The sequence below is a fragment of the Nyctereutes procyonoides genome, unplaced genomic scaffold (genome assembly GCF_905146905.1).
Source record: "Nyctereutes procyonoides isolate TBG_1078 unplaced genomic scaffold, NYPRO_anot_genome, whole genome shotgun sequence".
Classification (NCBI taxonomy): Eukaryota; Metazoa; Chordata; class Mammalia; order Carnivora; family Canidae; genus Nyctereutes; species Nyctereutes procyonoides.
In genome coordinates this window covers 5,822,266-5,966,444 of record NW_026575035.1, presented here as the reverse complement: position 1 = coordinate 5,966,444, position 144,179 = coordinate 5,822,266, and the positions used below count along the sequence as shown (strand labels likewise).

At 35.2% G+C, this 144,179-nt stretch overlaps 1 non-coding gene and 1 pseudogene across 1 annotated transcript; one reads left to right on the top strand and one right to left on the bottom strand.

Moving 5' to 3' along the window:
* Nucleotides 1-27,952: 27,952 nt before the first annotated feature.
* LOC129505223 (DDB1- and CUL4-associated factor 13-like) lies at nt 27,953-120,548 on the bottom strand (annotated as a pseudogene).
* Nucleotides 30,195-30,303, top strand: LOC129505427 (U6 spliceosomal RNA). Its single transcript, XR_008663523.1, has one exon. It is a non-coding gene; the product is annotated as a U6 spliceosomal RNA (small nuclear RNA).
* Nucleotides 120,549-144,179: the final 23,631 nt, after the last annotated feature.

Below are 144,179 nucleotides of genomic sequence, written 5' to 3'. Positions count from 1 at the left end.
CTGGCGGGATGTGGAGCAACAGGTAGTCTTCATTTGTTATGGTGGGAATGCAAAATGATACAGCAGCTTTGGAAGACAGTTTGGTGGTTTCTTACAAAATGAACATACTCTTATGGAGCAATCTAGCAATTGTGCCTCCTGGAGTTGAGAACTTATGTCCACCCAAAAATCTGCACACAGATGTTTATTCAATAATTGCCAAAACTTGAAAGTGATCAGAATCTCTTCAGCAGATGAATGCGTAAATAAACAATGGTACATCCAAACAATGGAATCTTATTCAGTTCTAAAAAGAAATGAGCTATCAGGCCATAAAAAGACATGGGAACCTTAACTGCATGTTACTAAGTGAAAAAAGCCAATCTGAAAAGACTACATATTGTATGATTCCAACTATATGACATTTTGGAAAAGACAAAAGTATGAAAAGCATAAAAAGATCAGTGATTCCCAGTGTTTAGTGGAGAGGGAGTTATGAATAGGCATAGCTCAGAAGATTTTGAGGGCAGTACAATTACTATATGATGCTATAATAATGGATACATGCCATTATGCAATTGTCAAAACCTGTAGAATTTACAACACCAGTGAATCTTAAAGTAAACTATAGACTGGGTTATAAGGATTTGTCAAGAGAGTTTCATGGATTGTAACAAATGTTCCACTGTGGTAGGGGTGTGAAAAATGAGGAAAATTGTGTGTGTGGCAGGGATGGGGTAATGAGAATTACTTGTACTTTCCACTTAAGTTTTCTGTGAACCTAAAACTGCTCTAAAAATACAGTTTATTAATTTAAAAAATATATAATTATAAGAATGATTATGGAATTTAAAGAAAGGGAGGAGTCTATATGTTCTCAAGTTTGACTTGGATAACTATATGACTATGATACTCCTAACTTTATCAAGAATATAGAAATAAAAGTTCTGAGGAAGATGGCAAATTAAATTGGGATTTTAGTGGGCACACCATTGACTGTATTCTTTAGGAGCTCATAATGTGACTCAGCCTCAGAAAATTTGCCAGACATGGAAATACTTCAAACTTCTAAGTATATAAATGACATTTGAAATCTTTAGAGGAGAAGAGGTAAACCATGAAATGAAACTGAGGAAAAAGAATAATGAACCAGGAATGAATCTTGAGGTAACCTTAAGATTAAGGTTCTAGCAGAAAAATAAATATGGAGACAAGAACCAGTGAGAGAAGTAGGTGTATAAATTGAATAGTCACCTAAATAAAATAATAGTGGTTGTCTAGTAATTTATTTTTTCCAAGGAATTTTCTTGTCAGACAATTTACTTCCATCTCCAATTGAAGATAAAGAGAGGCAAAGTGCCTGTTCTTATAGTTTTTACAAGTTCATTTTTAGAAGTTACAGAACTGATTATTTCTTTATAATCTACTTTACAGATTCTTTCTATTTAGTGCAACCTTAAATAATGGTTTTCATCTTTTTTTTTGTTTTCTACACCATTCCTAAATTGTTTTAATCTATATAATTGTTTCTATTTTTTTCTGTAAATTACTCACCCAAATCATTAGTACACAGATTTTCATTTCCAACTCTTTTTTGAACATCTTCATCTGGATATTCCATAAACTTTTCCTTTGTGTTTTCATCCCTGTCAATGACAACCATGTTAATCCAGTCATTAAAATCAGAAACTGGGGTGCCTGGGTGGCTCATTTGGTTAAGCATCTGACTTTTGACTTTAGCTCAGGTCATGATCTCATGGGTCCTGAGATTAAGCCTTGAGTGGACTCCCTGCTTGACAATTCTCTCCCTCTACTCCCCCCCCCCCTCACTCACACATGCCATCTTTCTCTAACATAAATAGATAAATCTTTTTTTTTAAAGTCAGAAACTAAGAAATCACCCTGGCCTTCCCCCTGCCCCTTCTCTCTCTCTCTCTCTCTCTCTCTCTCTCTCTTAAACACACACACACACATACACACACACTAGTTATGAATCGACACATGATATCCTTTCCAGATTTTCTCTTTAGCAGAACTCATTATTACATCCTCTAATGCACATGATTCTCCATCTCAAAGTCTGTTTCCAGGCAGCCCGATCAAGTTGAGTTTGTCTTTGCATGTCAAGCTAGGAGGCCTCCTATGACTAACCACGGTTTATTAGTGATCCTGCTTTGAGATACTTAGAAACCTATAATCAACCTTATCTAGTATTCAGCAACTATAATATAACTGTTTTTGCTTGCCAGTTGGTAAACAACTTAAGGACAGACTTTTTCTTTAATTGTAGTATTTCCAATGTCTAGCACTCAAGCACTCAATAATTATTTTCTTAATGAATGATTAGTATGCCCAAGGCTATTCAAATATTTGGTAACTTTAAAGTGCTTAAAATGCAGGCCTCCCAAGAACAAGTTCCAGTGTCTTTACCTACAGCAAACAACATAGCACTGGTTACTCAATAACATACAGAAGGAAAAGCACAGGGAAGTATTTGTTGCAATTTTTCTAGACCCTTATCTGATGTCACTGAACTCTTGGATAGAGATCTGAATTCTTGAAAAGAGAATACAATATATTTACAAAATTAAACATGGGAAAGTTACTAGAGATCCTCTTTTCTGGAAAACTTAATATTTTTTAAATTTTTTTGATTGGTTAATTAATTTATGAGCAAGAAGGAGAGAGAGAGGGTGAGGAGAGGGATAGAGAGGAAGAGAGGAGAAAAGGGAGAGAATCTCAAGCAGATTCCACACTGAACACAGGCCGATGTAGGGCTTGAACTCTCATGACTCCGATCTTGTGACCTGATCCAAAACCAAGAGTTCAGTGCTTAACAGACTGAGCCACACAGGTGCCCCCCAGAAAACTGATTATATTAAATTAATTACAGAAGCAAATCATAGGTGGTATGAAGACTATATGATATTCCTGGAATGTTACAGATACCGTCCTGCATACAAAGAAACTGGAATAAATTTACATTCAAGGAATATATGTTTTCAAGAATAGAGGTTATTATTCAAAATTGGTTCAGAGCATGCCTTTAGGATTTCCTTTTACTTCATATCTACATTTACATAGGCAGATAATCTTATGCCAAGTTGTTTATCTAAGATTAGATAGAGGTCACTGACAATGAAACATTAAAATCCACTGTCCTAGTTTGTAGGCCACAAAATTATCACTACATTAAAAGAAATAAAACAGTATTGTAGATCTGCATGAAAAATTAAAATGATAAGATAAGAAAGTGCATGTCAGAATAAAAATACTGGAGTAGAAATGAGGAATGTTGGAAGGAATGTGCTGAAAATAATGTAGTAATTCAAACCAGTGAAAGGCCAACTAAAGTGACTGCTGTTAAAAATAGCATCATTATTTTTAGTTATTGTTCTATATACAATTCTTTCTTTTCAGAATTTAACTTTAACAATCTCTTATATATATGTGATATAATCTGACGATTTCAACATTAAAATGATTTTTATAATATGTATACATATATAAAAATATTTTTTTTCTTTTTCTTTTTTTTTGCTATAGTTGCTGGTTTTATAGCCAGTTACTATTTATAGTTCTTTTTATTTTCACCATCTCTTATTTTAACATGCTGTGTTTCTCAGAATCTGAGGCTTATTACCATGACTCTGTGTCTGAAAAAATGCTTTAAGAATCACATGCATGTGTCAGGGCACTGACATAACAGACTTGCATATACCAATTCTTTCATTGCTCTTTACCCATTTTAAATGATTTTAAAGGAGTTCTAGAGATAGATTGAGAAACACATGATAACACTGACTTTTTACTTAATGATTTATGTTGCTAAGCTCTTAACAAAAAAGCTGGGTAAACCATCTTTGCTATTTGCTAGTTCAGTTACCGCCAGTTTTGGGAACAATTACAGAGTGAGAGAACTTCACTGTGTCTGCAACTTGATTATATTTTGGCAACTGTTTTACTTTACTGTCCACTGTTTATGGACATGTTGATCCTCTCAATTCCACTTTGAACATTATTTTCCAGCTCTCCTTCTAGTTGTCAATTTTTGTTGTAATATTACTGTTTCAAGTATATAGTGCTATACTGTAAATGACTTTTAAAAGAGTGATTTCTTTTTGTATTTGCCTCTTTCGTTTGGCTAAGTTTATATGGTGCTGGTAGTTGTTTAGAATATACTTGTAATAATATGTAAAGTAGTTCATTTTAGTCAGCATCATTGTTAAAAAAATAGTTGACATAGTTGAGATACAAGAACATTTCTAATGTCCAGTGATGAATTAAAATGAACATTTAATTGTCCACTGATCTCCTGGTGATGTGGCAAGGTGGTAGCTCTCAAAGGGTAGTTCTCAAACCAACAACATCAGCATTATTTGGGAACTTTGAGATGCAAATTCTCAAGACCCAATCCTGATTTACTTAATCAGAAACCATGGGATTGGGACCCAGTTACCTGTAATTTAACAAGCATTGAGGTGATTCAGAAGCATGCTAAAGTTTGAGAACTGCAACCATAAATTATCCATCAATATAAATCTACAGAGGCTTTGAAAGATACACATCAGAATGGGAGATAGTTTATTTACTTTACCATAGTGCCACACTATTCACAATGAAAGTTACTCAGAAACCTTTATGGATTGGTATTTTTCACATTTAATTTATAGTTGAGCCAGTCTGGGCAGCCCCGGTGGCGCAGCGGTTTAGCGCCGCCTGCAGCCCAGGGCGTGATCTGGAGACCCTGGATTGAGTCCCACGTCAGGCTCTCTGCATGGAGCCTGCTTCTCCCTCTGCCTGTGTCTCTGCCTCTCTCTCTCTCTCTCTCTCTCTCTCTCTCTCTCTGCATCTCTATGAATAAATAAATAAAATCTTAAAAAAATAGTTGAGCCATTCTGATGAGTTTTAGCTATTTTTCATGAATGCCCCAGCCTATGCTTTGTTTTGTTGTAAAGTAACCCTTTTTTAAATTATAAATATACCCATTTGGCTTTAATAATTTTCTTTGTATTCTATCTGATATCATTGGACAACTCCTCTTTTATTTTCTTTTTGGTTAATGTTTACTTAGTATAATTTATTCCATTCTTTTATTTTTAGTCTACCTATTTCATTGTATGTGAAATGAGTTTCTTGTAGACAGCATATTTTTGGATTACATTTATTGTTTTTTTTATAAATTTATTTTTTATTGGTGTTCAATTTGCCAACATATAGAATAACACCCAGTGCTCATCCCGTCAAGTGCCCACCTCAGTGCTGTCACCCAGTCACCACCCCCCCCCGCCCACCTCCCCTTCCACCACCCCTAGTTCGTTTCCCAGAGTTAGGAGTCTTTCATGTTTTTTTAATCCGCTCTGCTAATGCCTCTTTTTAAACTGGTATAAAAAAATAAAAATAAACTGGTATAGATGATCTAGAGTTAAGATAATTGTCAACATGTAAAGTCTTGTTTGCCATTTTGTTTTCTGTTTCCTTTGTTTATTCCTCTATTTTTATCTCTTTTTTTTAAACTTATGAATTATTTGAACTCTTTTTTAGGATCCCATTCTGGTTTATTTATAATATTTTTGGGTATATCTCCTTATAGAGTTGTTTTAATGGTTGCTCTAAGCGTTATAATAAATCTACTGTTACTGATGTTTTGCCACTTTAAGTTTTGTAGAAAACTTTCATTAGATACTTTACCTTTCCTACCTTGAAAATATAATTATCTGAAGTATTTCTTCTGTATGCATGGAGTACCACATCACATTGTATTACAATTTTGCTTCAACAATCAAGTATTATTAGAAACTCATGAGAAACCTGTTATATGAAGCATAGTGTTTAACATTGCTTTCTGAAATTCAAGCCTTCTGTTACCTTTTCCTTTCTGGTCAGAGAATTTCTTTAAAGGCAAGTTTGGTAGCAACATTCTTTCATTCAGGTTTTTAGTTTTTGTTTTGTTTTAGTTTTTGTTTTGTTTTTGATGAATCAAATAAATTTTGATTGACTTCCTTTAGAAATACATTCACGAGAAAATTAGAACTATGGCTAAATATTGATTCATCAGCATTCAAAGACATTGTCTTGATCTGAGACAAAGAATTTCTTTTACTGTATGTGTATTTTTTAATTGGACTTCAATCTGCAACATATAGTATAACACCCAGTGCTCATCCTGTCAAGTGCCCCTCTCAGTGCCCAGTGTTGGGATCACCCAGTCACCCTAACCCCCGCCCACCTCCCTTTCCACCACCCCTTGTTTGTTTCCCAGAGTTAGGAGTCTCTCATGTTCTGTCTCCCTCTCTGATATTTCCCACTCATTTTCTCTCCTTTCACTATTTTTTTATATTCCCCAAATGAATGAGACCATATAATGTTTGTCCTTCTCCAATTGACTTACTTCACTCAGCATAATACCCTCCAGTTCCATCCATGTTGAAGCGGTGGGTATTTGAGAGACAAAGAATTTCAAAACAAGATTTGAAAAGCATCTGAAGCCAGACTGCCTGGCCCACCATTTACTAGTTACATGACTTTGGTTGAGTGACCTAATCTCTCTGTGCCTCAGTTTCCTATCTTTAAAGGATACTAATGATATCTGCCTTTAATGAGTTAATACATGTAAAGTACATAGAAAAACAGTGGCCAGCATATATGAGAAGTAAAAGTCAGTTGTTTTTAGTGATAATGGAGTTAGGCACATGCTACTACTTCTGGATTATTCAATGTCCTCTGTTCTGATTTCAGGCTGACATATAATTTTGCTCCATATGTAGAATAAGCAGATTATGGATAATGCATTAATCTACTAAGCACGTGGAAACATATTTCAAGGCAGTACAGTAACTTACAGTAACTTAGAGAGTTTGCTTCAATTCCCAGTGTACTCTTCAATAGAACTTTGGTAAACTTCTTAACTTCTAAATCCTAGTTGTCTTCATCAGTAAGTAAATATATGTTTATCTCCTAGAGTTAATATGAGGATTAAATTAAATAATGCATATAATCTAGCCCAGAGCCTGATGCATGGTGACCATTCAACAAGTAGGAAGACTTGCTCCTATTAAAATGGCTCAGGTAACAGTTATATTTGTTTGATGCACTAGTTTAGGACTCTAAATAATTAAAATAAAATAATTAAATAAAATAATTCTAAATATTTTGAGTTAAACTTCCCAAGTCCAGCAACTCTGAGAAACTAGAAAGATCAAAGTTCTTCATCTGCAACATAAGACCCAATCACAGACCATGGAAGTTTCATTGAGTAAAATGACACCATGACAGTTACTGTTTAAGTATCATCTCCATACTTCTAGACATTTCCCTATCCTGTTAAAGATAAAAGATTGGAAACTAGATTTTTTGCCAGCAGGATTCCAATTAGATTCCACAAACAGGAGACACTTCTATGAACTCAGGGAGTAGCCATTATTTTCTGGCAGCATCTGTAGGCAGACATATGGGGGCTGGCAGACAGCACATTTAGGGAAATTGTGCCTGCAACTTCCAAAAGTTCTCTTGAGAATCATTCATTTTAATATGACAGCCAGCCATAAGTTTTGATGGTGGCTTTTGGGTGATTTTCTCACTTCTGAATTTCTAAAAGCAACATTCCTGATCTCATTTCCCTAGTTCTAGGTTTTGTTTTTGTTGTTTTTATAAATCACAGATTTCCCGTTTTACTTTACTACTAAGATATCTAGAGTGGCTTCTATTATCCTGACTAAACCTATCTAATGCAATGACTGATGAGTCCTTTTGGTAGAGATTCTCATGATCTTCTGATTATACAAGTTTCACATAGTGATCCCTCAAAATACAACAATAATTTGAATGTAATCTCATTTCTATTAGCAACATGAATATAGTACTATGGGGATAGAGCATATTACTTCAAAGCTGGGAATATCAGAGCTGCAACCAAACATGTATACATACATGTCTGCATCTGTACCTACCCTAACCTCCTTATTGTAACAAGAGCTACGCTGTACTTCTTACTTAGGCCAGTACTGCCTTTGCATTTTGTTTCATGTCTCCTCTGTGTTGTCAATAAACTTTTATTTTTAATTATCTATTCATAGTCTTGTATGCATCAAATGTTATTTCTCAATGGAATCTTCCCCCTAAAAAAAGTATAACTTATATTTAATAAAATTTACCTACTTTAAATCCAGTGTGTTTTGGCATGCATACAATCATGGAAACCACTACCACAATCAAGATATACAATATTTTCATCTCTCAAAGAATTGCCCTGTGTGTCTTTGGAGATGATTGCCTCCCCTACATCAATTTTTGGAAACCACCAATCTTTTTTCTGTCATTATAGACATTTATGTTATATAGAATTTCTTATCATTGGAATAAAATAGTATATAAGTTTTTTGCATCTCACTTCTTTCACTTAGCTTAATACTCCCAAGATGCTCATGTCGCTTCCCTTTTTAAAAAAAAGATTGTATTTTTTTACTCATGAGAGACATGGAGAGAGGCAGAGATGATTGCCTCCCCTACATCAATTTTTGGAAACCACCAATCTTTTTTCTGTCATTATAGACATTTATGTTATATAGAATTTCTTATCATTGGAATAAAATAGTATATAAGTTTTTTGCATCTCACTTCTTTCACTTAGCTTAATACTCCCAAGATGCTCATGTCGCTTCCCTTTTTAAAAAAAAGATTGTATTTTTTTACTCATGAGAGACATGGAGAGAGGCAGAGACATAAGCAGAGGGAGAAGCAGGCTCCCTGTAGGGAGCCTGATGGGGAACTCTATCCCAGGACCCTTGGGATCATGCCTGAGCCAAAGGCAGATGCTCAACCACTGAGTCACCCAGGTACCCCTGTTCATATTGCTTCCTGTATTAGTATTTCTTGTCTTTTAATTATTGAGTAGTATTCCATTGTATGAATATGCCAGAATTTGTTTATTCACTAGTCTTGTTGACATTTGGTTAATTTCATGTTTTGGCTACTGCAAAAAATATTGCTATGAATATTTGCATATATGTATGTATTTGTGTGAATATATGTTTTGAAATTACATGGTTGAATACTTAAAAATGTAATGGCTGGTTTGCACATTAGATGTATATTTTTAACATTTTAAGAAAATGCCAAAATTATGTTTTTGTCAGCTATACATTTTACCTTAGGGTAGAAGTAACATTCTCATGTGGTTGTCTGCATCCTAAATCCCATTCACTTTTATACAAGCATTTCCAAAGGAGAAGAAGAAGAGGAAGAGGAGGAAGAGAAGCACTCTCCAAGTCTCATATCTTCTAGCCAATTATCTGTCTCACCCCTACACAGCCATATTTTTAAAAATTATTTTGTGGAGATTAAATGAGAAATAGTTTGCAAAAATCCAGCACACAGTTAATGGTAGCTTTCATAGCACTTTTAAATATTGGACCAGGCTTAAATAAACTAAGCCTATGTGGATGGTCCTGGCATTACAGAACATGGAATCATTTTTATTACATGCAACATTTTTTTTATTGCTTGTACCAATCATTATACTGAAATGTAGGAATGCAGGAAAAATTAAGATCAAACAAAAGTATATGATTACATTTGATTTGTACAATAAGTCATCATATATTTTTGGGTAAATATTTATTCACATTGATAAAAATTGTACTTTTTAAGAAAAACTTTGTTCAGAGATGCCTGCATGGCTCAGTGGTTGCGCATTTGCCTTCGGCTCAGGGCGTAATCCTGGGGACGGGATTGAATCCCACATTGGGCTCCCTATGAGGAGCCTGCTTCTCCCGCTATGTCTCTCCCTCTCTTTGTGTGTCTCTCATAAATAAAATCTTTTAAAAAAGAGAGAAAAGAAAGAAAAACTTTGTTCATATATCTCAGGACATAAATAATATATCTCAAAGAGGAGCTGGAAAAGTTTGCATAACTAAATATTTGCTGAAATAAAATGTTTTCTTTGGAATTAAAGTTAGCCAGGCTGTTTTTCTCTGGCAACAATGCTCAATATGAAATAATAAATGCAAATTTCATATCTCCAATCCAGTCAGGATTTGGAGGGTGGTTTGAGGCATATTCACATGCTTAATTAGGAAAGGAAGTTTTCAAACATCAGCTTTTTGTTTTTTAATAACCATTTCTATTTCATTTGGCAACATAGAACATTTTTTCCTTTTTACCTAGCAGCTAAATCTGGTTTCCAAACTCAATTCCAGAGAATTATTTTAGGCATAAATTCCTGTAACTTTTAAATTTTTTTAATGAAAAGATCTCAATTCAAAATTTTAGAAAGCTGGAATAAAACTTTTAGGTTTAATTTTTATGCATAAATTTTTCTGTGTTTATATATCTCTTAATAGATATCTCTAAGGTTGTGAATTATCACCAAAATCTGATAGCTCTCAGTTAAGAGATTATTGTCTTTATTTATGAAAATGAGTATGTCTTTCAAACTTGAAATTATAGTTTGCTAATTTATTGAAGGATAAAAATGATTCACCATGCATTTTTTTTATCTATAGAATCTAAAAGGCAGTTGAGTTCATTACATTTCCATAATATCAAATTAGAAACTCTGGTTCTAACTAGATACATTTCTTAAATAAATTTTTAAAAAAGAGGTCCATGTATTTATGACTTTTCATAAAATCTTCTTTCATGTTAAATAAGTAGAGGTTAAACATTATGCCCCAAATAAAGTCTTACATATTGAATGAAAAGTTCCTTCATTAACTTAGAGCTTTCAAAATACTTACGACATGCATTTCTAAAAAGGTTGTTTTATGTATTTTTTCCATGTTGCTTTCTTTAAAACACCAAATTAAGATTGCTTTTAACTACTTTTGACCAAATTTTAAATTCTTAACCAATTATAACAATGAAAGTTGGTATTGGAACGAAATATTATCTCTAATATTTATGAGGTTTGTCTTTATTATTCATTCATGTTAGGAAAGTTCTAGCTCAAAATTTTTTAGGTAGGATTGCTATTTTTTACTTTCTTCATCCAATTAGACTTCCTAATATATTAGCTTCCTTATTTTGTTTCCTTTTATCAGTAAAGATTTTGACAATAATTTATTGGTATCCATAGGATGCCAATATCAGAAAACACTGTAGAAAAGAAGAAAGGAAGAAGGTAAGGAAAGGAAGGAAAGAGAGAGGGAGGAAGACGCGGAGGAAGGAAGAAGGGAAGGTCCAGATATATAAAAATATTCTCTGTAGTCATATGTAAAACTAGTTGTATTTCTGATAGTTTGGAACTCAAACAAAATGCTTTTTCTTGAGTTTATTTGACTGTCCTTTAAGTCTGAGTTCACTTGATAGTTACAGTGCCAATGGGTTTATTTTATTGAGGTATTTTAAAAATGTTATAATTTTATATTCATACAGGTGCATCCATGTTGTGGCAAATAGTAGAATTTCCTTCTGTTTAATGGCTGAATAACATTCCATTGTATATATACACCACGTTTTATCTATGCATCTGTTGATGAACCTGAGAGACATTATGTCAAGCAAATTAAGTCAGTCACAGAAGAACAAATACTGCCTGCTTCCTCCTAAATGAGACATCTAAAATAGTCAACAGTATAGAAGTAGATATTAAGATGATGATTATCCAGGGGTAGGAGTAAGAGGATATGGGGTATTTGTTCAGTGGCTGTAAAGTTACAGTTATACAGGATGCCTAAGTTCCAGAGACCTGCTGTATAACATAATGCTTATAGTTAATAATAAAGTATTATGTCCATAAAAATTATTAAGAGAGCATATGTCAAGTGTCTTACCATAAGACAAACAAATAACAAAGAGAAAAAAGGAAACTTTTGGATGGATGTTTATTACCTGGATTGTGGTGATGGTAACATGAGTGTGTGTGTGTATATACATACATATATATACACATACACATATATATATATATATCCAAGCTCATTAATTGCATATATTAATTATAGGCAGATTTTGTATGCCAATTATATCTCAATAAAGCTGGGAACATTAAATTACTTATTCTTAGACTCTGAAAAACCCACTGCATGCTTGTCAAGAAGTATGGGACCAGAGGCTTTCAGATTTGTTACTTCACTTAATTTCTCAGGAATATGTTATATAGCTCAACGATTAAGGTTTTTATAAGCAAAACAATGGCAATCACCTGTTTAACCAGCATTTATTAATTATTTTCTGTGGACTGGAGGTACAGGTATAGATCTGATGCCCTCAAATATTAGGCATAAAAAAGGCAATTATCAGAGTAGGGGATTACTTCTCTGATGCTTCTTGTATGACCTTTGATGAAACAAAGTTTCTACCTTGTTTTGGACCACCTGAATTGATTAAAGTAAATTAGTCTCTCTCAGAAGACTGATGCTTCTGTTATGCATTCTTCCTTGTACACGACCCAATTTTGTACTATGATTCCTATACTTTGATTTATGAGTATATTATAGCAAAGCTTAGGACTCCATTGATGAGGTCTGTTCCGAATAATAATTCCCATCATAATTTCTACTATCACTTCCTTATCCCAGTGGGATTATTTTAGACTAAGATTCTCCTCCTATACATAATGACCATCTCATATTCCTTTCCATAATGAGAAATAGCAAGACCTTAACGTCAACAGTAAGGCAAACACAATAATATTGACTGGAATAAGGGCCAGCAGCTAGCTCTTAAGGATAGGAAGTGGAAGTACATTTATCTGATCTGAGTAAGTGTTCTTGGGTGGGGGGGTGGTTATCTATTTCATAGTCTAAGAAATTGGTTAGAAGAGTTTTTACTGAAAGATAGGAAAAGAATAAATGATATTGATAGAACTGTTTTTTTGAATTAGTAAAAACATTCATTTTTTTACTATCCTTTTGCTTATTTAATAAGCTTTTCATTCATTCAGTTTTTAGTAGACTGTGGCAATTTTCTGTCATTTTCAAAACTATTGCATTACTTTCCGTAAAAAAGCAAAAGTTAGCTGTTGGATAATAGTCTGAGAAGGAAAATCTGGACACTAACCTTACCTCTGCCACCCACATAAATGGAAAACATTTGGATATTTTCTCTGTTTTTCTTTTTCCTTCAGAGTTTCTAATGTGGTTACTTCATCTTTGACCTAAATCTTGAGTAATTTTTTAAAACAAAGTTATATTATGAGTACTGATTTTGGAAAAAGGAAAAGCCCAGTTGTTTCAGTAGTTATTGACTTCCAGATAATTCTGTTATATGTAAAATCCTGAAATAGAATGTCCTAGATACATAATACAGAAACATTAACAATTACTTATTTAAAAATATCAGCCAATATTTATAGAGTATTTTTTATATGCTAAATAGGGACAAAACCTAGGCTTTCTGGAGCCTGAAGCTCATAATATTTAGGTTGTATCTATAAGATAAAGGATATAGAATAAAATTACTTAAAATAAATCCAAAAGGTTACAAAGGCCACAAACATTACAAAATCCAGAAAATAAATTTTTAATAATTTCATAGAAATTGTCAACTTTGGGAAATCTCAATTAAGTTTATTTTATATATGTCCTACTAAATGCTTTTTGAACTCAAAGTCCTCTTAGGAGACTTTTAAAACTAGTCAAAGTACTTCCTTGCCATATGGGACTTGTGTGGTGGCTTATTCTGTCAAAGCTAGAGTCAGTAGAGAAAGTTTTCTAGCAAGAGGAAGTTATGATTTCACATAATATAATCAGGGAAGTGACATCCTGTTTCACATAATATAATCAGGGAAGTGACATCCTGTCACCTTTGTTATATTCTTTTGGTTAGAAGCAAGTTATAGTTTTTTCTCAACCTTAAGGGAGAGGGAGTGAGATAGGGACATTAAAACCAGGAATGGAAAAAAAAAATAAAACCAGGAATGGGGATAATTGATTGGTTCCATTTGGACTATTATAACTACTCTTGAAGGGGGATTATAGTTCTAAAACTGCTCAAGCTTAATTGATTATCCTACCTATGGGTTCACAGGGGGCAGTATATGTTACCAAAGAAGTAAAAAATTTTTCTGTGGAGAAAAAAGGATAACTCATCCCCAGAACTCCTGAAGTCCAAAATTAAGTCTTACATGTATTTTTCAAAATTAATTATATTTATATCAATTTTAAAGACCATATTTTAAATTCATAAAAGAACTTATTATTAAAGAACTTTTGTCCTGACCCCCAATTTGGGAGTTTTTACAGTTGGAAAGGAATTCCATTAATCTGTCCTGAAACGGTTGAATTGATCAAAATATGTTAGCTCTGACTATATATTTGTATTAATCATAGAGAATGGCTGTCTCTAGATCAAGAGTTTGCAAAATGGACAGTCTTGACAATTATATCATCATATAATAATATAATAAATGTTTTAATAACATTTGAGGATCTGTTACATTCTATAATTTTGTGGTAGGGGTTTTCCTCTATAACATCTCTATTTCTTACAATAATCCTAGTAAACAATTGCAATGGCTGCCATTTTATAAAGTACCATGAATCTATATTGGTCAGCACAGATGACTTAAGAACTGTCAGAACTACAGGGAGGAAACCAAAATAGTGTGACGTCCCAGAAGGAATGACCAACTGTACAATATATAGCTTAAAAGCTTCACAATATGCAGACAAAAATGAAATAGCATTTAGCAGTAGGTAGGTTACCGGTGACTTTAGCAAGAAAATGAAGTCAGGAGTGATGGAGATAGAATTCAATACTGAGTGTATTGAACTTGTTATGATAAGCACTGAATGTTGTATGTAAGTGTTGAACCATTGGATTCTACTCTTGAAACTAATATTGCACTATATGTTAACTAGAGTTTAAATAAAAATTTGGAAAAAAAAAGGAGTGTATTGAGAAGTAGGTATGTGGTAAAGATGGAGTAGCGTGCCTAGTTATTTCAGGAAGTTTGACTGTAAAGGGAAAGAAATAGACAAAGGATAATAATTGGGGAAAGAGAATTTTGTTTTTTTATTCTCATTATTTTTTTTCATAAGTGTGTGATTTTAGGTTCTAAAAGGTTGATCCACTTAAATGCTGATTGGAAGTATTTAGGTAAGCAACAAGAGATAAAGATACAGGAAATGAATTTTCTCCAGTTCTGAAAAGAGATTGGGATGTAATTCAAAGCACAAGTGGAACAATTGGTCAGAAACAAAATTCTTGGTTTCCAGGCCAAGATTTGCCCCAACTTTTAATCAGAAAAGGGATAAATTCACTTTGATAGTGAATGCACATTTCTACTCTTTTCCCTCACTTTCCATAGACATGGACAGAATTTTTTTTTTTTTTCTGAGCCACTTCATCTATTATTCCTTAGAGGCTCTTGTAAATGAACCAAAAAGTTAAATAGAATGTGGATAAATATGGGGGAAAATTGTGTTTTTGGTGAGTTAATAGTTCTGCTTGAATAGAGACTCGATATTAAGGAAGAAATTTAAAGAAGTGATAATTACTTGAGGAACAGTTCCAAGTTAGTCCTACTTACAAAGTCCTTATTTTAGGCAAAAAATAATATAAACAGTAGGAAGTGGGAGACTAGTTAGATCTTAACCTTTAAAGTTTAGATTATTTAAACCAGTTCTGAGTATCACTAAATTTCTCTATCAAAACAAACAGTGAATAGGTGGTTTTAAAAAGTGTTAACAAAAGAAGAGCTTTCACTTTCAGTGATGATTCAATCATTTATTCACTCCCAGGTATACATAGGACAAAAAAGTTCCCTGCTCTCTATTAGTACTTCATTGTTATTTATATTGTTATTAAAGGACATAAATGACATTTTAACCACAATCAAACCACTTTTAGTATTGATTTTTTTAAAGATGTATTTATTTTTAAAGGGGGGGGGGCAGGGGCAGAGGGAGAGAGAGAGAGAAACTTAAGCAAACACCATGCTGAGCACAGAGCCTGATGGGGGCTTGAGCTCATGGCTCTGAGATCAGGACCTGAGCTGAAACCAAGAGTTGGACACTCAGCTGACTGCCACCCAGGTGCTCTTAGTATTGATGTATGATACATATAACTAATTTTGTGATCTCAACAAGCCACACTATTGCTCTGAACTTTAGATTCCTCTCTACTAAAATAACGTATACAGTGATTTTAAAGGTTCCTTTGGCATTATAAAATTTCGTGTTTCTGAATATTTCTACAGGAAAAATGACATACCTATAAGACTCAATGAAGAAATCCTCCTCTCTAGGAACGGTTTCTTATTGATAGTTAGGAGGCGATAAGATTGGACATTACCTACACCAAACCAACAGAAGTTTACTTCCCAGACACTCCATGAATACATTCAGAGTTCAGAAATGAATTAAGCCAAGAGGAAGGATTAACTAATTTCCAAATTAACCACCAAAAGCAGATTCATAAAGCAAAGGTATAAAGAGCCAAGGCAGAAAAGAGTTCAAAGTAATAGGCAAGGACAGTAGGACAGTAGAGGTGAATAGACTCCGGGCAATTATCTGGAAGAAAATTTTTGCTTTTGCTTATATTTTATGTGTTTATTGAGGCGTTGTGTTTGGAGGGATTCCAGCATTTAAAAGGTAGACCTTTGTAAAGTTCAGGTTCTAAAATATACACTGTTGTGGGCTGTTCAAGAGTGTAATATTTAATAACTAAAGTGAAACAATGCTATCTGTATCAGTGCAGAATCTCTTTTGGAGGTAAATAGCAGACAACCAATTCAAACTGACTTTAAAAGTGAAATTATTGGTTTAATTAACTGAAAGGCTCAGGATTAAGACTAGTTTTAGATAAGTCATAAATTAGTAAATGTTATTCTGGTCTCACAAAACTATTAAAGAATTCATACAGTTTATTAAAGAAAATCTCTGAAAATTAAAATATATTATATAGAAATACAGAATACAAAATATGATTCTTATACAATGTTAAACTGAAGCATCAATAGTGAAGATCTCTGTCTCACTCCTGATAGTGAGGACAGTTTTTAATAGTCCCACCATTTAGTATTATGGTTTTTGAAGATTTTTTTTCTTGTAGATACTTTGTATTTATTAAATACACATTTTCATACTAATGGCAAATTTTTGTAAGTTTTTTCCTTCTTTAAACTTTGAATAGATGTTGACTTTTATCCAGTGTTTTTTCTGTGTAGAGTGATTTTTGTTGTTGTTGTTGTTTTCATTTGTTAATCATTTTGGGTCTTTTTAGCCTTTGTCACTTTCTCTAATCTGATAGTTGTGCAAGGAATGAGTAATCCCCCAAAGCAAATCAGGCTCCTGTCAATGAAAGGGGGGAAATGGAGACCAATGTCAAAACAACCATTATTTTTTACATGATGACAAATGGTTGTGTCCACTCCTCTCCCAAACCAGCTCAGGGTTCCTTAGCATGTCTTAGATATGCCTCAATGCACAAAGAATCACCTTCCTCCTTACCTCAACTGATGTCCCATGGTGCCCTCTGGACCCAAGAATAGAAAAGGAAGTTTATCCACAGAATGGCCAAATAGGTAAGAGGGCAGGGACTTGAAGCACTGGTAAAATGAGGCTTCTACACTCAGGATTTCAGGGCAATTGCTGGCCTCGGCTATAAAGCATATATAAGAGAGTATTTATTCTTGCCCATGGGGCGACCTGTCCAGGTGAATTATCTTATAGTCCATAGAGTTGGAGTCTGTTTTCTCTTTACTGCTGTCAAGGTGCTCATCTCTGTGGTTCTTTCTTCTGACCTGGTTCCTGGACCTAGAACTTTTAGACCTAGGGTGTCATTTGTGGCAATATTCGTAAGGGTGGGCTCCACATTTCTGAACTTCAAATTTTATCATTAATCTCCATGCCTTCCTCCAAGTCCATCTCCATGGAAGCCTTCCTTATTCAAACAGAAACTTCAAACCACAACTACTCTTATGCCATCAGAAAACCAAGAAAGAGCGGATTGAAATCCTTTCCGCCCAATGCTTTTTCTCAAAGGGAAGCTACATTATTCTATCCAAATTAAAGGATTCAGAACTAAATACAAATTTAATCTTGAGTAGGAATGCTAATGCCCAAATGAGAAGAATAAATTCTAGATGATGATTTTTGGGACTGACATGATAGTGTGTAACATATGTACACTCTTTTTTATTTTTATTTTTTTAAATTTTTATTTATTTATGATAGTCACAGAGAGAGAGAGAGGCAGAGACACAGGCAGAGGGAGAAGCAGGCTCCATGCACCGGAAGCCCGATGTGGGATTCGATCCCGGGTCTCCAGGATCGCGCCCTGGGCCAAAGGCAGGCGCCAAACCGCTGCGCCACCCAGGGATCCCTGTACACTCTTTTTTAGCTAGTAGTGTCAACTCACTAGGAAAATGTCAGAGTGAAAACTTCGGCAATTAAGAATTGACTTGGATGATAGGCATGATGATAGAGTTGTTTTGTGGTTTTTAAATGAAATATTTACAGAGTACAGGTTCTGTTTCAGGGACACAGTAAATTATTAAGTTATTATAACTATGATACATGTGATGTTGGTGAGGAAGTAATGCCAAAATAGACTAAGTTCCTTGACTAACCCATAAAAGCTTATTTGATCTGTTAAGGAACTGATAGTGTTATTGCAAATGTACAAAGCAGAATTTAGGCCATCTCTGTTTCTCTATCCTTTGGAATTTTTAAAAATAAATTTCTCTACTGGAAATCTTCTTTGCCTTATGATGTAAATAGCTGATTTGATAATTTGCAAGTTATCATGAAAGCAAAAGCGCGTAAAATGTAGGAAAAGTGAGCAGTGGAAGTGATTTCATTTGCTGAGTAGAAGACTTTAATTGTGAGTTCTTCTGACCTTCTGATTCCTGAACCTGGAAGTTTAGACCATGCTCTTTCCTTCTAAGTCCCCCTTTACTGACATATACTTTATCCGCACTCTAAGTTTACACTCTCCTAATTCCTCAGGGCTATAGGAAAGATCAACTGGAAATAAAGAATTTGAGGTATAGAAAAGGGGAAAATACTGTATCTGGAGAGGCTAATGTGACTTCCAGGTTTGAACAAGAAGAATGTGAAATTGTGTATGCCATTCCAAGGTCCAATACATCTACCACCCTAAAAAGAATCTTTTTCTAAGAATAAAGGATGAGGCTGAGGGAAATAATATTTTTTAAATACTTGCTGTTTGTCAGGCACCCACTAGGATCATTTACAAGTGTGGTTTCATGTAATTCTCTGGTTAAATACTATAATTTTATATCACCATTTAATTTTATAACAGCTTAGTGTTCTCCTGGAACATACTAATTTACACAGCAAGCCCATGAGGATGGCACTGTTCATACCCTTATTTTAATGATAAACCTAGAGTCAGTTATTGAGATTAATTTTCAGTGACTTTGGATGCCTATGCTAATCTAGTCTCAGCTTCCTTTTACAAGGGGACCAACCTTTACGGAGCAATAATGAGTACCTTAGAGGGTGCAGGTGAAGCATTTATTGGTATAGTGCCTGCAAAAAGTACTCACTCAAAAAAAGTTTACTGTGATTTTTCATTGAAAGTAAATGGTTTGCTCAATACCACAAAGCCAGAATATTGTAGAATTTAAACTCAAAGCAATTCTTCCAATTCCAAGCACTTTTTATTACACTCTGCCTCTTGAATGAAAAGACCAGCATCGATAAGAATTCCATTGCCCTGCTCTCCTGAGTATGCACATAGATGTACACATGCACACATCACTACCTGCTACTTCTCTCCGGTGCTGTCATGCTTTCCTTCCTATTATTTTTATCCAATCATTTAGCTACCTTTGCAGTAGACAGTATAATAGCCTCCTAAAGACATTTGCATCCTAATCCTTGGAACTTGTGAATATGTTACCTTACGGGGTAAAAGGGACTTTGCAGATATGAATAAGGATTTCTGAGATGGGAATATTATCTTGTAATAACCAGAGAGTGCCCCGTATAGGCATAAGAGTCCTTATAAGAGAGAAGTAGAAGTATCAGACTCAGAGAAGCAGAGGTTGAAGTGATGGGACCATGAGCTGTGGAGTGCATGTAGCCTCCAGACCTTGGTAAAAAAGTAAGGAAGAAGATTCTTCCCTAGAGTTTCCAGAGGAACACAGCTTTGCTGACACCTTGAGTTTAGCCCAGTAAAACTGTTTTATGGACTTCTGAACTCCGGATCTGAAAAATAATAAATTAAATTTGTGGTAATTTGTTACGGCAGCAATAGGAAACTAATACACCTTCCTTCTTTATATTCTTTTTTACCATACTCCTCTCTGCTAATCCACTCAAATACCTTGACATTAAGAACAAGGTAATTATTAATATTTGAAATAACAGCAAACATTTATTTTTCGTTTTTTGCTTCTGTCATCCCATTGAATGTTCATGTGGCATGGCATGGTGTCAGTAGCCTGGGTATCTCTAAAGTCTTTGACATTCTGGAATTACCCTTTCTTTTAATATTTGAAATAGATCGGCTATGGAATATAATCCTGGTAATTTGAAAAATACAGAATTCAATATTCTTGTGGGTTATCAGGAATTACATTTATTTAATTATCTTTCGTATTAAATGCTTGGTTTTTTTTCATGATTTATTTATTTCCTCTCTAAAATCTTGCTCCCTGAGTAGAATGGTGGGTGTCAGAGGCTAGGCGATGGAGGAAATGGGGAGATGTTGATCAAAGGTTGCAAACATGTAGTTACAAGATGAATAAGTTCTGAGGATCTGATGTATATAGCATGGTGATGGTAGTTGACAAAACTTTTTTTTTTAAGGTTTTATTTATTTATTCATGAGAGACAGAGAGAGGCAGAGACACAGGCAGGGAGAAGCAGGCTCCATGCAGGGAGCCCAATGTGTGACTTGATCCCAGGGCCTGGGATCATGCCCTGAGCCAAAGTCAGACGCTCAACCACTGAGCCACCCAAGCATCCCATAAAACTTTTTTAGATACTTAAAGTGCTAGATGTTAAATGTTCTCTTAAAGTGCTAGAATGTTAATGTTCTCACCAACACAAAAATGTGAGGGGATAGGTGTATTAACTAACCTTATTGTGGTAATCCTTTTACAACATATACATGTATCAAATCACCTGGTTGTACCTTTAAATAATTATATCTCAATAACATGAGAAAATTTCACTCCCAGGGGCTACAATTCTTTTCTCTCTGTGCTATGTCAAAATAAATGTGAGACAATTCCTTTTGTCCCTAGTCACTATCTATTTAGTTTATCTGGAAAGTAAATTAGCAATAACATAAAGTATTGTGCATAACAGAACTTCTACAAAGGTTGGAATAAGCAGAGTGGGTTGACATTATAAGCTAGCAATATATTAAATATTTAATAGTGGATTGCTGTTTGGAAAATGTCTTTTCTTGTTTCCAACTTTGGGAATTTCTTACTGGTCTCTACTTGCCCCCCTCATGTTAATGGACTCTGTTTCTTCCTAGATTCCCTCCTCTTTTACAGACTCTGCCACTGTCTATTAAACAATTATTTTTTTTTCTCATCTAGAATTTGTCAAAGCTGTCTTATATCCAGTTCCAGGGAAAATAGTTTGCTTCCAAACTCCCCAAGCAAAGAGAGGATCAGTTTGGAGGATTATCTCAAAAGCCAGAGAGAGAGGCAGAGACACAGGCAGAGGGAGAAGCAGGCTCCACGCAGGGAGCCCAATGTGAGACTCGATCCCGGGACTCCAGGATCACACCCTGGGCCAAAGGCAGGGACCAAACCACTGAGCCACCCAGGGATCCCATAGGAACTTTCTAAAACAAAGAACACTTCTCTTTGTTTTTCTACACTTTGTTGGTATAAAGCATTCCCAGAAGCATTAAAATTAAAGCTTTTTCTAAAGTAAATTCTTTGAAATGGTGTCATTCTCTCAGGCTTTGTTAGGCACAAAAAAATATGCCACCCGATTGGAAGGCAGAATCAAGAGTAAGTTTCTTTAGTTTAAAATCACATATTTTCCTCCCTGTGATAGTATAAAGTTGTTTTTATTATCTTTTTCATTTTCAACTTTAAGGGAAGGAAACTGATGTTTGTAAATGGTAAGTAACTTGCCTAAGGTGTGATATAGAGGTGTGATATCTCTATGCTATCAAGACTTCCTATGAGAAAGCACACAATATGTGACACTCTTGCACACTCTTATTCCCTCAAGCTCTGGGCTTTATAACCTTTTTTTAGTAGATAAAACACACTATGGATTTATGGATTTAGTTCATGTCTTTGTCAGAGCAAAAGAGCAATTAATAATACTTCTGAAGTGTGAAAGCTTTCAGTATAAAAATACTACCTGGAATGAATTCTTTTATTTTGGAGGAAAACAGAAGTTGTCTGTTTGCCATATTTCTCACAAAAAATCTTAGAACCTTTCTCTGTTCACCCACTCTCCTCATCTTCCCTATCACCCAGGATCTGTCTGTGCTGCACCCCAGTGCTTGAGACAGAAACATGTTTGGGATCAATACTTTCTCTTTCTGTTGGACCAGCCCGTGTCTATAAAGTCGGCTGCAACATGGCCAACTCCTTTATTGAATGTTTATGTTGTTATTGGCACTGTACTAGAATGTGGCTTCTTAACATGTGTGCCTGCTCCATCTGAATGGATGTGTAAGTCTATATAATACATTATGAAACAGAATGATCTAGCTTATCAGGAACACACCTGGAATACAAAAAACATGTTTTAGAATATTGTATTCTTCCAACAAGATTTCCTTTAGACCTACTTGGTGCTAAGATAAATATCCATATATCCATGATGGAGGAGGGAGACTGATTTTCATACCTGATATAGGGAGCTAATATACTTCTTTCTGTTACAGGAGGAAAACAGGAGTCTTCTGTATGGGGGGCCTCTTCTTAATATTGATCACTTTTCATAGTATCACAGCTGAATAGAGTTAAGTATAGTAGTGAAGGGTACATAGCACAGGGATCTTGTTCTGTTATACTAATACAGTCACATTTACTAGATACAAAACTCTGTGAGATAGATATTTTAAATAATCGTCTTAAAATGAAGACCTTATTCCAATCTGACAATTAGTTTGTCAGAGGTAGTAGAACTAGAAATTAAATTTAGAGTTGCATCCAGTTAGGTTAAGTGAACTGTCCAAAGTTGGTACGCTTGGGGATCCCTGGGTGGCGCAGCGGTTTGGCGCCTGCCTTTGGCCCAGGGCGCGATCCTGGAGACCCGGGATCGAATCCCACGTCGGGCTCCCGGTGCATGGAGCCTGCTTCTCCCTCTGCCTGTGTCTCTGCCTCTCTCTCTCTCTCTCTGTGTGTGACTATCATAAATAAATAAAAAAAAATTAAAAAAAAAGTTGGTACGCTTGGGTTGACTTTGGAATCAACTTAGTTCAGTGTAAATCCAAACACTAGGCTTATGTCCATTATACTCTACCACCCCTTCTATGTATTTTAAGACAAGTTACCACATGGTTGGTTTCTTTAATATTTACCACTCTGCTTATTGGAATCCAAGTGTTTTAGAGTTTCTCTTTCCTATAATGTTTAGTAATGACTCATATTAACCTAGTAATTATGTGAAAGCATGAGCATCAGAAGACCAAAATTAATGGAAGTTATTTTGTTCAGATAAATTCATGTTTGTCTCCTCATTTTCTTTTAGTTCTAACTACTTTCTTACATGCTAATTTTCCTGGGTTGCAATGCCCTGTATTATCTGTTATCATACTATCATACTTCCAATTTCTCTTGAAACTCACACATGTTGGGATCCCTGGGTGGCGCAGCGGTTTGGCGCCTGCCTTTGGCCCAGGGCGTGATCCTGGAGATCCGGGATCGAATCCCACGTCGGGCTCCCGGTGCATGGAGCCTGCTTCTCCCTCTGCCTGTGTCTCTGCCTCTCTCTCTCTCTCTCTCTCTCTCTCTCTCTCTCTTTGTGACTATAATAAATAAATAAATAAAACATTTAAAAAAAATTCACACATGTCCAATTTTTGGGGGGGGAAAGAAATGAGAGTTGTACAGTGGTCAGATTTATACACCACAGAGAAAGGGGGAAAAAGTGCTCTGGTTTCATTGATTACGTAAATCAGTTCCTGGTACATAGCAGATAATCAAAGGCTTATTGAAACTTAAAATGAATCATTATTTAAATCAACATGTAAAATGGATCATTATTTTTTTTTAATCTGTTAATTTTCAAGATCGAAAGACTGCTGACTTTGGTCATGTTTAAAGGTGGCTTTTCTTGTTTGAAAACTCAGGAAGGTAATATTGTTTCTGAAGTTAAAATTTAGTTACTCATGAAGTGGAATTTACCATGTAAATTATGTAGGTCGTGTAAACATTGTTTCTGGCTTTCAGAAAATATTGAGGACTTCACCATTTCCAATTGGAAAATAAAGCCAAGTAAATGGAAGTCAGAAGAGAGGATTATAAAAAACACAGTGTTCCCTTCAGTTGGCTTCTCCCTCTGTTTACTCATTATAGCCATTATATTTACAGAACAATTAAAGCAGGGAAAATTGTCATCAGGAAACCTCCTAGACAATTCTCGTAACTGCTCATTGAATGTGGGAGATGGAATTATTACCTCATTATCTAAGAGACAAGACAACCTGAAGTTTACATATACTTAAAAAAAGATGTTTACTTTATTTAGTAAATAAGGAATTATTATTTTCTAGTAGTAAATATGTACGTATGTCACTAGCAAGTTAACTAGCATTTTCTGCTTACCTGCATTTAACAGTCAAGGCCTAGCATAACCCTGTTTCCTTAGTCCCATCTTTCTTCATTTTAGGGGAGTAATGTATTAAAGCAAAGATGGTAGGACCCTGTCCCTGGAGAATCTGACTCAGTAAATCTGAGTTTCTACACTTTTCTACATGACATTTTATTTTATGAAAAGAAAAAAAAAAAAAGCTCACTAGAGGGTAATCGGATACAAGAAAACTTAGTACCCTATTCACGGAACCAGTGGTTGGCCAACTTTTAAGAGAGGTGTGTTATGGTTTTAGCCTGAGGATGGTTTATTTATTTATTCATCCACTTGAGGAAGAAGAGACAACCACAATGGGTCTTGACAGAAAGTAAAAAATATGTGACCATCAATACTTCTAATGACAGGTGCTGTCACAAGAAGTATAAAGGAAACTGTGTAGGTGGTACCATATATTATCCCCTCCACCATCACCATGCTGTCTTTGGGATATACATCATAGGACCTTGGTTACTGCATTGAAACCCAATATATAAGTGGAACTGTGGGAGACTATGTTGAGAAGTTTACAGGGAACCATGGTTTCAATTTAATGTATTTTTTAAAGAAAATAACATGCTACATAACAGCGATGAAAAGTTTTTGGGGAATGGGGTTAGTTTTGGGAACCTAGCTCTTGATATCTCTTAATTTGGAATGCCCTTCCAGGCCTGTCGAGGTGAAATAATGCTCGAACAAAAGGATTGGATAGTTTATTTTCATTTAAAGTCAATGCATGTCCTAATGATATTTGAATCATTCCAAAAGTCTGTTCACAGTAACCCATTATTTGATAAATTCATAAATGTAAGAATGAATGAATAAACAAAATGTGCTGTATTTTTGTCTTTCTCTTTGATTTACTTTCTCTATAATTTTCTCTATATTATTCCAATGTGTCCATATGGGTAAAGCAAGCAGTGATTTAAAAAGACGCCATGTCATTTTGAGCCTGACTTCCTTCAAAATAATAACTGAGATTTTAGTTTTAATACAAATAAATAAACCATCCTTAGGATACACTGACACACTTCTCTTAAAAGGTGGCCAACCTTTTAAGTGAATAGTAAATTCACTCATTCTGATTACCCTCTAGGTGAGCATTTTTTGTTTCTTGTTATGAAGTAAAATACACATGTAGAAAAGTGTGCATGTTAGTAATGTACAGCTCAATGAATTCAGTAAGCAATTTTAAGACCTGTATGAATTCTCTAGTAGCTACTAAGTTTACACTTACCTTTTTGAAAGATGTGCAGATTGCCATTTCTTTTGCATTTATAATAAACCTTCAACATGTAATATTATTATATATATAATCATATGTTATTATTATATTTCTATAGACAACGAAGCAAATTCAGAGAGTTAAATTACATGTCCAAATTTCCACAGCTAGTAAGTGGAAGAAATGGTACTCAAATCCAGGTTTTCTGGTTCAAAGTCACATGGCTATTTTTCTTTAACGCTTTCTTTATGAGTTGGATGCCAGGGCGTACTGTCCAGATCCACCCTTGCCCCCTCCCAGAACTAAACTATTCATTTCCCCAGCTCCTGGCAGTGTTGGTGGGTGACAGTTCCCAAATGAGTCAGAAAGTTCTTTAGGAATTTCCCTAGCCCAAGCAGAGCATTGCCTAGCCCATGATCATACTCTTTGGGAAGAAGTCAGTTCACATCCAGTTACTAGTTGACTCAAGGGTATAGTAAGTCTGTCATTCTTCATAGTTGTTGACAACTCATGAAACTCACGAAAACCACTCTAGTTCTAGCATTTCATGGTATGATTGCTGATGCCTTTGTTAGATATGCATCACAGTTCACCTTCATTGCCAGTTATTGATCCTGAAAATACCAGCCTGTGAACCAACTGTGTGCAAATTGCTATCTTAGAGTCTGCCTCCCCAGGAGCACAAGTGAACTTCTTTTTTAGTGTTTTCTTTTTAAATGTATTTTATGCCTCCTTACAACTGTATGCATTCTTCCAGTCAACAAAAATTGAATGCCCTGTATCAGTCAAAAATAAATTGTGAGAATCAGAAACTGCTATATTTTCAGCAAAAATGGATTTTATATAAGAAATTGGGTTTTTTCAAACCATTCGAATGGCAGGGCCTCCATAACTGACTGCCATATCTGCCACAATCAAAAAGATGGTAATCAAATCATCATGTTATACACCTTAAATATATGCAATTTTTATTTTTAAAAAAAGTTTTTCAACGGGAGGAGATGGAGGATCAGAAAGACTTGTTTAATTGATTAGTGTAGGTCTTAGCACTTTAGCTGTAGTTCCAAGATCAGAGAGCAACTTCTAGAACCCTAGGTTCCAAAGCCTCATCAGACCTGATAGATTTGCACCAGCAAAATGGATGCCTTGTACAAGCTCAGCTATTTTCCCCATGTTAACATAATTCCACATGTGAACAGACCCATGTATATGATTCAAGAATATAAGCCACATGTGGAAACTTACCTGGAATCTGTTCAGGAAAAGGTTTTGTTTGTTTGTTTGTTTATTTGATCTTTCTGGCTTTTGTGATACAGGAAGTCTCCCCAGAAGGAAGTTGGGACAGATAAGCATGAGCCACACATAATCCTTGCCTTCACCAGGCTTATGTAAGCCAAAAAATCAACAAATAGATATGGCAGACAGTAACACTCTTACATAATGTTATTAGAAAATCAGCAAACCTTAATAATGAAAAATGTTTTTAATTTGGAAACAGTCAACACAATTTGTCCCCTACAGGAATTTTTTTCTGAGAAAGGGATGTTTCATTATCTTGACTCTAAATTATAATTATTTATAAAAGTTATATAAGTGATCATCTTTAAAGTCCCAAAAACCCAAATAAAGCACAGAAAATCAATTGAATTGAAAAAAATTCTGACATAATTCTTCCACATGTTATGGATAATCATAGGAAGAATCATTGCAATAATTATCCCAAGTAATACTAAAGTTAGCAAAAGAGATGTTTGGGCTTAAATGTAAATCCAAACATATAGTATATCTACAATAATAGATCAGAGTGAAGGTATATCTGCATTTTCTAACAGTAAAAGTAGATTAGATTGACAAATGCTGTATTCCTCAATGAAATAAGAAAGCAGATCATGGATAAAATGTTGGATATCAACTAAGCTACTTTCAGGTTAATTTTTTAGGGTAGCGTTCTATACATGTAACTCAACTTATTTTCTAGAGCGAGTATTTTTATTTGCTAAGTTTGCAAATAAAAATGTAACAAATAATTATATGTCAGGATTGGTGGGAATACCAAGTATTAGTTCACAACTGTCACTAAGTACTACTTCTTTTCTGACACAATCTGAACAGATCCAGGCTTGCGGTGTTTGAGATGATTCACTTCCTTTCGTTGACGGGCTTCTTTCATGATGTGCTGTTCCTGGATATGGCTGTAGATAGATTTTGATAGAAATTGGTGACAAGCAAGGCACTTTACATGAGAATGATGCTGAAATTTCTCTTTCGACTTCTGGTTGTAATCTTTGGCTGCTTTTTCTTGTTATGTAAGCATACCCAATATTCAGAAGCATTAGCTTTCTACAGACAAATGTTCATTTCATCAGATCCACATGTAATATATTTGCTGTTAGAAGTCCATTTTACACAGATAACATGTTGCATTCTTTTTGTGTGATAGATTTCCTTGATTCTATTTTTGTCCACAGGAAAGTTTCAAATAGATTTATCAAAACTGGCAGACACAAACTCTTTCCTATTGGGAGAGTAATGTACATCAAGCACTGTGGATACGTGATCCTTATGTAGCACTGCAGGAGTGTTCAGTGCATACATATCAAAAGTATATAAGTTGTAATCTTCATTTGCTGCAGTAAAAATTAAAGCTTCCATAGGATTCCAACAAATCATATTCGTTCTCATCTCTAAGATGATCTTTTTCAGAGGAATACCTTACCTCATATCATAAAGCACTGTATTCCTGTTGGAAGTACAATTCCCCAAGAGAAATGTTTCAATTGGATTAAATTTAACACTAGTTATACTGTCGAACCCCCAGGTCATTGAATATGTAGGATTGGCTCTTTGTTTATCCCAAATATCTACTTGCTGTCCACATATTGCAAAAACAGCTTCTTTCAGTGATGATCAATTCCTGTATATACTGCCTTTTCTAATATTTATGCAATGGTTGGTTCCTCCCTTTCCATAACCTGGTCTATTCATTTTCCACTACTTCACGGTTTTGTCATCACCAACAGTAAAATAAAAGAAGTCCCACGTAAAAGAGTATGTATTCCTTCTATAAAACCCTCATGTGTTTGTATTGTACAGATACATTTTCATTTGTCAAGTTCCAAATTCTAACCTCTCCATCTCATGCCCCAGAAAGGATAGCAGCCAGCCTCTTTGGATGCTTTGCCAAGCATTGACTTCATCTTGGTGACCATCCAGGGAACCGAGGAATGGTTTTGCAAATACCTGTTCCAGTTTGGGAGTGATTAAAGCTCTTATGTATTTTTATGGGACCTTAAAAGAATGTAATGTAGGACCACAGTTTCTTGGAACTGGTGATATAGATCCAAGTCTTCCTTCCTGCCTTCCTGAAAGGTCTGAATCCTCAATCACTTCCTTTTCTGGTTCTCATAGTTTTCCATTAATCTTTACAGTTGGCATGGAAGTACTAAAAAAAGAAACCTCAGAAAATTTCCTGGGTTCCAAACATAGTCCTCCTTGCTTACACCAAACCACCAGTCAATTTCCCTTGGTAATTGGGATCCATCAGTGTGTTTCTTATAGGAATTTATATAATAGTGCCAGTGTGTTGTAGTTATTGAAATATGTTATTTGGTAGTTGTTGCATGAATCAATTTGGGAATCTGAAAGACAGTGCAGGTTTAGATATGTGCTACCACTCTTGAAAGAATTCAAAACTGGACTCCAGCAAAACTGATCCATTAAATTTGGAATATTCATGCTATGAAAACTAAACTTGATTAGGGTTTGAATAGGGTTTGACCTAATTCATACTCTTCAGATTTTAGATGTGAAAAGGTTAACACTGAAGAGTACAAAATATGGATTATTAAATCCAAGAAGTTCATATTTTGACAAAGGAAAGATGCTCAGATATACTATGTATTTATAACAGATATATGTAACAGATGTAACATGTATCAGATATGTTACAGATATATAACATATATATCCTACTAAATATCATATATATATATATGTATATGATATATATAACAGATATGTATTCTACTAAATAGCATGCTTGGCAAAGCAGTGTAGCCTACATAAGTCAGTTGTCTCAAAAGTTGTTACTATGCACCCCCATCAGTAAAACATTTTTGAGAATATTCTTCTACCCAGTTTTCCAAGGGCTAGAAATTACTCCCTTTGTTTCTCTGTTTACCTCTATAACACAGTAATAAAATACACGCATTACTTAATACCAAGTGAGTGGTGGTGTGATCTTGAGCAAGTCATGGATCTTTCTTAGTCATGTCTTCGTCTGTAAATTTCTTTCGTAATTTGTGCTCGCTTCGGCAGCACATATACTAAAATTGGAACGATACAGAGAAGATTAGCATGGCCCCTGCGCAAGGATGACACACAATTTCTTTCGTAATTTGATTTATCTTTTTCAGTGGTAAGATTTTGTAATTCTTTCAGTTATTGTTAGAATATGGTGTTATATTTATTGGGTTGTTTTTGAAAGACAAAGACAATATATGGATCAGAACAGGTACTGCTGTATACATTATGCCTCAACAGTATGAAATACTAAACTGAAATCAAAGGGAGATTTCTTATAACCTAATTCCAACTTGCAATGTGAATGAGTGAATATGCTTCTCTTTAGGGACACATATTACCTCTTTAACCCATGATAATGAAGCTATCATGAGATTTTTCACCTGAGTCCCAAGAGCCCAGAGCAGCAAGGATAGTGATAATGCCCCATTAGACCTGGTCTGTTTGTCTTTCATCCTAAATTTGCAAAAGAATGGGGCGGGTAAGAGACTGAAATAGAATGGCTGAGGCTAAATATGGAGAGGTCTCAAAGATACTGATTAGCCAGGAAAGTATTAATAATAGAGTAACCATAATAAAGTTAGCTCAGGACATGAGTAATAGTGTGCGAAGCTAAAGAGTATCTGTGCCTGCATCTAGGCAGTAGATTTAGAAAATTTGGTTTATTTTGTTATTATTATGGGATAGAGTGCTTAAAACTATAATGTTAGATCGCCAAATCTAAGGGGAGGATGCTGGAATGAGGAACAGTATGACATTTGATAACAGGGCAGGGTGTTTTAAGTGGGGAGCAGCACTGGTGGCTTTATAATTTGCTGTTTCATTTCTATGTTTGGCTTCTGCTGCAACCAGCTGGCATGAAGGATCTCTGGTGTTTTGAATCAAGAAGGGAATAAAACACACTCAAGCTTCACTACAGATAACCTGGACACATTTTGAATTTGGTTCATGGCAAGAAAAATGTGTACTTTGGATTTATTTTTTTATTTTTTTGGATTTATTTTTTAATAGTGTTGGTATGTTGGCTGTTTTGATGTCCTTTATGGCTTGAGAATTTATTTGTACAGTAGTGCCTGGATTTAAGAAAGGCAATATATACCTACAGAAGGAAATTTTTACCTTGAAAATTCACCTGAAACAATTGGCATCTATGAACAATGGCTGCTTAATGAGAAGATATCTATTGACAAGTAATAGAAATTGTTGAATTTGATTGTAGGATTAAGCAGTAGTTTTTTTTCTCTTAGCCTCACCTTGGTCTGTTTAGATTAGATTTGTTACTGGATTTAGTCATTGTTATACAATTGTGAAAAAAAAGGAAAATATTTTATGCCCTTTGTCTTTGATCTCTGTGTTTTATTTACATTTTCTAAGAATGTGTAATGCGTAACATATATGTGTGTGTATTATATATATACATATATATACATACATAAATGTACTCTTACATAGAGTATTCTATTATTTTTATATATTAATTTAATATATAACTACCCCCAGATCAAGATATACAAAATTATTAGAAGCTTCCCTTATACTCATCTAGCAACCATGCTCCTCCCACATCCCCCAAAAGAACAGCTATTAGGACTTCTATCACACAGATTGTTTTGACTATTGGGGGCATTTGTATAAATGTAATTATACAGTATTTTTGTGTATATGTCTGTTTTCTTCCACTCATTGCTATGTCTGTGAGACTATCTATGTTGTTGCTTGTAGAAATAGATTTCTTATGCTTTTGCCATGAAATATTCCATTTAGAATACCAGTATTCTAAAATTATATAAGTTCTTCTATTCATGGATATTTAGGTTGTTTCCAGTATTTCACTATATCAGATAATGATATTGTTAATTTTTTGACATCTTTCAGTGCACATATATATTCAAATTTTCAATATCCAATAGTGTATTTGTTGTGTCATGAGATATTAGCATGTTTTGCTTTAGGAGATAAACTGCTAGACAGCTATCCAAAAGCATTGTATTTATTCATATTCTCACTGACCATACTTGCCCCCAGCATTTCTGGCAGATAGATAGTGGTGTCATTGTGTGTGTGTGTGTGTGTGTGTGTGTGTGTTTTATGTAATCTTTTTTAAGACTTTAATTTGTTTAGAGCAGTTTTAGGTTCACAATGAACCAAGAGGAAGGTACAGATTTCCCATAGGCCCTCTTTCCCATTTATGCATGCTCCCTCCCCCATTATCAACATTCCTCACCAGTGGTACCTTTATTAGGAGCAAAAACTGCACTGACACATCATAATCACCCAAAGGCCATAATTTACAGTAAGGTTTACTTTTCCTGTTGTATATTCTGTGGCTTAGACAAATATGTAAGGACATGGATCCATCATTATAATATGATACAGGATATTTTCACTGCCCTGAAAATCCTCAGTGACCTATTTATCCTATCCCCTGCCCACAGTGATCCAATTATTTATACCATTTCCACAATTGTTTCTTTCCAGAATGTCATATAGTTGGAATCCTAGAGTATGTGGCTTCTTTCACTTAACAATATTCATTTAAGTTTCTTCCATGTCTGTTCATGGCTTGATAGCTCATTTCTTATTAGAATTGAATAATATTCTGTTGTTTGTTGTTTGTAATCTAGAATACTATAATTCTATTGTTTTACAGTTTATTAATTCATTCACCTACTGGGGACATATTGGTTGCTTTCAAATTTTGGCAGTTCTGGATAAAGCTGCTGTAAACATCTGTGTGCAGGGGCAGCACGGGTGGCTCAGCAGTTTAGCACTTGCCTTTGGCCCAGGGTGTGATCCTGGAGTCCCGGGATTGAGTCCCACGTCGGGCTTCCTGCATGGAGCCTGCTTCTCCCTCTGCCTGTGTCTCTGCCTCTCTCTCTCTCTCTCTCTCTCTCTCTCTCTGTGTGTGTGTGTGTGTCTCATGAATAAATAAATAAGATCTTTAAAAAAAATCTGTGTACAGGATTTTTGTGTGGACATATGTTCTCAGCCTTTGGGTAATTCCCAAGGAGAGTGACTACTTCATCATATGCTAAGAATATATTAGTTTTGTATAGTCACCAAACTGTCTTCTAAAGTGTTGTCTGTACCATTTTGCATTTTCACAAACAATGAATAAAAGTTCCCTTTGCTCCACATTCTTGCCAACATTTGGTGTTGTCAGTGTTCTATATTTTGTCCCTTCCAATAACTATGTAGTGATATCTCCCTATTATTTTAATTTGTACTTTTTTGGTGTCATATGATGTAGAACATCTTTTCATATGCTTGCTTACTCTCTGCATATCTTTTTTGGGGAAGTGTCTGTTTAGATCATTGGCCCATTTTTAAATCAGTAGTTAATATTCTTATTGTTGAGTTTTAAGAATTCTTTGTATATTTGGGGGATGCCTGGGTGGCTCAGTTGGTTAAGTGTATGACTCTTGATTTCAGCTCAGGTCATGATCTTGAGGTCCTGGAATCAAGCTCTGCATTGGGCTCTGCGCTCCATACTGAGTCGGCTTGGGGATTCTCTCTCTCCCTCTGCTCCTCCCCACACTGCTTGTGCTCTCTCTCTCTCTCCCCCTCTCTCTAATAAATCTTGAGAAAATAAGAGCTCTTTGTACATTTTGGATAACAGCCCTTTATCAGATGTGTCTTTGCAAATATTTTCTCCCAGTCTGTAGCTTATACCCTTATTCTCTTGACATGGCCTTTCACAGAAATTTCAATTTTAATGAAAACCAGCTTATTGATTATTGATTATTTATTTCATGGATTGTGCCTTTGGTGTTGTATCTAAAAAGTCATCATCATATCTAAGGTTATCTAGGTGTTCTCCTATGTTATCTTCTAGTTTTATAGTTTTGAATTTTATCCAGTTTGAATTAATTTTTGTTAAGGGCATAAAGTCAGTCTAAATTATCTAGATTCATTTTTTTTATGACTCAAGATTCATTATTCATCAAGAAGTGTATGTCTGGTTGTTCCATAGCATTTATTGAAAAGATTATCTTCGATCTAATTTATTGCCTTTGCTCCTTTGCCAAAAATCAACTGACTGTGTTTGCATGGGTTTATTCTGGTTTTGCTATTCAGTTCCATTGATCTACTTCTCTATTCTTTCATTAATATCACATTGTCTTGATTACTGTAGTTTTACAGTAAGTCTCAGTCAGGTACTGTGAGTCCCCAGATTTGTTCTTCAGTATTATACTGTTGATTCTGATTCTTTTGCTTCTCCATCTAAACGTTAGAGTCAGTTTGTAAATATCCACAAAATATTTTGCTGAGATTTTGATTGAATTTTATTGAACCTATAGATCAAGTTGGAAAGAATGATATGTTGACAACACTGAATCCTATTTATGAACATGGAATACCTCTCTATTTATTAGGTCTTATTTTATTTCATTCATCAGGAATTTATAGTTTTCCTCATGTATATGTTAGACAAATCTGTCACACAGTAGATTTAATTTGTATGTATTTGATGACTAATAGTACTGATCACTTTTATATGTGTTTATTAGCCATTTAGGTGGCCTCTTTGTGATATGCTTTTCCAAATCTTTTGCCTACTTTTTTTCCATGGGGTCATCTATCTATGTTTCTTGAACTGTAGAAGTTTTTTTATATAGTTTGTTTATTTTTCCTAAGCATTATATATATAATGTATATGTATATAAATATACATGTTTTTTTTTCTCATTCTGCCTTTTAAATTGTCTTCATAGAATATTTTGATAAATAGGAGCTATTAATTTCTATGAGGCACAAATTATTAGTGTTATCTTTGGCTAGTGCCTTTTGTTTCCTCATTAAGAAAGCTACAATTTTGGTCATGAAAACATTCACGTATATTATTGCCTACAATCTTTATTGTTTTGTAGTTCACATTAGGTTACACTTCATCTGGAATCAATTTTGGTGTATTCAGGACATAAAGATTAAGATTTATTAACATAATTTTTCCTTACTGCAATGCAATGTCACCCTTAACATAAGTCTATGGCTGTTTATATGATTCTGTTTCTGGATGCTTTATTATATATGCCATTGGCCAGATTTTGTATTCTTGTGTCAATATCATAATGTCTTATTATGATTTCTTGGTAAGCTTTGATATATAGTAATGTAAATACTCCGACTTTATTTTCATTCAAGATTGCCTTGCTTCATCTTGATGTTTTTGTATTTTCATTTAAATTTTAAAATAAACTTATCAGTGTCTATAAAAATGAAATTATGGCTTTAATTGGGATTGAATTGAATCAATTTAATTAATCTATCTAATTTGGGAAAGAATTGACATATTTACAATCTTTAGTAAATTCTTTCATTTATTTATCTCTCCTTTAATTTTTCTAAGTAATATTTTGTAATTTTATGTGCAAAGATTTTGCACAGTTTTTATTAGATAAATATATAGGAATTTTATGTTTGATGCAAAAATTAATGCTTTCTTTTAAAATTTTTCTTTTTATTTTCTAATTGTTTTCTTAATCCAACAGTCATGCTAAATTTACTTACTGATTCTACACTTTATGAATGCTTCTGGATATTTTGTGTACACAATAATGCCATTTGCAAACAGTTTCCATTTATTTATTCTTTTCCAAACTTTTAATTTTTATTTCTGTTGATAGTATTATTGCACAGGCCGTTGCATTCATTGCACGGTTGAATAAAAGTGAAGATATCAGACTTTTTTGTTCTCAGTCTTGATGGGAAATTTTTTATATGTCTTAACTAAATATAATGTATGCTGTAGACATTTGTAGATACCCTTTACCAGATTAAGAAGATTCTCCTCTATTTCTCGTTTGCTTAAAGTTTTTATCATGAAAGAATATTGACTTTTATCAGAAGCTTTTTTTAGTTTATTGATATAATTATACCATTTCCCCCCTTTATTCTGTCAGTGTGTTGAATTAAATTGATTGCTTTTTGAATATTAAACTGCTGTTCAGATCTAAAATAAATCTACATAATGTTATGTTATCTGTTTTATAAAAGTTTGATTATTCACATTCCATTTAGAGATTTTCAACTATGTTTTCCAAAAAATTTTGTCTGTAATTTTCCTTTTTCATTATGTCCTTTTAAAATTTTAGAGTAAAGTCTATGTTAATCCCATAAGGTGAGGGGGAGACTGTGCCTTGTTTTGCTCTTCTGTAAAAGTGTTCTGAAGAATTATTTTCTCTTCCTAAATGTGTGGAAGAATAGCTAATAGTGAAGCTATCTGGTCCAGATTTAAACGTGATTTTTTTAGTATGAAAAATTTATTAACGTATTCAGTTGCTTTACTAAATAATGGGATAATTTGAAGTTCTATTTTGTTTTTTCCTGTCAACTTTAACATATTTTATTATTTCCCCCACCCTGGGGAATTTTTTTCCATTTCATTTAAGTTAAAGAAAAAATGACTTAGAACCGCATTTCATTATACAAAGCAAAACATTTTATAAATTTCATCAGTTACATCAAATATATTAAATATTATATAATACTAGTAGGATATATTTCCAATAGGTAAACCTTAATTGTCTTTATTTCTCAATAAGATATTAGATTAATTAAAATAAGAATATGTTTTTTTTAAAGATTTTATTTATTTGTTCATGAGAGACACACAGAGAGAGGCAGAGATATAGGCAGAAGGCGAAGCAGGCTCCTTGCAGGAAGCTGGATATGGGGCTTGATCCCTAGACTCTGGGATCATGGGCTGAGCCAAAGGCAAATGCTCAACCGCTGAGCTTCCCAGGCACCCCAAGAATATATTTTTGATAAACATTACTGGTAACCCATGTCTTCCACATTTCAAAAAACATAGAAGCTATGTAGTTCCAACAAAGCCCTGTATTTGTGCTGGCTGTTGATGGTTTTAAGAGTTTTTTTTCTATTTTCTTGATCATACTTCTTTTTAAGCTTAAAGTGCTTGCTACTGTAAATGACTTCTTTTTTTTTTATGATAGTCACACAGAGAGAGAGAGAGAGAGAGAGAGAGAGAGAGAGAGAGAGAGAGAGGCAGAGACATAGAGGGAGAAGCAGGCTCCATGCACCGGGAGCCCGACGTGGGATTCGATCCCAGGTCTCCAGGATCGCGCCCTGGGCCAAAGGCAGGCGCTAAACCGCTGCGCCACCCAGGGATCCCTGTAAATGACTTCTAACAATTCCAAATTAATTATTTAGAAAATTTATGTCTTCTTCGTCTACCAATATTTCATAAAATATACTCTATCTTGCTTCTACTGTAGCCACTGTCCAGAATTTCACTTAGTTTTTATTACATGTACATTTATTTTTTCTCAAACACTTAGATTAAAAAACCCACAAAGATGATAAATTTGGTCTCAGTTTTTCAGAGAATTAATACAGGTTCCAGTCCCTCCAGAAATATCACCTAGGTTGTAAAATGCCCTCAGTACTATTTACCTTTCTCTCCTTAGAAATGGGTTCAGAGTAGAGCAAACCACAGGTAAACTCATAGGGTTTCAGTGGTGATGGTGACATGAGGTGAGGAATAGTAAGGGCAACGTTCAGGATCTAGGTCAAGAATATTAGTGAAGGCCCCACCAATTCAAATTTAGGGTAACTTGTAAGAAGTCCAGAGGCAAGGACTACACAGGCTGTCTTTAATAAGGAGTTTGGTTACACAAGCTCTGGGTCAGCTCCCATTCTTTGTGGCTATCCAGGCAGGCCATCTCACCTATTTAGCGTGGCCGGGTAGACCAAGGAAAGCACCAACAACTGGGTGCTTTTCATTGCTAATCCTGGCCTTGACTCACTCTGTGACCTCTCTTGGTGTGTTTCTTCAGCTGGAAAGTGAAGATAATAATAATGAGCTATTTAACAAGGGGTGTTGTGTGGATTAACCGTTAATAGCATGTTTCACAAGACAAGGCAGCATTGAGTTTGTAAATACTAATAGAAAGTTTCTCCACACTACAAAGTAAATTAGTGCTTCTCTTTAAGAAAACCCAATAAGCCAGAACATGAACATACAAAGCAGTTGAAATAAGGTGAATTTTTACTTGACAGAAGTAACTTCATTTTCTTAAAGAATACTTCAGTTTTCCTTTTGATATTTGTTTCATCCTTGTGCATTTAAAAACTTTTATAAAATTTATCCATACCTATTATTTTTTTTATAAATTAATTTTTATTGGTGTTCAATTTACCAACATACAGAATAACACCCAGTGCTCATCCCGTCAAGTGTCCCCCTCAGTGCCCGTCACCCATTCACCCCCACCCCCCCGCCCTCCTCCCCCTCCACCACCCCTAGTTCATTTCCCAGAGTTAGAAGTCTTTATGTTCTGTCTCCCTTTCTGATATTTCTCACACATTTCTTCTCCCTTCCCTTATATTCCCTTTCACTATTATTCATATTCCCCAAATGAGTGAGAACATACACTGTTTGTCCTTCTCCGGTTACTGTGGCCAAGTTCAAAAAGGGTGTTGCCTGAGTTCTCCTCTAGGATTTTGATGGAATCTTGTCTCACATTTAGATCTTTCATCCATTTTGAGTTTATCTTTGTGTATGGTGCAAGAGAGTGGTCCAGTTTCATTCTTCTGCATGTGGATGTCCAATTTTCCCAGCACCATTTATTGAAGAGACTTTCTTCCAGTGGATCGTCTTTCCTCCTTTATCGAATATTAGTTGACCATAAAGTTCAGGGTCCACTTCTGGGTTCTCTATTCTGTTCCATTGATCTATGTGTCTGTTTTTGTGCCAGTACCACACTGTCTTGATGACCACAGCTTTATAGTACAACCAATATCTGGCATTGTGATGCCCCCAGATATGGTTTTCTTTTTTAAAATTCCCCTGGCTGTTCGGGGTCTTTTCTGATTCCACACAAATCTTAAAATAATTTGTTCTAAGTCTCTGAAGAAAGTCCATGGTATTTTGATAGGGATTGCATTATACGTGTAAATTGCCCTGGGTAACATTGACGTTTTCACAATATTAATTCTGCCAATCCATGAGCATGGAATATTTTTCCATCTCTTTGTGTCTTCCTCAATTTCTTTCAGAAGTGTTCTATAGTTTTTAGGGTATATTTTGAGAACCATTTGAATGGTAAATGGTTCTCCAACCTTTTATTTTCAGGTTGTAGGTGTCCTTCTGTCTAAAATGAGTCTCTTGTAGACAGCAAATAGATGGGTCCTGTTTTTTTATCCAGTCTGAAACCCTGCGCCTTTTGATGGGGTCATTAAGCCCATTCACGTTCAGAGTTACTATTGACAGATATGAGTTTAGTGTCATCATGATATCTATTTAGTCCTTGTTTTTGTGGATTGTTCCACTGAACTTCTTCTTAAAGGGGAATTTTAAGAGTCCCCCTTAAAATTTCTTGCAGAGCTGGTTTGGAGGTCACATATTCTTTCAGTTCCTGCCTGTCTCGGAAGCTCTTTATCTCTCCTTCCATTTTGAATGAGAGCCTTGCTGGATAAAGTATTCTTGGTTGCATGTTCTTCTCATTTAGGACCCTGAATATATCCTGCCAGCCCTTTCTGGCCTGCCAGGTCTCTGTGGAGAGGTCTGCTGTTACCCTAATATTCCTCCCCATGAAAGTCAGGGACTTCTTGTCTCTTGCTGCTTTAAGGATCTTCTCTTTATCTTTGGAATTTGCAAGCTTCACTATTAGATGTCGAGGTGTTGAACGGTTTTTATTGATTTTAGGGGGGGGGGTCTCTCTATTTCCTGGATATGAATGCCTGTTTCCCTACCCAGATTGGGAAAGTTTTCAGCTAGGATTTGTTCAAATACATATTCTGGCCCTCTGGCCCTTTCGGCGCCCTCGGGAACCCCAATTAAACGTAGGTTTTTCTTCCTTAGACTGTCATTTATTTGCCTTAATCTGTCTTCATGGTCCCTTAATTGATTGTCTCTTTTTTCCTCAGTTTCCCTCTTTGCCATTAACTTGTCTTCTATGTCACTCACTCGTTCTTCCACCTCGTTAACCCTCGTCGTTAGGACTTCTAGTTTGGATTGCATCTCATTCAGTTGATTTTTAATTTCTGCCTGATTGGATCTAAATTCTGCAGTCATGAAGTCTCGTGAGTCCTTAATGCTTTTTTCTAGAGCCACCAGTAGCTGTAGAATAGTGCTTCTGAATTGGCTTTCTGACATTAAAGTGTAATCCAGATTTTGTAACTCTGTGGGAGAGAGGGCTGTTTCTGATTCTTTCTTTTGAGGTGAGGTTTTCCTTCTAGTCATTTTGCTCAGTGCAGAGTGGCCAGAAACAAGTTGTATTGGAACACGGGGGAGTATCACTGGTCCCTCTAGCTGGTCTTCTGGGGGAGGGGCCTGTTGCGCTGATTCTCAGGTGTTAGCACTTGGGGGAGCTGCTCTGCCCCTGCCTGCTGCAGGGCTCAGTGGGGGTTGTTTACCCCGTCAGGCCCCAGGAGGAACAGCCGCAGTTGCTATGGCAACTCTGGAAGCCTGGATTCAGCCTCCGCAGGAACTACGGGGCTCGGGGCTCTCGGTTCTCCGTCTGCAGGGCCTGGAGGCTCCGGGGCGGGGCCGCTGATGTGCTCAGCTCGAGGCAGGAGCGTCCTTGCTGTCCTGGGCCCTCCCGGCCTCTGCCTGTCCCGGGGGAGGCCGGATCCTGGGCTGTGTCCCGGCGCCCTGTGCTCCGGGGCCTGCGCTGGTGGATTCGCGCTCCCGCCCCGCAGCCCCCTCCGCGGAGCCGCCGCCCGAGCCCCTCCGAGCTGCTCCGGCCCCGCCGTGCGCGCTGCAGCCCTTAGGGAGCTCGGCGCACTCTCCCGGGGCGCAGGTGTCTGTTAGTGTCCCAGGGAGCCCGAGGGCATCCCCGCCCTCCTGGGTCCTGCTCCACCTCCCTGCGAGCCCCTTTCCGCCCGCCCGGGAAGGTTGGTGCAGCTCCTGCTCCTCCGGGACGGGGCTCTCCTGTCCTGGGGACACTCGCCCCGGCCTCAGCCCGGCTCCTCGCGGGGCCCCTCCCCCTCGGAGGCCTTTTGTTCCTTTATTTCTTTTTCCCCGTCTTCCTACCTTGATAGAAGCGCGGACTCTTCTCACTGTAGCGTTCCAGCTGGTCTCTCTTTAAATCTCAGGCCGAATTCGTAGATTTTCAGGATGATTTGAAGGTTATCTAGGTAATTTGGTGGGGACAGGTGATTTGGGGACCCTGCTCTTCCGCCATCTTGCCCCTCCTCCCCTATCCATACCTATTCTATTGCATTAGTGTTTTCTACTTAAAATACATTTTTGATGTGATTGAATACATTTCTTTCTCAAAAATTCAACTAAGAATAAATATCATATAGCTTCCTCACACACACACATACACACACACATATCTATCTATCTATCTACACACAGGAAGTCAATTTCATGTATATAAGCTTTTTTTGTTACTTCTGTTGTTTCATCATGAAGGATTCTTATATAACTTGGGGGAAATTGTATTAGACTTAATGAATTTGAATTGATATGTAGCTTGCTTTCTGGGATGCTAATATATCACATCAAATAATCTATCTCCAGTAGCTTAGTATCTTAATGCTATTTGCAGGCAAAATTATACATGCTCACTAAATTAATTCTCCATACAATGTATTTCATTTACTTTCTTCTTATTTGCTTTGCTATTCACAAAGAAGAGAAAAAGTTACATATATAAATGTAAAAGAACTCTGAGCTTACTAAAAGAAAATTTAAAAATGGTAATTTCTAACCACTAAAAAGTACTTATTGAATTCTGGGATTATTGTTGATATTACTAAGACAAGTTCAAATGCAAAGACTAAAAAAAATATACTGGTAGAGGAAACTTCAAATAGAAAAACTGAACCCCATGTTTAGTAAGTATTGCTAAAACAATTTAGAAAATAAAAAGGAGTGACTAGGCATTTAGTTGAGATTTTGTCCAGGCTATGACTTAAATGTTGTCTTATAGTACTATTAATAATTGTTGTCACTTTATAAATTTATGGATATTTTAATGGGAAACTGAGAGGATTTCTATAATACATATCTTTTATGATATCTGCAAATAATGTACTTCTGACCTCATTAATTCACTTAATATTTCTAAGTTTCTTGAGTGATATGAAGAGTATATATATAATTCTTTTCTTTCTATAGAAGGAAAATGAAACTATGACAGTTCAGTTATTCAACTTTTTATTTTTTCCAAGAGATATTTATGAGACCTTACCCATAGTCATACAACTAGTTAAAATTATACAAAATTTATCTTTGAAATGTCAATGAAGTCCCCCTCACTATGCAATATTGCCTCCATCTTTTACCAAATATCTTTTTTTTTAAGATCATTTATTTATTTATTCATGAGAGACAGAGAGAAAGAGACAGAGACAGAGATACAGGCAGAGGGAGAAGCAGGCTCCATGCAAGGAGCCCGACATGGGACTCGATCCGGGTCTCCAGGATCAGGCTCTGGACTGAAGGTGGCACTAAACTGCTGAGCCACCTGGGCTGACCCCATATAGATTATCTTTGCTCAATTTTCAATCCTTTTGTTCTACTTCTAACCATTTTCTACCACCTAACTGTATACATATACACACACACACACACACACACATATATATGTGTGTGTATATATATATATATATATATAGAGAGAGAGAGAGAGAGAGAGAGACAGAGAGACAGAGAGAGACAGAGAGACAGAGAGACAGAAAAAGGGGAGGGAAAGGAGAGAAAAAAGAGAAAAGAGAATTGCTTAATTTGAGGTAGATTAGAACTTACTTGCTTATTTTTTGTCTGTTCATTAAAATGCCCCACCTAAAATTAGATACCAATTTTCAAAAAACAACATAAATGAAGATAAACCATAAAACTATAGGAAATCTATACTGCTTTCATCATATAAATGATTAGCCTTTGCAAATAGAAAAATCTTAGGATCAGGCCTTTGTAGAAAATGTCGTACCAGAGCCTATATCTACCAGAGATATAATTTTGAAGTTCATTTCTGCTGTAACGTAATTCTTAAACTTTGACTAAAAGTAATGGTTCACACTGTTAGATATTAAGCACAACAGAATAAAGACCTGGTTTTATTCACAACTGTTCTGCTCCACTACCTATCCGAGTCTAGTATTTTCAACATTATTTTGGCATGAGTATATATATATAAAATTAAGAAGGCGGGAACTAATAGCAGAGGGCCTTCCTCAAGAATCACCACACAAATTTCAACATTCTGATGCTGGGCATAGATGGTTGGGGACCATATTCTCTTTATAAATTGAAGTGAAGAGATAATAAAGAACAAAGTTCATTAACATATAGCAATCTCCTAAAATATAATTGTCTGTATCTCTAAAACCTTAGCTGATATGGCTACCTGGAAAGATCTCCTTTCTTCAAGGTTCAGGAAGAATTAACTCTGTTTTGATTATTTTTCTTTGGTGCCTAAAACCTTAATATTTTCACATTCTAAGGCAAAATGTAAACATACACACACATAGAGGTAGAAAAAATCCACCTACATTAAATAATAAAATAAATGCATTTATTAAAACTATTTCTGAGGACCATGTAAACTGTTTTAAAGTATAGGGGCGCCTAGGTAACTTGGTTAAATGCCTAACATCAGCTCAGGTAATGATCCCTGGAATCCTGGAATTGAACCCCGACTCAGACTCTCCCACTTAGTGGGGTCTGCTTATCCCACTCCCTTGCCCCTCCTTCTGTTCATGCTCTCTCTCTCTCAATAAAAAAACTCTTTAATTTTTTTTCAAATAAAAAATAAGGTAAATAAATATACATGCCCATTAAATGGTCACAACTCCTATTTTACAGTTCAAAAAGTAGGCTCAGAGAGACTAAATAATTTATACAATATTATGCAGCTTGTAACACAGCCCCTGATCTGGGCCCAGACTGTGACTTATAGAGCTAAGATACTTAGTTACTACATGAAACAGTCTTCCATTGTGTTTATCTTGCACTGTGGTGTAGACGTAATTTTTCTATCTAAACAATAATATTCACTATTAAAATATTGACTTTGGCATATGCAGAGCTTATTTGGGTACTGATATGATCATGCCAACTATAAAGTAACATTTTTGAAACAACTGGAAATGATATTAAGAAATTATTGTCAGTTTTTGGAGGTGATATTGACATTGTGGTTATACGTATTTATTATTTAGAACTACATTATAAAGTATTTATAATAGGTGAAATTATGAGTTATTTGGGATGCCTTAAAATGCTCCAGAAAAATGAGATGAGATTACATGCAATTAGCAAAATGTCAGTAATAATGGATGTTACATAATGGCTACATGGGAGTTCATTGTGTTTTTTTCTAATTTTATGAATGTTTGAAAATTTTCATGGTAAAAGTTTATAAAAGGGGATATTTATCAGTTCAGGCTTAAAAATCATCTCAAGAAATCACTGTTAAAAAACAGATATGGTCCTGTCTCTCATGAATAAATAAAAGCAGATGTCATCAACTTTAGAGTTTGCGGCATAGAGCTCTGCTCTTTATATATAATGAATTCATCTCATAGAAACAACGCATTGACCTTATTAGATTAAAAAGTTCTTACCTTAGGAATTAGAGAGGATTATATTATTGATTGCAAAACAGGTAAATTTTGATGAGAGCCAAGGGATGTAAAGAAGGAGGAAGTTGATCAGGGTATCTCTCAAGAGAATACACCTGAGTATAACAGTAGGCAGAGGCATCATGAGAGTGTCAGTCTCTTTGGAAATCTGAATGGACAAAAAGAAGGATTGGAAATGGAAAATGTAGCAATAAATGTTTACTATAATTTTGTTCGTGATATATGCCTGGTGATTTGGGATACAGCGGAAAAAGACAACTATGTCTTAGTTATTAATTATTAACTCAATCAAAGACCGTATAAGCTGCTCCAAAGCATGCTATAGTTCATGAACTACTAGGCAGATAGATACATTTAAAGAAATTCATAATAGGAGCTTCTAAAAGAATAGAGAAGAATGATATACCTATAGATAATACCAATATTGGGAGAACTAGACCCTCAAGAGTGAATCTTGTTAGTATCATAATAAATCACATTTCTATCTTTAAGAATGTTTGCTTTGACTAATTTGAACCTTTAAAAAAATCACAAAATCTATTATTCAATACTAATCAATGCCTTGCACAGTTTCAGGTATGATGGAAGCTGAGTAAATATGTTTTGAATGAATAAATAAACAAATGAATACATGCATTAGAATTTAAATGACATATGCACAAATGTGCCACAAATACTAACTAGTTCATTCTAGAGACCAAAAGAATAATTTGGATTTTGTATTTGGTAAAATATTATTAATTTTAAATGACTCATGGGAGAGAGAGATTAGTGAGATCATGGAATTTTTAAAGCGAACTCTGAAAAGAAGATATGTGGAACCTACTACTTTCCAGGGGTATGTTGTTCTCTTGCAGATAAATCCATTTTTGTATTTTCTTGAATATATTTTAAACTGTAGAGATTCTTTCCTATTTTAGAAGAAAAATTTGTTGTGGCAAGAGCAAATTCAGGCTATTTTCTTTTCTCGTTTCAAAACCTTTTTCTGACAGTCCAAACAGAAGAAAACCAACTAACAAATTCTTATTTCAGTCATAATACATAAATGTTTTAGGCTCTTTGGAGAAATTAAACATTAGAGTGTCTATAAACATTTATTTCTCTAGTAGTAGGTGATGCTTTTATTTTTATGCATTTATTTTTTACTTTTATTTTGATCTCACGACCAAGGCTTGATCTCACGACTCTAAGATCATGACCTGAACTAAATCAGGTTTAAGTGACTGAGCCACCCAGACAGCCCAATAAGTAATATTTTTAAAGTAATATAAGTATTTTTTAGTAGAATTAATATTGTACGGTAAAAGTAAATATGTTTACATTGAATTTGTTTCAGGGTCTCAAAAAATAGAGCTTGATTCAAGAAAGACTTGTTGGATTCTAACAAGACTCTATTTTCCATACATAGCAATGGTAATAATGGTGTGATAATATTGGTAATAATATTTGAAGTGAAGCAAACATCTAAATTGTGTCTGTTCAAAGAGATTATAATGAAGTATAAACAAGGAAAGAGACAACATAATTTAATAAATCTAATATCTAGTAGCATAACAACAAGTGTAGAGAATTTTATATTGTTTAACTAGAGATTCTGCTATTGCCCAATTTGTCTTTTGTCCTGAGAAGTCTCATAACCAATGTCTTCCTTTAGAACTTCCTGGCACTTTATTCCTGTCAGCATCTATCTGTAAACGCTGAGACTTGGTGCCTCTGAAAGATATCATAGTACTTCAGATCAAGCTTCAAATTTTCTAAATGTATATACCAGATAAGTAAAACAGATATTCTTCATATTGTTTTCTTTAATCAACATTTTTAAAGGGCTATAACTGTGTCCAATGCATATAAAACAATGTATGCCAGTATAACAGAAATATTCTAACTGGGTGAACCAAATATCCTCATCTTCCTAAGATGAGTGAAGTTTTAGAACAGAGTTCTTTTACTGGGTCCACTTCTAAGAAGGTCCTTCAGGATCTCCCATAAATTATGGGAACAAATTATATTATTTTTATACTTTTTAAATTATTTTAAATTGGTAAAAAAAAACTACAGTAAATACCCATTCTAAATTATATTTCATAAAAATATCCAAAGACCAAATAAAATACCATAAAACTTTTTACTTGAACAATCATGTTGACTCATTTTTATGTAGTCCTTAAATAATTGTATTTAACTTAAAAAATATATTTGGATTTCTTGATTGAAAACAAAAAAGTAGCATCAACTAGATTCCTGGGTGGCTTAGTGGTTGCATGTCTGTCTTTGGCTCAGGTTGTGATCCTGGGGTCCTGGGATTGAGTCCCACATCAGACTCCCCACAGGGAGTCTGCTTCTCCCTCTGTATTTCTCTGAATAAATAAAATAAAATAAAATAAAATAAAAAAATAAAAATCTTTTTTTTTAAAGTAGCATGAATTAAATTTGTAGCAATACATTGATTCTTACCTTTCATTTCTTTTTTACATCAGGCCTACCTATGTTTATGAGTCCATTACTATATCACAGACATGTGCACTGCCCTTAGTGAAATGGCAGGCAGGGTTTGGATGAATCCACTCTGAGCAGAAGCTTAACTTGCAGTGATGAGGAGTTCAATAACAAGTAAAATATAAATATATGTTCTCATGATAATATTCTGCCAAAGTGAGAGGTTGGTCAAATACTGCGACTGAGACAATAAATAACTATTTGTGTTTTGAGAAACAGACTCCATTTGCTGAGTATCTGTCAAATAAATATAATACTTTGAGGGCCTTTTGTTCTGGTTTAACAGCTAAAAAAAATTAATTTGCCTCTCCAAAATCTGTAACAATGTTACCATGTCACAGAAGATAAGTGTCTTCATTCAATAAGATGGAAAAACTGTCTTAGAACTAAAAATTTGACAATAATGTCTCTCTTTTCTGAAAAATAACTGAGGTAGTTGTAATTCATACCTCTAACCATTTCAATGAAAATTCCAAATGCAAATTTAAACTGGTTATCAAATATGTTCAATGATTATCTCTATATCTGACAAATTAGAGTGACAACAGTTAGATATTATTGGTAATTCAAATTTAATGACATTTCCTCTTTGCCCAGCTTCGAGTCCCACATAGTCTTCTCTTGAGTAGATCCGTGTGAAGAGTAGTAAGTCATGTGGAATGTGGTTTAAGAACTTGGACCTGCCCTTTACTATCTATGTCACCTTGGATAAATTTCATAACCTCAGCCTAATTTCCTCATCTGTAAAGCAGAGATAATACATTATATGGATCTTATGGTGAATAATGAATTAATATTAATAAAATGTATGGAACAGTGTTCTGTGGGTAAAACTCACTTCTCCTCCTGTATGTTTTTTCTTTACTACTCACATATATAATACTTTTCTTCTGACATTTCTGGTCACCAAATGTGTGTGCTGGGAGAAACATAACCAGTTCCCTGTGACACCAGTAGGGCATCCTAGAATTCATTTCAATTCTGACACTATCTAGCTGAAGTTACTATCAGATCCCACAAATTGTGACCTCAGTTCCACAAGACTGTCGTTCCCCATTTGAAATGCCAATGGCCAGTTCCAGGTTGTCACCTGTACTTCTGACCCACTGGCTATAAATTGAGATCCCCATGACTCCCTTCTTGGGTTCAATAATTTGCTAGAATGGCTCACAGAACTCAGAGAAATGTTTTATTTACTAGGTTACTGTTTTATTATGAAAGGATGTAATTCAGGAACAGGCAGATAGAAGAAAGGCATAGGGCAAAGGAAAAGGAAAGGATGAAGAGCTTGCATGGTCTCCAGGCATTCCACTCTCCTCCTATCTCCATATATTCAGCCACATGGAAGCTCTCCCAACCTATGCTTTTGGGATGGAGGCTTCATCATTTGGCATGACAGATCATTAACTCCACTGCCAGCCCCTCTCACCTCTCTGGAGAATGAGGGGAGGGATTGAAAATCCAAGGTTCTAAATATGGCTTGGTTTCTCTGATGACCACCTCCCATCTAGGAGCCCATCTAGGGTAGCCTCATTAGAATTAAAGACATGACTATAACCGAGGATATTCCAAAAGATTTAGGAGTTTTGTGTTAGGAGTCACAACCAAAAAGCAAATATTAGAACAAAATATGCTTGTAACTCTTTATCAGTTAGGTAATTACAAGGAATTTGGAACTCTGTGCCAGGAACTGAGGGCAAGGACCAATATATATATTTCCTTTCATCTCAGGAAGGTCAAACCATAGTAAGTGCTATACAAGTGTTTGCAAAAAATAAATATAGACTCTTGAGCAGGTATTGAAATTGCAGGATAAATTTAAATATCTTCTATTTGTGACCTATTTTACAAATCAGTGTTTTCTCACATATTTCTGATAAATCATTTTGAATATTTGGATTTTTTCAAATGATAACAATGTAAAATAGGGTCCAATGCATGGACAAAAGTACAGTTATTTTTTTTAAGATTTTATTTATTTATTCATAAGAGACACAGAGAGAGAGGCCGAGACCCAGGCAGAGGGAGAAGTAGGCCCCATGCAGGGAGCCCAATGTGGGACTCAGTCCCAGGTCTCCAGGATCATGTCCTGGGCCGAAGGTGGCACTAAACCGCTGAGCCACCTGGGCTGCCTCAGTTGTTTTATACTTGACCAAAATATATGCCCCTTATTCATATATATATATATATATATATATATATATATATATATATAAAACATTAAAGTCAAGTTATCCAAAAATATATGCTTCATAAAATTTTTATACTGGTAAACATAAAATAACTCATTCTCTTTAATTTGTCATTTATTGGCTTATAGAAATTCTCAAATGTTAAGTGTTCTGTACGCAAATATTACATAAATCGAGGAATAATATGGATAAGTTCTGGCACCCAGAAGTGACTCTTGTCAAAGATTTCTGACCTTGGACTATGCAACACACAGGTTTGAAATTTTTCAAGTATGAAATACAACTTTTGATAGTGTAGAACTGTAATTTTAGTGTTAAAAATCCTATCTGATTATCTTGATTGGATTTGTATTTTTAAGTTTAGTTTTATGATTCTTTTACTTTTATTTAAACTTTAAAATAACAGGATGTACTTAAATATTCAGAAGTACATTATTATCTGTGTTGGAGTTGGAGTGATTTTTTTTCCTCTTAGAATCTGACCTGTCAATCACTCAACAGACCTTTTTTCCCATGTTCTTCTGTGCCAAAATCCACTTCTTCTGGGTTGTTTGGCTCTCTGTTAGCCCTCACTAGCTGAAATCCTACACTGAATAAACCATCAATATTTATTTTATAAAGTCTCCTACTTTTATATCAGAAAGGTGGATCGTGGTGGAGGAGTGAAATCTCAAGAGCACTAATTAAATATCAATAACCAAAGCCTACATAGATTCATTTTTCTAAATGGCACACTTATATTGGCCTTGAACTCCTTGAAGTTTCCAGATTCAATACTTCTGAACCTCTTTGTGTGCTCAAATAACCAAGAAGTGCTGATTTATGACAGACCCATCAACAACACTTTAGCTAGCATGTGAGTTCTGAATGGCCTGTACAAGAAAACATCAGCCGCAACCCTGTATCTCATTCAGCCCAGAAGTTCATACAGCTCTCTGGAGCGTGTTATCCATATAAAGCCAAAGTATGCAAATAAGCCCACTTTAATGGGCTTCAGTAGTTGATTTGGGGTTAGTTTCCCTTACTTCATCATTTCTAAAAGGTACACGTTGAAACACCATGAAATTGAATGAATGTTATGCTCAATTTTGGCTGAAAAGAGGTGGTTGGTTTACTTAAGGCAAGTGGGCCTCAGCTAGATCGCAGTTAGAAGGATGTAAAGTACATTAACACCAGACTTACCCTGGAGGTGAAAGCTTAGCTTTTTCAGTAAGTGTGTGTGTGTGTGTAAATCTTTGTTTCTGATTTTGCCAGGTTAAATATAATCGTTAATTTGCTACTGCCTGAAATCATAATTTGGTTAAGATATTTACATTTAACCCTTAGACAAATTGTTATGTTGAATTGTGGATATGTTTTTTTGTAGTGATAATGAGGATCTTAAACATAGTGACAGTTTCATGAAGCATTTATATCCCTAATTGAACTAATAAACGTGAGTTTGTCCATATTGATTGGATAGATAACAGAGTTTGGTGATAAATACTTGGTTATTTATTTAATTTTTAAAATGTCAACATAAAAATCACATGCTTCTATTATATTTTATTTATACTCTTATTTATTCTTTAAAAAGCTCTCTTGCTCCCATTTTATATTTTCTATATATTTTCTCTATGTACAGTATATATCTTATATATTGTTATTTATGAAAGTTAACTATAACTTTCTCTCATTCTGCTGATAAAGTTAGAATGATCACTCAGAAGTGCGGAAATTTGGTTTCTAATCTCAATATTGCTGCAAATCAGTTCTTTGGCCTAGAGCAATTTCATATATCAGGATGATCATCTCCATTATACATTTGTTCAGGTTAGCTCTCTGACTGACTTATCTTTCACATATGTCATCACACATAAAAATTCTACCCAGCTTTTGTGTTTCAGAACCTGTTCCTCCTTTGATGCTTTTGCCAACTACTGAGCCAAATTGATAGAATCATAACATATTAATATTAAAAATGTCTTGTAAAATGACATAGGTCAACTGCCCATTAAAACAGTCATCCATCCAACTACTATAAACAACAGATAATCAGACTGTGCATTAATATTAGCATCGAAAGAAGTAGTAAATCAGAAGAAATCCCATTTTAATCTCCAGAAAACTCAACTCTCAGGAACTTCACATTCACTGAATTGCCCAAATTCTGTGCAGAGCTGAAAGTCAATACACTACATAAGTGGAAACATGCAAATATTCAAGCAAATTTATTTTTCTTTACATTAACAAAACCACTTCACTCTCCCCAGAGATTGTCTAACTCTAGACCTCAAATATTCCCCTTGTCTGAGAGTGCAGAATATATTTGGCTGGTAACCAGATAGGATCTTTGCACTGTAAGGGGGCATTTCCTCTTTTTCAGAATGGGAGCAGTGAGAGAAGCAGAGCACCTACCTTAACACTCTCTCTCTCTGTCTCTCTGTCTCTCTCTCTCTTAAACGGACTTCTCCACTTTAACTTTTAAAGTCAGCCCAAGTTGTGAAGAGAGATGTTGGAATTAACTTACGCCTCTGCTTTTATAAACTGCATATTTAGAAAATAATATATTGAGAAACAAGAAAAGATGGAAAATAAATCCTAACTGATGGCACAGACCCAATAACAAAGAGTGCCCCATTATCTTTCACTAGATAAATCAAACTCACCATGGCAAGTCACCCATGTTATGGAGTAGCTTATGTTTTATTTTCAGAATCCAACAGAAACAGTGGCAAATCCAAGTTGCTACTTTTCCTCAGTTCTTGATCAAACAGATGGAAATAGTAGGATAAAATAGAAAGTTTTTTACTTGAATAGATGAAAAGGAAATTCATAAATATATATCTATGTAACAGCCATTGTGAAAAATTCTCTTCAAATATAATGAGGTTTTTTTTTTGTATGATCAAACACTTTATCCTATTAAAATCTTCAAAACTCAGTATGCGTTTTTTTTTTAAAACTCTTGACTAAGGGATTTTTTTATTTGTCTAATTTTAGTAATTTTAATTAGGTTTTGTTTTCCCAAAACTTTATATAAATACTCTTGGCTCTGCCAATTTGTGCTGGTAAATTTGGAGATACTTTTTCCAAAAGAAATCTGTCTTTAATTTTCATGAGTAAGCATTTTCCCCTGACTTTGAAAAGGGACTCCAGTCATAGAACAAAATTACTTTGCAAGGAAAAATGAACACATTGGCAAATTAAATAATTACCCAAAACTGTAATCCTGAGACAAATCATTTTATGTTATTACTCATTTTATCTTACTAGAAAAATCTACCTCTGTGATATAAAAGCAAAAAGAGGAAGGTATGTCTAGAAATTGTAAGGATCAGTAAAAATACAAATCTTTTAAAAATTAATTTAAAAATAATACAAGATGAAAAAATTTTCCGTCATCTAGCACAATAAAAAGTGTCTCATACCTTTGTAACCCAGAATGTACATTTCTAGAAAAACTGTAGGACATGGGCACAAAAAGATATGTACAAAAATGTTTATAGCAGCATTACTGGTGAAAACAAAAAGAATGGTTACAAACAAAATGTCCATCCAGTAGGGGACAGATAAAACATTTATAAGATGGGATACAGCATATTGGTTTAAATAAATGAACTAAAATTAACATATCAAAAATAAATCTCAAAACATAATGATAAAGGAATTATAAAATTATAAGATTATATAAAATTTATGATACATTTATAAAAACAATACTACATGCTCTTCAATAATACATACATATGTATATGTGTGTTAAAAAGATTGCAAGTATACATGCTAAGTTCATGGTAATGTTTATTTCAAGTGAAGAGAAAGTGACTAGACATAGGGAAAGGGACTTCAGAATTACCTAAATACATGTTAGTGATTGTATAAAAACAAGTATGACCAAATTATAACACTTTCAAATTCTGGTAGGTGGATAATTTGTTATGCATTATATTTTCTTGGAATATTTCTTCAGTTTAGAATTTCCAAAGAATGACTACTAGATAACCCAGGGAATTAATTGAGTAAAATGTTAGTTATTTAAGTAAACATCCTCTTTGTTGATTATTATTAAGCAGCCTTTATGTAGCACAGTTTGAAGCAAAATTTGAAGGTGTTCTTTAGCTTCTATGTATTTAGGATGACAAGATCTTCAAGCTACTTCATCTGTGACACTACTACAGCTGAATACATTTATGAGAGAACGGAGTTTAGCAATGAAGCTAGACATAAATATTAGGATTCGTTGAAATTTTTGCTCAAATAAGACAGTGTTATGAGGCTTTTCTTTCTATGAATATACTATTCTGTATCTAGATTCTACTTACTGCTTGAGGAAAAACTCCTGTTACCAAAGAAGCTATTGCTACTTTTAAATGACTAATAACACTTAACCGTTTTTTTAATCTGTAAATTAAGATTTGGAGTTTTCTCCAAATTTTGGTTTGAAATTGATTGAACCTAACACACATAAAGGATTTTCCTTCCATGTTCTCCAGGCCCACATGAGAACTTATTAGGTGATGTGACAAATATAGTGCTTTTCTATCTCTGAGTCCATAGAGTGCTTTCCTTGTGTGGAATTACTCATCTACTGTGTGGGTTGTCTTTTAAAGGGTGATTTCCAGTACCTACCTCCACCATGGAAATGAATAGACTATATACTTTAGTTCGGATGCAAATACATATCTGTACTTCCACCAATAAGTCACTTTTGGGAACACTTTTCCAAGAATTTTTCTAGGAACCTTGGATATTGAACATGTTCCAAGTTGGGTCAATGGGCAGGGTAAGATCATTGCAGATTTGGTGGTACAAGGGACACTTTTGGTATCAGCAGGATTCTCAATAGAGCCCACACCTGCAGGAAACTGGCTGCATAATGCCAGGAACAACAACTGTCCTATTTATGAGCCAGGTTTTTCATCCTCAGTTCTGTGACCTAACTGAATAACTTTTCTGTTGAAATTACTCAGAGTTCCCGTCTGTTGCTTACAACCCAAAAGTCTGACCTATATCTACTAAACAAAGTGAATGAAATATGACACAAAAGCAAAAAAAAAAAAAGCCCATATTTGCGCTTTTTGGAACAAAAGTGTAGGAAAAAAGTGAAAATTTCACTTTGAAATAAAATCTTGGTTATATATTATGACTATGTTTAAACAAATGGGAGTTGTAATGGTGTCAGAAGATTTTTTTTTTAATTCAATGCTTGAAGATGAAGTTCACTTCCCAACCAAGAATACAAGAACATTTTTAAAAATTTTCCATTTCACACCATGCTGGACAGCCTTCAAGTTTCCCATTTTATTTTATTAAAGATTATTTATTCATTAGAGAGAGAGAGAACACGAGCTGGGGAGGAGTGTCAGAGAGAGAGGGAGGAGCAGACTTTCCACTGAGCAGGGAGCCAGATGTGAGGGCTCTATCCCAGAACCGTGTGATCATGACCTGAGCCAAAGGTAGCCACTTAACTGACCGTACCACCCAGGCACCCCAGGTTTTCCATTTTATTTATTTATTTTTTTTATTGGAGTTCAATTTTCCAACATATAGCATAACACCCAGTGCTCATCCCGCCAAGTGCCCCCCTCAGTGCCCATCACCCAGTCACCCCAGCCCCCCTGCCCACCTCCCTTTACACTACCCCTTGTTCATTTCCCAGAGTTAGGTGTCTCTCATGTTTTGTCACCTTCACTGATATTTTCACTCATTTTCTCTCCTTTCCCTTTATTCCCTTTCACTAATTTTTATATTCCTCAAATGAATGAGACCATATAATGTTTGTCCTTTTCCGATTGACTTCATTCAGTATAATACCCTCCAGGTCCATCCATGTCGAAGCAAATGGTGGGTATTTGTCATTTCTAATGGCTGAGTAATATTCCATTGTATACATAGACCACAGATTCATGTTGTAAGAGGAATCTGAAGGGAAAAAAATCCTGTTGATCTCAGTGTCACCTGAATGCCATTGCTAGAGTTGGAAAACCACTAAATTAAGTGGCTAACACTATCTTTAAAAAAAAGAAAAAATTAGAAAAACATTAATTTCTCAATATCAGAAGAATGGGTAATTATTATTAAATGATTAAAAATATAGTTCCTGGAAAAACTAAACATTCTTTCCCTCAGAGAGTTCATACCTAACATGTACAAGGCTCTAGATTTTTCTATCTTAATATCAGTTGGACTAAATTATCTCTTAATTTGAGAGAAAGTACAGATGTAAGTACAAATTTTAGTTGGGTTGATATTCTATTTTTAGTGGTATTGCTAGTTGATATGGGTTGAATTGTATCTCCCCAAAATTCTTGTGTTAAAAAGCTAGCACCAGTATCTCAGAATATAATTAACTGTATTTGGAGATTGGGCCCTTAAAGGGGTAACTATGTTAAAATGAGGCCATTAGGGTGGGCTCAAATTCAGTCTGGCATGTGTCCTTTAGGAAGAGGAATTTGGACACAAAGAGATGCCAGAGATGCATTTACACAGAAGAAAGACCATGCAAAGACACAGTGACAAGGAAGTCATCTACAGGCCAAGGAGAGAGGCCTCAGGAGAAACCAACCCTGATGACACTTTAATCTCAGACTTCTAACCTCCACAACTGTGAGAAAATACATTTCTGTTGTTTAAGCATTCCAGTCTGTGGTATTTTGTTATGGCAGCCCAAGCAAATTAGTATATCAGTATTGACTAGGTTTTCGATGACTAATAAAATCCTAGAACAAATGGGATTAAAGTTATTCTATGTATGTGTTATAAAATAGAGATCATCAAACTCAACAACATATCAAGAAAGCAATGAAATATGATGTAATATGATAAAATGTTAGATTATGGTTTTATTGCCCATGTATGTGTACTTAGGTACATGTATCATAATTTTTTTCCTTTCTTTTGATTCTTGGATATGTCCATGTATGATAGCCAATTGCCCTTTTAAGGGAAATGAAAGTCTCCTTTTTAGGGAATTAAATCCATAACTCTACCTTTTTGATACTAAAATATCTTTGTTTTTATATGATGCTGATTGTAGATGGTATACCTTTTGTTTTTCTCACTGATGTTACTTTCTTTTACTTAATAAAATAACGAAGTTTATAACCCTCTGTCAGGATTGGTAAGAGAAATTTAACTATCTAGGAAGCAAGGACAAAATTAATTCTCTACAGAGGTTGGCTGTTAGAAACAATAAAAAACCTTAGTGGACTCATTTTGGAAACAAAAAGAAACATTGCTCCCTACTCTTTAGCCCACTTACCAGGGACACAAATTAGAAAAAAACAAAACAGAACAAAAAAAGAAACAAAAACAAAACAAAAAAAAAACATGCTGGCAGTAAAACATAGTCAAAGAGTATGGAGGAAGGAAGAAAATGGTACAACTTAGAATTTAGCAGAACATTCTAAATTCTTAGTTCATAAAAATCATTGTACTTTGACTTAGAATTACTTAATTTCCAATTACATTTTAGAAGATGATATAGATTAAGTCAACTTGTTTGATATTCTGCGTATAATAGATAATAAATGTTAGAATAATTTCCTCCTTTATGTAAACATTCAGGAAACATAAAAGTTGAAGAAATACTTTAGTGACAAGAAAAGAAGCATATAAAAACATGTTTAAATAATGTTGACATGAATGTGGTTATTTTATTTACTAACCAAAGGTCAGTATGCAGGAGTAGATAGATGAGAGACCTCATGGATATTTATGTGCAGATAAAAGCTGTTTGAAAATGTATATGAATAATTTGAATTTCATATGCAAAGAAATACTGTCTTTGAAGGATTTTACAGAAGGAAGTGATGTGGACAAGGCAGTGCATTTGAGAGATGATTTTGGCAGAGGTGTCTGGACGCATGTTATGGAAACACAAAAAAAGTGGAGCAGAGGTGAGACTACATATGTGGAAGCTGGGAGAGGAAATCTACCAGAAGTGCAGAATTCTACTGTAGAAACAAAGAAGAGGACGATGTGAAGGAAGAAACACTGACAAATTTTTTTTTTCAGTTTGGGTCCAAAATAATACTAAGTGATGGATTATAGGATGTAGAGTCTCTTTAAAAAACTACCAACAGGGATCCCTGGGTGGCGCAGCGGTTTGGCGCCTGCCTTTGGCCCAGGGCGCGATCCTGGAGACCCGGGATCGAATCCCACGTCAGGCTCCTGGTGCATGGAGCCTGCTTCTCCCTCTGCCTGTGTCTCTGCCTCTCTCTCTCTCTGTATGACTATCGTAAATAAATAAAAAAAAAAATTAAAAAAAAAAAAAAAACTACCAACAACATAGGGATGGAAGAATAAAGAACCATAGGGGAGAAAGATACAAATACCAACATTTGGTAACATGAAGGAAATATTTTGAATCAAGTAAGTACTTTATTTACATTATAGAATATTTTTTAAAAGATTTATTTATTCATGAGAGAGAGAGAGAGATGGAGGGACACAGGCAGAGGGAGAAGCAGGCTCCATGCAGGGAGCCCGACATGGGACTTGATCCTGGGTCTCCAGGATCACGCCCTGGGCTGAAGGCAGTGCTAAACCGCTGAGCCATCCAGGGATCCCCAGAATATTTTCAATTAAACATGAGAAAGAAATATTTACTTCTCATTTCTCAAACCAAGATTATTAATTTTTGACATTTATATTTCACACACACATACACACACTCTCCTATAGCTTTTTATATAATCTGTATATGTTTTATGACATACATTTAAATTAGTTCTATATTTTGAATATTTGCCACAACATTAAATGTTCTTCAACAGTATTTATCATACATTCTTCTGTTAACCATTATTCTGTGTGATTTTAATAAATTATCTATAAAAATAGGTTTCCAGGATTGAATTAAATTTAGATGCATTCCGTAAATGTCTCTTGCCTCCTTCTATATATGTGGAGAAACAGAATGGATGTTAAAATATTAAAATATTTGAGAATTATGACACCTAGCTTTATATAGTTTCACAGATTCTAAATATTTTTCTATAAAATATTCTACATTCCAGGGACTAGTGTTTCTTAATAAAGTTTGGTAAATATTGTTCTATTTTAATATCTATATTCACTTCTATATTTAATCAATCCACTATTACTAGACCTTAACATTGTTTCAGGTTTTTTGTATTCTATTTATAATTTTTTGTATGTATTACATTATTTTCTTATGGCATTTTTCTATTTTTAAAAATTTTAATCACCCAGTGGCCATCACAAGTGCACTCTTAATCCCCATCACCTATTTTATCCCACTGTCCCACCCACCTTTCGCCTGGTAACCATCAGTTTCTTCTCTGTAAATAAGAGTCTGTTTCTTGGTTTGTCTCCATCTCTCTCTTTTTCTCTTTTGTTCTGTTTCTTAAATTCCACATATAAGTGAAATCATGATATTTGTCTAATCTCATTGACTTACTTTGCTTAGCATTATACTCTGTAGCTCCATCCATGTCATTGAAAATGGCAAGATTTCATTCTTTTCTATGACTGAATAAGTGTGTGTGTGTGTGTGTGTGTGCGCGCGTGTGTGTATGCAGGTGCTACATCTTTATCCATTCATCAACCGGTGGACAGGGCTGTCCATAATTTTGCTATTGTGAATAATGCTACTATAAACACGGGTTGCATGGATCCCTTTGAATTAGTGTTTTTTTATTCTTTGGGTAAATACCCAGTAGTGTGATTACTGGATTGTAGGGTATTCTATTTTTAAATTTTTGATGAACCTCCGTATTGTTTTCCAGCATGGCTGCACCAGTTTGCTTTCCCACCAAAAGTGCACAAAGGCTCCTTTTTCTTCATATTCTCGCCCAAATCTGTTGCTTCTTGTGTTGTTGATTTTAGCCATTCTGACAGGGGTGAGGTGATATCTCTTTGTAGATTTGATTTGCATTTCCCTAATGATATGTGCTGATAAGCATCTTTTCATGTGTCTGTTGGCCATCTTTATGCCTGTTCATGTTTTATGCCCATTTATTCATTCTTTGGTTGTTGAGTGTTAAAAGTTCTTTGTATATTTTGGATGCTAAGCCTTTATCTGATAACTCATTTGAAATTATCTTCTCCCATTCCATACATTGCCTTTTACTTTTGTTGATTGTTTCTTTCTCTGTGCAGAATTTTTTATTTTGATGAAGTCCCAATAGTTTATTCTTGCTTTTGTTCCCCTTGCTTCAGGGTACCTACCTAGAAAAAAAGTTGCTATACCTGATGTAAGAGAAATTACTACTTGTGTTCTCTTCTAGGATTTTTATGTTTTCAGGTGCCACATTTAGGTCTTCAATCTATTTCAAATTTATTTTTGTGTATGGTGTAAAAAAGTGGTCCAGTTTCATTCTTCTGCATATTGATGTCCAGTTTTCCCAGTACCATTTGTTGATGAGACTTTCTTTTGCCCATTAGCTATTCTTTCCTGCTGTGTTGATGATTAATTGACCATATAATTGTAGGTTTATTTTTGGATTTTCTATTCTGTTCTGTTGATCTATGTGTCTATTTTTGTACCAGTATCATACTGTTTTGATCATTACAGCTTTATAAGTTGAAGTCCAGAATTTTGATGCCTCCAGCTTTGATTTTCTTTTTCAAGGTTGCTTTGGCTATAAGCCAAAGCATTTGGTGCCATAAGCATTTTAGGATTGTTTATTCTAGCTCCATGAAAAATGCTGTTGGTGTTGTGATAGAAATTGTGCTAAATGTGTAGATTGCTTTGGATGGTATAGACATTTTAACAATATTTGTTCTAATCCATGAGGTAGGGATATCTTTCCATTTTTTGTATTCAATTTCTTTTATCAGTGTTTTATAGATTTCAGAATAGTAAAGTCTTTCACCTCTTTTGCTAGGCTTATTCCTAGATAATGTTTTTTGGTGCAATTTTAAATGGAATTGATTCTTTTAATTTTTCTATGTGGTGCTTCATTATTGGTATATAAAAATGCAATGGGAGGGGGAGGGGCAAGATGGCGGAAGAGCAGGGTCCCCGAGTCACCTGTCCCCACCAAATTACCTAGATAACCTTCAAACCATCCTGAAAATCTACGAATTCGGCCTGAGATGTAAAGAGAGACCAGCTGGAATGATACAGTGAGAAGAGTCCGCGCTTCTATCAAGGTAGGAAGACGGGGAAAAAGAAATAAAGGAACAAAAGGCCTCCGAGGGGGAGGGGCCCCGGAGGAGCCGGGCTGAGGCCGGGGCGAGTGTCCCCAGGACAGGAGAGCCCCGTCCCGGAGGAGCAGGAGCTGCACCAACCTTCCCGGGCGGAAAGGGGCTCGCAGGGAGGTGGAGCAGGACCCAGGAGGGCGGGGATGCCCTCGGGCTCCCTGGGACACTAACAGGCACCTGCGCCCCGGGAGAGTGCGCCGAGCTCCCTAAGGGCTGCAGCGCGCACGGCGGGGCCGGAGCAGCTCGGAGGGGCTCGGGCGGCGGCTCCGCGGAGGGGGCTGCGGGGCGGGAGCGCGAATCCCACAGCGCAGGCCCCGGAGCACAGGGCGCCGGGACACAGCCCAGGATCCGGCCTCCCCCGGGACAGGCAGAGGCCGGGAGGGCCCAGGACAGCGAGGACGCTCCTGCCCCGAGCTGAGCAGATCAGCGGCCCCGCCCCGGAGCCTCCAGGCCCTGCGGACGGAGAGCCGAGAGCCCCGAGCCCCGTAGTTCCTGCGGAGGCTGAATCCAGGCTTCCAGAGCTGCCATAGCAACTGCGCTGTTCCTCCTGGGGCCCAACGGGGTAAACAACCCCCGCTGAGCCCTGCAGCAGGCAGGGGCAGAGCAGCTCCCCCAAGTGCTAACACCTGAGAATCAGCGCAACAGGCCCCTCCCCCAGAAGACCAGCTAGAGGGACCAGTGATACTCCCCCGTGTTCCAATACAACTTGTTTCTGGCCACTCTGCACTGAGCAAAATGACTAGAAGGAAAACCTCACTTCAAAAGAAAGAATCAGAAACAGCCCTCTTTCCCACAGAGTTACAAAATCTGGATTACACTTCAATGTCAGAAAGCCAATTCAGAAGCACCATTATACAGCTACTGGTGGCTCTAGAAAAAAGCATTAAGGCCTCACGAGACTTCATGACTGCAGAATTTAGATCCAATCAGGCAGAAATTAAAAATCAATTGAATGAGATGCAATCCAAACTAGAAGTCCTAACGACGAGGGTTAACGAGGTGGAAGAACGAGTGAGTGACATAGAAGACAAGTTAATGGCAAAGAGGGAAACTGAGGAAAAAAGAGACAATCAATTAAGGGACCATGAAGACAGATTAAGGCAAATAAATGACACTCTAAGGAAGAAAAACCTACGTTTAATTGGGGTTCCCGAGGGCGCCGAAAGGGACAGAGGGCCAGAATATGTATTTGAACAAATCCTAGCTGAAAACTTTCCCAATCTGGGAAGGGAAACAGGCATTCAGATCCAGGAAATAGAGAGATCCCCCCCTAAAATCAATAAAAACCGTTCAACACCTCGACATCTAATAGTGAAGCTTGCAAATTCCAAAGATAAAGAGAAGATCCTTAAAGCAGCAAGAGACAAGAAGTCCCTGACTTTCATGGGGAGGAATATTAGGGTAACAGCAGACCTCTCCACAGAGACCTGGCAGGCCAGAAAGGGCTGGCAGGATATATTCAGGGTCCTAAATGAGAAGAACATGCAACCAAGAATACTTTATCCAGCAAGGCTCTCATTCAAAATGGAAGGAGAGATAAAGAGCTTCCAAGACAGGCAGGAACTGAAAGAATATGTGACCTCCAAACCAGCTCTGCAAGAAATTTTAAGGGGGACTCTTAAAACTCCCCTTTAAGAAGAAGTTCAAGTAACTCTGAACGTGAATGGGCTTAATGACCCCATCAAAAGGCGCAGAGTTTCAGACTGGATAAAAAAACAGGACCCATCTATTTGCTGTCTACAAGAGACTCATTTTAGACAGAAGGACACCTACAACCTGAAAATAAAAGGTTGGAGAACCATTTACCATTCAAATGGTTCTCAAAATATACCCTAAAAACTACAGAACACTTCTGAAAGAAATTGAGGAAGACACAAAGAGATGGAAAAATATTCCATGCTCATGGATTAGCAGAATTAATATTGTGAAAATGTCAATGTTACCCAGGGCAATTTACACGTTCAATGCAATCCCTATCAAAATACCATGGACTTTCTTCAGAGACTTAGAACAAATTATTTTAAGATTTGTGTGGAATCAGAAAAGACCCCAAACAGCCAGGGGAATTTTAAAAAAAAGAAAACCATATCTGGGGGCATCACAATGCCAGATTTCAGGTTGTACTACAAAGCTGTGTTCATCAAGACAGTGTGGTACTGGCACAAAAACAGACATATAGATCAATGGAACAGAACAGAGAACCCAGAAGTGGACCCTGAACTTTATGCTCAACTAATATACGATAAAGGAGGAAAGACGATCCACTGGAAGAAAGACAGTCTCTTCAATAAATGGTGCTGGGAAAATTGGACATCCACATGCAGAAGAATGAAACTGGACCACTCTCTTGCACCATACACAAAGATAAACTCAAAATAGATGAAAGATCTAAATGTGAGACAAGATTCCATCAAAATCCCAGAGGAGAACTCAGGCAACACCCTTTTTGAACTTGGCCACAGTAACCGGAGAAGGACAAACAGTGTATGTTCTCATTCATTTGGGGAATATGAATAATAGCGAAAGGGAATATAAGGGAAGGGAGAAGAAATGTGTGAGAAATATCAGAAAGGGAGACAGAACATAAAGACTTCTAACTCTGGGAAATGAACTAGGGGTGGTGGAGGGGGAGGAGGGTGGGGGGTGGGGGTGAATGGGTGACGGGCACTGAGGGGTACACTTGACGGGATGAGCACTGGGTGTTATTCTGTATGTTGGTAAATTGAACACCAATAAAAATTAATTTATAAAAAAAAAATAAAAATGCAATGGATTTCTATACATTGATTTTTTTCAAATTTTTGTTTAAATTAAATTCCAGTTAGTTAACATGTAATATTTATTGCAGAAGTAGAATTTAGTGATTCATCACTTATATGTAACACCAAGTGCTCAACAGGAGTGCCCTCTTTAATACACATCATTAGTTCAGCCCATGCCCCTTTATCAACCCTCAGTTTGTTCTCTACTTAAGAGTCTCTTATGGTTTGCTTCCCTCTATTTTTCCCCTTCCTCTATATTCATCTGTTTTGTTTCTTTAATTCCACATATGAGTGAAATCATATGGTGTTTGTCTTTCTCTGACTGAATTGTTTCTCTCAGAATAACATGTGGAGAATAACAGAATAACATCTGTGTTTCCTGTGTTGTTAATTTTAGCCATTCTGACAGATGTGATGTGATATCTCATCATGGTTTTGATTTGCATTTTCCTGATGATGAGTATGTCGAGCATCTTTTCATGTGTCTCTTAGCCATCTGGATGTCTTCTTTGGAAAAATGTCTGTGCATGTCGTTTGCTCAATTCTTAACTGGATTATTTGTTTTTTTGGGTATTGACTTTGATATGTTCTTTTGGACACTAATCCTTTATCAGATATGTCATTTACAAATATCTTCTCCCATCCTGTAAGCTCTTTTAGTTTTGATAATCGTTTCTTTTGCTGTGCAGAAACTTTTTATCTTGATGAAATCCCAATGGTTCATTTTATCTTTTTTCCCCTTTGCCTCCAGAGAGGTGTCTAGTAAGAAGTTGCTATGGCCGACACCAGAGGTTACTGCCTGTATTCTTCTCTAGGATTTTGATGGTTTCCTATCTCACATACAGGTCTTTCATCCTTTAGAATTTATTTATGTGTGTCATGTAAGAAAGTTGCCCAGTTTCATTCTTCTGTGTGTTGCTGTCCAGTTTTCCCAATACGATTTGTTGAAGACTCTTTTTCCATTAGATATACCTTCCTGCTTTGTCAGAGGTTAGTTGACCATGTAGTTATAGGTCTGTTCTGGGTTTTCTAGTCTGTTCCACTGTTCTATGTGTCTGTTTTTATGGCAGTCCTATATTGTCTTGAACTACAGCTTTGTAATATAACTTGAAGTCCGGAATTGTGATGCCTCCAGCTTTGATTTTCTTTTTCAAGATTGCTTTGGGTATTCAGGGTCTTTTGTGGTTCCATACTCATTTTAGAATTGTTTGTTCTAGCTTTATGAACATGATATTGGCATTTTGATAGAAATTGCATTAAATGTGTAGATGGCTTTGGGTAGTATAAACATTTTAACAATATCTGTTTTCCATTCCATGAGCATGAAATCTTTTTCCATTTCTTTGTGTCATCTTCAATTTCTTTCATAAACATTCTATAGTTTTCAGAGTACAGAACTTTTATGTCTTTGGTTAGGTTTATTCCTAGTTATCTTCTGGGTTTTGGTGCAATTGCAAATAGGACCAATTCCTTGATTTCTCTTTCTACTGCTTCGATATTGGTGTATAGAAATGCAACAAATTTCTCCATGTTGATTTTATATCCTATGGATTTACTGAGTTTGTGTATCAGTTGTAGCAGCTTTTGGTGGAATCATTGGGTTTTATATATGTAGTATGATGTCATCTGCAAATATTGTAACTTTTACTTCTTCCTTGCTCATTTGGCTACTTTTTATTTCTTCATGCTGTCTGATTGCTATCCTAAGACTTCCAGTACTATTTTATTTTATACTTTTAAAAGATTTATTTATTTATTTTAGAGGGGGCAGGAAGGGCAGAGGGAGAGAGAGAGTCTAAACCAGTCTCTTCGCTGACCATGGGGCCTACCTCATTGTTCAATCTCAGAACCCTCACTCAGATGATGACTCAGCCTGAAACCAATAATTGGGCACTTAACTGATGCAATATCCAGGTGCCCCACTTTGGTGAGAGTGGACATCTCTGTCTTATTCCTGACTGTAGAGAAAAAGCTCTCAGTTTTTCTGCATTGAGGATGATGCTAGCAGTGGGTTTTTCATATATGGCCTTTTTTATGCTGAGGTATGCTCCTTCTAAATCTACTTTGTTGAGGATTTTTATTATGAATGGATGTTGTACTTTGTCAATGCTTTTTCCGCATCTGTTGAAATGATCATATGAGTCTTATCCTTCTATTGTTGTGATGTAACACATTGATTGGTTTCTGAATATTGAATCACCCTTGTAGCCCTGAATAAATCCCTTTTGATGTGGTGAATGATTTTTTAAAATGTGTTGTTGGATTTTGTTTTCTAGTATTTTGTTGAGGATTTTTGCATCTGAGTTCATCAGAAATACTGGAATACAGTACTTTTTTGTGATTTGCTTATCTCATTTTGGTATCAGGGTAAGCCGGGTCTCATAGAATGAATTTGGAGAATTTCCTTCATTTCTTTTCTTTGGAAGAGTTTGAAAAGAATGTATTAAGTCTTTTCTTTCTTCTTTTTTTCTTTTTTGTATTAACTTCTTCTTTAAATGTTTGGCAGAATTCACTTGTGAAGCCACTTGGTTCTGACTTTTGTTTGTTGAGTTTTCTTGATTGCTGATTCTATTTTTAACTGGTTATAGGTCTATTCAAATTTTCTATTTCTTTCTGTTTCCACTTTAGTAGATTATATGTTTCAATGAATTTATCCATTTCTTCTAGGTTGTCCAATTGGTTGGCATATATTTTTTCATAAGTTCTATTATAATTATTTGTATTTCTGATATGTTTTTTGTTATTTCTCCTCTCATTTGTGACTTTGAGTGATTTCTTGGTAAGTCTAGCTAAAGTTTTATCTATTTTACTGATTTTTTTTTTTTTCCAAAAAAACAACTCTTGGGGGAAGCCCAGGTGGCTCAGCGGTTTAGCGCCACCTTCAGCCCAGGGCCTGAACCTGGAGACCTGGGATCGAGTCCCACATTGGGCTCCCTGCATGGAGCTTGCTTCTCCCTCTTCCTGTATCTCTGCCTCTTTCTGTGTCTCTCATGAATAAATAAAATCTTAAAAAAACAACAACAACAAAAAACAACAACAACAAAAAACCCAATTCTTGGTTTCATTGATCTGTTCTTTTTTTTTTTTTTTTTTTTTAGTTTCTATACAATTTATTTCTGCTCTAATCCCTATTATTTCCTTCTGCTGGTTTTGAGATTTTGTTTGCTGCTCTTTTTCTAGGGGCTTTAGGTGTAATTTTAGGTTGTTTTTTTGAGATTTTTCTTTATCTTTATCTTGAGCATGTATTGCTATAAACTTCCCTCTTAGAACTGTTTTTGCTGTGTTCCAAATGCTTTGAACTATTGTGTTTTCATTTTCATTTGTTTCTGTGTATTTTTTTTTTATTTCTTCTTTGGTTTCCTGGTTGACCCATTCATTGTTTAATAGGGTGTTATTTAACCTCCATGTATTTGTAGTCTTTCCAGATTTTTTTCTTGTGATTGACTTCTAACTTCTTGCACTGTGGTATGGTATGACTTTGATGTTTTAGAATTTTTTGAGGCTTGTTTTGTGACCTAATATGTGATTTATTCTGTAGAATGTTCCATGTGTACTTGAAAAGAATGTGTATTCTGCTGCTTTAGGATAAAATGTTCTAAATATATGTTAAGTCTATGTAGTCCAGTTATGTAATTCAAAGCCATTGTTTGCTTTTGGATATTGTTTTTTTTTTTTTTTAAGATTTTTTAAGATTTTTTTTTAAGACTCACAGGGAGTCCTGTGTCTGACTCGGTCCCTGAACTGGGATCACTGAGCCAAAGGCAGACACTCACTCAACCACTGAGCCACCCAGGCATCCCTGATTTTCTGTTTAGATGATCTGTCCATTTATGTAAGTGGGGTGTTAAATAACCTACTATCATTGTATTATTATCATTTCATTCCCTTTGGTTTGTTATTATTGTTTTATGTATTTAGGTGTCCCCATATTGAGTGCATAAATGTTGATAATTTTTATCTTCTTGTTGGATTTTCCCCTTTATTATTATATAGTGTCCTTTTTTGTCTCTTTTTATAGTCTTTGTTTTAAAGTCTGTTTTTTCTGATAGAAGTTTTGCTCTCTGGCTTTCTTTTGACATCCATTTACATGATAAATGTTCCTTATCCCCTCACTTTCAATGTGCAGATGTCTTTAGGTCTAAAATGAGCCTCTTTTTTTTTAATATTTTATCTATTTATTCATGAGAGACACAGAGATAGAGAGAGAGAGAGAGAGAGAGAGAGAGAGGGAGAGAGAGAGAGGCAGAGACACAGGCAGAGGGAGAAGCAAGCTCCATGCAGGGAGCCTGACGTGGGACTCAATCCCAGGTCTTCAGGATCAGGCCCTGGGCTAAAGGCGGCGCTAAACCGCTGAGCCTCCGGGCTGCCCTAAAATGAGCCTCTTATAGATAGCATATAGATGGGTCTCTTTTTTATACATTCTATCACCCTATGTCTTTTGATTGGAGCATTTAGTCCATTTACATTCAAAGTAATTATTGATATATGTATTTATTGACATTTTATTACCTGGTTTGTATTTGTTTCTGAAGATTTTTCTCCAGTGATGTTTTTCTCTCTTTCATAGTTTGCTTGTCTTCTTTAGTGATGTATTTCGATTTCTTTCCTCTTTGTGTATATGTATTAGTGGTTTTTCATTTGTGGGTACCATTGTTTGTGTATATCATCTTTGGCATGTAGCAGTATATAATAAGTTGATGTTATTTTAAGTTTGAACCCATTCTTTTACTCCTTTCCTCCCCACATTTTAGGTATAGGGTGTCATATTTTACATCTTTTGATTTTGTGAGTTTCTTACTGATTTTTTACAGAAATATTCATTTTGCTGCTTTTATGTTTCTTACTTTCATACTGCCATTTGTAGTCTTTCCTTTCCACTCAGACAGACCCCCTTTAATATTTCTTCTAGGACTGGTTTAGTGGTCACAGCTCCTTTTGTTTATCTTTTCTTTTATACTGAATGATAGCCTTGCTGGATAGAATATTCTTGACTTCAGGCTTTTCTCATTCAGGACTTTAAATATATCATGCCACTCCTTTTTGCCTTGGAAGGTTAGCAACTGAAAAATCTACCAGTAGCCTTTGGAGTTTCTTTTGTATGTAATTTTCTTCTTTTATCTTGCTGCTTTAAATATTTTCTCCTTTACCACTATATTTTGCCATTTTTTTTTTATTTTTTAAATTTTTTTATTCTGCCATTTTAATTACAAAATGTCTTTTTGTGGATCTGCTTTTGTTGATTATGTTGGTTCTTTGAGACTCCTAAATCTTGGTATCTGTTTCCTTCCTCAGATTAGGGAAGTTTTCAGCTGTTATTTCTTCAAATAAATTCTCTTCCCCCTTTTCTCTCTCTTCTTCTGGGATCCCTGTAATATAAATGCTATTAAATTTAATGGAGTCAATGAGTTCCCTGATTTTAGTCTCCTTGTGCATACTCCTTTTTCCTCTCTTTTGTTCAGTTTCATTACTTTCCATTACTCTATTTTCTAGGTCATTAATTCATTCCTCTGTTTCTTGTACCCTGCTCTTCATTCCCCATCAAGCAGTTCTTATTTCATTTATCGAACCCTTTCTTTACTATGTAATTCCTTATCTTTGTCATCACAGTCTCACAGTCCACTCTTCTCTCAAGTCCAGTGGTATCCTTATGATCATTGCATTAAATTCTCCACCAGGCATGTTACTTATATCCATTTCACTTAGATCTCCAGCCATGGCCTTGGCCTTGTCTTTCATTTGGGACAAATTCTTCTGTTTCTTTGCCTATTTGTTAGGAAAATCAGTTATATCTCCTGTTCTTGAGGGTACTAGCTTTATGAAGAAAGGTCCTATAGAGCCCTGCAGTGTAGTGTCTCATGTTCCCCAGGGTCTGCTGCTCCAGTGTGTGCTGCATTTTCTCTATTGTTGTGTCTTAGCCACTTTATCCTCAGGCCAGTCATCTGCAGAGGCTCTCTTTGTCTGTTGTGGGCAGTGTTGGGTCCCTGGCCTAATTGTGGCACTTTTACCTAAGTGTGCTCCAGTTTGCTTGTGAATTGAGACCTGTTTCCACCACCCTCTAAACTGAAGCCTTACATAACTTGTGGATAGGAGATGTGGTATTTGCAGTGGTTTAGGCCACTCTTCTGGGGGAGGTATCATGCTACACTGGCACTAAGGTAAGTGTGGCTGAGAGGAGTGGTTCCTCAAGAACACAGCAGTGTGGGGCATGGTGTAAGCAAGTTAGGTAGTGAGTGTAGACACTGCTGGTTCCTGCAGGTGGCTCTGTGTTTGTGCTGAGGGACAGGGCAGAGAAATGGTGCCTGCTAGTTTATTTGTTCCTGAATGGGTCTCTCTTTGAATGCTACATTTCCGGGACATGGTCCCAGATGAGGAATTAACCTCCTGACTATGTGGTCCTGGCACTCTTTAAATGGGTATTTTCACATTATATGTCTGTGGGTTGTTTGCCCTGTGTTTTCTCCAAGAGCAGCTCTAATACAAGCTCTCCCAGAACCAAGCATGCTGATCTTTAAAATTCCATTCTTTAAACACTACTGGTTGCAAGAACTCAACAAAATTCATGCCCTCTGGCTTCCAAGCCAATTGCTATGAGGCTTCATTTCTTCTCTGTGCTCCCCTGTATGATAGTCCATCTCTTGCCTTTTTCTGCAATGGAGGCTCCCTCTCCACCACTGGAGGCATGATCCATTTTTTTCCTGAGCTCCATCTCTGCACTTCCTACTTACCTTGAGGTAGCCTCTTCTCTATTTTTAATTGTTGAGTTTGTTCAGCCAGTCTCCAGGTCAATTTCTGCAGTATTTAGGATGATTTGGTAGTTACCTAGTTGTATTCATGGGCCCAGGCAAGCCTAGGGCCTTCTACTCTGCTGCTATCTTCCTCCACTGTGCCATGTTACTTTTCCTATTGGTATACTTTTTAGAGAAAGTGTATACAAATGGCTATAGTTTTAAAGGTATATTGTTTTATCATTCTTCAAAAAGTATAATTTATTTTCTTATCAGCATTGTTTGCTTATCTGCAAATTTGACATTCAATAATGAATTGATTTTGAAAAACTCAGTACTTATCTGGGCTGTATTTGTGAGATATGGATGTTTGCATTTTAAAATATATGTTTTAATGTTAATCTTTTAATTAATTGTTAATTTTAATAAATCAAAGTTGGGGAAGTGTTTTTACACTTCAAATTAGAGCTGGAAGATATTTCCCCAAAGTTACATAGTTATTAAGCAACAGAGGTGGTTTAGATATACAAGTCTCCTTAGTCTTTGTCCTGATCTCAGGAACACTGAACTATACTCCCTCAAGCAAGAACTTCTCTGTCATGGACTCAGACCCAGCCAATAAGAGAGAGAGTGCCAAATCCTAACAACCACAGCAATACAGTTGAGAAATCTGTTTTATTTCCAAAGCTGCCATTTCCCAATTCTATAAACTTGGACACTCAGCTTGTCAATAATTCAGTTTCCTTTTGTGTAAAATGCCATGGATACGTTATATGATAAACATCCTATAATAGTGAATATAAGTAAAAATACTACTTTAAATATAACTATCTTTATTTATGAATATATTATTCCGTTACTTTTTAATAGCTTTGCCTTCTTAAAAACTTGGTCTTAAGTACCTTCTTATCCTATTTACTATAATGTCTACCATTTTATTGGAGACTATTAGTAGCTGGCACCTTCTATTAAACAAAATCCAGAATAGAAGAAAAAAAACAGAAATAGATTTTTTTATTTTTTTTTAATTTTTATTTATTTACGATAGTCACAGAGAGACACAGAGAGAGAGAGGCAGAGACACAGGCAGATGGAGAAGCAGGCTCCATGCACCGACGTGGGATTCGATCCTGGGTCTCCAGGATCGCGCCCTGGGCCAAAGGCAAGCGCTAAACCGCTGCGCCACCCAGGGATCCCCAGAAATAGATTTTGAAGAAATGTAGATAGTTATTAGTGGAAAGGAAACTAATGTACTCCTGAGAAAACTATTTATGATCCACTGAAACCTATTTAAATTTTTTCAAAATAATTTCTGATTTACAGAAAAATTGCAAGAGTAGTACATAGAATTCTTGGATACCTTTTGTCAAAAGTCTTCATATGCTAGCATCTTATACCATATTTTCTTTATCACTCTTTCTAGGTACATAGATAGGAAATTTTTTTCTAAGCCATTAAAACATAAATAATAGACATGATGTCTCTTTATCATAAACAATAAAATATTTCCCAAGAACATAACCATAGTATAGTTTTCAAAGAAGGAAATAATGTGAATGCTAGACTTTAGATGATTTCACCAATATCTATATTAATGATGTTGAAGCAAAATCATTCCAAAATCGTGTGTTATATTCAGTTGTCATATCACTTCAGTTTCTCTTAATTTATTATTTTTTCTTTGCATTTTACATCATTGATAGTTTGAAGAATAGAAAATAGTTACTTTTTACAATATCCCTCAATTTTAGTGTGTTTGGTGTTTTCTCATGATACTCATATTGAGAGCATGAATTTTGGGTAGAAATGCTGTAGAACCACAGAACCATAGAATATGCTAAGTTCTCAGTATATTATAGCTGGAAGCACTTGCTGTTGATTAGTCTCTTTACTGGCAATGTTAAGTAGATCATTTGCTTGAAGTGGTTTCTGTCAAATTTCTGCCGTTATGTAACTATTTTACATTTTGTGATTATTAAGTACCTTGTGAAGAGATATGCAAAAACATTATAAATATCTTCTTACTCTCATTAAACTAATTGTTAGCATCTATTGATGATTCTTGACTGAATCAATTAATTAAAAAAAGGAAAAGATAGTGCTTTCCTACCCCAGTTCTGGAATCAGCCATTTTCCCAAGGATTCTTGGTTCTTTTAAGGAGAAAGTGGTATTTAGAAATAAAAAATCCTAGATTTATTCATTGCTACTGGGGAATTGTTGCTTTTCTGCATTTTTAGAATACAGAAACAGCAGTTTTCACACTGATTTCAAGCCCAATTCAAATCCATAGGTCTTAGTCTGTCTTTTTAATTTGCATATTTGTTTCTCTCTTCTCTGAGTGAGGACCCTATCTCTCATTTCTACAGTTTTTACATATGTGTTTAGTCCTAGAAAGCATAGAATGTGATTTCAGAACTGTTTATTCATGCTTTTATCATAAAGAAATCATCCACTTGGAGTTCAATTTATTTTGAGTGTTTGTAAAAAGTATTTATTTTCTTTTGCATTTACCTTGAGGGTGTGTAATCTAACCATGATATTAAAAGTGACTCAGTTTTGGTATCAACCCTTCCCTCTTCCAGTTGTAATGTTGTTCACTTGAACACATCTAGATTAATATGTTTTTGTTTGTGTTCAGTTTTGGAGTTCTGTGTATTTTGTATTTTATTTAGTTTTTTGTATATATGAAATGTTAACATGACAAAGAAGGTCAGATATGTAGAAAAAAGGAATACAGGTATCTGCTGCTTTCCAAAAGTTCACATTGAATCACTTTATTTTATTTTGCAAGCAAGAAAACTTTTTATTTTATGGGCCCAGCACGCTTCCGCTGCACTACTCTGCTGAAAACTTTTTATTTTAAACCACAAATAAAAAAAATAAAAAGAATAAAAAAAATAAACCACAAATAGCAGGTGCCTACAACTATCCATGTTTTATTAAAATCACATAGGGATCGCTGGGTGGCGCAGCGGTTTGGTGCCTGCCTTTGGCCCAGGGCGCGATCCTGGAGACCCGGGATCGAATCCCAAATCAGGCTCCCGGTGCATGGGGCCTGCTTCTCCCTCTGCCTGTGTCTCTGCCTCTCTCTCTCTCTCTCTCTCTCTCTGTGACTATCATAAATAAATAAAAAATTTAAAAAAAAATCACATAAAACTCAAAAAAAAATTAAAATCACATAAAACTCAGGTAAAAAGCACCGCTGATTATTGGCTATAGAAAAAAATGCATGAAAAATTTAAATATGCACAGTAAAAACACCATAATATGCACAGGACTAAATTTGTAAAGCAAGTGCATGGAATGATGAATCAATCTTGCATATAGCTTCCAATATTAAACTGATATTTATTTTGCTTGAAGATGATGGAAATTTCCAAAAAAACATGACTATGAGAAGGTCGAGTATCCATCCATCCTTATATATATTTGAATGCCAATAGGTAGAATCATGAAAAAAAAAACCTAACATTTATAAAATATTTGTTAAAAATAACTTTTAGGGCACCTGGGTGGCTCCGTCATTTAAACATCTGCCTTCAGCACAGGTCATGATCCCAGGATCCTGGGATCGAGTCCCACATTGGGCTCCCTGTTCATGGGGAGTCTGCTTCTTCCTCTGCCTTCCCCCCTGCTTGTGAACACTCTCTCTCGCCCTCCCTCTCTCAAATAAATAAAAATCTTTAAAAAAAAAAAACTTAAAAGTTGTCCCATGAGGTACATAAAATCAGTCCCAATTTTTCATGACAATTCATTCTCTTTTGTTACCTACAGATTCACTTTTCTGTGCCTATCCAGCTTTAATTTCACCATTTTCATAGTTTTATAAAAGTTCTGCACTAGTATAATAAAAAACTTTTTTAAGTGGAAATCTTTGGATCTCTTTCAAAAGGAAAACAAAAACAGGTACTAATTAATATAGATCTTTTGTGAAAGCAAAATGGTATAATGTGAACTTTCAGAAAATGGAGCATATTCTTTGCTTTAGGTTATTGTGGTTTATAAGAAAGTTTCATACGTATGCTCTACTTTTGGATAGCAGTGCAGATATGTATTCAGAGAAAATAGGAAATATGCCATTTTATACTCATTTTTGAAAGTAGTCAATCTTATTACTCTCTAGTTATCCGTTCTGTGTTTCTTGTACATGTTTTATTTTCCCCTCTCTCTTACATAAAAGGTAACACACTAAAGATACTTTTCTTGACAGCCTTTTCACTTAACCAATATTCTGGAAATTGCTCCATATCAGTTTATTTTCACAGTTGCATAATACTCTATAAGATACACTGTATCAGAATTCATGTAGGAACATTTATATTGTGTCCAGGACTTTGCAATAACAAATTATGTTGCAATGAGTATCCTTGAGCATATCATGTATATTTTACTATTATTGGAGATGTATTTTTTGATAAATTTCTAAAATTGTGATTACTGAGTCATTGAGTAAATGGATACATATTTTTTGGTAGGTTTTACCAAATTCTCTTCCACAAGATTTTATAAATTCATGTTCCTGCTGGTAATGTATAAAATCAGTTTCTTCAGTCCTACCAATAGATGTGTTGTTTTTTCTTTTAATTTTTTTCAATTACTATTTCAGTAAGTAAAAACAGTTCTCTCATTGATATATTATATTGCTTTCCTCTAATTATGTTTGATGTTAAACATGCTTTTATGTGTTTGAAGGTAATACTTTCATCTTTTGTTTGAGAGTTATTCATCACTATTTTTGTCTGTTATGCTTTAAGGCTTTTGTAATTTTTCTCTCAATTTTTAAGAGTCCTTTATTTATTAACCCTTTTCTGTGATATGTGTTGCAAATACTATCTCTCAGTTTGTTAGTTACAGTACTATTTCATTCATGGTGTTTTTGTTATGCCAAATAAAAAAGATGTAACCAATTAATCATTCTTTTACTGTTTCTGGATTTTTAATCATAATTAGAAAGGTTTCCCTATACCAGAGTTAAAGAATATTTTCTTTTGTAATTTTTTATGAAATATTTTTTTACCTGTTAAATCTTCACTTTATATTAACCAGTGTCACCTTATTTTCACTAATTTTTTTCTCATTTTTAACTAATGATTAATAGATATTTAAATATACCTTCAATATTTTTCAGCTTTTAGTATCATTGATGTTAGTTGATTTGCTGTTAAGCAATAGTGCGATCTTTTTGGAGAGATAAGTGCCTACCATTAAAATGAATAATTCTTCATTATAGAATGTAACAACTTAAAAATTTAAGAACCTAGTTTGTGGTACTAAATAGCTCTATGTTAATAAATTGATGATGACTTAAATGATGTAAGCTTGTTTTTAATTAAAAATTATAATAAATGAGGCTAGAGAAAATTCAAGCACTAAATCATTTAAGATGTTGCAAGGTATCATACTTAATTTGGTTTTATTTCTGAGAGAACAAAAGAGTGTTTCTAGACTTAATCACTAAACTGACAAGATGATTGTTTTAAGATACTATGATTCTAATGTGAATAATGGATTAGAGAGTGTATAAAGCTTAGAAAAAGGAATTAAATTAAGATACTAAAATATAGGGACGCCTGAGTGGCTCAGCGGTTTAGTGCCTGCCTTCGGCCCAGGGTGTGATCCTGGAGTCACTGGATCGAGTCCCACATCGGACTCCCTGCATAAAGTCTGCTTCTCCCTCTGCCTGTGTCTCTGCCCCTCTCTCTCTCTGTCTCTCTCTCGCTCACTCTCTCTGTGTCTCACATGAATAAATAACTAAAATCTTTAAAAAAAGATACTAAAATATGTTGCTGGTTTGTTCAAAGCAGTATTTGTAAGAGAAGTGGATAGATTCAAGATATATATAGAAGATAAAATCAACATGTTTAACAGTGGATGAATCTGAGCATGAGTGAAATGTAGTAGTCCAAGATAAAGTTCAAAGTTTTTGTTTAGGTCAAATGCATGCAGGGTTATAGCTATCATTTAGGTACCAAAAAATGATAGAAGGAGGTAAAGGAAGGACTGAAAAAGCTGGGAGGAGATGGCAACTTGAATTCTTGAAGTGTTTAGTTTCAGATGACTATGAAACCTACAGGTGGAGGTTCAGTAAGTAGTTGGATATATGGATCTGATTCCCAAGAGACTTTTCTTGGCTAAAGTTAATGATTTAAACATCTTTGACAGAAGAGAATGAGTTCTCTTTGGTAAATTGTGGAAGAACTGAAATCATAGTCTAAAGGTGACATTGTAGGAGGGAAAATGAACAAATATTAAAAGAAAAGTTTCTTAATATTCTTAATATTAAGGACATTTCTTAATGTCCTTAATAGACAGATGTTCAATCACTGAGCCACCCAGGCACCCCTCATGCCTACATTTCTTTGTATTTTTTTATTAAGGGTACTAGAGAAAAGAAGTTAGAATACACCAATTTTCAAATTTCTTAATATTATATATACAGATGCATTTCAATGAATCTATTCATTCCAACAGAAACTCTGGGGATGTTGGGCTTGGAAAGAAAGCTTCAAACAGTTTGTGGGTAGGTGTAGCTTGAGGCCAGATTTTCTGGTCAACCAAATAAGACAATTATAGATGCAGAGTCTCCTTTACTGCTGATTTTTTTTTTTTTAAAGCAAGGCCAATAGGCTACGGGATTTTTACTAAACAGAAACAATTCTTGACATGCCTTCCCCTGATACCTTACAAAGCAACAGTAGGTGGTTGGAAAAGGAAGAGGGCAAACGTTACCTAAACTTACACAGGATGACTGTTGTTGCTTAATACTGGGGTCTAACAACACAAAGCTTCTGATCTATATACTACACAGTGTTTTTAAGTCCTATATCTGCTGCACCTTTGTGAACTTTGAGAGCATAATGCAGTAATGTATTTGAAAGAGTTAATGAGGGAAGTCAAGAGCAATAAAAGATCACAAGACAAGAAGGTCATTCTAGCCAAAGAAAATGGTGATAAATTGTAACCAGGTGTCTTTATTTCCTGATTCCTCAAGTACTGCACACTCAGCTTTCTCTGCTAGAAAGGGAAGCTTGTGAAATTCCATACAGCATTTGTCAGCTTCAATAATTCCTTGCAAGATTTCAGGATTATTTGCTTTAATCTTAACTACCTCAGAGGCATATGAGATAAACCATTTGGAAATTATATATGTAGCAAAAAAATCTAATGTTCATTTAGGATGATTTAGGAAATTCATAGAATACCTTGTCAGTGTCCTGTTGTCTGCTTTAATCTTTCAGGACAAATAAGGTCTAATGGTGCTTTGCTCGTGTACACAGGTCAAAAGCCAAGTTGTGAAGCATTCCATAATTATATGCTGACTTTCGCAACACAAATACTGAAATTTCTGTGAATGTATTTCACACATTATTTATGTTCTTTCTGAGTTTCTTCACATGGCCAACCTCTCTTTAATTGCACACTGTGCTATTTGTAGTATCCTATGTTTTCATATTGGTATTTCTTTTAGGTCATGTTATTTCACCAGATTAAAGGGACAGAAAAACATTCAAAGAAATCTCCATTGTAAGGGAAGAGGATAAGGTGAAGCCTGAGGTACAAAACAGAGAAAAGACAAAGTATGAGAACATTTACTAGTGTTGGATCTAGAAAATAGACTGACCAGAGTGAGGCAATAACAAGCCTTGTCACCCAAAGAATACAAGACAAGTTTCCTCTTCTTAGTCCAGGTTGAGGAAAGGGATAAAATGATACAAAAATCCCTTATATCTAAAATATCAGTGTAAAAAAAAAAGAACATTCTTTTGCACTGGAAGAAAATTCTCCTTTCAATGTAAGCATTTTCATGAGCTGTTTATTAAAATATCAATTCCCAAAGTTACTTTCCTCCAAGTGTTTCAGTCTTCAGATATAGAACCTCTGGGAATATTCTATCTATATTGACCAGCACAGATAATTAACCAAGGATATTATGAAAGATGAAGATCTTTTGGGAAGGGGTATGTAGCCTTCTGGTATCTTGACAGTTCAATGCTACTACATTATTTGAGCCAACAGTAGATAAAAGATTCATTTTTTAAAATACTTAAATATAATTTCTTTGAATAAAAATCATGTAGGGGTGCTGGGTGGCTTAGTCATTTAAGCATCTGATTTCAGCTCATGTTATGATCTCGGGGTCCTGAGATCAAGCCCCACATTGGACTCCATGCTCACCAGGGAGTCTGCTTCAGATTCTTTCTCTTTCTCCCTCTGCCCTTCCCCCTGCACTCTCTCTCTCAAATAAATAAACAAATCATAAAAAAAATCATGCCTACATTTCTTTCTTTAAAGATTTTATTTATTTATTTATTCATGAGAGAGGCAGAGACATAAGCAGAGGGAGAAGCAGGCTTCCTGCAGGGAGCCTGATGCAGAACTCGATCCCAGGACCCCAGGATCACGACCTGAGTCAAAGACAGATGTTCTATCCCTGAGCCACCCAGGCACCCCTCATGCCTACATTTCTTTGTATTTTTTTTAATAAGGGTATTAGAGAAAAGAAGTTAGAATACACCAAATTTCAAAATAGGTCCCCTTATTTCAAAATATTTCTTTCTTTCCAAAAATTATAGTGATGTTAAGCTGTAGAAAGGAATTCACTGTGTCATGATCTGGTTGTTTTCTATAAATTTATAAAAGGAAAGGAAATATATTCAGTTTATGATGTAAAAAACTGAAAAAAAAATGTCAACCTATTACCAATTGACTGATTTCAGAATATTCCAAGGCATTATTATTATTTTTAGAGATGGAAGAGATATGCTCCTGGATGGGGATAAATAAATACATCAGCATTGTGTTTATGGAATGTCACAAGAATAAATAGCTTGAAAAGGATCCTACAACTCACCATCTGATAACATTCCTAGAACTAGAGAGTTTGCATCCACCCATATTAAAAAATAAAAATTTCAAGCTATTAAATATGCATAGTAAAGAGAAATAAAGTGATGGCAAAACTTGGAAGAAACTGTGATGCTCTTTAATAGATGAATGAATAAATAAACTGTGGTACATTCAGATAATAGAATACTATTTGGCTCAAAAGAGAAATGAGCTATCAGTGAAATGAGAATATACTGAAGAGTCTTAAATGCATGATAGTGAATGAAAGAAGCCAATCTGAAAAGGCTACCTACTATATGATTCCAACTATATGACATTCTGGAAAAAGCAAAACTATGAAGAAAGTAAAAAGTTCAAAGTTGCCAGGATTAGTGAGGAGGCAGAAATAAATAAGTAAAGCACAGAGGATTTTTAAGGCAATGAAACTGCTCTGTATACTAAAATGGTAGTCATGTCATTATATATTTGTCCAAGACCATAGAATTTACATTAAGAGTGAACTCTAATATAAACTGTAAACTTCACATGATTATGATATATCAATGTAGATTCATTAATTGTAACACGTATACCACTCTATTGGGTGACATCAGTAATGGGAAGGGGCTGTGTATATATGCAGCAGGTGTATGGGAAACCTCTCTAGCTTCTGCTCAAAACTGAATCTATAAGTGTTCTAAAAATAAAACTTATTTAAAAGGAAGTGAAAACATGGAGTAAACATAAATGCATGTTATATGAAAGAAGCCAATCTGAAAAGTCTATACACTCTATGATTCCTACTATATGATATTCTGGAAAAGGCAGAGATATGGAAACAGTAAAAGAATATGTGGTTGCTAGGGAATCAGGAAAGAGAGGAATGAATAGGCGGGCACAGAGGATTTTTTAAGGCAGTGAAATTATTTGAAATTATCGTGTATGATACTATAATGGTGGATACAAGTCATTATTCATTCGTCCAAACTTATAGAATGTGCAAACCCAAGAACTCTAATGTCAGTGGTGGACTTTGGATGATAATGATGTGTCAATATAATATAGGTTTATTAATTATAACAAATGTACACACTACTCTGGTGGGAGATGTTGATCGTGAAGAAGGCTGTGCATGTGTACAAACAGGAGAGAATATGAGAATTCTCTGTACTTTCTACTTGATTTTTCTATTAACCTAAAACTGCTATAAAAATAAACTCTATTAAAAAAAAGAAGAAGAAGGGATCCCTGGGTGGTGCAGCGGTTTAGCGCCTGCCTTTGGCCCAGGGCGCGATCCTGGAGAACCAGGATCGAATCCCACGTCGGGCTCTCGGTGCATGGAGCCTGCTTCTCCCTCTGCCTGTGTCTCTGCCTTTCTCTCTCTCTCTGTGACTATCATAAATAAATAAAAATTAAAAAAAAAAGAAGAAGAAGAAGAAACCAAACTGAAACGACCAAGCTGAAATTCAAAGAGACTCAAGAAGATACCTAGAAGAAAAACCTTTGGCTTAGTCTGAAGCTTAATGACATGCAAATTGCCCACTTGAATAAAAGAGGGCTGAACTTTGGGATATTTTCTGATTGGGAGGTAGGATATCTTATAAGAGCATCTCAAACAGTGCACTGTGACAGATAAAAATACAAGGAATATTGATGTATTTGATGAGCCTTATCTCAAGAATGAAAATTAATAGCCAGGCAAATTTGTGTAAAAGCCTCAAATTTCAATTTTAGAAAAGAAAATTAATCATTTTTCAGGAACCATGAAGTAGGAAATTTATAATTTTGGCAACTTGTTTGTATTTAATTTTGTGAAGTCTTGTTTTTTTTCCTTTTAGTGATTAGCAGTAAAATCCAATGGCTTGTTTATTTTTAGTGGCAAGAAAGAAGAGAAAGAACAAGGGAGACAGCATCCCCATTTGACTTCAAGTTTTGAGGACGAGAAATCCCCAAAGGATAGATTAGCTGGTTGCAACCACAAATGCAGAAATAAAGAAAAATTAGTACCTTTGGCAAAGTGGATAAAGAGAAAAAAAAGAGGAGATGGCTGTGATGTGGCTGAAGATGGGCCCTGGGGCAATACATGTGGAAGGATTTTGAACATCTTTAGTAACAATTCATCATGTAAATTCCAGAAAACATTAGCATCTTATAGATGTTTGGAAGAGAGGAAAATGATGTTTGTTTTTCTTGATAAGGATACTAGAAAGAAGAAGCTGAGTGCAAGTGAGAACAAATTTTAAAATAGAACATTATTTATTATTTAGATAAGGGTTATTTCCACTAATCACTGTAATTTGTCATTGGTAAAGTAAAATGTAGAGTCAAACCTAGCACTACTTTTTCTTCAGTTGCATGGAAAAATAGAATATATTGGTACTAAACTACATCTCATTAACTTCTTTGCCTCAGCTATTGACATGACAAGTTGTTTTTATCTTGAAACTGTGCTAAAATACACTTGGCTTTGCCAAGTCACTAAAATGGCTCACTGTTTTCTTGCCAGAAAGCAAGAAACTAGCAATTTTTAAAATGGGTAATAATTTATGCTCTAATGACCTACACCTACCTCATTTTGGGTAATATAGTGCAGTTTCATTTAAATGTTTTAATGTATTCAAACTTAATTTATTACTAGTAAAAACTACCCAGTTGAAATTCATAAGACTGAACTCCTTTGTCTATAACTACATAAAAGGTACAGCAGGAGTATAATTTGGTAATATAAAAGGCTCTCCTTGATTACACAGCACATCTACCTTGTGTTTAATGGAATGGAAATCTCCAACTTCAGGATCAGATATATTTTGTTCAAGTTTCACTTTATTGGTTATAGTGCATTACTAACAATCTAAATTTCATCCTTGTTAACATAACATGTATATTTGATTACTAGAGGAGATAGTAATAGTAAATAATATAAATTGCTCACTTAATTCAGTCTAAATAACATTGCTTAAATGTTATAGGCCAAATGAAAGCAGAAACTTAAAAGAAAAAGAACTTCCAGGTAGCTGAAGATAAAAACAACTGTCTAAATCTGCATCTTTCAAAATATCCACCCCGGACAATTCAACACCATAAAAAAAGCAACATAAAACAACAACAAAAATAACAGCAAAAAAAAAAAAAAAACAATTAGCAAATTGCCTCAAGTATGACTTGAAAACAAAGAATGACTGAACTTCAAAGTAATGGTAAATAAAAAAGAAAAATGTCAGTCAAACCCCAAAGAAAAAAATCGTCACATGATAGCACCACTGCAGTGAATAAGAAGAGACCAAGAAGAGCAGCAGAGAAAAGAAAAATGAGAGGAATTTTTGGGCCATTGGGTAAAAAAAGGAGAAAATTTAGGGTATTATCAGGAACAAAGAACCAACTAGTAAAGACACAAGCTCTTCCCTAACCATTAAAAAAAAAAAAAATCCTGCTAAAGGTCTGGATTTTGATGTATTTTGCTGAACTGACAAAAGAGGATGCCATTGAGCTAGAAGCTTTGTTAAACACTCACAGTTCACAACAGTGAACAAAAAAAAAGAAAACTCTATAAATCTATACAGAATTTTTTAAAGATTTTATTTATTCATGACATTCATGTGTCTCTGCAGAGACATAGGCAGAGGGAGAAGCAGGCATCTCATGGGGAGCCTGATGTGGGACTTGATCCTGGGACTTTGGCACCATGCCCTGAGCCAAAAGCAGATGCTCAACCGCTGAGCCATCCAGGCATCCCTCTACACAGAACTCTTAGAAAAATAAGAAAACAAATTTAGTGAACTTTGGTAAAACTCTTCATCTCTCCAGAAAATAACAAGAAGAAAAACATGTAGCAAAAAAATGACCATGAGGGAACACTTCAAACTTAGTTAAATATACTCAAACCTTTAGGGCTATGAAAAAAATAAAAAAAAATATCTTGAATCAAAAATTTAAAAATTAAAATCAGAAAAAAAGAAAAAAATGAGGAAAGATGGATTAAATTCAGTAAAAAAGTGGAAGGCATTGAAAAAAATCATGTCAGAAATAACTGCATGAAGAATGAAATTTAACAAAATCTCAAAATAATAATTTAAGAAAGGCAGAAGAACAACCAAGAATACAAAAAGTGAAGAGGTGAGAAGAGCAAGTAAGAGCATGGTAAATGGAAGACAGGCAACGAAGGCATAGTATTTGTATAATTGGAGTTTCTAAAGCTTAAAATACCACATTGGCATAAAATTAATTTTTATAATTGTGATTGAAGAGATATTTCCAGAAATAGAAAGCCTGAACCTATATGGAAAGGGTCCTTTAGGAAACTGGGAAAATTATCTGGAATCATGAACCTTGAGAAATATGCTAATAAAATGATTAGACTTCAAAAATAAAGGAAAATAATTCTCAAGGATTCTACAAAGAAAATTAATTAAATCACAAGAAAAAGCAGTTATATTGGAAGCAGAATTTCCAAAATCATGATACAGAACCTTACTCTCCTTTTCTTTCTGAATGTTCTTTGATTTTGAAAAATTTCTAGGAATATTTGGAAGATAATATAACCTTAGTGACCAATGAATATGAATTATTAAATTGACTGAAGAGCTAAACTTTTTTTGAGAAAGTAATCACAACAGAAGTGTAATGACAATTTTGGGCAGCTCCAATTTAAAAATTCAAAACACTAACAATGAAGACTCTGGTCCAAAATACATAAAATTGATATTATTAAGTTTGACTTGCTTTGTTTCCTTCATTTTTATCCAGTCTTTTGACAAGCCCATGGCTCCTAATATGCAATAACTGTCTCCAGAGCTTTTAATCCTCCTTGGGTCAATTCTCAGACAGCCCTCCCTTATTTTGTATCCAGGAGCCTGTGGCTCAGGATCCAGATGAAGGTAACTACAATGGATAGAAAATAAGTTCAGAAAAAAAGAAAGAATTTTAGAGTTGTTTCATCTCCATTTCAGGTAATTTTGTTAATTAAAAAGTGGCCTTTTAATTAAATTTTCCTTTTGTAGTTATTATTGGTTGAACCCAAGCAACATCTCTGTCAGTGACTTGCAAATCAGGAGCAGGAAAGGACTTTGCTTTAACAATTAGAAAGTCTTTTATTACGGTGTAGAAGAATATTTTTAGAACTTCTCAGATCCCTCCTATCTATGAAGTATAATTACTTTTATTACTTGAGAGTGAAGTTTCCATAGGGGGAAAAATATAGATTTTCATCTGGTATAATTAATTTGCATTAATTGAATATTCTTTGAGATATAGGACTCTGTCTTTCAGCATTTCCTATTCTTATATATTGAATGCCTTTTTTCTTAAGGAACTTTTTCTCAAAACCTTGAGTACAGTAGTTATAAAAGGATATATGTGAACCATTTATTTATATATATAAATAATTTTAATTAAATAATTTGAAATTATATATTTATAAAATTTAAAGAGAACAATTAAATATAGTTTTAAATACTCTGCCACTGCTTAGTTTCTCTCTTCCTTCCTTACTTCTTTCTTCTCTTGTTGAATAAATCATTCCAAGATATACTCAAAAGAATGAGTAAAGTATTTCCATGCAGTGCAGAATCTTATCATTCAAGTAGTTTAGAAAGATCATCTATTTAAGAATGGGAATAACCATGCCGGGAGTGGCCTAGTTTGGCGTATCAAAGTCCAAATAAGGAGAGCATCTATCTGCATGAGATGTGGATGCTGCTGTCATTCAGCAAAATATGTGGGACTGAAGAAGAATGGAGAAAACATCCACAATGAGTAGCAGTGGCACTGACATGAGATTGTTTACATTCAGAGGAGATTCTTCAAATTTCACACACATAATACACACACACACACACACACACACACACACACACACACACTCTCTCAACTTCAAGGCCCAGGAGACCCATAGTTTGGTTCTTTGTACCAACAAGTCCACACAGAGGCCCCTGCAATGTAGTGATGTCCACAGGTTTACTGTTGAAAGCAAGAATCACAAATATGTAGAGAAAAAAAAAATTAAGAGTGAAATGTGTGGATATTGCATACAGCCTGACAGTTTATAGTGTGAAGGAGGCAGGATCACTTCAGTAAAATTGCCACCAAATGTATCAGTGTTGGTTGTACTGTAGTTATATTAGGGTGTATCCTTTTTGCTAAGAACTGCACTTTAAAACGTTTGGGGTACCAGGGTATTCTACTGCTAACTTACTCTCAAGGATTTAGGAAATTAAAAAAAAAATGATCGTAATATTGAAATTTTTAAAATAAATTTAAAATCATTTTTAAATAAAATCACACACTTTAAAACTATTTTTAAGAAGAAACTCGGTTATTTCTAAAACCTGCTAAAAGCAATGGTTATTTATATAACTAAAAAGCATTTAGAAAAGAAGCTGAATTCTTCACAAGTATGTATTGTTCTTAGTATTCGGTTTAAACAGTTTTTGCCTAAATAGGATAAATAAAGCATATTGATAAAGTAGAATCAATAAAATACAACTTATAAAATCATATGTAAAATATTTTAAAAATAATTTAACAGGTATAATTTATACTACATTCAAAGAGAGGAGTTCTTATGTAGCTATATGCTCATTATTTTGAAGAAAATTTGCTGTCTTATGGGATAAAATAAAATCTGTGAAAACTTGCTTTTAAATAGGATAAAACCTCAAGACTTAATAAGAGAAAATCAATTTCCAGAAAAGGTTTCTAGATATAATACTGTTGTTAATTCTCACCATTGCTTATATATTTAAGTAATTTGTTTGAATAATTGGTATTTTACTCTAAGTGTATCATTTAGCTAAGTAAAGTAGAATAGTTTAGAAGTTAGACTTTGATAAGCAAACCAAAATATCTTCCAGAGACTGACATTTCTAGTTCAATGATTTGAAACTGAGTTATTGAGATAATTTTTCAGCTATTAAAATTCCCTATGCAGAGTTCTAATTAAATGATGATATCCAAGAATAAAACCACTATAAAACTGATTGTAGCTCCATTTTTTCCTCTTGACTCATCATGATTTCTGAACAAAAACTCACTTTCCCCCTCTCCCCCTGTAGTTATATCCCTTGCTCACATTGGCAGAGATAGTATCTTTAGCTGATTCTCAGAATTCAGATTCTCGGCCTTCACTGATCTTTTCTGACTCTGACTCAGTCACACTGATCTCTATCAGTGAGGCCTTTGAGTGGTCTTTTGGAACAGTGATAACTGGGACTTGTTGAATGCAACCCATTTTCATGTGCTTTAGCGTTCTTTCCCCCTAGTGATAATACCTTGGTCTCTGAGATTTGGTTTTCATCCCCCCTCCTGCAGACTGCCACATGACTTGCCAGTTGGCTCAAAGAGATTCTGAGTTCTATATTTATATGATTCATTAATACCTTTTTTTCTGTATAAATTATTTGGTCATCATTTCACATGTAGTATTGTGAATGGAGATATCTTTCCTCACCCCACTTTTAGGCAAATTCCTCCAGGAGCTGGCAAGGGACTTCCTAATATTGGGAAGAATTTAACACAATCTATGTTTTACCTGTTGACAAAGTGTAATAGGAATTGTGAACTGAATGGATGCCCTAGTCTATTGGTCTTCTCAGTGGTATAGATCAGATTGGATGCTAAAGTCCAGATTTATCTAGAGTCTTAAAGTTTTAATTTTCCTGGGATCCTCTGGCTATATGTTACTTATCCATTGCATGGGGACTAGACATTCTCACGTATTACTGTTGTCTATGTCACGCTGGCTGCTAAGTCCAATGGTTATACAGAACTGCAAAGGAGGCTGAGAAATAAAGACTTTAGTTTGTGCTTAGGTAATAATTTTATTAATTTGAGAGAAGAGGAAAATATATTTGAGGTACAAATAATGTCCCTTGTTATACCATTTCAAAATATTGTTTTTTAAGGTAAGATACAACCATGAAAATCCTCTTGACTCAGTTTTCCTCCAATTATTGCAATTTATTATGGGAAATCCTTTAGATTATCTGCTGAATTACAGAAAATTTTGTTATGATGTTATATTTTCCTAGAGTGACATAAAGTGGATTTGGATTTTGAATAAATGTTTGGCTATGGTGAGGTGAGGAAAGTTAGGTATATTGTCTGATAGTATATGATATTATACCTTAGTTAGTGTCTCAAGAAAGGGATGCATTCAGCCTCCTGGGCAGCTTCCTAGTGACAGAACACACTTTGGCCAAGATGTCACTGCTGCATGGGTTGGAACATTCTGACAGACTAGAAGAAAGTGACCTAACATATTACTATATGTGTGAGATTCTCTTTCCCTTCCACAGTTATTTTTAATGCTACACCACCAAAAAGATGAGACACTAGGATGAACCTCTGTATCCCACCTCTATATCCCACTAGGATAGGGACTCTTACCCACCTTCTGTCAACTGTCCTCCATCAATCCCCTTCTTTCCAGCGGTAAGAGGTGTTGAGAAAAAACAACAAAAAAATTAGATGTGTCTATTTAACCTAAAAATATTTGAAACAGATTTGTTCCTCTTTTTTTGTAATTGAAGAATAATTAAGAGAGTGTTGTATTCGTTTCAGGTGTAATATATTCAACAATTCTATACATAACTCAGTGATTATCATAGTATTTGGGTTTTTTTTTAAGACTTTATTTATTCATGAGAGACACAGAGAGAGAGAGGCAGAGAGACAGAGGGAGAAGCAGGCTTCGTGCAGGGAGCCCGACATGGGACTCGATCCCAGGTTTCCAGGATCACACCCTGGGCTGAAGGCAGCACTACACCGCTGAGCCACCCGGGCTGTCCAGTATTTGTTTTCTTAATGCTCTTTATCTACTTCATCAATTCCCTCACCCACCTCCATTCCAGCAACTATGAGTTTGTTCTCTGTATTTAAAAGTCTGTTGTTTGAATCTTTTTTACTTTGTTCATATATTTTGTTTCTTAAATTATAGATATTGAGTGAAATCATATAGAATTTGTCTTTCTGACTTATTTCACTTAGTATATATACTCTCTTAATCCAATGATCTATCAGACAGGGGGTCAACATCTAAAATATATAAAGAACTTATATAACTTAACACAAAAACTCCTGCAAATAACCAATTTAAAAATGGGCAGAGGATCTCAATAAATATTTTTCCAAGGAAGACATACAAATGGATTTATTCCTTTTTTTTAAGATTTTATTTATTCATGAGAGAGAGACACACACACACAGAGGCACAGACACAGGCAGAGGCAGAGGGAGAAGCAGGCTCCATTCCATGCAGGGAGCCTGACACGGGACTCAATCCTGGGTCTCTAGGACCACACCCTGGACCAAAGGCAGCGCTAAACTGCTAAACCACCTGGGCTGCCCGATTTGTTCCTTTTTTAAAACAGTATGTAACTTAGGATAACTTGAGATATACCCATACATGTTCATATTGTAAAGCAAAGCTAATAGCCAGATATCTTTTTTTTTCTCTTAATAATACAAACTTTTTTTTTTTATAAATTAATTTTTATTGGTGTTCAATTTACCAACATACAGAATAACACCCAGTGCTCATCCCGTCAAGTGTCCCCCTCCGTGCCCGTCACCCATTCACCCCCACCCCCCGCCCTCCTCCCCTTCCACCACCCCTAGTTCGTTTCCCAGAGTTAGAAGTCTTTATGTTCTGTGTCCCTTTCTGATATCTCCCACACATTTCTTCTCCCTTCCCTTATATTCCCCTTCACTATTATTCATATTCCCCAAATGAGTGAGAACATGCACTGTTTGTCCTTCTCCGATTGACTTACTTCACTCAGCATAATACCCTCCAGTTCCATCCACGTTGAAGCAAATGGTGGGTATTTGTCGTTTCTAATGGCTGAGTAATATTCCATTGTATACATAAACCACATCTTCTTTATCCATTCATCTTTCGATGGGCACCGAGGCTCCTTCCACAGTTTGGCTATTGTGGACATGGCTGCTAGAAACATCGGGGTGCAGGTGCCCCGGCGTTTCATTGCATCTGAATCTTCGGGGTAAATCCCCAACAGTGCAATTGCTGGGTCGTAGGGCAGGTCTATTTTTAATTCTTTGAGGAACCTCCACACAGTTTTCCAGAGTGGCTGCACCAGTTCACATTCCCACCAACAGTGTAAGAGTGTTCCCTTTTCTCCACATCCTCTCCAACATTTGTTGTTTCCTGCCTTATTAATTTTCCCCATTCTCACTGGTGTGAGGTGGTATCTCATTGTGGTTTTGATTTGTATTTCCCTGATGGCAAGTGATGCAGAGCATTTTCTCATGTGCATGTTGGCCATGTCTATGTCTTCCTCTGTGAGATTTCTCTTCATGTCTTTTGCCCATTTCATGATTGGATTGTTTGTTTCTTTGGTGTTGAGTTTAAGAAGTTCTTTATAGATTTTGGAAACTAGCCCTTTATCTGATATGTTATTTGTAAATATCTTCTCCCATTCTGTAGGTTGTCTTTGAGTTTTGTTGACTGTATCCTTTGCTGTGCAAAAGCTTCTTATCTTGATGAAGTCCCAATAGTTCATTTTTGCTTTTGTTTCTTTTGTTTTCGTGGATGTATCTTGCAAGAAGTTACTGTGGCCAAGTTCAAAAAGGGTGTTGCCTGTGTTCTCCTCTAGGATTTTGATGGAGTCTTGTCTCACATTTAAATCTTTCATCCATTTTGAGTTTATCTTTGTGTATGGTGCAAGAGAGTGGTCTAGTTTCATTCTTCTGCATGTGGATGACCAATTTTCCCAGCACCATTTATTGAAGAGACTGTCTTTCTTCCAGTGGATCGTCTTTCCTCCTTTGTCGAATATTAGTTGACCATAAAGTTCAGGGTCCATTTCTGGGTTCTCTATTCTGTTCCATTGGTCTATGTGTCTGTTTTTGTGCCAGTACCACACTGTCTTGATGACCACAGCTTTGTAGTACAACCTGAAATCTGGCATTGTGATGCCCCCAGCTATGGTTTTCTTTTTTAAAATTCCCCTAATAGCCAGATATCTATAAAATACCAGGGAATATGAATATCTCCGAGCAAGATCCAATTCCTATGCTGGTCGTTTAATAATTAACTTATTTACAGATGGTTGTAAGGCATTGCTTTTTCCTTTCAGGAAGATTATGATAGTTTAGAAGACAAAAAATTTTAACTGACAATAAAAGAGCAGTATAAGTCTAATAACAATATTGAGGGTAAGTTCTTAATGGAAAATACAGACAGTATGATCTCTGAATTTTAGGAGGGAATATTGTTCCTATACAGTGACTAACCAAAGAAGGCTTCATTGAGGACCTGCTAGAGCCTTCAGTGCCCCTGATTGTAGAGCAAGATCTTATCCATGGGGCTAGAATGTACTACCTTACATCACTGGTTTTATTCCAAGGAAATTTTCTAGAAATAGTTTCTTTCTTGATCATCTAGTTAGGATCAGCAAACTCCTACATGCCACTGTTTTTGTATGGCCACTGAGTTAACAGTTTTTACAGATTGTATTAGTCAGGTAGCTTAAACAACAGACATTTATTTTCTCATAGTGTTGGAGGCTAGAAGTCCAAGATCAAGGTGTTGGCAGGATTAGTTTCTGGTGTGGACTCTGGCTTGTAGACATCTGCATTCTTGCTGTGTCTTCACTTGGTCTTTTTATGTGCTCATGCATCCCTGTTGTCTCTCCTTCTCATAAGAACAGCAGTCCTGTCAAAGTAAGGCTCTGCTCTTATGACCCCACTTAATTTTGATTACATCCTTATAAACCCTATATCCAAATATTGTCATATTCTTGGTTGTGTCTTCAACATACGAATTTGGAAGAGACAAAATTCAGTATAGAAATGAGCATGATTCAAATCACAAATGAAAATTTTCAATCAACTTCATGATAGGGAACACTGACTTTGAACCTTAAATAAGCAAAATGTTGTCCCTTCGAGAAAAAAAACTTCATTTTTTTTCCTAGACTTTTGTTACAAAAAATGAAAGAAACTGTACTCAATTATTACTTTTATATTGTAAATTTTGTCAATAAATTTTTTTGGTATTTATCTCATGTTATAAAGCTACCTACATTATATTCTTGATTTTTCATCTTCTCCTGCAAAGCCCAAAATGCTAACTTCTTGTCCCTTCTTGTCAACTTCTTGTCAAGAAGTTCATCTACTTCTGATATAGCCTAAGCAAGTTTGACTGATTCATTTCTAGGCTTCATTCTAGGCTCCATTGCTGTTTTGATCTCTGTGTTTTTGCTAGAATTTCCTATTTTTCTTTTTTAGCTCTCTTCCTACAGAGATTCATCTCTTCCCATAGGCTTATTTTATTATAGGTTGTCCCAAACTATTTTCACAAGAATGGCATTAACTTGTTTAATGTCTAGTTCTGTTTTAAATGTTTTAGGATTACAGAAGTGTTACTAAGAAAAAATTCACATAATCAGTGTATCAAGGGCATTTTCTCACAATTAGCTCAAGAGCCCCCAGATTCCTAAATACCTTCAGTAATAGGAATGTTTAATCCAGATCTGGGTGCCAGGCACACAGGGGAGGAACTGGAGCAAGCTGTTCTTTCTCACTTCATTCACCCCAATTTTTCTAGACCATTGTAGATTTACCACAGTAGATAGAGGGGATAGCAGTGGCTTTTGCATATAAATCCAATATTCTGATTAATGTTCTGCTACAAAAATATATTTGAAAAATATATCCAGAAAATCTTGCATAAAAAGGGCTCCTGATTTCATAGAGTAGTAATGTGTACCTTTGCCTTAACAAATCTATTTGAACCTTAATAATGGCAAAATAATAATAACTAAAATTTACTGAGCATTCACTATGTATTAGTTCTTTTTAACAATATTTTATGATATAGATACTAATATTCCTAATGTACCAGTAAGAAAATTAGTCTTGGAACATAAACATAACTTATCCAAAGTCACACACATCTACCAATTGGGAGAGTTATGTCTCAAACCCAGTACCGTTCAACATCAAATCTGTGTTTCAACCACTGCATTTGATTGCCTCTATGTACTCTCTTCATATGAAAGCTATTTTAAGAAAAAATTAGAGCAATGGTCATTATCGCTCTATGCCATATATTACTGTGCTTTAGTTCATTGGTACATATTGAAATCACTTTATACAGTGTCTGAACTTCCCCTGTTGTTAAGAAGCAAAACTCTAGAGGGATAGACAGACCTCTGAATATTGGGCCTAGATTTTAAAATGATGATCCAGCACTATTTCTGGTATTGGTTATTAATTGATTCCATTTAAGATTGACAGAAAACTGTGATTTTAAAGACATTTTTGAGTTTTTATTGTCCCTGATTTCAAAAGGTATGTGTATTTGGTAGTAGGGGTGAAGGCCATGCTTGTTCAATCCCTGAAGAGATTTTCAGGGACTTCACAAACAAAAAGTGGCTGCTCAACTTGTGCTAGTCATAGTCGCAGAGACAGTTTGTTTAGATAAGCTCCTATAATATGTAGAACCTGGGAGGAATTGAGTGACTGACAGGGAGGTCTGTCCAATTCCAAGAAATGAGTCCTTTCTAGCCTAGTCCAGTGGAATGTGGTGTATGTCATGAATTATTGACTATTGCATATCGATCCCTTTGTACTTTTTCTAAAATGAAAAGCTTTTTTTTTTTCTTTTGGTTTTACCTTCAACATCATTTGATTTCAGGTAACTGATTACAGTTGTTTTTAATCACACAGGTTTGTAGAGCTAAGTCTAATAGTTGAAGGAAATGAAAGTTACTAAGAAATCCTGAGCTTGGTGCTAAAGGGAAGAGCTAGTTACAAATTTCAGTTCCTAACTGCTTCTTTATTGATACAATAAATATAAATAAATAAAATATTACTTAATAAGCATAAATAAATAAAAATTATTCTTTATCGGAATTTTGTATAATGCAGCAAGCTGCCCAGCTAGAAAACATTTTCCGGCTTTCTTTGTAGAACTCATAACCTTATGTTACACTTTTGTCCAAAAAAATACAAGCTTAAAATTTGATAGCTTTTCCATGACAATTAAGCTTTTCTAATATTGGTTCCCCTTCCCTACCAATTGTTTTCTTTTTCCTGATAGCATGTGGCCGTGAGGCTAAAGTTGTACAAGCCAATTTACAGATTCAAGAGATTTAACTTATGGACATGTGAGAATGAAAGCTATGTGTTAAAGGTGGTAAAAAGAAATATGGAAGGAGCCCAGGGCGTTGGTGACATCACGGACCCACCATTATTTGGGCAAATGACTACTGATGGATTTTGTTAATTCGGGGACCTTATTGGAATTGTGAAAAGAAGGCAGGTGGGGATTGGGTGTCTGGAGTGTGTTCAACCAAAGGTTGACTGTAAAATGTATTTGCCTCTTAGTCTCCTTTGAAAAATACCTCTTCTCTTTTGAGACATTATTTTTTGTACCATCACATATCCTACTTCCAAATTTCTGAGTCAAAGCCACCTATTCTTAAATGATTTTCTGCCTATTCATGGTGATTAGTGGAGTCATGAGCCATGGAAGTGTATGATTACATTCAAAATACCTCCAGCCTCTAGTCTTAGCAGTTGGCACAGGAATGAGCAAAAGAGTCAGTCTGGGCAATCACACCTCTTCCTGGAAACTTTCAAATTGAAGTGAGAGAAGAAAGAGTCCCTTTCCTCTCTTCTCAGAAGTTGGAGGATATGAACCTGCAACTTCTTGAATCCTATGAAAAGGGGATATTCAATTTAACCAAGTGAGAGAACCAAAGATGAGAGACATTGCAAATTCTACTGCAAATGAGTCCATGTACTCATTTCTCTCTGCTCCTATTGTGGTTACATAAGCCAGTGGATCCTTTATTTGCTCGTTAGATCAGGTTAGATGTATTTCACTTGCAGTCCAAAGAATTTCGATGCTATAAGGTAGAGGCACCAGGTTTTTTATTTGTGACTATTTTAAAACACACTACATTCAAATTTGTGGCATTTATAATGCTTATTATATGACTTTATAATCTAAGCCTTAGTGCAGTTACATGGCCTCTCATTAACTGATTTGTTACCCTTTGACAGAAATGTGTAAAGTATAATCATTACTTCATTTCAAAATACTCTGTGATTGAAATTATAGCCAATTAGTTAACAGACTGAAATTCATTAGAGACCCCACACACAGTGATGACTAATAGGACTTTCTATAAAATTATAACTCACAGCAACTGTGACGACTTGAAAATTACTATTTCTCCCTCCACTATTATATTTGTGTTTAATAGTTCATGTTCACATTCCCAAAATAGTTTTGGCCCAAGAATATTTCTCTTTTGAATAAAGTTAAGACTATAGTTCCTAAAAAAGATTTTACTTTCCTAATGTTATGGTTGTAAATCAGTGTTTCTTAAGCTTCAGTAACGACAAAAACAAACAAATGAAAACCTTTTAAGGAAAAATTCTTTGGATACCCAGTATTGACTAGAATGACTATGTTTGTACTATGTATGTAATATTTTAACTAGCTACACATGAATTTATGCACACGTTTTGTGCCATGATGCAATTAAAGTCAACAAGACTACAAAATATTTAGTATTCACAATACTTATTATATTTTAATATAATAAATTAAAAAAATGAAATAACTATCAGGAACTAACATATTATACTGATTGATGTAAATGTTTCTGTCATGAATGTACTGCACCTGTAGTATAATGGACTTGGTTGTCACCATTGTTATCTATCTGAACCATAAAATTTTTATTTATACAGTATGTGAAATCATTTTGATTTGGCACAAACTTTTGCATATTAAGCCTATGTCTACATTTTTGTCATTAGCCTAGTAATAGATAGTACAAAACATAGTGTTATTTTCATGAGATTAAAAACTTAATAAAAACTTGTTTATCCTATAAAGGTATATATAATTTATAAATTATACCTGAAACAATGCTTTTTTTAAATTGTAAATAAACTTCCACAAAGATACAAACATACTTGGGACAATTATTGTCATTTTCACTGTAGAACAATCTAAGTCCATTAAACATGAAATATTTAATGAGAGGCGAATACTCTGTATCCACATTACAAGCAAACGAAGAGGTGAACACTAAAATTTGTATGAGTCATAAAATGATAGTGAATATGTTGCATATTATTTTTAGATTATTAGCAACATGAAAGCAAGCAAACTTCATTATGAGCAATGGTGATTGTAATTACCAATCTTTTTTTATTTTATTTATTTATTTTTATTTATTTATTTATTTATTTTAAATTAATAATTAATGTATTTTTTATTGGTGTTCAATTTGTCAACATACGGAATAACACCCAGTGCTCATCCCGTCAAGTGCCCCCCTCAGTGCCCGTCACTCATTCACCCCCTCCCCCCGCCCTCCTCCCCTTCCACCACCCCTAGTTCGTTTCCCAGAGTTAGGAGTCTTCATGTTCTGTCTCCCTTTTTGATATTTCCTACCCATTTCTTCTCCCTTCCCTTCTATTCCCTTTCACTATTATTTATATTCCCCAAATGAATGAGACCATATAATGCTTGTCCTTCTCCGATTGACTTATTTCACTCAGCATAATACCCTCGAGTTCCATCCACGCTGAAGCAAATGGTGGGTATTTGTCATTTCTAATGGCTGAGTAATATTCCATTGTATACATAAACCACATCTTCTTTATCCATTCAGCATTCGATGGACACCGAGGCTCCTTCCACGTTTGCCTATTGTGGACATTGCCGCTATTACCAATCTTTAAAAAAAAAAGAGAAAAGAACAAAATCCGGAAGAATTAATACTTCCTGATTTCAAGAATTACTTGAATCCACTGTGTGGTATTGGAGTAAAAACACATCAGGGGATTACTAGAACTAAATACAGAGTTCAGAATTAGACCAAACATGAACATTTAATTAACTTCTTAAAAGAATGCCTTCATTTTTGAAGAATTTTTTCATTAGGTATATAACTTTGATTAGTTTTTATTTCAGCACTTCAGAGAAGGTGCTCCACTGTCGTGTAGTCTTTAGGATTTCTGTTGAGAAGTTTGCTGGTGTTCAATTTGTTGTTCTTCTCTATAATTAATGTTTCATGTTTCTTTGAGTGCTCTCAAGATTTTCAGCAGGTTAAATATGATAATCCTATGTCTAGTTCTCTTTGATTTTGTCATATTTGAGTTTGCTGAGTTTCTTAAATCTGTACATGTATGTCTGTCATTGAATTTTGGAAGTTCTCAGACATAATTTTTTCAAATATGTTTCCACTTATTTCTTTTTCCTCTTATTCTTGTACTTCAATTACTTACATAATTGACTTTTGAAATTTTCCCATAAATATCTGAAGATCTACTTATTTATTTTGTTCAATCTGTTTTCCTCTCTGTCCTTCAGAATGTATAATTTGATTGCTCTTCATTAACTTTTCCCCTTGTCATTCTCATTTTGCTATTGAGGCAGTCTGGTGAATTTACTTTTAGATATTACATATTTTAATTCTAAAATTTATATTTGATTATTTTTAAATAGTTTACATGTCTTTGCTGAGACTTCCTGTCATTTCACTCATCATGAGCACATGTGCTTTTATTCCACTAAGCAGAGTTAAAATAGCTGTTTTGAAGTCTTTGTCATATAATTTTCAGCATCTCTATTACCTTTGGGTGGGAGTTTGATATCTTATACTTGTCTTTACACTTCAGGTTATGTCCCATTTTCATGGTTTAATTTATGTTAAGTAAATTTCTTGCATATTCTGAACATTGTAAATATGATGGATTCCAGATTATGTGGTAAGCTCCAAAGTGTTTATATGTTTGTTTTTGTCAGGGAATTAAGTAGGATAGACAAAAATAAGGGCAGCAACTCAGCAACTCAGATATCATTTCAGTTCTTTGAACCTTAGTTGTTAGCTGCTTATAGTTTGCCCCACATAGTAGTGATTCAGGGAACAGCATGGACTTAAGGTGAAATTAGGTACCTCTGGAGCTTCTTTCTCAATCTTTACAGGCTATTGTTGCCCCAGGGGTTCTTCCTCTGGTTCCAGAAGGATGGTAAAATTCTCTGTCAGAATTTGAGTTACTTGACTTACAGACAAGGTCAAACTATATATGCCCACAGTAGAGAGGGGGAACAAAAGAAGAAAGAAAGTCACTCTGTTGAATGTTTGCTCCAAAGTTTGACCTCATTTCACAAATTTCCTGTTTTTATCCAATCTCCCGAGTCTTCAGGTATCTGTTGTTGTTGTTGTCGTCGTCATTGTCAAGGTTTATAGCTGTTAGTTATGGGAGAATCAGTTTCTTAGGAACTAACCTGTCTGACAGTTGAATATCTATTACTTTCAAATGGAGACAAGCCCAGGAAAAATTCTGCTTTCTTTTTATATGTTTGTATTAAAGTTGGGACCCTGCTGGAAAATTCTCACATCTTAACATTTAGAATAAATAGAAAGATAATCCATGTTTGTGGATTGGGAGAACCAATACTGTTAAAATGTCTTTTCTACTCAAAGCAATCTACATATTTAATGCAATCTTTATCAAAAAACCAATAGCATTTTTCATAGAACTAGAACAAATAATCATAATTTTTGTATTGGACTTTGAATAGCTAAAGAAATTTTGAAAAAGAACAATGCTGGAGTTATTACAATCCCAGATTTCAAATTTTACTGCAAAACTGTAGTATGATAATAACACAGAAATAGATACACAGATCAACAGAGCAGACTAGAGAGCCTAGAAAATCCGCACTTGTATGGTCAATTAATATATGACAGAGGAGGCAAGAATATACAAGGGGAAAAAGACAGTCTTTAATAAATGATGCCTGGAAAACTGGGTGCTACATGCAAAAGAATGAAACTAGACAACTTTCTTACACCATACACAAGGTTAAACTCAAAACAGCTTAGTGTCCTTAAGTATGAGACTTGAAACCATAAAACTCTTAGAAGAAAACATAGGCAGTAATTTATTTGATATCAGCTGTAGAAACATTTTTCTGGATCACTCTCCTAAGGCGAGGGAAACAAATGCAAAATTAAACTGTTGGAGCCATACCAAAATAAAAAGCTTTTGCACAGCAAAGAAAACTGAACAAAATGAAAAGGCAGCCTACTAAATGGGAGAAAATATTTGCAAATGATATATCCATTAAGGGGTTGATACCCAAAATATATAAAAAATTTATACGACTCAACCCCCCCCCAAAACCAAATAATCCAAGTTAAAAATGGGCAGAAGACCTGAATAGACATTTTCCCAAGTAAGATACATGAATGGCCAACAGACACAAAAAAGATGCTCAACATCACTAATCATCGTGAAGTGCAAATTGAAACTGCAATGAGATACCACCTCTACCTGTCAGAATAGCTACAATCAAAAAGACAGAAATAACGAGCGTTCGCAAGGATGTGGAGAAAAAGAACCCTTGCACTATTGGTGGGAATGCAAATTGGTGCAGCCACTGTAGAAAACAGTATGGAGGTTCCTCAAAAAATTAAAAATAGAATTATCATATGATCCAGTAATTTCACTACTGGGTGTTTACCCAAAGCAACATGAAAATACTAATTCAAAAACACATATGCATCCCTATGTTAGTGCAACATTATTTACAATAGCCAAATTATGGAAGCAACCCAAGTATTCTTTGATAGATGAATGAACAACGATGTGTTATATATACACAATGGAAAATTACTCAGCTGTAAAAAAAAAAAAAGAGTGAAATACTAGCATTTTCACCAACATGGATGGATCTAGAGGGTACAATGTAAGTGAAATAAGTCTAAGAAAGACTGAGAAATATAATTACCACATAATTTCACTTGTGGAATTTAAGAAACAAAACAGAATAAGAAAAGACAAACAAAAGATTAGACTCTTAAACAGAGAACAAATTTGTGGTTGTCTGAGGGGAAGTAGATAGAGTGAGGAATGAAATAGATAAAGAGGATTAAGAGTCCATTTATTGTGATGAACACTGAGTAATGTAATAGAACTACTGAATTAATGTACACCTGAAACTAATATAACACTGTATATGAATTACATTTCAATTTAAAAAAACCTGTTGTCCTATTTTAAAAAAGAGAAAGGTAGCAAATATGTCCACTTGTACACCTTGAGAAATTTTCCTAATTCCCTGACTTGAGTGAAATATGAAGACTAGTAACATGAGTTCTGTGACCTGAAAAAGAGATGCAAAATTTTGTGTTAATTTTATTGACCAATAGACCACATTTCAATTGTCCTGCTGCTCTTTCTGTCCCACCTGGTTTGTAGTTTTACTTGGGTCTTTCTTCCCTCTCAAATATAGTTTTAATATTTCTTGATAGTGCCAGTGGCTCTCTAGCCAAACATAATCTGTTTTTTGCCAGGCGTTGTTCTGCTATCACAGGATGTGTTCCAGAAAACCAAATTCTTTCTTCAGCACCATAAATATAGCTGACTATTCATTTCTCACATCTTCTCCTCTTTCTTCAAAATTATAATCTGGAGGAGAAGATACAAATATGCAATTAATTAAATTAGATTAAAATTTAAAAAATTGAAATGAAAATACCTTAAATTTCTTATTCAGGGCTTTAAATTTTTTATCTATTCATTCCTGTTTTTTCCTTTCTTTTTTGTTTTGTTTTACAGTTTATTTTATGGACCTGAAGAAATGACCAGCGGGGAATTTGACAGATATTGCTAAGCTTCCTGCCTCATTTTGTTCTCTTAGTAAGAGTCTCATTTACTGAAAGTGCTCCATCAGAATGTGGATGACATTCTTTCAGAGGCTTTTTAAGATTTTATCTGTTTATACACAAGAGACAGAGAGAGAGAGAGAGAGAGAGAGAGAGAGAGAGAGAGAGAGGCAGAGACACAGGCAGAGGGAGAATCAGGCTCCATGCAGGGAGCCCGACGTGGGACTTGATCCTGGGTCTCCAGGATCACACCCTGGGCCAAAGGTGGTGCTAAACTGCTGAGCCACCCAGGCTGCCCCATTTCAGAGATACTTTTGAAGAGATTCCTACCACAGTGTAAAGTTGGATTTAGCATCTCCAAGGTCACTGTCAGTATTAAAGCACAATGATACATTGCAATGTTATCACTTCACATTGGAAGGAGCTGTTATTTTACCTAACAACCATGTGTTTTAGAATTAATAGGTCTTTTGAATACATAGAAATAATTCCAAAAATTATATATCTCTTCATACTAATATACAAATCATGAAATTAAAGGAAGGCTGGTTAGTAATAAGGGGCTGAGTTATTGCTTTACTCTTCAAGAAGTCTGCCATTAACCTGACAGAGGCTCCACACAGAAAAATCATTCTGTAGGGGAAGAAGCCAAAAGGCCTGTGCTGAAAGAAAACTCATTTGATGATATTAATGCCATTTTCCTTCCTTTGCAGTATTGTAAAACCTAAACATATTAATGGTGTTCATTTCCTTGCCTAGAAGGGGAAGATTACATTGCTCTAAGCTCTTTGTAAATTTTAGAGCATATGTTACATAGTAATTTGATTCTCCGACTTTACAGAGTTTCAGGAGCTTCATTCCTTTGATCAGAAGCTGTGAAGCCAGAGCCACTTGGGATTCCAAATGCTGTCTGCCAGCCACTGGCCCTCATGATAGTTCATCCTGCCAAGTGGACAGAGACCGATTATTTTCTGCTTCCCAATTTCTGAGTCCTACACTGTAGGTTAGACCAGCCCATAAAGTTGACTTTGTGTATACAGTACTGTGAGATGGCATAATCGACACATTTTTCTTCCTGCACACAGCAGCAGAAGAGAAGAGCATGCTCTATTAGTTGATCTGCTGAAAGATTGGTCCACAGGGAAATAAATCTTTCAACCCTTGAGTTATAAGGACTGCAGTTTTCCTCAGGCAGTACAGATCTTTTAATTTGCTTTTCTGTGTAAAGCCAAACCTTAGTTTTCAGTATTCCCATACATGCAGGAACACTAAAAATCATTTTTATCTACCTGCTATTTTATTAAAATTGTAAAGTTTTATAATTATTATACTTTATTTTATTTTAAGACTTTATTTATTTATTCATGAGAGACACAGAGAGAGAGAGAGAGAGAGAGAGAGAGAGAGGCAGAAACACAGGCAGAGGGAGAAGCAGGCTCCATTCCATGCAGGTAGCCTGTCATGGGACTCCATCCCAGGTCTCCAGGATCAGGCCCTGGGCTGAAGGTGGCGCTAAACCGCTGAGCCACCCGAGCCCATTATACTTTCTAATATTACATTTTTCTACGTTGCATGCCCATGATGCATATCTACAAGAATGATCTCATTTAGCAGAAGAGTAAAAGAATAAAGATATGTAGACATTTTTCAGTTTTAACCAACACACTAATTAGCCATTTCTATTACTGAAGGACAATTGAGAATCAAATTATCTGTAAAATTAAATGTATGCCTGTGGCAGATTGAATTACTGTATCTTAATTATTCACCGTTCTCTATTCATACCCTTTGTCATGTAATTTTATAAGTCCTTTTACAGAAGACAGGCTATATACTTTTACTGCTCTTTGGGCTTGGCCAGTGAATATAGGTGAATGTGATTGACCAAAGCCACAGAAAGCAATTGCCTGAGTGGTCTGGCTCCCTTGCACTGCTGCCTTCAAGAGAAGGATATTCCAGTTAACTCTCTTGTCCAAGGAAATGAGATCTACTTGGAGAAGAGCTACATGGTTGACCTGGAAACCTGAGGCTGACTGCATAGTCTAGCTTAGGTTAGGAGATTCCTAACTAAGAATGAACAAGAAGAGCAAGCTCAGCTTTCAGGGAAGTGGCTCAGCCAATTTTCAATCAAAGACAGTGGCAAGAATTTATGAGGAAAATACTTTTTTCCTACATGAGTTTGTGATATTTTAGTATAGAGTCTATCTTATTGGTGCTATATACTTTTAACTAAAGTAGTCATCATGAATTCACATTTACTAAATTCCATGTCTTAAACTCATAATGGGTCTTTTTGTTTTAGCACCTTTTCAGAAGCTCAATTACCTTATTCACCAGTAACTCTAAAAATTGGTCTAAAAGTAAAAATATAAAAAATTTGATGTATGAAAAGATAAATCCTCAGCTTCTCAGAAGAAAAAGGTCAAGAATAACTCACTATTCTAGATTTACGTATTGTTAACCACCCACTGAAAAGTAATTAAAACAATCAAGGAAAGTGGACCTATTTTAAAATTCTTGAAAAACATGGTTTATATTATAAGTAAAAGTGATACATGTCTGTATGAAACACCTCATCCACTAGGGAGCTCAACATTGCCATTTCACATGGGTCCTTACAAGATCTAGTGTGGCAGGAGAGGAAAGATGTGGTTATTTTAGCTGATGGGAGTCCCAAGAGCATGTGTTAACTTAGATGTAAAAGAACTGATGGAAATGACCTGTTGCATATTAAATGAAAGCATTTCAAATTTAAGGGGCTATTCCTCATGTCTGTGGCCACCAAATGTATTTATGGCTTACTGATTTTACATTTTGAAAGATAAACGTTTTATTCCCATCTGTTCTACTCTAAAATTCCTATTACTTTGTCAAGAATCTATTTGTGTATTCCTTCTCATTTGGAGGAACTAAGTTTGAAGATCAGAACTTCAAATACTTAGCACAAAGAAAAGCCAGGCTTGGACAGATTTGCGGTAATCAGTCTCCCTTAAGCTGTAAGGATCACCAAAAATAGGGAATCCTCCCTGCAAAACAACCTTTTTTTCAAAGTTCTGTTTGTAAACTAGAAGGTGCCATTTAATTTGTTCATCTGACCAAATTTTGTCTGCTTGTGAGCGTTCTGGCTTGTACAAATTTCTGTGATTCCCTCCCCAGCCTCATTCACTAGAATCATTCCCATGCTCATTCATAATCATGCTTTCCAGTCTATTGCATTGTCTGTGCTTCCTGGTTGTGAGCAACTCCATACATTCTCCAGGCCATTCTTCTGGAATTGGGGAGACCTTTTGATACCTAAACTGATTATTCTCTTGACACTCTCTAATATTTGCCTTTCTTCACTATCACTTGAGGTACTTTTGTGTTCTATGTTTATATGTATGAAGAATAGCTTTAGGCAAATGTCTGAGAAGAAACACTCAGGTTGAAGTTGGACAAAAAAGATATTTTTGTCAATGAAGGAAAGGGACTCAAGCAGTGATATTAACAATGGCTGACATTAAAGGAAACTATAATTAAATCCTTTGAAAGAAAGTACTATGATGAGATTTTTAAAAAGATTTATTTATTTATTTATTTATTTATTTATTTATTTATTTAGGTATATTTTTTTTATTGGTGTTCAATTTGCCAACATATAGAATAACACCCAGTGCTCGTCCCATCAAGTGCCCCCCTCAGTGCCCATCTCCCAGTCGTCCCCACACCCACCTTCCCTTCCCCCACCCCTAGTTCATTTCCCAGAGTTAGGAGTCTCTCATGTTCTGTCTCCCTTTCTGTTCCCACTCATTTATTTATTTAAGAGAGAGAAAGAAAGCAAGGGGAGGAGCACAGGGAGAGAGAGAACCCCAAGCTGACTCCATACCTAACACAGAGCCTAGTGAGGCACCCGATCCTACAACCCTGAGATCATGACCTGAGCTGACACTCAACTGACTGAGCCACTTAAGCACCCCTATAATAAGAATTTTAAAATTAAACCTACAGTGGCATGTGTATTTAGCATTTGGGGCCTTCCAAAGTTCAAAATATCTCAACTTGTTAGACTTGAGTAGATATAGTCTCAAATTCAGTAATGTCAGTACTCCGAAATTTAGCCTTACTATCAGTGTTTAAATTATTTAATTCGACATGTATTTATTTAAAATCTACCATGGGCTAAATATGGTTTTAGATGTTGAATGATATTGGTGAACATATATCTGTGTACTCTTGGAACTTACATTCTAGTGGAGGAGATAAACAATAAACAATAATTATATTGAAGCTTTGTAATATTTGTGGGAAATGCTATATATAAAAAAATGTAGACCTCATTGAGAATATATAACAGAATCTTACCAGGTGAAAGAGGGAAGGGTGAAAGTAATATTTAGCTGAAATAAAATTTCAAAGATGTAGTTAACTAAGTTAGTAAAAGTTCCAGGTACAGAATTTTTAAGCAGAAGAAAGAACACCCTGAGGTTAGTAGAGGAAATGGTGTGCATGAGTTTTTATTCTTTCATAGTTCTGCAGATACTAGTAAAGATACAAATTACCTAGGAAATTAGAAACACAAGAAAATTTGGACATGGATACTAAGAATGTTGGGACTACCCCTAAAACAGTATATCTATAATTTGAAGTAAAAATGTAAGAACATAAAAATCAATCTGCTGTTAATAAAGATTAATAAAAATCTTTAATTTTTATATTGAAAAATAAGCAAATAATAAACATAATAAACATAAAACCTGTTGTTAATAAATATTAACAAAGATCTTTATTTTTATGTTGAAAAAATAAGCAAAGAATAAGCATAATAAACATAAACCCTTAATAATATGGTAGAAGTAAATCCAAATGTGTCATAAACTACAAGAATATTATATTTGCCTATTAAAAGACTGAAAATATCAGATAATATTATTTTTAGAGTGTTTACTCTGGTTAGCTTTACAAAGGGAAGATGTGTTACATGAGTTGAAGATGGATTTGAAGGGAGAAAAAGTGTAAAGGACAAGAAAAGTTCAGAGAACATTTCAGTTTTGATGGTGGAAATAGAAACAGAGTAAAATAGATATTTTAAGGAGATACTTGGGAAGTAGGTTTAATAGTTCATTGTATAATCTAAGGATCAGAAGCCCATGTACTCCTAAATTTTACAACCTTCTAAAGTTGTCTTCTTCACTGAACTTTTAAAATAAATGATTATAAGTCCCATACCACAAAACTGACAAATCTAGTTCTTTGTTTCTTCTTGCAGTATCGCAAGACTCATACGTAACTATGCATCATAGTGATCTGATACTTACCTCTTGTCTCTTATGAGTTCTCAGTGGTTATTATATGATACATGTCCTTTGATTTTCTGTCCCCTCTTTCCTCAAATCTTGTTTAAAACTCATTTCTTTATTTCTAGTAGCTAGTGATATCATAAAGCATTATCAGACTTTTATTCAAAATGGGGAGTCACAGAAGAATGTAACAATAGAATCACAATTAAAATATTAGTCATCTTTATCTTATGACTTTCTTAGTCTTCTCTGCCATTTCAAGTTTATACCTGATTGTCATTATCCCACAGGTTATGTCCCTAAACCTTGTGATTCAGCCTTACTTTTTTCCTTCTTACATATAACCTTTCTTTCACTCACTACACATTGCATTCTTAAAAGAAAATAATTACTTTTTAAAATATTTTATTTACTTATTCATGAGAGACACACAGAGAGAGGCAGAAACATAGAGGGAGAAACAGGCTTGCTATGTGGAGCTTGGTGCGAGACTTGATCCCAGGACTCTGAAATCATGAACTGAACCAAAGGCAGATACTCAACCATTGAACCACCCAGGCACTCCAGAAAATAATAATTTAAAACTAATTATTCTCATTGTTTTTATGCAAGCAATTCTATCCTTCCTTTGTACTGTCCCTTATTTCTTGATCATAATTTGGGGTAATCTTTTAATATTCAGTTAGGACATAAAGACATTTTGTAAAATAATAACAATTCTTTTCCCAAAAAAAAAATCTAAAGTTCAAGGATGATTCCCAGTTTCTGGCTGGTACCACTTATTAAAGTGGAAACATGATGGGCTAGTATTTTGGAGGGAGCAGTAGAATTGGAATGATGAGTTTGATTTTGAGTATATTGATCTTAAGCTACCTGAGGAGAATCCATTTGAGCCAAAAGTCAAGAAAAAAGATAGGCATATAATATTGTAGTTAGAGACTTATAGATTCTTTCCATATACATAATAATTGAATCCATGGGTGTCTCTGTGATGGACACAGAAGGTGGTATAGAGTTAAAGGAGAATAAATAATTCCAACATTCAGAGTTTTAATAGATGAAGACCAGGAGAGACTAACCAAGAATTTGCCAGAGAGATAGAATGAAATCCAGGAGTTTCTAGTGATCATGAAGGCCCAGTGAGGCAGGGATGGGAGAAAGTATTTTTCAAGAGAGATGTGATCAACAGCATGTGTCAAATGTTGCCAGGGGTTTCAACAATAACAAAAACTGGAAAATAATCCATTGGGTATAATTAGCAACTTTTAATAGTTTCAGTGGACTCCTGCAGGTGGAAATTGGATTGCAAAGAATTTACACAATGAGGTAAGTGAGAATTATAGAGGATGTTAAGTCTATATAAATTTCATGAGAAGTTTAGCCTTGAGCAGAGGAGTGGGTAGTTGGAGGGAAAGGTGGAGTTAAGGTAGGAAGGATTTTCTTTTCTTAAAATGAAAGAGATTTGATCATGTTTGTCTTTTTGTTTTCATCATGTTTAAGCTCTTTAGAAAGAAAGGAGTAGGGAGGATGGTAAAAATGTAAACATTCTAAGAGGGAAGGGAAAGTGAGGATCCTGACAGAAAGGATGCCATCAGGGCCAGAGTCTACAAGCAAGACTTAATTTTCACTTGAATAAAATCAAGAGAATTAGACACACAAAAAAACATAGACTCTAGTATTGGATTCCTGCTATCAATTCAGGTAAACAATGGAGCACAGATTAGTAAAAGGTAAATTATCTTCAAGAAAGTTTCCAAACTTTGTGTTTTAAAATTTTTTCAGTAAAATACATTGTAAGTTAGAACATGTAATAAAACAGTTTTCATTTATGGTGTCCTTGAATATAGTAATGTATCTTTCTTCTAAATTGTTTCATAATAACTTGTTTTTAATACTTACATTTTCCATTTCATTTTTTTGTGCAAAATACACTATAAGAGACTTATTTTTTCATGCAAAGTAAAAAAATGTTGATTCAGAAGTGTTTGCACTTAATTTAAACACTGAGGCAATGCTAAAGTCCTTATGGTCTTTCTCTCATTAACAGCTCTAAAACTAATGACTGCTTTTTGGAAGTGAGAAATATGAGTGGATGGTTGCTTGACAATCATAATCAATAGATTAATTTCACTAAGCCTTTATCACATTAAAGATTTGTGCTCTGGGGCACCTGGGTGGCTCACTCGGTTAAGTCTTCTTCTCTTGATTTCCACTCAGGTCAGATCTTGGGGTTATGAGATTGAACCCCCTGTGTAGCTCCACACTCAGGGGGTCTGCTTGAGATGCTCTCCCTCTGCTCCTCCCCTGCCCCCATCCATGCTCTTTCTCTCAAATAAATAAAGAAAATAAATCTTTAAAAAAAGATGTTGTGCTGTGTTTAGGGGTTCACAGATAGATAACATTTCAGGACTTGCCTAGAGGAATGTTTCAGAAACAACATTCTAACCAACACTTTATCTGTGTGGGTAATGGAAATACCATTGAAACTATAACCAAGATTTTAGAGATTGGCATTACATTGAGGAACCATTATCCAGATAGCATCCTCACTAAAATAAAATTTAAAAATTCCAAAATTTATTTGTACTTCAAGAAAGACATGAAATAAGATGCAGTCCATAGACCCCTGATATTTTTCTTAAACATTCTCTTTCTTTGTTCCCTCTCACACCCATGCTTTTCAGATATTCTCACTTACTATTGTGTACAAAGAAAACTAAACCTGCCACACAAGACTGTCTACTCCTTCACCTCTCCATATTTTCACCACCCAGTGTCCATCCACACATAGAATCTCCATACATGGTTTTACATTCAGAACATCCAAGGCCCCTACTTTACTTTGCTATTTTGCTTTGCAGAAGATAAAGAAATAACAAGGCAAAATATTCAGGAGAGTTTTTCAAGTTGTCTTTCTCTTGACAACTGTTTGAAATTGAGCTTATAGTTTGGAGCCCAGGCAAAATGTTCTGTTTTTCTATAATCTATTCCTGATTGTCTGCTGTATTTATCCGTGTGTTTTGTTCATACATATATTATGCAATATTTTGGTATGCTGCAAAATGTTGAATGATGATATTTTTAGCTGTTTTCTTCTCTGGGCTATCTTATCTTTCCCATAATTTAACCTTTCTGGTTTTATCTTTCAAACTATATAATTTTAAAATTACATATTCATATTCTCATTTTTATCACTTTGACTTGAAATAAGTATTTTATTTTGTCTTCTACACCTTTAAACTTCTAATATCCTTGAATTATTATTTATTTTAGCTTCTTAAACTATTGGTCTTAATAATTTTTATTTCTTTTATAATACTCATTTTTTTAGATTTAGAAATTATTTTACTTTATTCCTAAAGCTCTTTAAAAGTTGCAACTTTTAAAAACTATGTTATTTCTTATTTTATCCCTCTTATTGAGGCTCCTTTACAATCACATAAATTTTGCCATATTATAATTTTGGCCTTGCCATTATTATACACTTTCATACATAAGCTATAATATTTTTCTACTCTTCTGATTTTATAATTTTATCTTCTAACTTTAATCTTGGGTTTTGCTTTATAATTTTAACACTATTAACTTACGCTCATCTTTGAAGGTTGGTGTAAAACTAAACAATTTCATAGACTCTGTGATAGGTGGCAAAGCTCCAAATAATGGCCAATATGTTTTTAGACATTATGGTGCCACAGTGGGAATAGTGTTGAATAAAGAGTGATTAATTCCAGTTAATGGAACATAGATGGGTGGCAGAGGAAATGATATTTCAAGTACAAAAGAGAATTGCCTTCATTGAAGTCTATGTGCCCAGCATGATGAATGTATTTAACTCTGATTTATTCCTTTATCCTCTCAACAATCAAGCATAGTGGTATTATTAAATCCAATTTATAAATGAGTCAACTGAAGCTTTTTGAAGACTGATTTTTCCTGGATTGTCCAGAGTAAAAAAATGTAAACTCTGTTCTTCTAATTCCTCACTCCTTTGCATCACATATGCTCCCTGAAATAGTTGACCAGGTAATGACAGGGAGCCACTTTGAACCTAATTACAACTGAATGAGTGGATCCAGAACCATTAATGTACCAACTGTAAGGAAGATGTTGAAGATGTTTCATTCTTCGTGTTATGAAGAATGAAATAACATGAATCCAGTCTGCATACTCTTTAAAGGTCATTATGAAAGGAAGGTAAGAGGCTTACCTTTTATAATTTACTACCTATTTAAGGTATTTTTATATGGAAAAGGAAACATGCAAAGAAAGCATCTTCTACTGACTTTTTTTTTTACTCACATCAAAGTTCTACTGTTTATATCTTATCCTATAACATCGATAGAAAATTATTTCTACTTATTTAGTAAAGTAACTACTAACTGGCATCTAATTATCTTAAAAATATGTCCCTCGGAACATATGCTCATGTCATGAAATCACTGGTTTTGCTGTAAATTGTCATTTAGAATTCTGAACTAGTACTACTATGCTCTTTAAGCTTTCCACTACTTTATAAACACTCTTGTTGGCCACAAAGTATTTATAGTGCATATGCCAAACTTAATTCACTAAGAGCCTGGATTTGTTTTTCAGTGTTTTGAAAACTGAATAAATTTTGATGATTGACACCCAGGGTGTGATTCTTTTTCCTGGACTGAAAAATAAATGAAATCTCTCAACTTTTGAATAGTAAACACCCACATTTTAAACAGAGTAAAGGCTTTGGTTATTTGTTTTTTCAAAGTGCATTCACTATTAGAAAGTACTCCTAGAAGAAACAACCTTTTATGTTCATTTGAATTTAAAATTTCCCAGTAAAGATACTAGTGACTCGTAAGAATACTTTCCTTAAAATTTATCAGTGCATTCCTTGTTGACCAAATCAGTTAAACTCAGCATTATTACTCATGTATGTTCCAAATATTTCTGATACTACTGTGAATTAACTTGTGAAGTAAACAGCATGTGGAACTTTGGCTATAAGTTACATGTTTTAAATCTAATTCACATGCCACCCCTTAGTGTGTTACTACACGACAATGTAATTTTATCTATAGTATATTGTTTTTTTAGTATATTGATGTTAATTGAATTTTTAAATAATTTGATTATTATAGCTTTCTTTTCAACATATTAGGATCCTAGAACATTTTAGACAATTTAGTAACTTTCTTAATTGAACTTTTCATTGTCAATAAAATGCCAAGATTTTTAATAATGTTTTAAAGAAATCCATATAAGGCAGGTAGTGAAAGCCATATGCAGTTTATGTAAAACAATAAGGGCTGTCAAAAATAATGAAAAATCACAAATATTATGGTAGCAAATCTTGAAAAGAAATACCTGTCTATAAAAACAAAGTTCATGTGGAAAATAAACCACACTTCATTAGAAAAAAAGTCTATTCAATTTTTGTTTTTTTGTTTTTTTTGTTTTTTTTTTTTTAAAGATTTTTTTTTTATTTTTAATTTTTATTTATGATAGTCACACAGGGAGAGAGAGAGAGAGAGGCAGAGACATAGGCAGAGGGAGAAGCAGGCTCCATGCACCGGGAGCCTGACGTGGGATTCGATCCCGGCTCTCCAGGATCGCGCCCTGGGCCAAAGGCAGGCGCCAAACCGCTGCGCCACCCAGGGATCCCCCAATTTTTGTTTTAACCAGGAAGTTAACTTTTTGTCTAATCACAGTATGTCTCCTTAATTCAGGGTTCTGGTAAGTGCCCCAGATACGCTTTCATTACTTCACTTTTTTCTCTTTATTTTTTTATTTTTATTTTTATTTTTTTTTAGAAATGCTATTGCCATGTATTCTCTGAGTTGGCTCTAGAAATCAGGCAGAAATTACTTGTGAAAAATCACTGCTATTTTCAGTACAAATTAGGATTAACCAAAATGAGTATTAGCCTACTAATTGAAAACAAAAAAAAAAAATCCTAAATAGGCTACTACACAAAAAGGAAACAGAGAAATAATGAGAGCTGTTCATCATCTATCCTTGTTTAATCTTTCGCTCTAATTATTAATTAGAATAATCCTTGGAGAGAGTTAGCAAATGGATGCATCACTAGTTATTCCTTTCATATAATGATGTGACTTCACTGGGTGTCCTCTCCAGTCTCTTGTTTTGAGTTTGAGGTCAAGTGTGGTGTGGATGGAGAATATTTGTGACAATGTGGGTATTGGGTATCATCATCTCAACAAGTAAAGTGTTGAATCCAACTTCCTTCCTGGATTTCAATTCTGCTCTTGTGCTCCTCCAATGCCTTCTACTCTACATCAGGTCTTTCTTTTAAGGTCATTGGATCAGACTTGGGGAGAGAGGTTCTCTAGGGTAGATTCATCAGTGTTTGACCTTTGTTATGATTATTGTGGTGTATTATCATTTGATTTTCATTTGTGAATGTTAGAAAATCAAACTACCTTACAACTCTATCCCTCAGTTGTTACCTCACATAACAGAAACAGGTAAGGTTGACTCATTTCAGCATGGCAGGATTCAGGGCTTGAAACAACAGATCTTTTTCTCCAGCTCTAAACTCTGCATTCTTTTATGTTGGCTTCATTTTCGAGTAAAACTGATCATTAGTTCCAGACTTACATCACCTTTGGAGTAATGATCCCAAATTAAATAGAATGCCATTTCTGAATTATTCCAATAAAATTTCTGAGGATGACTGTTCTAATTTAATTACATGACCATCTACACTCTGATGTCCATATTCATGTAAATGGGGTATTATGGTCAGATAGCTTATGGTATATATCCAAATTTATGTAGACCAGGAGAGTCCATTACAAATTAATACAAAATAAACACTACAAAAAAGAGAGACACTGCAGTGTCCTATAAAAATATTGAGCTTTTGGTTTTCAAAATAAAAATAGGGATTTTTGTAGAAAATTTGAGATTGATTAGAAAGTAACTATCTTTTTCTGAGAGAGAAACATTGGGAATGTTTTTTTAAAAGTCTCTTTTGTGTGTGTGTATTTTAACTAATTGGGCTAAAATTCAGTGAGTGATTTCATAGCCTATTTTTCATTTACGATTATGATAATTGTGTTAGTAAAACACTTTAAAAAAACATGTTTTTTTTTAAAGATTTTTATTTATTTATTCATGAGAGACACAGAGAGAGAGAGAGAGAGGCAGAGACACAGGCAGAGGGAGAAGCAGGTTCTATGTAGGGAGCCCAACGTGGGACTCGATCCAGGGTCTCCAGGATCACGCCCTGGGCTGAAGTCGGCGCTAAACCGCTGAGCCACCAGGGCTGCCCTATGTATGAATGTTTATTAACTCTTAGTCTGTATTGACAAGGTTATTTTTCAAATTACCCTGTTTTTTTCTTAGGTTCTCTTTTCATATCATTTCATTTTCCCATAGTGAACTAATATACTCTCATAGTTTTAATTACTATCTTTAGTCAAATGGTTGGCAAATCTGCATACCTAAATTGAGAATCATCTCCTGAGTTCCTGACATCCAAATCCAACAGTATTGACATGTTAACTGGGTTTCAAATTCCATCTGACAAAACCTACCTCTTGTCATATCCCCATCCTAAGGTGGGCTCTGTTGGATGTGTTTGTTCATTTTCTTTCTTTCCTTCTAAAGAGTCCATTTTTCAGTGCCTTTAATAGATGGAATCAGCATTCTACAGACGTGACTGGAATGCCAGGCCAAGTTTTCTTGCTAGCAATTCTTTGCCTTTTTCTAAAGTCGAATTTAAATTATTGGCCATGATTAAAATGGTACTGTACATCTGCCTTTTCAACAATCCTGGCTGTCAAAATGAAAAACTGTATAAAGTCTTCCATGTTGATTTAGAAGAATTATTTGTAAGTAAAATGTTATTTTTGAAGAGTTTAAGAAGTGAAATTATAAAAATCAAAATATAATATTAAAAAGTACTGTTTTGTTAATTCAGATAACTTGTTTTGGTGTACAGAACATCTCCTGCCCCCTCATTAAAAATTTCATTAAATCATAATGCTGGAGGAGATCAAAGTAAAGACTGAACAAAGGAGTTGACTTCCTATATAAATGCATTCTTAGAGTACTCATGAAAATAATATATTTCCTGTAAATAATGTGACAATAGCAGAGAGCTTAACCTAATATCAATCTAGAAAGCCACATCTTCATATAGAATTATTTGTTGTTGTTACTTAATGTTTTTATATTTTTTAAGTTTGTTAAATATACTTTTAGAATGGAGGCATCTCATGTTCTCCACTTTTTTTTAATGGTCACTCTGTAAAGGAACAGTTTCAAAATGTTTCTCATGATCATTAGCACTGATGTAGGTTGAAGACTTTATGTACTGATTTGCAAAGAAGCATTATTCATTTACCAGATAATAATGACAAACCCCAGACAGTAAGAAATGTCAAACGACCAAAGAAAGGTCAAACTTTTAACCTCATTAAAAGTTTCTTAATCCATTAACGTTTCAAAATGATACTGGACTCTTGTTTTTGCTCATAATTCTATATTTTTTGTGAATCAGCTGACTGGGAGAATTCAGGAGCTTAATTAAGACTTCGAAATACAACTGCTTGTTGGTCTGTCAGCAAGAGTAGAGAGATACTGGGCTGCTCAAGTTCTAATCTTTTTTATGCAAGCAATGAAAGACAGAGAAGACAGGCTGTTAATCTGAAATCATAGCCCTCTTCCTTATAGTTATTTTATATTTATAGAAGCCTGTTTTCTATCAAATATAGGGCTGCATGAGAAAGTAAATCATTCCCTCTGAGTGAACAGAGCCCTATAGCAAATTGATAGCAAATAATGCAGGGAATTCTCAGTATAAGATGAAATAAATGAAAACAACAAATATATATATATATATATATATATATATATATATATATATACAGAATAATTTATCTAAATGCTATTTTTATATTCATAGCAATCTTCAAATTGGTGTATCTAAAGGTATTTGGCAGAATATGATCAGTGAAGAAAAGAGAGATATTTAATGACATTGCATTTCAATCCATTACTTCACTTAAGGAAAGACATAATTGAACTTAGTCTTTAAATATTACATGAAATTTTATGTAAGTGGGCCTTTTTTAAAGGATTTTATTTATTTATTCATGAGAGAGAGAGAGAGAGAGAGAAAGAGGCAGAGACACAAGGCAGAGGGAGAAGCAGGCTCCACGCAGGGAGCCCGACGTGGGGCTCGATCCCAGGTCTCCAGGATCACGCCCTGGGCTGAAGGTGGTGCTAAACCACTGAGCCACCTGGGCTGCCCCTGTAAGTGGGCGCTTGAAAGCTGGGATCTGAATTATACTCAAGGAATTACAGAAATAAGTGAATAAACACATGTTATTGGTAAAATCATTAACTTTGATCTCCCTTAAGAAATTTATTATGACTAAGTCTTGTGAATAAAAATCGATATTTTTCATTATCCCATTGTTGAATACTTCTGAATCAGCAATGCTGGGATTTACTACAGAGTAGCTTCAAGAGACTGCATGATAATATGACATCAAGTTAAAGACCATCTTAAGTAAAGGTAAATGCATTATAACACCAGGTGATGCCAATGACAGTGGCATCCTTTTAGAATTTCTATAGTCTAGCTTTATGGGAGAGACTGGTCCTTACTCTATAAGGCAGAACATGTGGTCCAACTTTGATAAATCCATCCTGAGTGCATTTTACCATATGGTACCATACATGTACAACCTTATTCAAACTTTGAGCATCTTGTTTTAATTTATGGCCTACAAAAACTATTTAAAGTACATACTTAATGTATGACTATTGTAATAAGTAGTATAGTATCTAATGTTTGTCTTTGTAGAAGAAACTAAAGAGTTTTGGGATAGAACCATTTGGAAATAAAAGTCAACATGGTGAGGCTGTCAGTAGATACTGGTGCTGGTATCATAAACAATGTAGAATATATCTCTTCAGAGTTATAAAATCTCATAGCCAACGAGAAAGGAAAAAGGGAAAAGCTGTTTTTCTTAGGGAAAAGCTGTTCAATGATATTAGCAGGACTCACCATGTATTAGACATCAACCTTGAATTAAATTTAAGTAGTTCTGTGAGAGACACCTTGCATCATTTTTCTTTGTTAAGTGGAAGGAATATAATATTTTTTAGGTTGGCAGAGAGACTCTATATGTAAGGTGATTTCTCCTGTCCCTGAGATCATCAGTGATAGACTCTCAGAAGCAAGCCATACATGTACCTAATTGCTGAAGTTTCCATATATTTAAGATTCACAAAAATCTGAGATAATGTATTGAAATAGCTGCTGATGGATACAAACTATTCCTTGTGTTTTCCCTAAAAACTACACATGTTTTTCAAACAGTCGCTTTTAAAAACATTTCCTCAAATGTCTGGGCAACATTTATTTCTTGATAGGATCCTCTCTGATACACAAAGCAAGGTACCTGGTGGCTATTCTTATCAAACTTGAAAATAATATGTACTTGTGTCTACCCCAAATTTACCCTACCTGGAATATAATCTAGAATTCATAGATTATAATCTGACAATCTCTATGCAACAATAATTCTTTAGAAAACCCTATATAAATTGTTTTTAAAAAAGGTAAAATCAAGAACAATCTTTTCTAGGATTTGGATGACACAGTATTTCCTCACTGTTCCTAGAGTTTGTCAAAATATTAGACTTTTCATGTTAATGAAGCCTATGTTCAATGAATTAAATGATGTTTGGTAAGAGGTAGACTTGCTATAAAGACTTTGCAATTTCCAAGTGAAAATTTGTTTTGACTCTTAGCCAATGACTTTGCAAATGCATAAAATACTTGGCCATTATCAGATTTCACTAAAATTTGAACTTTGCCAAAACATACATTTGGTCCAAACCTTTATTATTTCCTTTTTAAAGGTTAGAATTAAGTGAAGTTCTTCACATATACTTGATATGAATATTATTCATCTCCTGCAAAACTAAACTAAAAAGTGTTTTTTAAATTTCTTTTTGCACATTGCTTTTCATTAATCACTGCCACTTTGTTCTTATGAAAGTAATTATAAAGTACTTTGTATTAAGCCTTTGTGGTCATATGTGTTTGTTTCTCTTCATTTTATTAAAGGTGAAAATTCAACAGAGAAAAAATTAATTTGGACTATTATTACCATCATCAGTGTCACCTCTCTGTACATTAGTACCTCTGTAATGTTTCCTGACTTTTCATCCAGTTTCTTTTCTGAACCATTCTCTCCTTGCCTGACTTTACACATTAATCCTCATTCTTATATCTGCATTAACTTTTCTACTTGCCACTTTAAGGCATGATGTTCTGCTAATGGCTGGCCTGGATATAGCCCTGAATCGTCTGATAGAGGAATCTGAATTTAAACAAGCCTTAATTGAGAAACTGTTATGAGCTACACTAGGTATTAGAGCAGCGTCATGACTAGCCTATTAGTGCTTTCTTACAGTTCAGAGAAGGTGTCCTTCTCCTCTAGTGGTTGTAGCTCGTCAGTAGGGCACACACATTGGGTTTCAGCCACCAATGATCATCTTGCTTGAGTGTCTTTGAGCAGTATGCACAATACAGCCATACATAGTGCCATGCTAAGGACAAAACAAATAAATTGGACACTGGTTTTGCTTTTGAGGAATTCATAACTGAATTGGGAAGACAAGAATGTATGGGAAAAAATAGTATTAAAGATATGTGCTATGGAAACCCATCATATGAAACTAATAATTAAAAGATTTAACAAATTTCCATAACTATGTAACAAAGAACTGCAACCCTAAGGCCTATATTGTAGTGTTTTTGAAAAGTCCAAGACCACCCAGTGTATTTTTCCTGGACTTGCTAATTCTCTAAGGACATCTTTTTGTGAATACTGAGAACAGTTAACTAATCTTAGCACCCCCTTATGTAGAGGTAACACATAAACCTCTGCTTATTGCCAGAGAGCACATACACCTCTACTTTTAGATAGACTGTCATGGCAACAAGTAAAGCTTTCTTTTTTCCCCACCTATATTCTGTTAGTTACACTTTGAGAACCTGAATGTAACACTGCTTTGCAGTAAGGAGTAAGGTTTTCACAGAAAAAAAGATACTCTCGGTAATGCAAAGTTTCAGATAGAGATTTCTGCCTAATGAGAGTGAATATAATGACAAGACAGTATTCCGTGAGGAAGAAGCACTATACCCAAATGCTCTGAACTGCGAAAGCACAAAAGGATGCACATATTCAGCAAGAAGCACAGTCTATATATGAAAGGTCATGGAGAAAGAAGGTGAAGAAAATATATCAGTAAACAAGCAATCAATCAGGCAAAAAATATAGGACTTTGCCTAAAAGGCAGTTAAGTACCAGAAGTCTTTAAAGGGACAGATTGATGTAATCAGATTGGTTTTTAGAGGATAATTTGAGTACTTTTGTGGAACAGGGGAAAGTGAGGCAAGACTAATAACAGTGAGAATATAATGGAAGTAGTATAGGTATGTGGTTCTCACCTGGGGTGATTTTGTCTCCAGGGAACATTTGTCCGTGCCTGGAGAGTGTTGGAGGGGGAGTGTGCTGCTGGTATCTGGAGGCCAAGGCTCCTGCTGAACCCTACAATGCAAAACACATAAGCCTCCAACAACAAAGGCTTATCCTGACCAAAATGTCAGTGGTACCTAGATTAAGAAAACCTGTTTTAAATATGGGTGGTAATGTGAGGTATCACACTGAGGGTTTGATTTTTGTTTTATATAATGACTAATGATGTTGACATCTTTTCCTTTGCTCAGCTAATACTGCTGAGCATCTTTTCAATTTTTCCGTGCTTTGATATACTTTGATGAAGACTCTGTTAAAGTAATTTGTATGTTTAGGAGGAGCTAAGACAGCCGAATAGTAGGAGAATGTAGGCTTGCCTCATCTCTTGAACAAAGCTAGATAAAGATCAAATCATTTTGAATACCAAAGAAATGGATTTGAGAGCTGACAGAAACAGAAAAAACACACAACTAAAGGGAGAGGAAAGGCCACATTGTGGAAGATAGGAGAGGCAGAGATGTGGGTTGGGGAAGAAATGGGTCTTGGGTGTTGTGGAGGAGAGAGAGACTTGGTCATGGGGAGAGGGTGGAGAGGGAGAGAGTAAGAGAGGCTCAAACGGGATTGCACAAGGAAAACACTTCCCCAAAATCACTGACTGGGAAAACAAGAGGGGCTGATTCTCCTGAGTTTTTACAACCAGTGGGGCTCAAGCACTTGAGTTTTAGAGGTCCATGGTGTGACTGGGGTGGAGCCCTGATGACATTGCAGTGCTCCTTTGGAGAAGGAGTCAGATAGCCCAGAGGCAGACGATGCAGCCTGAGGATCCCTTGGGAAACAGAGAGATGGTTCCTCTTTCTTGGAGGGTATCCGGGAGAGGTGGGTGGCATTGACTCTCTGGGAACAAAAGAACTAGTGGGGACCATAATACTCCTCTGTTCCTCAGCATAGGTGCCAAGGGTGGCTTACGTGGACATCAGCTCTTTGCTAAACTTTACTCCAAATTTCACACACCTGCACTTCGCTGTGACTGCCCTTCTGAGACAAACCTGCATCAATCCCAAAGCAGTGAGACTTCCTCCCAGAGAAGTAGTACAGGTCCATACCACACCAAATCCCTAAAGTTTGGAGTTTTCAAACTCAGCTGGCCGACCTAGGATAGAATATAGGTGCACCACAGTGCCAAGTGGCAGACATCCCAGACACAGACATGTAAAGGCCGGAATCTGAGGGCACCTGGGACACGTGAGGAAGATTGTTCACTTCTCTGGGAGGGGGTCCCAGGCAGCAGCAAGTACAAACTCCTCTCTCCAGGGCCCAGGGCAGAGAGGCTGGTGCCATTTCTATCCCCCCTGACCTCAGTATACACTAACTTCAGTAAGCAGCACAGTGCCAACTGGCGATCTAAACCACACATACCAAGCCCTGCCCCACTGCACTCTGCTTTTCTCGGGCAAGTGGGCCTGACAACCAGAACAGGCTCCTCCCTTAGAAGACCAAAACAAACCCTCCGCATGCACCACATCTGCTGATCATAGAATTCTCCAAAGCCTCAGCTCTAGTGGAAATAGCATCAGGTCTCTTTTAACAAGCAGACCAAATCACACCTAGTTAAAACTCACCACACTCTGGCCAATGTCCAAACACTCCCCACTGCCACAAAGAGAAACTCTGCAGAGGACTGACTGAAGGAAATAGGTGCCAAAACACAGCAGCAGAGTGCACACAGCACACATCAGAGACATTTTCTGAAGCACTAGGCCCTAGGGAGCATATTACGTCTTCTTTATAAAACCATTACCCTCAGGAGCAGGAAACTTAACAAGCTTTTCCAATGCACAAAGAAAGAGGCCTAGACAAAATGCCAATGTGGAGGACTTCATCTCAAAAGAAAAAACAAGAAAAAGTCTTAGCCAGGAATATAATCAAAACAGATATAAGTAATATGCCTGATACAGAATTTAAAGTAACAATCTCCTAAGCACTAGGCTTGAGAAAAGCATAGAAGACACCAGGGAGTCCCTTAATACAGAGATTAAAGACCTAAATATTAGGCTGAAATGAAAAATGCAATAACCAAGATTCAAAACTGACTAAATGTAATGACCACAAGGATAGAAGCAGCAGAGGAATGAATAAGTGATATAAGACATAAAATTATGGAATATAATGAAGTGCAAAGAAGAAGGAAAGAAAAATACTATATCACGAATGTAAACTTAGGGAATGCAGTCACTCCATATAACACAATAACATCTGTATCATAGGAGTCCCAAAAGGAATAGAGGGAAAGGGGGACAGAAGGTTTATTTGAGGAAATTATAGCTGAATACTTACCTAATCTGGGGAAGGAAACAGACATCCAAATCCAGGAAGCACAGAGGACTCCCATTAAAATCAACAAAAGCAGGCCAACACCAAGACATACTGTAGTTAATTTGCAAAATAGGGAGGTAAATAAAAAATCCTAAAAGCAGCAAGATAAAATAAGTCACTTAGAAGAGAAGACAAAAAAGATTAGCAGCAGATCTCTCCACAGAAATTTGGCAGGCCAGAAGAGAGTGGCATGATATACTCAGCATGCTGAATGTGAAAAATATGCAGCCAAGAATAGTTTATTCAGCAAGGCTGTCGTTCAGAATAGAAAGAAAGATAAAGAGTTTCCCAGATAAACAAAAACTAAAGGAGTTTATAACCACTAAACCAGCCTTGCAAGAAATACTAAAGAGGACTCTTTGAGTGGGAAAGACCAAAAGCAACAAAGACTAGAAAGGCATCTCTCCAAAAACAATGATAAAACAAGTAATAATATGGCACTAAATTTGTATCTGTCAATAATAATTACTCTGAATGTAAATGGACTAAATACCCCAATCAAAAGACATAGGGTGCCAGAATGGATAAAAAATAAGACCTATACATCAGAAAAACTAGATTTTAAACCAAAGACTGTAAGGAGAAATGAAGGCATTATATCATAATAAAGAAGTCTATCCAACAAGAGGATCTAACAGTTGTAAATATTTATGCCCCAACTTGGGAGCATCAAAATCTATAAAATAATAACAAACATAAAGGAATGTATTGATAAGAATACAATAATAGTAGAGAGCTATAATACCTCACTTATGCCAATGGACAGATCATCTAAGCAGAAAATCTGCAGGAAAACGACGGCTTCAAATGGCATAGTGGATCAGATGGACATAACAGATATATTCAAAATATTTCATCCTAAAGCAGCAGAGTATACATTCTTTTCAAGTGCATATGGGACACTCTAGAATAGATCACATGGTAGGTCATAAAGCCTCAACAGTACAGAAATATGTAATAAGTTAACTTATTCTTTTCAAACTGTCCCCAAAAAAACAAATGGAAAGGAAACTTCCAAATTCATTCTACAAGGCTAGCATTACCTTAATTTAAAAACCAAAGACCCCACTAAAAAAGCTAATTACAGGTCAATATCCCTCAAGACATGAATGCAGAAATTCTCAACAAAATACTGGTAAATCAAATCCAACAATAAATTAAAAGAATCATTTACCATGATCAAGCAGGAATTATTCCTGGGCTGCAAAAGAGGTTCAATACTCACAAATCAATCAATGTGATACACCACATTAATAAAAGAAAAGATAAGAACTATATAATCTTCTGAATAGATGAAGAAAAAGCATTTGATAAAGTACAGCATCCACTCTTTTTTTTTAATATTTTATTTATTTATTTATGAGAGACACACAGAGAGAGGCAGAGACATAGGCAGAGGGAGAAGCAGACTCTCTACGGGGAGTCTGATGCAGGACTTGATCCCAGGACCCCGGGATCATGACCTGAGCCTAAGGCAGATAGATGCTCAAGCTCTGAGGCACGCAGGTGCCCCAGCATCCATTCCTGATTAAAACCCTCAACAAAGCAGAGTTAGAGGGAACATACCTCACCATCAGAAAGGCCATATACAAAAGACCCACAGGTAATATCCTCAATGGGTAAAACCTGAGAGCTTTTCTTCTATGGTCAGGAACAAGACAGGGATGGCCACTCTCACCATTGTTATTTAACATAGTATTAGAAGTCCTAGCCACAGCAGTCAGAAAACAAAAAGAAATAAAAGGCATACAAATCAGCAAGAAGGAAGTCAAACTTTAACTATTTGCAGAATACATGATACCCTACATAGAAAACCCAAAAGACTCCACCAAAAAGTTGCTAGAACTGACAGACAAATTCAGTAAAATAGAAGAATACAACATCAACGTAAGAAATCTATTGCATTTCTACACACCAATAATGAAACAGAAAGAGATATCAATGAATGGCTAAAATAAAAATACAGGAAACATATTGGTGAGGATGCAGAGAAAAGGAAACCTTCTTACACTGTTGGTGGGAATGCAAACTGATGAGGCACTCTGGAAAACAGTATGGAGATCCCTGAAAAAATTAAAATTTGAATTACTCTATGACCCAGCAATTGCACTACTAGATATTTACCCAAAGGATACAAATATCTGATTCGAAGAGACACATTCACTCTGATGTATATAGTGGCATCATCAACAGTAGCCAAATTATGGAAAGATCCCAAATGTCCATAGATGGATGAATGGATAAAGAAGATGTGGGGTATGTATGTGTATGTATGTATGTGTGTGTGTATGTGTATAAAATATTACTCAGCCATAATAGTGAAAACTTGTCATTTTTGATGACATGGATGGAGCTAGAGTGTATTATGCTAAGCAAAATAGTCAATCAGAGAAAGACAAATACTGTATGATTTTACTCATATGTAAGATAAATTTAAGAAACAAAACAGACAAGCAAAGGGAAAAATATATATAGAGAAAGACAAATCAAGAAAGACTCTTGGGGCACCTGGGTGGCTCAGTGGTTGAGCAGCTGCCTTTGGCTCAGGTCATGATCCCAGAGTCCTGTATCAGGCTCCCTGTAGGAAGTCTGCTTCTCCCTCTATGCCTCTGCCCCTTTCTCTGTGTCTCTTACGAATAAATAAATAAAATCTTTTTTTTTTAAGACAAGGCTCTTAATTATAGAAAACAAACTGATAGTTATAAAAGGGCTACTGTGTATGTGTGAGGGAGTAGTGGATTTAATGGATGATGGGTATTAAGGAGGGCGCTTGTGATGAGCACTGGGTGTTATAAGTAAATGATGAAATCACTGAATTCTGCTCCTGAAACTAATACTACACTATATGTTAACTAACTGGAATTTAAATAAAAACTTAAAAAAATAATTTGTACATTAAAAAGTTTTGGGTTATTTTTTATTTTTGCATTTTGAAGAATCTTTACATTTTTAGGCCTTTATACTTAAATCACTGGCATGTTTTGAACTAATGTTTCTATATGGTTTAAGACATGGATCAAAGTTGATTTTTTATTTTTTTATATAGACATTTAATTGTTCCAGAAAAATTTATTGAAAAGACCATGTAGAAAAGCTTGGATATCTATAGGTGTGGCTATTTCTGAACTCTCTATTCTGCTTCATTGATCTGTTTGCAAAGTGTGCAAAGCAAGAAATGGAATGGAAAGAATGGAGGAAAAAAATCTGAGGAATTTTAATGTAACACAGGAAGCTTTTAAAACATGGTGGTTCACACATTCATCCCCTTTATACGGACTATCAGATAGCAAAATTTTAAGTTTCTTATGCCTTAAATCAAGGAGAAAATGGAGATTTAAATAGTTTTCTAATATATTTATAAGCACAAGCATCATGTGAATGGGAACATAGTAAAGTAGAAAAAGGCTACACATTTTTATAATGGATTATTTTATGGAAGTAGATAGGAAAATTTAACATGCTATGAGATAATTATTGCACAGTAATTTTAATGCATCATTTTCTTCTGGTATAGTTTTGTTCTCAGTCTACTGAGAGAAACAGTAGATATTTGAGGTTGAAATTGGCACCAGTCATCCAGATGGGTTGCATATGTTCATTCTTGATATTAGGCATGAACTCTTCTAGAATTCCTTACTTGTTTTTGTGGTTTTGTTTTCTTTTAGATTTTTTTTATTTTTAAGTAATCTCTATACCCAACATGGTGTTTGAATTTATAACTCCAAGACCAAGAGTCACATGTTCCACTGACTGAGCCAACCAAGCACCCCTAGAATTCCTTACTTGTAATATCGGCCATGACATTATAATATTAATAGGACAAATAAAAACCACTAGCTGACTCTCTTGGACAGCAGACTGTCACCAAAACTCCCAATGACTGGTGTCCCATAAGCATGTTATCAATCTCCTGTCTCTCTTCAGTTTGACAGTTTCCAATCTCTTAGTTAGTAAATAATATTTCATGTCACACCTCAGAGTTGTTTGTTAAATTTAAAGAAATAGTTATACTATGAAATAACTTAAGATTTATTTTCCAAATGGCAAAAAATCATTAGAGATGTTGAACAAAGAGGAATTCATTGCTGTAGTGTTACCATCTGCCTACTTACTTGTTTCTTTACTGATTAAGCCTATGAAGAAAGATGTTATTCCAAGTGTAAATATCATTAACTGAGGAATAGTTCTGGGAAAATCAATATTCTGTATGGGCTTACTCAGAATTTTCAAATATTTTAAAGTAGACTCAGCAGTAAGGTTATGTCTGTACTTCTATTACAAATCAAATATTAAGCACATTTGGAGAACATTATGTTTTTTGTCATATTTTCAGAAATGTCTACTTAAGATAATTAATATTTTTTAGACTTTAGAGTATGTGTTTTCGTAAACTGGGCATATTTATAAGACAAGTATTCCTTCGCATAGTACAAGTTATGAATGTTCTGATATATAGTAGTGATAATGATGCAGAAACCATAAAGTTTGTAATGATATTCACAGAGTGAAATACATTGATAAAATGGAGAAATATATGGGTTTGGAAGATTCATTCATTCATTCACTCATTCAAAATATTTACTGATTATTGACAGTGTTATCAGCTCTAGGTATAAAATGGTGAATGAGCGATTAAGGAAATCAGAAACTAGTGGGAAGGGGAAAAACATATAGATGATTATTGTTCCACAACAGTGTTCTTTTGCCTATATGGTTATATAAGGAATCCTTTAATTAAAGAGAGCCAAAGTACAATGCCTTTAATTTCTCCCTTATCTTGATTGATCCTATTCCCAGTAACCTATATTTATCCTTCTGACCCATTACCAGTTGTGTTACAATATTCTGTAACAAATGACAACATCTTACTTTTCAGAGAAACGTATTTTCCATGGCATTTATATATTTTTACCATTTTTACAACTTTTTGAGAAAAGTTATCTAAGCACATACAATAGGAATAAAACATAACCTTCTTCATTTTCCAGTGTATTGTGAGTGAGAAAGAAGTTAAGGCAGCTGGGCTGTGATCCATTTGCTCCCTTTTCCAAAAGGATGCACCTGGGGTGGTGGTAGGGGAGCAGGGAAGAGGAAGATGACTTGGCCCAGTCTCCTTTTCAGCTGGTCCTCTAGGTAAAACAAACAAACAAACAACAACAACAACAAATATGAAATTTCTTAAAGAGAAAGAGTTGTTTATAAAATGATCTTAACAGAATGTTCTTGGCTAAAAATTACTGATGGTAAATAAACCTGAAGTCTATGGATTTATGAAAGCATAGTTCCCTGGAAAATGTCATATAACTTATACAACTCTCTGGAGTATAAAATGGAGATGTTTTGTAACTTAAATGTTTCCTGAGTAAAGGAAATCTCATCTCATCTCACCTGGAAACCTCATCTATTATTATGAGCCAAAGAGCATATGCTTCAGGTAGGAAAAAAAGAACATGAGAGGACAAAAAGGATGTTCCAGATCTCTCTTTATTTCACGTATGCTTCTTAATAATCTTATCCTTAGGATTATTGGGTCTTAAAATGGAGCAGAATTAGGAGACCAGAAAATATCAGTATATAAAATATTGTTGGAAACACAACGAACATGATGATCTGCATTGTTTTCTATCTACTTTTTAATATTAGAGCACTTTAAGATATAGTAGTTACAAGGATAAGTTCTTTATATCAGCAACAATAAATTTTTTTAAAAGGTGCAAAGGATAAAATGTGATGGAAAGTAGTCAAATATCAAATAGTTTCAGGTTATATTAATAATCCTTTGACCAAATGACTAATCAATAATCCAGAACAGAGGATGGCAAACTATAGTCCATGAGTCAAATCTGGCTATTATTTTTTTTAATAAAGTTTTATTGGAGTATAGAGTTTTGTTTACATATTGACTATGGCTTTCACAATACAGTGGCAGAGTCATATAAGGTGCAACAGACATCATATGTACCCCACAAAGCTACATATTCTTGTATTCATATTCTTTGAACTTCTGATCATTTTGGGGGTATATGCCTTTAAAAATAAAAATATAGAAAAACGGCAGGCAATTATTAATTATGGTACAATTTTTAATGGTAAAAAACGGAAGGAAATTGTTAATTATGATATAAGAATTGGACTGAATGTTATGGAATCATTGACTATTTTAATTTAAAAAATATTCAGTAAAAAAAGTCTATGGTAGCATGTTACACAAAACAAGTAGGTATTAAAGTGGTGTACATTATGAATATGGTTAGCTATAGTGGCACATTTATAAAGACAAAGGAAAAACACAAAATTATAATAATTATGTTAGAGTAACAGTATATGATAGTCTTGTGATATGTTTGATTTGTCTAGGCTGTAGTCCCAAATTATTTAATCAAACATAGACTTAGGTGTGGCTGTGAAGGCATTTTGTGGATGTTATTAAAATCCATAATCAGTTGACTTTAAGTAAGAGAGATTATCCTAGATATTCTGGGAGGGCTTGATTCAGTCTGTTGAGAAGCCTTAAAAGTAAATCTCAAGCTTCCATGATGAAAAGGAAATTCCATCTATGGGCAGCGTTTTCAGCCCTATAGAATTCCTGCCTGCCCTTCCTGAAATATTCCTTATGTATTTTAGACTTACCTCGCCAGCTCCCACAATCATATAAGTCAGTTCTTTGCAATAAATCTCTCAATACATATCTCTTGCTGATTCTACGTCTCTGGTTTAATCTTGATTGATACTGATTTTGATAACTGGTAGGTGAGTGCTGCTGTGACAAATGCCTCAAAATACGTAAGAGACTCTGGGATTGGGTAATAGGTGGAGGCCAGAGGAATTTTGAGAAATATGAATGAAAAAGCCTACCTTGGGATTCCTGGGTGATTCAGAGTGAGATCCCAGGGTCAGGGATCAGTCCCGTATTGGGCTCCCTCCTGGGAGCCTGCTTCTCTCTGCCTGTGTCTCTGCCTCTCTCTCTATGTCTCTCATGAATAAATAAATAAAATCTTACAAAAAGAGAAGAAAAAGCCTACCTTGCCTTGAACAGACTGTTAGTGAAAATGAGGATGTTAACAACTCTCCTAGTGAGGACTTAGGATGAAGCAAGGGGCATGGTAAAGAAAACATGCTGTCTTAGAGAATACCTAAGTCATCTTAAACAAAATATTTGTAGAAATATGAGAATTAAAGGAGCTGCTAATAATGGCTAAGGTGGAAAAGAGAAACTCGTTATTGGAAACTAAAGAAAAGGAAATCCTTGCTATATAGTGGCAGAAAGCTTAGCTGAGTTGTCTCCTTTAGTTATGTGGAAAGCAGAGCTTGCAAATGATGAACTTGGATACTTTATTGAGATTTTCAAGCTAAGTGTGAACGATGCGGCCTGGTTTCTTCTTGCTGCTTATAGTAAAATCAAGAAGAAAGAAGTAAGTAAACTGGCTCAGAAGGATAAAAAGGTCAGAGTATTCAGTCACATAGAAGGCTCTTTGAAGAGATTAAGCATGTGGTTTGTGGGTCTCTTGGCCCTATCAGCAGAAGCCAGGAATGTGATTATCCAAGTGAAACTTGGAGAATTCTCTTGTATGGAGAAAATTCTTATAACATACAATGGAGATCCACTAAGTTCTTAATAATGTTATATGAGCAGAAAACGCTGTCAGGTTGGTCTAACAGGGACATTATCAACAGGCTGATAAAATGAATTAACTGAAAACATGTTCTGTCTTTGGAGAATGAGAAAGACTTACTCCTAGAGTAGAATCAGGGCCCAGAAAGTGGAATCAAAAGACACAGAGGATTATTTCTAAGACTTGAAGCTGAATGGAGCTCTCTCAGATGTCATAGAAATTGATATCAAACTGGGACCGATGACACGTTTAAAAAAATTTGTCTCCCCTTTCTTAAATGGAATGTCTATAAAATACTATCTCATACCTGCCCACCATTTTATTTTTTTATGTGAATAACATTTTTTGAGTTTCACTGGTTAATAATGAATTATGACTATGGATGAATTATATCCAGAGCCTCAGCCATTCCTGATTTAGATAATGACATCTGAGGCTTTTAAACTGATGATATTTAGATAACATATTGAACTTAGGGTTGATGCTGTAATTGATCCAGACTTTGAAGGATGTTAACATGGAATTAATATATTTTGAATGTGAGTCAGGGCCAGAGGGTAGGCTGTGATCAGCAGAACAATGCTCTCACCCAAAAGATGTGCATATCCTAATCCTCAGAACCTGTGAATAGTTAAGTAGCAAGGGGGGAGATTAAAGTGTCAGATATAATAAGGTTTCTAGTCAGCAAAATTTAAGAGATTGTTCTGGATTGTCTATAATAGTCCAATAATGTAATTCAACAGAACTTTAAATGCTGAAGAAGGAAGCAGAAAAGTCAATGTCCGAGTGATGCAATGAGAAAAAGATTCAGCTGACCACTGTTGGCTTTGAAGATGAAAAAAGGGGTAACTATCCAAGAAATGCAGTCTTTTTAAGCAAGAAAAGGCAACAAACAAGCAAGAAAACAAAAAACCCGAAGTCATTCTCCCTTAGAGCTTCCAGAAAGTAATATGGTCCTGCTAACACTCTGATTTTAGTTCAATGAGATCCATTTCAGACTATGACCTATAGGACCAAAAGATGATAAATTTGTGTTATTTTAAGACACTAAGTTTATGGCAATTCTTGATACCAGCAATAGGAATAAAAAATACAGATTAAGGGTTAAAATTTTTCTTACTTTTCCCCCCAAATTCTCTGTACTGTCTATATTATCTTTGGGATTGAAAATACTAACTTCTTTCTCAATTTCAGAAGAGATTGAAGATTCTCTCAATATTCCAAAGCTATTAGATGGAAGATCAAGAATTTAAATCTATGACTTCTAACTTATATATGTTATCTATTGTACCACATTTAAATATGATGAAACAATGAAAAAATAGAAAGGATATAACCTGGATGCCATTTTATAAATTCATACATTCGTCCAGTAATTATTGTGCTTCTTCTAGGGGCTGGCTTCATAGAGAACATTGAAAATACAAACCTAATAAGAAGGAGCCTGCTCTAGAGAAGCTAAATGTTTATATATATATATATATATATATATATATATATATATATATATAAAATTGAAAAGTCTAACATTGCTGTGTTATGAAAGTCATTTTTTTTCTTGTGACAAAAAGACTTGACTTATTAGATAAGGATCCATGTGGGGGGTGAAGGGAAATAAGTTCTGATATGATGGATGGGATCATATTCTGAGAGCGTTTACATGTCAGATAGAGGACTTTCACGTTGACTTGGTAGTAAAAAATGACGAGACGTATATTGGCTTTGGAGAACCATAATGAAATCATTATTCAAACAAGATTGCTCTAGTGTCTTTATAGGACATTCAAAATGGAAACAGTAAGAGATGCCAATTAAGAAACTCTTGCAGTAATTCAGGTGCAAGGCCATGAGATATTAACTCGAGAGGTAGTGGTATAAACAGAGGAGAAGGAATGAATGTGAATAATTTTCAAAGAAATATTTATAGGTTTTCATAACTCTTTGACCTGATAAAAAGAAAGAAGAAATAATCATTGTGACTCTGTATTTATAATCTATGAGGCATGAAATCAATCAGACACAGCAATGGATCCAATCTGTGTTTGTCCATGTCTAAAGCAGAAAAGGTCAATCCAGTAGGGTTCTCGGAGATTAAATGCAAACCTTTAAAGAGAAAAAAAATGGTTTTGGGGAAACATAGGTCAAAAACTGGCATCGACTCTGTGGTAGGTAACATTTGCAAGAAATGGAGTAGGCAACAGTCTGTGAAAAAAAAAAAAAAGATGAATCCCTAGGGCTTGGGGAAGAAAGACTATGAGGGCAAAGTACCCAATGCTTGCAGAAATAGACTTGAGATTTAATCAACACAAGATCCTAAGAGAATTTCCCAAAAACCAACAGGCAGATGGAGATAATAGTTTTAGGCAGATGGGCTTTACATCTGATATACCACAAGGCTGTCACCTGGCCCTGAATTCCTAAAGAATATGATTTGACTGATATTATTACCTCATTATATGTCTATCAAGCTTACATTTCTGGAACTGCATTATATGCTTTTGTAAAGTACCCAATGTTTTTTAAATACAAATCTTTGAATTTCATAACGAAAAAACATACATCTGACCACTGGTAAATGTATTAGGATTCAAAGATAAATAAAGTATGATTCCTACCTTTAAAAAATAAAATCTAGTTTTACTTATGTATGCTTATTGATTCAGAATCAAATGAACTGCTGTATTTGAAAATCCGGTCTTGGGGAATAAATTCCTAAATATTGAAAATTGGCTAAAAATTACTTTTAAATGAACACACTCATTTTAAATTAGGTTAATATTTGTAGTTCAGTGATAGTGATTTAAATATAAATGAGGCTCCATTTTCTTACTTTTTAGACAAAATATAACTACTTCACTGTTCAAGTCCTTAGGCTTAAAGAAAAATGTGGCAGATGCTGTATGCCCTCTAGTGGCTACAAAATATATCTTTATATCTTGCCTTAAATTTGTTTCAGTGGTTTTTGTCAAGAATGCATTTCACCTGTATGTCAGATATACTAATTTTACTAACATCGCACTAAAATATTCCATTAATTCCTACTTTATCTTAACTGCAGTAGTTCAAAGTAAAACTATAACCTCTCAGTGGGCTCAATCCCACAACCCTAAGATCATGACCTGAGCTAAAACCAAGAGTTGGATGCTTAACCAACTGAGCCACCCAGGTGCCCTTGCTTTCTAGAAATTTTAAACACAGATTTGTATTAATTAAAATATTACATTATATCCTTTTTCTTGTTTTTAGGTTAAGTAAATGTCACAATATGATGTATAAATTACATTTTGAGTTAAAAAAGACATTTTTGGCATTTGAGTATGTTGATACATGAGGCTCTATTTCATTTATTTTACTATTTGGATATACCACAATGTATTGTTCCATTATTTTACTAATGGGCACTTGGGTTATTTTAAGTTTTTCACTTTTGCAAATAATATTGCAAGTAATATTTCATAAAAATTGCGTATGTGTCTCCTGTGAGATTTCCTCAGAGAGTACTAAGAAGTGCAATTATTAGTCAGGAGACAGTCCCTAAGGTGAGGTCCAAAGATTTTCCTCTTTCTGATGTTCACACATTTGTGTAACCCACTTCTGTTGACTGAGCAGCTCCCATGATTTACTTCTAACCAATAGGATACGACAAAGATAGTGACCTAGCTCTTACTTGATTAAGTTATGTTATATGACTATATCACAACAGACTGGAGCCAATATCCTACCTACAGGTATGATTAAATCAGCACTTATGTTAGCGAAGCCCATATGGCAAGAAACACCAGATGGATTCCAGGACCTGAGGACTGCTTTTAGCCAATAACCGGAAAAAATCAGGATCTTTAGCTATGCAGTCAGAAGGAAATTGTTCTAGCCAACAACTTGAACTTGGAAGCTATAGTAGGCAAAATAATGACCCCAAAGATGCTCACATCCTAATCCTTAGACCCTGTGAATGTATTACCTTACATGGAAAAGGAACTTTCCAGCTGTGATCAAGGTTAAAGATTTTGTGATGGAAAGAACATCCTGGATTATCCAGGTAAATCCAATCTAATGATAAGAGATTTTAAGAGCAGATAACTTTTCTTAACTTCTTTTTTTTTAGTAGTTAGAGAGAGGAAGAAGGGTCAGAGAGATACCAGATTGCTAGCTTGGAAGATGGAGAGAGAATCATGAGCCAAGGAATATAGGAAGTCTTCAGAAGCTGAAAAAGTAAACCAAAGTTTATAGTTGATATAGTGGTCTGCTAAACTTTCCTTTTTATTAACTGTAGTAAATATCTTTATCCTGAGTAAAGATCCTAGTATCCCTGTGTTGGTGGTAATAATAGACTACTTGTAGTTGTAATGTGCCTAGTGTTCCTATTTCCATCCATCCTTCTTTTCTTTTAAATAGACTATTTAAAACAACCAATAGGCTATAAGTGTATATTTTTAAGTGGTATGCCTGCTGTGTATAATAGCAATTTAATAAGGATTTGTAAACATTACATTATTTAAAATCCTAAATGTTTATGCTTTTCCACTTTTAAAATATATTTACAATAGAAATCTCTTGACACATAACTTTTGAAAATTGTTGAAAAAGTTAAAAGCTAGTTTGCAGTATCTCTATTCATATGTCCAGGTTCAGCATGACACTGATATTGGGCCAAAGTAGGGAGAAAATATACTACCTAGTAACTTATAATGTGTTTTTGAAGTCCAAAACCTACCTAGAGGTACTCTGTACCAGAATGTCTACTTTCTTTTATTGAAAATGTATAAATTAATGGTTTATATCTATTTTACCAGTTTAAAACCAGTCTACTTTAGCTCCCTTACCAAAGGAATATAAAAGAGCCATCCAGTGAACTTATATTTTGGCTCTGCTGAGTCATGACTTCCCACACTTCTCTTGATGCTTGATCCAAAGATGAAGCACATCCTGCATCTGAGAAATTGTGCCTAGAAATATCCTTGTCTCTCATAGTTGTCTATCGTTTTATCCTTTTACGTTTATTAAAGCTTTATGGGAGTGTATGTTGGTTCATCACCTCCTCAGGAGTTTCCCGGGTGAAATAGAAAACTGGCCCCTCATACTTGGAGGGCAGGGAGCAACTGAAGAAAGAGGTAGGCCATTCCAGGTTGGTAGATGGCATGTTTAGTGAGCAAAGAGAATTCACAATCAGGGCATGTCTTGGGCAGCAGCAAGGTAAATAGATCTTTGCACCTTTCGACTTCTTAAAAGTTTATATAGGATCCTCAACTGGGTTCAACACACTGGACTATATACTGTCCAGATGATCTCAGCACCACATCACCATCTCAAAGCTTTTATGTCTTTGGGGCAACATCTGGGAGTGGGTAAGGTAAGCAGAAACCACATTCCATGGGTAGGGAAGGTTGTGAGGAGTCTCTGATTGCCAAGGTGCACCTTATAGGTCAACTGGCCGCAGTGTCTTTCTGAATACCTCCCCCAACAGTATAAACTGTGGTTTCATGAGTTCTTTCTGTTATCTGATCTTGTGTAATTTGCTGCCATTAGTGCTCCAAAGGGGATGCTTGCTGTGGCCCTTGGCTCTACAATTAAATGATGGATAAGACTTAGTTTGTAAGAAAGAAAGATGAAGAAATGGGATGTGAAGGACCTTTGATGCCAGGCTACCTCCCCCAGGCTAGCCTTCAATTTTAAAGGCTACTTTAAAATACCACTGTATTGTGACCATTGACAGCAGGATAAACATATCAACTTGGAAGTGGGCAGATCTGGAGCTGAAGCAAATACCTAAATGGATGAAAAAAGAAATTCAGACAGGAGGGAATTGAGTCAAGAATTCTGTGCCTTGGCTGCTGTTAGCTGCTTTGGCAAAAATGAGAATAACTAAGAAAAAACACAAGGCTTCTGCTCTGCCAAGTTATCACCATTGATTCTGTCTGTAACAGGAAGAGACATGATGAAATCAGGGAGTAGTACAAATACTTCTTTTGATCAGAAGGTTACCCAGTCTAACTGATAATCACTAAAAAGATTATCCAGGCTTTGGATGAGGTAAGGGGGAAAGTGGGGATCAAGAGATGCCCCAAATGTGGAGTAGTCAAAGAGTTCAGTCTACTTTTTGCAGAAATGTGGATATCCTAATCTGTTGAGCCAGTGGAAGGCAGGGTTATGTGAGAGGAGGAATAGTCCAACTCTGCATTTATACTAAACTGAACAGAGGGTGCTGAAATGTTAAAAGTGCAAACACCTTCAGATTGATTATATAAGGACAAAATATGCTCCAATTTTAAAATGGCTTTTCACCCAAGAAACAATTTTTATGCGATAAATGGTGCTCGAATGTTTGGGATGCTTGTGTGACCCTCCTGTTGGGAAATAAAGGCATATGAGAAAAGCTGTCACAGCGCTACTGGCTCAACTCCTAAAAGGTTAAGTGATGGGAAGTGTATTGAAATATTCAGGGGAAGGGCAGCCCCAGTGGTGCAGCAGTTTAGTGCCACCTGCAGCCCAGGGTGTAATCTTGGAAACCCGGGATTGAGTCCCACGTCATCAGGCTTCCTGCATGGAGCCTGCTTCTCCCTCCTCCTGTGTCTCTGCCTCTCTCTCTCTCTTTCTCTCTCTCTCTCTCTCTCTCTCTCTCAATAAAATAAAAAATAAATTTGAGTGAATAAAATAAAATGAATAAAATAAAAAAATCAAGAGAAAAGGATTATTAGGATTAAAAGGATTTTAAAAACCCTCAGGACAATTAAACAGGTTGGTATAATTGGTAAAAAAAAAAATCATGAAAAAAGAAGAGGGAGATGGAATAACTACTAAAATTTTAATTTTAATAGATTGCTGGAGAGATTATCTGGTTCATCTGTACCACAACTCCAAAAGTTACAAAATGATTTGTTCAATTTATCTTAGCCATAGTAAATTTTTAAAAAATCTCGTGATAGAAAAAAATAAGGATCCTCATAAACAACACTGACTAAAACAATGTGAGTTAAAGAAAATACATCAGATTGGTCCCAGGATGGAAAGGGTGGCACCATTGATAGCAGGGAATCCAAGACCTTTTGCCTTGGTGTGTGTGAAATATCATGAGTGCGATGAAGAAATTTTATTGGAATTGTTCTACAGTGGCTCATAGTTTGCTATCATACCTAAACCTGCTAATAAAAAGCAAAAAGGCAACATAATTAAGTTTCAAGATTGTGATAAATTGTCAATGACGTAAAATTGAAAATACAACTTGAAGTAGAAATTTATGAACAAAGGTTACTCAAGGTTGTGTACCAACTCTACCAGAATGTATTATTGGAATGTATGTGACATCTTGAATGGGAGGGATGGGAAGCTCTTCCTTTTCTCAGACAATTGGAGGAAGGGATATAAAAATCTACTCTATATACTATTTTAATTGTTATGCTAAGTGAAAATTCTTAGAAAGACCTAACCCACTCAAGTGATTAACAGAAAACAATAGAGCATACCTGGGGGTCATTAATAAATTCCTGATTTGGTTAAGGATATGTTAGATACAAGTATAATAACACCCACAAAATATACTTTTTACTAATCCAGTATGGCTTGTAAGAAAAGTTGAATCTCAGAAGTTAATTGTAGACTACGAAGGACTGAAAAAAATGCTTCCTCCAACAGCATCACCCATGCCTAATAGTGTAACACTTCACATTTCCAACAATAAGCTAGGAAGGATTAGTATTCTGTGACTGATTTATCTAAATTTCTTTTTTAACTTCAATTATGGAAGAAAGTCAAAATCATTGTGTATTCCTATTGATGGGAATTGTAAATTGGTGTGGCCATTGTAGAAAACAATATGGATGTTATTTTTTTAAAAAAAGGAAATACCTTATGATCAACTAGTAGTTCCACTACCAGGTATTTACCTAAAGAGAATATAAACACTAATTTGATATATCCACCCTTAGGTTTATTGCAGCATTACTTATAATAGCCAAAGTTAAAAGAAATCCAAGTGTCCATCAATAGATGAATGGATAAGAAGATGGGGTGTATATATGGTGGAATATTATTCAGCCCTATTAAAGAATGAGATCTTGCCATTTGAAGCAACATGGGTAGACCTAGAAGGTATTATGCTAAATGAAATAAGTGAAAAACAAATGCGATATGATTTCACTTATATGTGGAGCAAAACAAATGAATAAACAAACAAAAGCAGACACAGACTCATAATTATAGAAAACAAATGCATGGTTGTTATTGGGAGAGGGTTCAGGGGGTTGGGAAAAAGGGACAAAGGAGAGTGGAAGGTACAGGCTTCTAGTTATGAAATGAAGAAGTCTCAGGGTAAAAGATAAAGCATAGAGAATATAGTCAATGGTATTTTAATAGCATTGTATGATAATAGATGGCAGCTATATTTATGGTGAGCATAGCGTATGCTTATTGAATCACTATATTGTACACCTGAAACTAATGTAATGTAACATTGTGTGTCAATTATACTTCAATTTAAAAAAATCATTGTCTATTCATGTTGGGCAGAATCCAATACTGATTTACTGAGCCTCCATAGGGTTATTTAAATTCTGCTTAGTACCATAACTGGTTCAATTTGATCCAATTGAAATGTGCTGGTATACATTTTATTAATGATAGAATGCTGATCTCCATCTGAAGTGGAGATGTTAAAGCGATTAAAAGTGCTGATTAATCATGTCAATCACTACCAGAGACCAGCTAGCTATAGCCAGCTAAAAATGTAGGTTCAAGTATACGTGGTAACATTCGTAAGAATTACTTGGGCCACAGACATTAGCAACATTCCTCAAACAACCAAAAATAAGCTACTCTTTTCTGCCAGCTCAAAAATTGAAACAAAACTTAATTTGTTTTGTTTCATAAAATTAGCCCCTACTCACAAAGTTACCAGAAAAAAAAAAAAAAAAAAAGAAAAACTGAATTTGAATGGGGCTCTGAACAACGGCAGCCTACCATGGAGTGTCAAAAAGCCATGACCTAATGGATCCTTCTGGAGTCATATAACCTCAATGATGATCAAATAATCAAAGTGTCAGCAACTTCAACCATACTTGCTGAGGTCTTGGCCAAAAGCTTTTTGCTGCCTCCCAGTGGTAACCACTGAGAATTTTGGACTTGAAATTTTCCTAATGCAATTCCCAGCTCTAGTCTCTGACAAACAATTGTTCACCTGTTATTGTGCTTTAGTTAAACCTGCTTCTATTACAGAAAGATGTAAAATTATTTTGAGATCTGAAATACACATTATGGCATGCAGCATGTAAAAACAACATTCTAACAGGAAAAGAAATCCAACAGATACTCATCAAAAGAAATGGACCACTGAATACATAAATGTGGCTTCCATGCCTTTGGGCTCTTTATTAGATCCCCTGAGCAGAGTTACCTAACCCTGTAGCTGAAGGGCCTCACACCCTATGATCAATTTTTTTTTAAGATTCAATTTATTCTTGAGAGACACACACACACACAGAGAGAGGCAGAGACATAGGCAGAGGGAGAAGCAGGCTCCATACAGGGAGCCCTATGTGGGACTCAATCCTGGGACTCCGGGATCACATCCTGGGCTGAAGGCAGGCGCTCAACCACTGAGCCACCCAGGTGTCCCCCTATGATCATTTCTCAAGGAAGCCAAACAAGCATCGTGGTTTACAGACAGTAGTTCCAAGCTAGAAGGACAACATTCAGTCTGGAAAGAATTGTGACAGTTAATTGGTTATACACTAAATAAAGAAGGTAAAGACAAGTCTGCTCAATGGGTAGAATTAAAATTGTGTTCCTTATGGTATCGGAGGAATTAGGTCATAAAAATAAGGATATGATAATGGATTTTTATAGATTTTTGGATAAAAGCCAATGAACTAGAAGTATGATTCAGAAGATGAGCCTTACAGACTGGACCATAAGAGGTACCTTAGCATAGGGTGCTGCACAGTAGAAGATCTTAAGAAGGAGGAAAGTCCAGGGGTGCCTGGGTGGCTCAGTCGGTTAAGCTTCTGGTCTTAATTTCAGCTCAAGTGATGATCTCAGATGGAGTTGCTTGGGGCTCCACACTCAGCAGGCAGTTGACTTCTCTCTCTCCTTCTGCCTTTCTTTATGCTTGCTTACACACTCACATGCTGCATGCTCTCTCCTCTCTCTCTGTCTCAAATAAATATATCTTTAAAAAAAAAAAAAAGGAAAGTTCAAATGGAGTAGTTTGAAGCCCATCAACAAACCAACAAAAACAAGTTTATAAACAAACACACAAATAAAGACAACCAGAACCAGAAATTGCATAACCACATTTGGTCTTTGGATGGCTTCTTCATTACAGTAGATGAGCAGCCATGAAGAATTTGAGCAATTCAATGATGGGCAGCAAAATAATGTATCCTACTGTCTCCTGTCTGATGAGAAAGTATCCTGAGAGCTGCACTGGGAAGTCTCAGACCTCTTTAATGTTTGTCTATGCTTTGTTTCTCCTGCTATATCATATTATTTAGCTTTATTTTAAGCTTAATGTGTATAACCCCTGAAATCTTGAGATCCTGTCATCTGGATCAGTATAATTAATGTAATCATATAAATCAAATTTAAAACACTCTCAAACAATATTTCTGTTCTTTAAGGATCATGATTATCCAATCTTGTTATAATTGAGTCTTCTAAATCTTATTTATAGTAGACTTTCCTTCATGTGTTTATTTATTATTGACTTTCATATATGTGCTAATCATTGGTGAGGCTTTGTTTGGGGTAATCCTGTAGAGCTAGGGTTGGGGGTACACAGAATGAAACTCTAGAATAGTTTTGTGTTTGCTTTTGTAAGGTGCCCCAGGGATTTCACCTCCAGATGCTGACTTCTTTTTTTCTTTTTTAAGATTTTATTTATTTATTAGAGAGGGAGAGAGAGAGAGAGAGAGAGCCCACAAGCAGGGGGAGCAGCAGGCAGAGGGAGAGGGATTAGCAAGCTTCCTGCTGAGTAGAGAGCCAGATACAGGGCTTGATCTAGGATCCTGGGATTGATGCTGGGATCATGATCTGAGCAGAAGGCAGAAGCTTACCAACTGAGCCACCCAGGCACTCCCAGATATTGATTTCTTTTTTTTTTTCAGATATTTATTTCTTATATTAACTTTAGCAATTTCCAGATCTCAGGACCTTCGCAAATTTTATTTATTTTTTCATGTGTTGGATATTGCTTTATTTTTTTAAGTTTTTATTTAAATTCCAGTTAGTTCATATACAGTGTAATATTAGTTTCAGGTATACAATGTACTGATTCAGCACCCACATACAATACCTGGTGCTCATCAAGAGTGTACTCCTTAATCCCTATCACCTATTTAACCCTCCCCACCCAACACACTTATCTCCCCTCTGGTATCCATCAGTTTGTTCCTTATAGTTAAAAGTCTGTTTCTTGACCTTTGAAAATTTTAATATAATATGCTTAACATGATAGACTATAAAATATAGCAGGAGTGAAGTCAGCAAAAATTGAACAGCATGAATTCCAGGGGCCTGTCCCTGACTATAAACACTGAAAAACTGGCAAATCTGTCAGACTCAACCTTATAAGGAATTCTGGAAGATAGTCAAAGGTTTAAAGCAAACAAGCGAATGTTTAACTAGGAGACAAGCCACTGAAACATGGTAGGAGAGGTTTTGGGCATTTTAACTTACCTTTGTTCTCCTCTACTCTCCAGGATGTTAGCAGTCTTGAAAATTGCAGCCTATGTTCCTGGTGTGGGGACCTGGTTCCAAAAGGAGCAGAGTGGACCTTGTTCCCTAGGAATTGTGTTTGTCTCTTTTTAATCTGTCTGTAGGCTCCTTGGAGGACTGATGCAAGGATCTAAACTTCATTTCACCTAACTCAGAACTGTCTAAGTGCAGAGAAGTGCCTTCAGCATGTTCATCAGAAACAAATGAAAGGCAAATGAACAACTTGTTCTGCCTGGGGAATAAAATAACAGTTGTAGAAAACAATAGACATGCTTAAAGTCTGGTTAGAAAAGCTGGAGAGTGTGACATTTTGGTGCATAAGGATTTTAAAAGCATCTGTATACACTGGGAAATCTAGAAGGCCACGAACATACACAGGGCAGTATGTGTGCTCAGAAAACACTGGTGAAGAGAATATGCTTTCACGTCTGGCAGATCATTATGGTCAGTGCAAACAAGAAGTAAAGAAAAAATGGAGAATTAAAAGAGTTTTCTACCATCTTTCCCCCAAGGGCACTGATTTTGACAGTCATCCATGTTTGAGAGCACCTTTTATGAAAGTCTAGTAGTCCAGTGGAGAACTTCTAGCATATTTTGGTGGGGGGTGGGAATCACAGATGAAATGCAATGAGGAGGCTAGGAGGAACAGTTCCACTTTACCAGCATTATTCCTTCTGTAGGTGGTACAGCTCAGTGCCAAGAGAAACATTCTCATTTAGAAAAATAAGAGCATGTGAGTGAGCACCTGGCTTCTCAGATGTATTGAACACAGGACAGAGACCCATTTCTTTCTCACTCCATCCAGAATACTGAGGTGTGCTGATGACTGGGAGGTAGGAACAATAGGAATCATACCAAGTATCTTTGCTGAGCACAGTAGTAAGAAATAATAATCAATGGCTGGAAGAAAACTGGAAAATTCACAAAACATGGAAATTAACATACTACTGAAAAACCAGTGAGTAAAAGAAGAAGTAAAAAAGAAAATTTGAAAAGTATCTTGAAGCAAATAAAAATGGAAACAACATATCAAGAGTTATGGGATACATCAGAAGCAATTTTAAGAGGGTAGGTTTGAGTGCTAAGCACCTACATTAAGAGAAAAGATCTCATATGGAAATTAACAAACCTTCAGCTAGACTGACATAATAAAGACACAAAATCATAAATGAAAGAATAGACATTACAAATGATATCACAGAAATGTAAAGGATCATAAATACTGAATTCTGAATATAGAATACTATGAACAATTATATGCCAAAATAAATAACCGAGAAGAAATGGATAAATTCCTACAAATACACAATCTAACAGGACTTAATGATGAAGAAATAGAAAATCTGGACAGAACTATAATGAGTAAGGTGATTTATTTAATCAGTAATTCAGAACTTCCAACAAAGAAAGGTCAGGAAAAGCTAGTTTCACTGGTGAATTCTACCAAACATTTAAAGAATTAATACCAATCCTTCTCAAAGTCTTCCAAAAAATTGAGAAAGAGGAAACACTCCCAAATTAATTTTGGAAGGACAGCATTACCCTGGTGCCAAAATTAGATAAGGGTACTACAAGAAAAGAAAACTATAGGCCTATATCCCTGATGAATACAGATGCAAAAATTCTCAACAAAATACTAGCAAACCCAATTCAACAGCACATTAAAAGGATCATACACCAAGATTAAGTGGGATATATGTGTGGAATGCAAGGATGATTGAACATATGGGAATCAATAAGTGCAGTAATCACTTTAATAAAATGAAGAATAAAAATCACATGGAGATATCAATAGATGCAGAAAAGGCATTTGACAAATTTCAACATCCTTTCATGATAAAAACTATCAACAAATTGGGTATAGATGGAATATAACTCACCATAGTATGACAATATGACAAGCCCATGCCTAAAATCATATTCATCAGTGAAAGGTTGCAAGCTTTCCCTCTATAATAAGGAACATAACAAGGGTGCCCCATTTCACCACTCCTATTGATCATAGTACTAAGCGCTCAACAGGGAGCCTGCTTCTCCCTCTCCCTCTTCCTCTGCTCCATCTCTCTCACACACACTCTCTCTCTCAAATAAATAAATAAATAAAACCTTTAAGAAAAAAGAAATTTAAGGAAATGGTTAGAAGTAAATTTAACCAAGGAAGTGAAAGATCTGTACAATGAAAACTATAAGATATTGGAAAGAAATTGGAGGAGACACAAGTAAGCAGTAAGGTATCTCATGTTTGTAGATAAGAAAAATTAATATTGTTAAAATGTTCTTCCTATCCAAAGCCATCTATCTATATATTCATTGTAATGCCTATTACAATTTCAATGGCATGTTTCACAGAGATAGGAATGAAATTCTAAAATATTTGTGGAATTATAAAAGACCCCAAATAACTAAAAATATCTAGAAAAAAATAAAAACGCTGGAGACCTCATACTTTCTGATTTCAAACTTTATTACAAAGCTATAGTAATTAAAACAGTATAGTATTGGCATGAAAACAGACCATAGACAAACAACAGAATCAAGAGCCCAAACACAATCTCATATATAAATAACCAACTCATAGTTGATAAGGGAGCCAAGAATACTCAATGGGAAAAGCATAATTTCTTCAATAAGTGGTGTTGGGAAAACTGGATATTCATATGCAAAGGAATGAAATTGGACCCCTAATTTACATCACTCACAAAAGTAATTTGAAATGGGTTAGACTTAAATGTAAAATCTGAAACTATAAAACTCCTAGAAGAAAGCAAGGAAAAAAGTTCTTTGACATTGTTCTTGACAATTTTTTGGATATGATACCAAAAGCACAGGCAACAAAAGTAAAAATTAACTAGTAGAACTACTTCAAAATAAGACCTTCTGCACAGTAAAAAAAAAAAAAAAAAAAGAATCAACAAAATTAAAAGGCAACCTACAGAGAGGAAATATTTGTCAACTACACATCTGATAAGGGATTAATATCCAAAATATATAATAAACTCACAATTCAATGATTAAAAAAAGAACTGATTAAAAAATTAGCAAAGAATCTGAATAGACCTTTTCTAAAGAAGACATGCAAATGACCAATAGGTGAAAAGTTGTTCAATATTTCTAGTTATCAGAAAAGTGCAAATCAAAACCATGATGAGCCAGCTTCTTATACTCATAATAGTAACTATTATCAAAAAATACAAGAAAATAAGTGTTGGCAAGCATGTTGAAAAGGGGGAACCCTTGTGCACTGTTGGAGGAAATTTAAATTGGAACTACTACAGAAACCAGCTTGAAGATTCTTCAAAAGAATTAAAAATGGAACTACTATGTGATCTAGCAATCCCACTTTTGGGTATGTATCCAAAGGAAATGAAATTACAATCTTGAAGGGATATCGGCACCCCATGTTCATTACAGCAGTATCCACAATAGCCAAGATATGGAAATGACATGTGTCAATCAATGGATGAGTGCATAAGGAAAATGTGAAAAAAAAAAAATATATATATATATATATATTTCAGGTATGAAAAAGAAAATAATTTGTAATAATATGGATGGACTCTGAGGGCATTATGCTAAGTGAAATTAGAGAAAGACAAATATTATGTGATCTCATTTATATTTAGAATCTAAAGCCAAATTCATAGAAACAGAGAGAAGAATAGTGCTGTCAAGTGCTATCGGGTGGATAAGTGGAGAGATGTTGCTCAAAGGGTACAAACTACCACTTATAAGTTGAATACATTTTGAGGGTCTAGTCTAATGTACAACATGTGACTATAGTTAACAATACCATATATTTTTTAAATATTTTATTTATTCATGAGAGACAGAGAGAGAGAGAGAGGCAAAGACACAGGCAGAGGGAGAAGCAGGCTCCATGCAGGGAGCCCGACATGGGACTCGATCCTGGGGCTCCAGGATCATGCCCTGGGCCGAAGGCAGCACTAAACCGCTGAGCCACCCAGGCTTCCCAACAATACCATATTTTATACTTGAAAATTGCTAACAGACTACATCTTAAATGTTCTCACCACAAAACACATATGTGGACACACACATCCGCAACACAGACAACATTGTTAGTATGTCAGGCAGTGGATGTAACTAATTTTATTGTGGTAATCATTCTGCAATATATGTATGTGTTTCAAATCATTATGTGGTACACAAACTTGCACAATGTTATATGGCAATTCTATCTCGGTAAACCTGGCGGGGGGGAAGAAACTAAGGCAGAGTTGTAAATTAATTGGGCATATGCTAAAGGAATGTTTTGCCAAAAAGGATTTTTAAATTTCTCTTGCTTCATTTTTTTTTACTTTTTTTACTCAAGGCATTTATGGAAATATTTGTCAAACCAATAGCTAACACTAATCTAAAAGAAAAGAGACTTCAGGGAATCCCTGGGTGGCTCAGCGGTTTAGCACCTGCCTTCCGCGCAGGGCATGATCCTGGAGTCCCAGGATCAAGTCCCACATCAGGCTCCCTGCATGGAGCCTGCTTCTCCCTCTGCCTGTGTCTTAGCTTCTCTTTCTCTCTCTGTCTCTCATGAATAAATAAATAAAATATTAAAAAAAAAGAAAAGAGACTTCAGAAACCACACATGATTAAAAAAAAAAATCTTTCCCAAAAAAGTTTAGAAAAGTTGCTAAACAGTTACAGCTCCACACAAAGCATAAACAAAAAAATCTGTAATGATGCAGAATCTGATTTCCAGTGTTTCCATACTATACCATTCAAAATGTCCAGTTTGGGGGGCACCTGGGTGGCTCAGTTGGTTGAGCATCTGACCCTTAGCTTTGGCTCAGGGCATGATCTCAGGGTCCTGGGATGGAGCGCTGCATCAGGCTCCTCATTCAAGTGCAGAGTCTACTTGTCCCTCTCCCTTTGCTCCTCCCCCTGCTTACTCTCTTTCTCAAATAAATAGATAAATCTTCAACATGTCCAGTTTTCAACAATACATTATGAGCTATTCCAAAAAATAAGAAAGTGTGACCCATTCACGGGAAATAAAAAGGGGGAGGGAGATTAACAGAAACTGCTCCTGATGTAACATAAGCATTGGACTTAACAAGACAGAGACTTTAAATCAATTATCTTACATATGCCCAAACAGATTAAGGAAA